This window comes from Equus quagga, chromosome 7, assembly GCF_021613505.1.
Source record: "Equus quagga isolate Etosha38 chromosome 7, UCLA_HA_Equagga_1.0, whole genome shotgun sequence".
Lineage (NCBI taxonomy): Eukaryota > Metazoa > Chordata > Mammalia > Perissodactyla > Equidae > Equus > Equus quagga.
Genome location: NC_060273.1, coordinates 68,464,025 through 68,585,467, shown reverse-complemented (window position 1 = coordinate 68,585,467; position 121,443 = coordinate 68,464,025). Strand labels below are relative to the sequence as shown.

Genomic DNA, 121,443 nt, shown 5'->3' with positions numbered 1-121,443 from the left:
ACTTATTTATTTTCTTCTTAACAGTGTTCATCTTTAGGACTGTTGTTCGAGGATAGTATATGAGTAGGAATAGGAATGTTTTACTGTTACTGGGAAACTCTAGGTTTGCTTACGGGTGTAGTCTTAAACTAAAATGAAGTTTGATGTTATCAGTTGGTCCTCAGTACTTCAAAGATTTGAAAATTGGCAACATCTCTTTCACATAAGACACTTACATAACTGAGTCACGTGGCTGTTTTTGAGTCAGTTTAAATAACTATTTGGTAGCCACTTCATTTGTCCCAGGCCAGTGATAATTGGAAGAAATTCAGCTTGTACTTTTGTAGCTTATATTAAGCAAGTAGTGGAAAGAAAAAAACTTAGCCTGAGTTATTTTTGAAAGCAGTTTAAGTTGCAGTAACTGTAAGGCCATAAATTATGGATAACCTAAAAGTCATTTTTCACAAGGGGATACTAAACCGTACATTTCAGAGTAGGAGTCCTTCCTACTCGGAGGTTGCAAGGGCACTAACTGGGTGCAGATATTCTCAGCTTGGGGCTGTCATTATGTCCTGGAGGATGTTTGGAAATGTGGGAGATTTTTGAGGGGAGTTGAGGGGTTACATTTTTCATTCCTGTAAAAATGAAGCAACTCCATTGAGTGGGCAGATAGTCTCTCCTGCATGCATGGTGGGCAGAGCGGGGGACTAGGACAGCTGGAGTGGAGGCTCCTTCCTTGGAAATAGTCTCAGATAAATGAAGTAAACGAATCAGCAAGTGGAAATCTCTTTCAGGAATTATAGTAACATTTATTGCAAGTAATTAGTTATCTCACTCTTCTGTATTTGTACCAATTGTGTGGTTTTTAAAAAAAATTTGGAGAGGTAATAGGAATATGCTAGATGCTGTTTCTAACTTGTTGCAAGGAGTTACTGCATAATCTCAGAAAACAGAAGTTTGCCTCTGTAATTTCACGTCATCAGAATTGGGATGATTGTGGAGTTTTAAATAGCATTGGACTTTATAAATAGAATTTAGCATCGCTGTTAACACTATTAAGAGTCCAGATTTCATTGTTTACGTTACTGCTGATGGATTAAACATGATACCCTAGAGATACCTATATTCACACTAGTAGAAAGTGTAAATAAAATAGGTCAGGGAAAGATTTTCTATAGGCAGCATCAGCTCATCACATTCAACCTCTTCAGTTTTTAAAATACAATCTTCCATCTGTAGGAATGACCCAGTATGCAGATCTTTTCTACTGAGCTTAAAACCCTCGACCCATGAGTATTTTAGCTAGGTAAGATTAGTTTGGTTCAAGGAGTCTTAGTCTTTTAAGACTTGTTGAAAATAAATAGATCTTGGGCCTTATGTAAGTACTTTGTTTTGCTTTTATGGTGAAGTTGGGCTTTACTTTTGTATTCCTGTGTTCTCAACTTTTTGTGCTGTTGCTGGGGAGCCGTGAAATGGAAAATCCAAAAATAGTTATTTGGTTTTGGAAGAGTAGGTTACTACCACAGCATTAGTTGACTTGCACTTTAGTTTTAGGTTAAAGAGCTAATTAATTTTCACAGCTATCCTGTGGATTAGGTGCTATTCTTCCCAAAGTAATAGATGAAGAAGAAACGGCATCAGAGCAATTAAGTGGCTAGGCCTCCAGCTCATGCAGAGCCCAAGGCGCAGATTGGCCTCCAAAACCGGTACTTTCTGCCTAGAACCATAATGCCTACCTATTTATATTGGAATGTCATATTAGTGGAATAGGACATGACCATAATAAATTACTACAGTATAGAGCCCTGAGTCTGCAAAACATTCAGAACAAGGTTAGTATTACTGTTCCCCATTCCTTTAGGGTAAACAAAATAAGTAAACATTGATTTTGCAAGGCTTTTTTTGATTTGCAGACTATTTGGTAACACAATAATAATGACTTGTTCTTAGATTATTTTCTTATCTGGTTTGATCATACATTTAGTACAATCTTGAAATCTGGATGTGGATGATAATATTTTTATTATAGCATAATCCAGGTGAGTTTATAGCAGTTGTGTTTTGTTCTTCTAACTGCCGTCCTCTGATACTTTTTCTTCATCCCTTTATTTGAAAACCCTGTAGAGTTTAATGATTTAGTGGAAAACTTGGCACTTTATACAAAGCAATTTGTTAGTATCTATATGGAAATAATCTTTCTATGAGGTTTAAATTAGACCATTGTTTATACTGAGTGGCTTATTTCTTTTAAGTAAATGGTTGCATTTGTCAAATCTACTGATCTAAAGATATCTTTTATATTAAAGTTTTATTTTTGTGCTACTTAAAAAGAATCTCTGTAGGAACTGCATACAAGTGAGGTGATTGTTGACCTTTTAGTTTAGCAATTGTGAACCTTGTGAAAGAAGCAAATGGGGTTCTAGCTAACTGCTCAATATAGCAAAAAATGGGCAGTGGACAATTAGAGGATGTCTTCCACAAATGTTTTAGAAATTTTAAAGGGTTTGTTAGAAACTTAGCACTGTCTTCTTTGGGATGAGGTTGTAGGTTAAGGTTGTTGATCAAGTAATGGCCATGTGGCACTAGATGATGAAATAAGGATTTCTGGTTTTAAGGTAGTAGTAACTTTGGGGATTTGTATTTGTTTACTGTGGTATTTAGGTTCTGGGGACCATAGATAGGCTTGTGAACTCTTACTGGACTATATTAAAGGAGAAATGGTGGCACACATGTGAGATAAAACTTTTATTTACATTCTTTTTAGTGGATATGAATCTAGCTCAGGATAATGCTGAAATTAGACTGCTTTGCTTATGCTTTCATGAAACAGTTTTTCATAATGGCCTGAATGAGTAAAAAGTTGATCAGAGGTGGCCTGAACCCCATAACCAGTGCTGGTTTTGATTTTGCTTATGTATTGGCTTAGAATCAGGGTGGTTGGCTTTTTGATTTGACTTGGTTTGAAAACCTTGGACAGTCTCCCCTCTTCCAGTTTCCGTTGAACCTAGTAGCTTTTTTAAGTTCCCTGTGAGAGGAAAATAGTATTGGAAATAATTTCCACTGTTACTTCCATAAGCTGTGTGACCTTGCCAATTACAGAAATCCATACATGTTTAGTACTTTGAAATGTGGCCAGTGTCACAGATTTCTAAGGGACTTGCATCCACCCAATGTGTCTTAGCCTTTTTTTTTTTTAAAAGATTTTATTTTTTCCCTTTTTCTCCCCAGTGACCCTCGGTATGTAGTTGTATATTTTTAGTTGTGGTCCTTCTAGTTGTGGCATGTGGGATGCCGCCTCAGCATGGCTTAATGAGCAGTGCCATGTCTGGGCCCAGGATCCAAACCCGCGAAACCCTGGGCCGCTGAAGTGGAGCGCGTGAACTTAACCACTCGGCCATGGGGCTGACCCCTGTCTTAGCTTTTTAAAAAAATAAGGGGATGTTTACCAAAAATTCACTATTGAATTCAACAAGTATTTTTCAGAAACTTCCTTATAGGAAGTTTGCCTATATTTTTGATAGTAACTAGAGGGACACTTATCTTGTGACAGTCCCTAATAGAGGGACTGTTAATTTGGATATAAACAGTTTTAACTATTGCTGTAATTAACCACTTTTGTTACTGATACTGTCCCCAAGCTTTGATGTCACCTGTTCCACTTTGGATTTGGTTTAAATCCTTGAATGTTTTTAAGAAGAGTGTATATACACTAATTTGACCATTTTAAATGAAGATTTTATACTGAGAAGCTGGCATAAGGAAGTAGGGGAGAAGAAAAGGACTTCTTTTCTTTAAAGATTCAGTGCACACTTAAGTAGATTATTTAGAACACATCATGTTAAAAATAAATTGATACAGGTAGATGTTAGATTTTGAAGAAGTGTGGAATGGAGGTAGAACTTAGCTGATGGGATAAGAATTATTTGTGATTTTTATGGGGGAAAAAAATCATAATTTTAAGTGAGAAACACCAGAATATTTCCTTACAGTTTTTCTTCCTGTTCTGATTATTACCAAGAGACAGGAGAGGCTTCTAGAATTCTTTGAATCATAGAATGTTAGTGCTGAAAAGGACTAAGGTGATTTGTACAACCCCTTCATTTTTCAAAGAATAAATGGCTCAGAGAATTGGTTATTAGTACAGAGTCCCAAATTGGCTCATAGAAGTAACATGGAGCACCTTCACGTCTGTCCTAGGTTCACTGTAGGAAGCCAGAGCTGGTACAGGTCAGGATGTAGGGAGAAAAGGGAAGGAGCCACATTTTATATGCTTACCCAGTTACTTCTATGGCTCAGTTTTCATACCCCGGTTTTCTCTATTTTGTTAGAACTGACTTAGTGCCCAGTTCTACCAGGGCCTTTTGTCTAAGGACATTAACTTGTGCTCCCCTCAGGGATGGGTTTACTACTAGCTGTCAGAAAGCTATTGGGTATCCTAATGTGTTAATAGCTGAAACTCAGCTGTAATTTTCTCCTAAATCCTTCAGCGTTTTGCATTCTGTACATTGTGGTGCTTTTCCCACCTTGTGTTGTTATAACTGTAAGCTCCTAAGGGGCAGCGATTTGGTCTTAGGCATGTATCCTGTTCGTTGCCTGGCAGCGCCATGTATGTATCAGGGCCGTAATCTTCCTTTCCAGTGATTTCTCCCGTTCTTCCTGGATGTGATGCTCCAGCCATGCTGAACTACTTACTTATGATGGTTCCTCTAATAAGCCAGGCATTGCTGATTCCGTGGTTTCAAGTACCTTCTCTTCCTGAAGATAGCCTTGGATCTGCATCCCCCCCTGCCCAATCTCTGCCATCAGAGTCATTGTTTTCAAGACCCAGTTCAAGAGCTATTTTTCTTTTCTCTAAGAGAGAAAAGATTTGCAACAGGAGTGGGAAACTTCTTTTTTGGGGTTGATCTGGCCAGAATTTGAAGTGAACAAATTCATTCTTATCTAACTTCCCTCGTTGTCCCTCTTCTTTGAGATTCTGTCCCAACCTTCATTTTTTAAAATCTGTGTTCCTAGAGCACTTTATACCTTTCTCCTAGCTCATAACTTAACCCTTCAACCTAGAATTAGAAGGGCCTGTATCGATTTTACTACCTTATTAGACCATAAGCTCCCTGAGGGCAAGGACTGGGGAATTAATCCCTGTATTCTGCCAGAAGATACAGTGACTTATATGGAATTGAATAACTTAATATGTTTCTGTTTTCATTCTCACAAAGGAGGCATGCCTAGAGATAAGACCTAATTCAATAAATTTTAGGCACTATGACATTTCATAGTGGAGGGGATTGTTTGGAAATTTTGAGGGGTGGGCAGAGGAGGGAGGAAGTCACTGGTCATTTTGAGGTACTAACATCCCTAGTCTGGGGAATAAGCCCTTCCTTTCTCATTGTGCCCAGTATGTCTCAGGCACTTTGTTTCTATGCAGAAGAATTTCGTGTGCCAATTTTTGTTTTGCACAACTCCATTTCAGTTCGTGTCTTCATCCATGCCGCAAGTCTAAGCCATCTGCTTCCCTTTTCCTTCCTCCCGCATCAGTCTCCAGCTAAGTCCTGTCAGTTCTACCTCAGCAGTCTCTCATAGCTCTGTCCTCCTCACCCACAGAATTTCAGTGGCCTCTCTGCTTCCTTTACGTCTTTTTACCCTCAGCCTACTTTATACACAATATTAGACTCATCTTACTGAAACATAGCTCTGACCATGTATTCCACATGTGTGTTCTATCTCCCCTACTAGACTGTAAGCTCCTTGGGGGCAGGATCTGTGTCTGAGTCATCTTTGTATCTCCCATAGCACCTATCAATAAATATTTCTTGAATGAACAACATAAAGCCTTGTGTAAAGTGAAATGTTGTTTTCCAGATTATATGTAGGTTTCTTTCTGTGCTAATTGCAAGACTTCGAAAGTTCTCTCACATAAAAAGTTGGTTCAATAGTAACAACTATGAGTTAACCACAGAGAAAATTTCAGAAAACTTTAATTTTTTTTCCATTGGAATCAGCATGGATATGTGTATATGGATGGTTCAATAAATATATTTTTATATACATGTATCACAGAAATTTTACATTCCATCTTCAAACCGCAGAAATAGATTTTTTTTACAAGCCAAAAAATAACTGCCATAACTTTTATGATTTCATGCAAAAAAGAGGGAAGAGTAAGGGGCGAATGGGAATTGGTTGTTCAAGGTTAAGAGTCCAATAAGAAGTAAAAATGTTACATTAAGGAAGCGATTGCTTAACACGCTGCTTAAGGTGGTAGCCAGACAAATCCTTAACTGCAGCATTAAGGCCATACCAAGTTTATACATATATACAAAGGAATTTCCATATAAAAGACATACTGTCATGTTTTCTCCTGGAAAAGGATGAGGAGTTTTGTGAGTAATTCTGACCCAATTTTCCAGGCCAATTAATTGTTTAAGATGTCCCCAGGCTACTTAGAAATCTCTTCTGCTTTGGCTAGCTGTCGGTTACTGCTATGTGGGCTTGTGACTTCTGTAGTCTCTTACGCGGACGCATGAATCATCTTGGACCTCTTCAATCATGGGTGATCAAGCACTTTGTAGCTGAACTAACTCAGCATATTTTTTACCTCCCCTCCCAAAAGTACTGAAATCACAGAATTATAACTTGCAGTTGTCTTAGTAGACTCCACAGCCAATCCTGGCATTGTGACCTAAAGAATTACATGGTACCCTTGTTCTGTTATTAGGGGTTAAAATAATCTTTGAATAGTTAACAGTAGAAGGAACCAAAGTGTGGGGTTTCAAGTCACATCCCTTGGAGCTGTTGAAAGTTAATATTGAACTTTTGTCCCCTGTGTCATGACACATGTAAGTTGGCAGCTACATTTGTGGAAAATGTAAAGTCACTTGCAGGAGAATTAGAACATGGAATTTGCTCTTCTGCCTAAACATCGAATCAGACAACTTTTAAGACAAAGGGTAGGTCTTGTCTGCAGATATCTGAGTGAAATGGGGAAAACATGATGGGCAAATCCTTTGGAGATATGCAGAAGTCATTTGCTTTGGCAAGGTTGGGGTGAGACTTGAGATTGCATACTCGGGTTCTATTTGCAGAAACTCACATCTTAGTGGATGAATCTTGAGTCAAAAAAACAAGTTACTAAGTCTAAGATAGATTATGTAAATAAAATACCCGTTTCCTCAGTGACTGACTGAGCCTTTATTTGATAATGTTATAATTCACTTTGGAATGTTTTGAATCAAAATCTAATATTGCTTTTTCATTAATGTCTTAGCTATGAATTGGATATCACTAGTAGGCCTGTTCGTCCCCAATTCTGTATGGGCCGACCTCCATGTATGGCTCCAGCGGGCGGGTTCATAACAACTGTGGCTGCAAGGTAATTCGGTCTCCTCCCATGGGTTCCCTGGGCCAGTCAAGTTTGAGAATGAGGTCTCTGAAATGGCCTGTCCTGGGGGAGAGGACTAAATTGTGATTTGGAAGCTCTTTAGTATATTTGACACTTACGAAGTGAGCAATCACTGTCCTTTCCAATGATGCACCAACCACTCTTCACCCAAAATGACGCTATTTACATTGCAGTAGTTTGCATCAGTTCTAGATAAAGTGATGTTAGCCAACAGGTCAATTGTGATGCCGATCCAGACAGACATGTGAACATCCTTTGGCAACCTTACCTAGACAGCTTAAAAGTATTAAGGATTTTGTCTCGGTCACTTGGTGGTTCACTTTGTACATTTCAAGTCTAATAACGGCAATGGAAGATGTGTCCAGTTTTTCAAACATTTGGAGGCCGTGAGGTCCCTGCTATGATTGTCTTGAAAGTAGAACTTGGCTGCTTAGCTTTTTTTTTTTTTTTTGGGAGAATATTGCACTATCATTTGTCTAATATGCACAAGAGTCACGTTGGGTAGGCATTTTATCTATGTCCAATAAACTAAGTAGCAAGATGCACTCCTTCAGGATTTAATTCACTCATCTCATTTTAACTATTGTTAGTGCTGAAAGAATTATAATGGATTAGGTTTTGGAAGATTGAACCACTAAAATTTGAAATAGCATGAGTTGTAAATGCCCTGAAATACATGTGGGAACATCCAGTTTTTTAGCTTCTTACAGACTATTGAGGCTCAGTGGCATGTTGAGCATGGTGCATCTTTAAATGAGGTAGAAATATATCTAATGTGGAAAAAAATTGAGTTTAGTGAACTACTTATTTGATATGTAAGCACCACTTTTAAAAAAGATTTGGGACAATCTTTCATTTACTAGGGTAGGTAATACCTCTTTCCTCCCAATATTCTTTCTAAAGAATTTACCTAAGGAAAGGTAAATTGTTCTGAAAGAAACTATTCTTTTTACCTACTTCCACTAGCAATGACTTGATTAAAAACCAGTTGCATTTTGTCTTTATTTTTTTCAATTGATATTTGGCTTTTTTCCCCTCTATACCCTTTTTCCTTTATGGACGTGCTTTCATGCTTTGAATAGATAGATGCTCTTCAGGTTTGGAGAAGTCATTTCAGATGCAGCTGAGAGTAAAAAGGACATTCTAGACTGCTTTTCTTCCACGTCAGCTCTGTTTAACATTTCAGGTCAAGAAAAGGTAATGGTATTTGGACCTTTAGCATTCCTTTAGAAATGCCTGCATTGTACTAAGTATTGGCTTGATATTTGACAAAAGACACACCCCTACAAGTAACTTTTTCAGAATTACTGTAGAAGAGTGAGCTCAGCATGGAACCATGACTATATTGTACCTCTATTATCCCCATTCCAGTGCCTGCTCAGCACAAACTAAACACTTAATACTTGTGGGCTTGAATTGATGCCCTTGAAGATGTGAATTTCTAGTGGGTACTATATCTACTTCTGAGATGAAGGTAAAGGTAAGTTCCCCCAAAATAGGAACAGGAAAGTCTGAATTAGGCTCTAAGTGTCAGCTAATGCAGAGGAGACAGGATGAGCTGCTCTGCCCTTGAAGGAATAACCTGTTGGTCTCTTTGAGAACTGCCATACTCAGTAGAGTCCTGACCCCTTATTCTGCATTTAAGGTTGCTCCAAATCTTTCCAAACATGCCTACCATTCATTACACTTTAGCCAAATGGATAATCGCTATAGCTTGTATGTGCTCCCTGTTTTTTACCTCCGTGTTTTTACTCATTCCTTCTGCTGGAATACCCTTACCCCATCTGTTGACATCTCATCTGTTCTTTAAGGTACTACTGCTCAGATGACCTGTTAGCCTTGAAAATTTCCATGGTTTATTTTCTGCCCACTCCACGGCACCCTCCTTTCTCTGTTACATACTTCCTGCACTCCACATTAGTAGTTATTTTCGTACTTCTGTTATCCCCTTCTATGTTGTGAGAAAAGAGGCTGTGTTTTATTCTGATGCCCTGCTTTCATGGTACACTCCCTTGCCATAATAGATTTAATAAATTGCAGGTGGATGGATGACAGGTAGGAAGGGAGGTCAAACACAAAGTGGATAGAAAAACTGGAAAGAATATATATATTCTAGTCCTAGCTATGACACTAGTAACTTTTGAGACTCTCCTCCCTGAGCTTCCACTTGTAACTTGAACTTTGAAAGGCTGAGCTACTTTCTCCAGGCTGAGACACTTTGAGAAATCATCCAAAGGTAAATGGCAATTACCTGGAGACCCGCTGAACCTGACTTGAGGTCACTAAGTCGGGTCCATTCAGAGTGCCGCTTTCCTCACCAGCGCTGGAGCTACACAGAAGGAGCTGCCCTGGCCCACAGAGCAGTAGCTCATGGTCCTGTTAGCCAAAGGCCAAGCTTCTGGGTGCAACTGAAGAGACATAGATGAGGCCAAGTGGGTCCTAGGAAACGCAGTAAGCAGAAGGCTTGTCCTGTGAACTGGCCTGGCTAGTTTGTACCCATCAGGTTACCTAGGGCATTATTACATCAGGAACAAAGGACTTGGAGATAAGCAGCAGCTTCTACTTAAAAAAATTTTTTGTGGGGAAGGGTTATGTCTATACTTTCCCCGTAATTACATTTCCCACTTAATTTCCAGAACCTGGATGAGGGTAAAGCTCCTTTACTGGAACATTGGTCAGGCTGCTACTTTTAATACTTTTATTTCAATGATGTCTTATATGAAGAGGTGCTCCCTCTTGAACACTTGTTTCATTACCTGTGTGGATGAGACCACAATGACATAAATTCAGATAGTAAATGCTATGGAAAATAAACTTTTGTTTAGAGTCTGAGCTCATGTGTCCCACCTCCAAGGGACCTTGGAGCGTCCTGGTACACTATTTCTCTCTCAATTGTGTCTCGGCCGCCTCCTCTGTCACCGCCTCCCTTGGATTAGTATCCATATCCATCTCACATCTCACTTGAGCACATTGTAAGTTCTATAGTTAGGGCGGTGCTTATTCTTGGTTCCTGTGGTTTGTGTTGTTGGTAGTAGGTTCTTAGTTGAATGAATGTTTTAAAGGAATTCTAGACTGAGGAAAGGTCTAGTCCTGACCCTGGTTCCAGCCAGATCCAAGCCGTTCCAGTGCTCTCACACAGGGCTGCAACCAGGGAGTGGTTTCTCCCTCCAGCCTCCAGTGCCGTCTGTTCCCACCCCGCCCTGTCGCCCACTCCGTGTACTCTCGCAGTTCTCTAGCCAGAAAGTGGCTCCACATGGACTCCAAATCCTTCCTGAGCCGAAAACTGCATCAGTACGCCCTCAACCTTTTAAGGTGGGCTGGCAGATTTAGATTGCTTGTGACCAAGTTCTCAGAAGAGGAAGGCCCAGGATTGTCTGTCTGGTTCTTGATCAAAAAGATGTTTGATTTCCAGTCTAGCACAAGATGGCATTTAACAGCTTATAGGAGATTAAGTTTTTGTGTATTGGAGTGTACCTGGGCAAAAAGGGTCCATATTTTTTATCAGTAGTTACAAAATTCATTTAAGATAAAATGAACCAATGGACGTCTCAAGGAACTAATGAGCTGCTTTTTAATGACAAAGTAAACTACCACATCAAGTACTCGATTTTATCCTCAACAATTGGGGAGTATGGAACTTTTTACAGGTCATTGACTAAGGTCACAGGAGATGAAATGATTTGTGGAAGGTCAAAAACAGGTAAGTGGGAGAGGTAAACACACGTCATGCCTATTTCCAAATCTTAGCTTCCCGTTGTCTAGAGAATCATGTCCAAACTTTGGCTTTGACTTGGGCTAGTAAAATATTTTCTGAGCCTAAGTTTCTTCATCTATAAAATGAGAAATAAGATCAGGGCCATTGTGGGAATTCTATAATTTAAAGAGAGTGGCATACAGTAGGTGCTCAATAGCAGTATTATTGTGATAGTCAAGGTTTGTTCACCAGCTTTGCTAGTCTACAAGTGATTGACACCTATTTGCAGAGCTTAATACAATGCCTTCTATTGGTACTCAAATGACATCTGTGGGGGGAAAGGGATGTAGGTGCTTGATGAGTGGAATCAGGCCTGGAATTTAGGTCTTGCAGTGCGTGTACAGGCTCTCAGGCAAGCACGGAGTAATTCACCAGGGAGAGGACCCTGGGGGCTAGTCATGAAATGTCACTGACTTGGCTGGCTGCTCTGTAGGACAGGTGGATTTGGCCTTTTGGGAGCCGGCCTCGATTCTGATAGAAGTCTCTTTGATGACCTCCTCTGGCAAAGAGAGGAAGAAGTAATAAGAGTTTCAGAGAAATTGAGAAAATAATGAGATGCTTTACAGTTTACAATGAAGGGGTGGAGTTAACATTCATTATGTCATTTTATCTAGACAATGGGCCTGTGATGTGGATAATATCATCCCCAAATACATAAAGAAACCGAGGGTGAGAGAGGTAATGGTATTGCTCAAGATCTCATGCCTACAGTAGTTGCCCTCAGCCTTCTAATGTGGAGCTAGTGTCCTTTCCTGCTAGCAAAAGCACAAATAGTTTAGAGAGGACGAGATGAGGAGGAGGATCACCTTAGAGCCTGGGGAAGGCCCTCTTGTTTTCTGCAGCTAAAAGACGACTGGAGAACTGGCCTTGAAAACATTACAGCTGGGAAAACCTTTCCAGCTCAACTAATCCAATACTCAACTAATAGAATACTCCTGTTTCACAGATGGGGAAACTGAGGCTCTGAGGAAACGGGAAAATGTGAGTTTTACAGTGACTGTATTAATCACCTAGATTATACAGATACCACTTCACTATATTTGTTTTATCACATATCTATAGAGGTCCGTTTTAATATCACTCATATGAATTTTTCAAGGGCAAAGAAGGAAGTGGCTATGGTCATGGGGGCAAGGGTAGGAAACAGTTTACAATATGGTTCCCATTTTATTATCCTATGGAAAATCTGAAAATCTTTTTTAAAGTCTATTGATTTTTAACCTTGAGAATAAGAAAAAAGTTTCAGTCTGCAATACTCTCCTTAATTCCAGGGCCAGAGGAAGGGACAGTGAAGATCTTTTGCCATAATGTCACCCTATAAACATTTTGAAGGGATTCCATTGATGTAAAGCATAAATACATCCCTGTTGGAAAGGACAGGAGCAGTGTTTTCTGACTATAAGGAGGGTTTGTTGGAGCTACCGGCGTGTGGAAGCAATTTCAGGAACAACGTTGCCAGGGTGAGGTTTTGTTTGGGGTTGAGGGCTGGAGGGAGCTGGCCCCACTCCAGCCACACCTGCTATAATAATTTTCGTTTTCACAAGGACAGCCTGGCTAATGGGATGAATTTTGATGAACCTCCCCAGTGGTCTGGCGTAGTCCCACTTTTTCTGCCTGTAACTGCAGCTAGGGTAACAGGGACAAATGGGAAATCTTTTTAAATCTCGCTGGAAGTTTCTTGTTATGATTAACTTGTGTGGTGGGGGGAAACAGGCTGGGAGGGGACGTGGTCATTGCAGCATTTCCTGAGGGACATTTCACAAGTTCTGCTCTAACGCATTTCTTTTTGATTCTTCCAGAGGTTCTGGCAGAGAGAATTCAAACAACTGCCATAGGAAGTGGTTTCGAGCCTTCACAGGACACACATGTTAAAGTGCCACAGTGGAACCTTGTCCTGGTGTGTGATGGGATTCTCAGGTCTCGAGAAGCCCAGTCTTAGAGGCAGGTCCATCAGTGACTTTCACGGCAAAAAAATTAAGACTGTAATCTCCTTGAGGGCCAAGATTCCTCTTTCTTAACCCCTCCCTACATGCCCACTGGAAGGCCCGGGATGGGCTTCCAAGCCTGGCACTGACATGGAGAAACAACGAAACTTTTTATGTCACACGGTATACCCTTTCTTCTTTTCTCCAACCTATCAAAGTGGGAGTTTGGCTTTGAAAAATCTCCCTCGACTCCCTCTTTTTACAGGAGAGTGAGCAGGCCAAGCAAGGTGAAGTAGCTTACCTACGTGTCCATGGTGAGCCTGAGGTAGAGCCAGAACAAGGACCCACTTCCCATTGACCTCTGTCCATTTCAGAAGGCAGCGTGTTTAAATAGGATGCTGGATTTCTAAAGTTGCATAAGGGAACAGTTGAATCTGGAGAAAGGCAGGCCCAAAACAAGGCAATGCAGGGAACTGTGAAGCAAGGCAAAGGTGGGAATGGGAGCCGTTATGCTTGGAAGCTGTATGCAGCCAGCAAATATCTCTCATCCTCAGATTAGTTAGCTGGTACTGCTCTGTGGCTGGTTAATGGCTTTATGTGGAATATAATTTGCATCACAGGGCTCTCCAAAGGGCATATTTTTGGCTTGCCATTCTCTATATTCTGACTTCTCGACCCAATGTTCCAACGGAAATTTTCCAGAGCAATGAAATGTCACAATGCAAGGGCAAGAGGAGAAATAGAAATCGCAGTGTTAAATGAGACAGGATCTACTACATCCATTCTAGTCCCCCCATCCCCTCAGAAATAAATCAGCATCTTCTGGCAGAGTTTGGTGTCACAAAATGAGATGCACAAACTGATGAAACAGAGGAAATGCAGACAGAGAGAGGGAGGCAGTGGGAGGAGGCAGGGGGAGAGCAAAAGAGGGAAAAGTAATGATCTGGATGCTAGCTGAAGGAGCCTTAATGATCCTAAAAATTATTGGGCAATAATTTCTACTTTGGAACTCATTTTGCTGTTCCAAAGGATGATAAAGCACCTCAGTTATTGCTTTAAATAACCACATGGCTCCATCAAAACAGCACGAGATAGCACCCATGTATGAGCAAACCTATCTCCTGCCATTGCTGTCTTTACAGCTTGAGAAATCCTTAAGGAAGCAACAGGATAATAATTTGGTAGGGGCATCATCTAGTCTGGACCCTCAAGATTCTAGATTACTCAGGCCTGAGACAGATGTTTGCAGGATGCCTTGTCCTCCTTGACATCCTGAGACCCTCAGCTAGGACAGTCCGAAAAGTCATTGCTTTTGTTCTCTTAACATTGGACTGGGGCGGGGGAGGGCAGCATTTCAGGGTTTTTAAAAGTTTTTTATTTCTACAGGGATTTCAACCTATCCAAGGATGTTCTCCCTATCCATCGGGATTGCAGGATACCGTGAGACCAAAGCCTTTGCAACATGTGCTTTTTCTTACACTAATACAGGTAGTTAAGAGCAAGCCAGTTCAATCAAAACAAGGTGTATTTCTTTTTCTCTTTTCTTTGGTCAGGATAAGCTCTTGTTTCTGGCTTCAGAGAGCTGCAGGAAAATAGGAACGTTCTTGATTCAAATTTCTCCAGTTGGTATCTGAGAGAAGGAGCTTAGTTGAGGGAAAAAAGCTAAGTGATATTTTAAAAACATGCTTCCTACTTATCTATTTAGAGAATTTTTGATCTGGTTGTTCATGAATTAAAGATGCTTTATATCAGTGGGTAGAGGTCCATTTACCCTTTCTCAACAGACCTTACCAGCCCCTTGGAGTGCACACTTTCTAGTCAACCTGAGAAACAGCCCATAGAGAAAACCCAATCTTGCCTGCCTCTTCAGATTGGGGTGGAGGGCGGGTAGAGTGTGCGAATGGGGTGCTCATTAAATAAATATGATAGCTTCCAGAGTGGTATTCATTATTCCTGGGCTGGGCTTCCAGCCAGACTTGGAAATAGCTGAAAATTTCAGATCTCAACCCTAGTCCTAAAGCTGATACAAACAGTACCCTCACCAGCCCTCTGCTTGCCAGCTTCTTCTACTAAGGAGTCAGTTACTGCGGACATGATGATAACTCAACTCCCTTCAATTTCAGTGTATTGCAATTAACTAAGGAATCCAATTTTCACAAAAACCTGACTGTTATCAGTGACGGTACCAGCTTGGTCGGGGCACCAACCTACTCTGCAATCTAATATCATGCAGCCTCACAAAACATCATCTCTTTTTTATGGTGCTCATAAAAATGCATACTTTGAAGGAAAGGAACCACCTCCTGTCATATTTATTTATTGTCTTCCCAGTATGAAAAAAATAGCCTATGAAAAATATTGGTGAGCTTCCTAGAGGGATCCATTTCTTATTTATTGATGGCTTACAGGAAGAAATAATTTGGATCAAATGACCTTCTTTTGTCTTTCTAGATTTGAACTAAAACTAGAGTTAAATTCAAGGTATTACACACACACACACACATTTTCTCTTTCTCTTCATACCTGTCCTTGGTCACTCCCTATGTAGCCTTAGCCAAGAATAGACTCTTGAATATTTGAAAGGACCAGAGGATGGCAGAGCTGAGCCATTTATTTTGGCTGCTCTTGAAACAAAGGAGATACTTTGTAAATTAATAGGTGACAAGTTATTGTTATTATTATCTGTCTGCTTAATTGATATCTCCTAAATTTGGCTCCTGGGAATAACTGCAGTTTTGGAGGTGGGTGAATTCACCAGCTCCTCTGTGCCAGTATCCGCTTCTCCCTCCATGCATAAATACTGGTCTATACACGTAAAGGGTTTGAAAACCAGTAAACTACTCATTACGCTTAACTCAGTTTTCCCCTTCCCATAGCACTTGGCATGTGTGCCTCAAGGCATTATACCTCTGTGCTCAGATTGAAGAGGAAATTAAGAAAGTGTTGTCCTGTTTGTTGGAGATACCTAAAAAAAATTTGGTCTAAATACTCTGGTTTGAGTTTCTATAAGGATGAAATCCATGTAATTTATTGCTAAATCCTTATACATTATACATTAATGATGATCTCTTCTCCTTGAGCACGCTCCATTTCTGGTTCGTGATAGTATTTTTCACTGTATAATGATCGATGTCCCTTCCCTACCACAGTTCACCTTTGATAAAGTGGAGCGAAAGGAAAAGTGAATCTGCAAGTTTTCCAAAGCAGAAAAGCAAGAAGAGCTGTGTGGGTCCCTGTAGGCGTGCGGATATATGTACACGTCCACTGGAGGGTTCAGAAATCAAAGTGACTTTCAACTTTTCTCTGTGTAAACTTCCTATAAGCTGGTTCAAGAACAGTGAGCTGGGAGGGAGTTCACAGAGCCCCTGTGCCACTCTCCCATTGTGTATGTAGAGACACTGAAGCTTAGTCCTTTACCGCAGGCCACCCTGTGTATTAGTGCAGGACTAAAATTCAGATTCTCATTTTCATGGCTACAATGCATCCTCTCACATTATTTTCCATGAGGGATACCAAGTTTGGAATAGGCTGAGAGAAGATTTCAGTGACATTCTCCCTCTGTGTCTCAAGGAGATGATTCTATTGTCTGTTGGATACTGTCAACCACACCTGGCAGCTCCCAGTGGGCCCACAAGTTGAATATGGTGGCAGAAGTTCAAGGACCCAGCAGAGTTTGGGCACATGGCCCAGTGATTTCTCTGTCTCGGAGAGATTCCAGATGCCTCACACAAGGAACCCAGTTTGAAGTCTGCAGATTTTGCTGTTGGAGTGCAGGCAGAATCTCCTAGAACAATCGGTACCGTCTTTAGTCCCTGATAGAGGCCTCGCGACTTTGTTGCCTGACTCACGCAGACTTCAGACATTCTGAATTTAGTCCAGTAATGAGTGAAGCAGAGAGAAGGGCTTCTTTAATTTTTTTAATTAAAAAATAATTTTCCCCCTAAGTAAAGTGAATAAAGTGCTAGTGAAAGGGGCTAATAGCCTCTCCAAAGACTCATGCACCACTTTAGAATTGAGGGTTTTTCCTCCCTTAAATAAAGTGAATACAGTGCTAATGAAAGGTGCTGATAGCGGTTCAAAGATTGATAGTCTAGTCTTGAATGGGTAGTAGTTGCTCAAGTCCCTCTAACTTTTCCTCCTTTAGAGACATGTTTGTGGTGGGTAAAGCATGGGATTAGACGAGAGACTCCTACCCACTTGGCTCCCATCCCTCAATGCTTCTTAGAGTAAAGGATTCCAGGTTCCAACCCCCATCGTCCAAGTTTAGACTACAGTTCGGCTTTCTGGTCTACAGAGGCCAAGAGAAGGGAAGGAAATGACTCATTGACCTTGGAACCTGGCTGTAAACAGCTTCATCATTCAAGCCTAGAAGGCAAATCCTTTTTTGGCTGCATAGTGCATTTTCTTTAAGTCCCTCTGGTTCCTTGTCATGGCCTGCTTTTTTGGGCCTCTATGAGCATGAGCTATTGTGCCCCAGGGGATGGGAGAAACTTCCCTAGGGGCAGGTGCTTCAGGGAGGAGTTAGGCTCCCAGCGTCTCCCCTCTGTACTGCCCTGAGTTGGGGATACTCCAAAGATACAAGTGCAACCCCAAGCCGCAGTACAAACTGGTTGTCACCTGTGTCTCACCATCTACCTACTTCTTTGATCCAAAGCCTAGACGCTAAAGTGCAAAGAAAGAAATTGACCCCCGGTATTCTGGTCATGGGCCTGAGCAGGAAGAATGCCACAAACGATGGTGCCATCATTTCAGGCGTAGTAGGGTTGGCAGAGTGGGCAGAGGCTTCGGGAGACAGCCGCCGTCTAATTCCGCCACCATGGCCCACCTTGCAGACCTCCCACCTGTAAACACCCGGGTCCTCCAGCAGGATCCCCCACCCCTCACAATTCATTTCCTAGTCTCTTTCCTTTGTCCTGGAGTGCCCTAGCTATCCTACGATAGTCCTGGCACTTCAGAGCTAGAAGGAAAGAGAAATATTTGTCTAACTTTCCTACATGTTAAAGCTAAACAAAGCACCAAAAAGAAAACAAAAAAAGACTTACAAAAATATAATGGGGTCATCCCCCAAGCTTCCCACATTATCTGTGGTATATGAAATGTCAAAATATAATGAACAGACTTTCTAAACATTACTGTCTCTCTCCACCCGTATTTATCTAAGCTGCAGCAGCCTCAGCACTGCCCCTTCACCTCTTAAAACTTCGTGCTGTAGAACTACTATATAATAAATCTATTTCATCCCACGGACCCCACCTTCACAAACACACACCCGCTTGCAATTCTAAAGAGACTCTCCAGAAAAATAGACATTTGGAAAAAGTACATCTGTTATACTCAGTCTATCTGCATATTATTTCTTGAGATTATTACTTTTTTTTAACTATAAAAAAGATTGCATATTGGCAATATAATGAGAAACCCATGGCGGCCATTTCTGGGTGGTGGTGGAGGATAAGTGGGGTGGATGTTGGAACACAGAAGCGAGAGGGCTCAGAGAGGGGCAGCTGTGGTCCTTAGCCTTGAGACGTGAGGATTGAGGTGGGATTATCTTGATTCTCAATCCTCGGGCCTCGGAAATGTCCCATCTCTTCAGTCACTCCCTTGTCTTCTGTCCACCTTTCCCCAGTTCCACTCCCCATGCTCAGGCCGCACAACCCTCTTGAAGCAGAGGCAGAATGGCTTTTTGGCATGTGTCCACCTGGGCCAGTTTGAAGATAGGCATGACATTTGACGGGAGGTGATGTGGGACACACACCAGAGCAAGCTTATTTGTGACTGTTTCCACTCTGGGAAAAATTGTCCATCACTTCTGTGACTTTAAAAATTTAAGCAGTTACTAGGCTGATAGGTTAAGAAACACATCTTTTGTTCTTGTGGTTTTGCATTAATAGTAAGCATGAATATATATCATATATTACATTGCTTTCCTTCTGCTCTGGGGCAGACCGTACTCTCCTTCCAAACAGGAAAACTGCACAGCCCATGGACTCAGACTTCTGAAAGCTGTTATTCCCCTAATCCCACCCCCACCCTCAACCCTCCCCTTCCTCCCGGGCCGTCAGTTTCTATATTAGAAAAGCCCCTCCCTCCCCCTCCCACCAGCCCACCCGAGGTTAAATAGATAGTGCCACATCCTAAGATTCATGCATCACTGCACTTCGCTATTGCACATGTTGCAGAGAAAGAGAGAGTTGTGTATGCGTCCCCTCCCTCTCTTCCCCCTTCTTCCTTGGGCTCTCAGACTCCTGTGCTGTTCTCACTCTGCCCTCTCCCAGCCTCCCCCGATCCCAGACCCGTCACTGGTTGTGGACATCCTCCCTGCGGACAATTTTGTAGATGATCCAGTAGAACATGTTGAAGATGAGGAAGGCCATGGGGAAGCCGATGCGGGATAGTTTGTCGATCTTCTTGGCCCTCTGGATGAAGAGTTTTCGCATCTCCTCTGGGGACTTTGATGGTACAGGAGCGGGGTTGGTGGTGTTGTTGTTGTTGGCACCCTTGACTGAGATGCCATCCTTGGCCTGCAGACAGGCCGGGCCCATCGCATAGGCAGAGAAGTTGAAGCGGCCTTCTCCGGCCTCATCCTCCTGGAATAGATTCAACATGGGGCTCTACTTAAAATAAGACAGGGACTGGGCACCCTCCCTGCAAGGCACTCCCCTGGGGGCCAGGCCATGCCCATCTCGTTCTCCCTGCCTCCCAGACTGCACCATGCCAGGGTTCCGAAGGCTTTTTGGCTGGCTGGGGAGTTATGCCTTATAGAGGGGCGCCACTCGCCTGCTAAAACAGATGCAAACCAGGGGATAGCATGTGGCATAGAGTCTGGAGACCTGTGTTCAAATCTCGGCTCTGTCACTTGCTGGCTGTGAGACCTTAGGCAAGTCACTTCCTTCTGTCAGTTTCGGGTTTTTTTAATTTCATTTTTTCCTATAGGTCGGGGTAAGATTCACCCCACTGCCTCAGAAGTTTCTTTTGACCACCAGAGATTGGAGATGAGCAGATACTCTGAATGCTGTTTAGTTAGAAATCCAGGGGACAATTTGGAGAGATCCCCTGCTTTGCCTCTGTTGCTTCCTTGTCCTCTTCCCCCACCCCATTCCCCATTTAATGTCTTCTGTGCGTGGGTTGGGGGGAGGGGAAAACGGTCCAGGAGGGAGCAAGAGCTGTGGGCCTCACCTCCGTTTTGCAACCTAGGGAAGCTGCAGCTTCTTCCCACTTCCATGTTCCCATAGCCCTGGCAGCTGGGATCTCAGACAAACCTCTGGATTTTTATCAAGCTGTCATACAATGTCCTTCATCATTTGGCTCCAACTTACCTTTACAGATTTTTTCCCCTTCCCTCACCAGAAGCTTTGCACACCTGGCAGTTTTGTTGTACTTTCTCAGTCATCCCTTGTGCATTCCTATCTCCCTGCCGTATGCTCACTACCGAAATGCCTGCTCCCCTCATCCTTCTAATTTCTCCTTTTCCCGGCTCAAGGTGATCCTGCCCTGATCTGAATCATGGAGACACTATTGTCTGCTCTCATCCCGTCTGGCTTTGTTACTTTCCGTGGGGGCTCTGAGGTGGCGCCGAGTGGGCGGAGCTGCTGACTCAGTGTGTGGCTCTGGGGAAGTCTGATCATTGCCCTCTTAGAGAGTGAGAGCTTTTGGAGCAGGAGCCCCATCTTCTGCTCGTTCCTGTGCAGGGCAGGGCCAGAACAGAGAACAAGAAACACAATATAGGAGCCACTTTCCTCTCCAGCCTACTCTTGGCACTCTAGATTGGGCCACCATTTGGTCTTGTGACGACTTCCAGCCTAGTCTCTCTGCTGGCTGTAGTCCGTCCCCCACTCATCTCCCATCCCATCAGATCTTAGTGATCATCTTTTGTTTAGAACTTTTTAGTAGGCTGCCGCTGACTCCAAGATAATTAAAATCCTTACATGGTAAACAAGCCTTAGATGATCTGGACCCTGTCTGTCTCTCCCGTCTCATCTTGTGCCATTCTCTATCTGGCATTCTATGTTCCAGTCATCCTGAAATATTTCCACATATTCCTAAGTGCCACATTCCTTCTCTTCAACTTTGGGTCTCTGTGCCAGTTGTTCTCTCTGCCTGGGACACACTCCTAAATCCACCCCTGCTGCCAACTCCTTCTTTTCACTGAACTGATTCTCACTCAGGAGCCTTCCCTGAGCCCAACGGTAGGCTAGGCGGCCCTGCTGTGCGCACCATAGCTCCCTGCACGTCTCCCTGTTTTATTTAAGCTCTTATCACATCATATTCTTGTTTAATGTCTGTCTCTCCTGTTAGGCTGTAAGTTCCATGAAGGCAGAGGCAAAGTCTGCCGTGTTCATTGCACCCTCAACGCTGAACACACAAACATAGGTCCTGGACCTGAGCTCAAAACTCAGTAAGCATTTGTTGAATAAATATTTACTTGTGTATCTTCATCAGTCCCAGCTTCCCTTTTTTTTGGTTTATTTTGACGGGGTTATATTCCTATCACCAGGAGGATTTGAGACATATGATAAATGCTCAAGAAATCTTTGGGAGATGATTGAATCTGGTCCAACACCTTCATTGCAGAAGTGCGGGAAAGAGGATGTGCTACAGAGCCTGGCAAATAAATGCTCAATAAATATTTGTCTAAGAGTACGGCACCAGTGGAGCGTTTGTGCCAGGGCCAAGGAGAGGAGTTGGGAGAAACTGGCCAGATTCCTGGATCCCGTGCCTGGAAGGGGGCTGGTTCTGACTCTGTTGCTTATCAATATAAATCTACCCTTGCCACAGGGTGGGGTGCTTGAAAATGTTTTTCATTTGGCTCTGGTTATGCAGAGGGAAGCATCAAATTAACTTTCTACATAACTTTGGGTGAATTACTCTCTGCCTTCCTCATCTGTTAAATATGGGAGCGGGAGGGGTGAAAGTGTGTCCTAGAAGCCTCATCTGTTTAGATGATTACCTATTTCATGTTGTAGCCAGCAAGAAGGAAATTCCCTAGAAATGACCCGACAAAGGCTTGCTATTCCTATCCTGCCCAGCAGGTGGCAGGAAACAAACGCCGGACTACATCTGGAGCTGCTTCGGGATGGAAATCTGGTAGTGTTCTCTAGAACCCAGGGAGGTTGGTAGTGTGCCTACTGAGTTGGGCTCACAGAGATTTCCTAATAATCTGACTAATGAGGCCGGCCAGGGAATTCGAGGACAGATGGTTTCTGCCCAACAAATGAGGTAACATGGGAGGATGGTGGGAGTTGGGGAGCCTGGCCAAGCTCACAGGTTTGGAGAAACTCAGCCACGTAGCTGGTTCCTCTTCACTCACCATCTGGGGCTTAAAATTCCCTCTCCAAACGTCCTGCTAAAGGCAGATTCCTGCAGCCCAAGCTTGTACGACGCTGTGTACAAGTCACAACCAGAGGGGCTTACTCCAGATCTATGGTGAGCCCAATTCTGTGTCCTTGTAGCTTCTGACGTTTGGGCCAAGTCCAGAGCCATTAGGAACAACATCACACTAATTCAGATGTACACAAGGGGCCTGGCAGGAGAAATGTGAGTGATGAGGTGAGCTGGGGCTGAAAAAATTCTCCCGTTATAAGGGACTGTGTCGAATTGGAGAACGCATTCTTTACTTAAGGCAGCTCCAGTACACGAATACCACATGGGATGTGAATCCAGTGGGACCAGATGCTGTGATATTTTGAGTGAAGCTGGAAATGTGATTTTTAAATGCTGGCACCTTATTCCAGATTTTTAAGACACTGCTCACAAAATTAAAGATATTTGCATGTCAACTTTGACCTTCTGGCTACTAGTTTTTCACCTCTGCCTTGGGCTAAATCTTAGTTCTTATTTAAGATCTAATAAATGCAGGACTATTTTTAACTGCTGCAGGGTGGAAACATTGGTGAACAGATAAGCAACTGATGGTGTATGGTCAATGTTTTGAGAAAAGCCGTATGTCCTCAAGCACCTCCCCTGCCTTTGCCATCAGTGCCTCTGTGATCTTGGTGGCCTGCTCCTCCTCCCCGCCATCATTTGCACCGGAGGAGTGGACAGGATGCTCTCTAGAGCTCTTCTGGCCCTAACACGCTGTGAGAGAGTGAGGAGGGAACTGAGCAAGAGAATCTGATCAAATCTGGGTAGAGGCTTTAGTCACACTTTACCTGACCAGAGAGAAAGCTTTTGTTTTCCTCTAGTATGTAAAATGGGTAGGGATTTGGTGAGGGTGGAGGCAGCCTATAGGCCCACAGACTACACATCTGGAGGGGGCTCCAGTCACATTTTCGTCTATGCAAATAGCGCCCCCTGGAGTTGAGCGGTGCACAATTTGGCGACCCGGTGCTAGTCAAATATTTTGGACATAATGTTCCCAAATAAGTATCTCTTTGACAAATGTATTAACCTCCTTCTAGCAGAGGGAAATGCAAAAGCTGCTAACTCATGGGAAAAAAAGGAAAAGTAAAAAATAAATCCCAGAGAGAGTCGTGTTTGGTAAGTTCCTTGCTTAGCTTACTTTAAAAGCCAGAGGCTAGGTATGCAATGGACAGTAATGGAAGGACTAAAACGACGGGTCTTTTAAGAAGTCCTGTCTGGTTTGCTGCATCCAAGACACTTTCCTCTTCCAGTGCAGATGTAGAAGGATGATTACATCTTAACTCCCATGGACATCTTCTGTCTTGGAATGTCTGCCTTCTGCCTACAGTAAACTGCTGGAAGTTAATTGAAGCAGACCGCTTATGTTTAAGAAAGATACTGGTGGAAATCTTTGCCTATGTAATCATTTTGTGTGGCAGGAACAAAACTTAAAGCTACTTTGCCATCTGATTTAATCCTCACTAGAGTCCCCCATTATGCCCTTTTAGTCCATGTTACAGATGGAGAAACTGGGCCCAGAAAGAGTCTAGCTTGAAGTCACGTACCAAACAGTGCTAAAGAGGCAGAGTCCTTTCACAAAGCACGTCGTAGCTGGGCAGAAAGCTAATCTAAACAGGTCAATCTAAAGCTCGATGGGGCTCGGTGTGTGGCAGGTGTGTGGTGTGGCTCGACAGGTGTTAGTATATGAGTTCTTAGTTGCCCTCATCTGTCACTGGAAAAACTCCTGGGTAAGCTCCCTACCTGGAAGGCCTCCTCCTTGTTCATTAGCTTGTTTATCATTTTGTCCATTGTTCGACAAATGCCTATTGCATGTTCACTATATGTCAGGTGTTGTATTAGGCACCAGGCATAGAGCACTGAGTAAAAATAGAGTCTCTGCCCTTCTGGAGCTTATAATTCAGTGGAACAGATGAGCATAAAACAATCACATCACTGAATGTGTAATTATAAATCAAGATAAATGTTTAGAAGGAGAGAAATAGCATTCAATTAGAACATGGCCTTTGCCAACATGCATAGCATCTTAGTGCAAATTAGACAAATGGCACCCCCTTCTCCAAGCATATGAATTGGAATCCCTTCCTCTGGCTGATGTAGTCTACACCAAGGCAGACTTAGAGAACAGTGCCTCCTTGGCTAGGGGCCCTTATAGGATACAACCTGCATGGCCATACCCGACAGCCTTGCATAAGAGTTTCAATACAGGACCTATACCTTGGCTAGGGTATCAGGAAAGGATGCCTCGGGGAATGCTTGGTTAATACTAAGCAAAGTGCACTGGAAGAGCAATCCAGGAGGAGCCAACAAGATATCTAAATCTTGTGTGTGTATTTGAGGAACTAGGAGAAAAGCTAGAGTGGTTGGTGCTCAGAGATCAAAGGAGAAGTGGTGTGAAGATGAGGCTGGAGAGAAAAGCATGTTCTTCGATCTCCAGGAGAAAGGTCTCCTGGGAAAGTCGTTATGGACCAGGGTGGGAGCCAGTTTACTCTCACAGGCTACTTACTCCTCAGTGGCATTTGCTGGTTGGAGTTAAGAAGCTTGGTGTCTTGGGGACGATCTTGCTGGATGCTCCTTTCTTGGAGGTAGGAAACAAAGGCCTGGAACCTGGACATTCTATTCAAAGATCTCACCTTTTGTGGTGCAGTTCTCTTCAGGGGCCAAGCTCACTGAAATAATGCAGGCTTGCAGAAAACACCAATAAAAATCTCTCAGTCTGCCATGCTTTGGGTTTATAGCTGGTTATTATCTTGGCCGCATCAGCGTTTGCTCCATCAGTTCTGTCTTCAGGTGTCACCTGATAATTTCTGTAGTGTTATTAAGGTCGGAAGACTGACTGCCCATAGACCTAATCAGGGCATTATTTACAGGAGAGGAAGTTAGGCCTTCTAGGACTTTAATCTCTATTATTTAATCTCTGAAAAGGATGGTCTAGTGAAACAAGTATCACAAGACAAGGCTGCCTGGAACTCTTCCACTTACCACCAGCTGCCCCTCCTTAGGCAGTGACCCAAAGGCCTACCTTGTGATGTCTTCGCTTCCTCCGGAATCGGAGCAGATCTTTGTGCTGCCGAGACACAAAGTTGACAGCGGCATACTCCAGCAGGGCTGAGAACACGAAGAGCAGGCACACGGCCATCCAAATGTCAATGGCTTTCACATAGGACACCTGGAGTGGGGATGCGGGAAGAACACAGGGAGGTGAGGGCAGAGGACAATGAAGTATTGAGTATGGTGGGATGTTGTCTGCTCCTCAGTAACTCCCCCTGTCACCCATTGCTGCCCCCTCCTCAGCTGGGGTATTAGGGTGGAGGGTGCAGAGGAAAACAGAAGAGAAATGTGTCAAGGAGACTGGACAGAATATTGGGGAAAATAGAATATGGTACCTAAAAGAGTACTAATGAGAGAAGGATGATGTTTCTAGCATTATCATACAGTGGAACAGAGTGTGTGTTTAGACTAAGGCAATAGGAACAGAATGTTGTACCTAATGTTAGAAGTAAATGGAAGATGTTAGTGAAAATGGCAGAGTAAGATCTTCAAAAGCTTTCCTTCATAAAAGCAATGAGAACACCAGCAAAAATGGTCAAACTCAACTTTTTCAGAGCTCTGTTAATTAACCAAAGGCTAATAGCGATAAATGTGAGCATTTATTTAAGAAAAGCAGCTGAATCTCAGTGAGAACAGCAAGCTTCATGGCATTTAAAAAAAACCAGCTTTATTGAGATATAATTCATCTACTACACAATTCACACATTTAAAGTGTACAATTCAGTGTTTTTATACATTCATACATGTGGGCAACCAACATCCTGGGCAATTTTAGAGCATTTTCATCACCTCAAAAAGAAACTGTACCTTTTAGCCATCATTCCCCTATTTCCCTACACCAGTCCTAAGCAACCAGTAATCTATTTTCTGTCTCTATAGGTGTCCGTGCTCTAGGCATTTCATCTGATGGAATCATACAATATGTGGCCTTTTATGACTGACTTCTTTCATTTAGCATAATGTTTTCAAGATTAATCCATATTGTAGCATCGATCAATATTTCACTCTTTTTATGGCCAGATAATATCATACTGTATGGATATACCACATTTTATTGATCCCTTTGTCTGTTGATGGACATTTGGGTTGTTTATACCTTTTTGCTATTATGAATAATGTTGCTATGAACATTTGTGCACCAGTTTTTTTGTGGACGTGTGTTTTCATTTCTCTTGGGATTTTGTGGTGTTTTAACTTGCCCTGTTCCCATCTTCCCATCCCCAGCTCCACGCTAGCCTTGAAAACCAACAGCCTGCAAGCATAGTGAAAACCAGTATCCTGGCAATCACTGAATGGGGCAGAACAGATCGGGAGCTCCTTTAGTGCCTCATTCCCAGAGAGTTATTTGACCATCCTTGTGGTTCACTGAAAGACCCTACTCACAAGGCTGTCTTTATTTGACCTGACTTGGAGCTGGCCCAGTGTGAACAGTCTTTTCCCTGGGGGCATTTGTTGAACACCATGTAGCAATTGTTCAACATCATGTCAGCTTGAGGCAGTAGGTAACAGCTGAGGCAAACAATAGGTTGATCAAAAAGCTTAAAAGGAAAAGCTAGGGAATGAGATGCTCACAGGGGGTTTTAGAAAGCTCTGACATATTCCTGGGAATCTATGTGCATGCTTACGCCTCTGAATGCTCAGTGAAGACCTGAGAAGGCCCTTAGCTCTCAATTCTAGCCAACCTTGATGCACTGAGCAAGCAGGAAGTGAAGGCAAAGGCAAAGTTGTAAACTGCCTGGCCGAGTATTGAAGATGTGTTCTAATACACACACAGAGCCCCTAGGCAAAGGCTGAGAGATTTATAGGTTCCAGGCATTTAAGGAAATCTCTGTCCAATTTTCAGCTAACCACAAGCTAACTGAGCAAAGTCCTTGGTGGCTCCACACAGTGAAGGATACAGACATTTTAGCATTACTCAGAAAAGTTACTAAACAAATAAACAAGACAGCAACAACAACAAATCCTGAGGAGGGAGCAGAATCTGATTTCCAGAGATGCCACATTATATTATGTAAAATGTGCAATTTTCAACAAAAAATTATAAGATATGCAAAGAAACAAGTAAGTATGGCCCTGCAATGGACTGAGTGTTTTTGTCTCCCCCCAATTCATATGTTGAGATCCTAATCCCAGTGTGATAATATGTGGAGGTGGGGCCTTTGGAAAGTGATTAGATCATGAGAGTGGAGCCCTCATGAATGGGATTAGTGCCCTTATAAGAAGAGGGCAGAGAGCTAGCTGGCTCTCTTTCCACCATGTGAGCATACAGTACTAAGATAACAGTTTTGCAACTGGAAGAGGGTCCTCACCAGGATCTGACTCTGTTGGTACCCTGAACTTAGACTTCCAGCCTCCAGTACTGTGAAAAATAAATTTTGGTTATTTATGAGCCACCCAGTCTATGATACTTTGTTAAAGCTGCCTGAATTGACTAAGACAGGCTCATATATAGGACAAAAAAAGCTGTCAGAAGAAGTTTCCCCTGAGGACGCCCAGATCTTGGACTTAATAGATAAAGACTCTAAATCAATTATTTTAAATATACTCAAAGAACTAAAGGAAACCATATCCAAACAACTAAAGAAAAATATGGAACAAAGTCTTACCAAGTAGAGCATAAGACAGAAATTGTAAAAAAGAACCAACTAGAAATTCTGGAGTTGAAAAGTAAAATAACTGAACTAAAAATTTCACTAGAGAGGAGCAATAGCATATTTGAGCAGACAGAAGAAAGAATCAGTGAACTTGAGGTTATTCTGTCTGAGGAACAGAATAAAGAAAAATGAACAGAGCCTGAGAGACCTGTGGGGAACCATCAAGTGCACTAACATGTTTAATGGGTGTCCCTGAAGGAGAGGTGAGAAAGAAAGAGGAAGAAAATATTTGAATAAATAATGGCCAAAATTTCCCCAAATTTGATGAAAAACACTAATGTACACATCTAAGAAGCTCAATGAACTTCAAGCAAGATAAACTCAAGGGGATCCACACCTAGACACACCACAATCAAACTGTCAGAAGCCAAAGACAAAGAGAACCTTGAAAGTAGCAAGAGAGAAGCTCATTATATACAAGGGATCCTCCATAAGATGAACAGCTGATTTCTCATTAGAAACTATATAGGGTCTAGAAGGCAGTGGGATGAAATGACTGATGACCCAAATAAATGGGAAGACATCCTGTGTTCATGGACTGAAACATTTAACATTGTTAAGATGGCAATACTTCCCAAATTCATCTATAGACTCAATGCAGTTTTAATCAAAATTCCTTTTTTTCCTTGTTACAGAAATTGACTAAGTGATCTTAAAATTTGTATTGATGTTCATCAGGAAATGCAAGAAACTCAGAATAGCCAAAACAATCTTTAAAAAGAGCAAAGTTGGAAGACTCACACTTCCCAATTTCAAAACTTACTACAAAGCTATGGTAATCAACAGTGTGGTACTGGCAGAAGGATAAACATGGAATAGAATTGAGAGTCCAGAAATAAACACATACACCTATGGTCGATTGATTTTTGACAAGGAAGTAAATTCACTGGAGGGAAAGAATAGTTTTCTCAACAAATGGTGCTGGGACAACTGGATATCCACAAACAGAAGAATTATATCCCTCCCTCCTACCACATAGAAAAATAAATCAAAATAGATCAAAAGCCTAACTTTAGAGCTAAAGTATGAAACTCTTAGAAAAAAACATAGGTAAAATCTTCATGACCTTGGATTAGGCATTAGTTTCTTAAATATGATATCAAATCACAAGCAACAAAAGAAAAAATAGATAAATTTGACTTCATCAAAATTAAAAACTTTTGTGTATAATGGACACTATCATTCAGGCAAAGAGACAACCCATAGAATGGAAGAAAATATTTGCAAACCGTATATCTGATAAGAATTTAAAATCTATAATACACAAAGAACTATTACTACTCAACAATAAAAAGAGAAACACCCTAATTAAAAAGTGGCAAAAGGGGGCCGGCCCGGGAGTTGCAGTTCGCATGTTCCGCTTCTCTGCGACCCGGTGTTCACCGGTTCAGATCTGGGTGTGGACATGGCACCGCTTGGCACGCCATGCTGTGGTAGGAGTCCCACATATAAAGCAGAGGAAGATGGGCACGGATGTGACCTCAGGGCCAGCTTCCTCAGCAAAAAGAGGAGGATTGGCAGTAGTTAGCTCAGGGCCAGTCTTTCTCAAAAAAAAAAAAAAAAAAAAAGAAGCGACAAAAGATTTGAATAGTCATTTCTCCAAAGAAGATATAGAATGGCCAACAAGCACAGGAAAAGAATGCTCAACATCATTAGTCATTAGGAAAATGCAAATCAAAACCACAGTGAGATAACACTTCCCATCCAAGAAGATATCTATAATCGAAAAGACATACAATAACAAGCGTTGGTGAGGATGTGGAAAAATTGGAACACTGGTGGGATTATAAAATGGTGGAGCCACTTTGGAAAATAGTTTGGCAGTTCTGCAAAAAGTTAAGCATATAGTACCATATGATCCAGCAATTTCACTCCTAGGTATATACCTTTGAGATTTGATAACATACGTCCACAAAGAAACTTGTACACAGATGTTTATAGCAGCATTATTTATAATAGCCAAAAAGTGGAAATAATCCAAATGCCCATCAGCTGATGAATAGATAAGCAAAATGTGATATACCCATGCACTGGAATATTATTCAGCCATAAAAAGGAATGAAAGGGGCCCAGTGGCACGGCAGTTAGGTTCGCATGCTCTGCTTTGGTAGCCCGGGGTTCACGGGTTTGGATCCTAGGTATCGACCTGTGCACTGCTTATCAAGCCATTCTGTGGCAGGCGTCCCACATATAAAGTAGAGGAAAATGGGCAAAGATATTGGCTCAGGGCCAGTCTTCCTCAGCAAAAAAGAAGAGGATTGGCAGTGGATGATAGTTCAGGGCTAATCTTCCCCCCCACCCTGCAAAAAAGGAATGAAGTACTGATACATTCCACAACATGGATGAACCTTGAAAACATTATGCTAAGTGAAAGAAGCTAGTCATAAAGTGCACACATCGTATGATTTCATTTATATGAGATGTACAGAATGGATGAATCCATAGAGGCAGAAAGCAGATTAGTGGTTGTCAGAGGCTCGTGAGAGTGGGGAATGAGGACTGACTATTAATGAGTATGGAGTTTCCTTTTGGGGTGATGAAAATGTTCTGGAATTGCATAGCGGTAAGGGTGTACAACGTTGTGAATATATTGAATGCCATTGAATTTTACGCTTTAAAAAAAGTGAATGGAGAAGAATGTGAGGTTGAATGTCAATAGCAAATGGAGCCGAATATCAAGTCTAGTGTTAACAATGAGTGGAGCAGAATGTTGTGTCTAGCGTAAATTATAAGTGAAACAGAATGTGGCATCAACTGTTAATAGTGGAGAAGGTTGTCTAACATGAGAAGAAGGAAGCAGAATATTCAGTCTGCTGTTACAATTGAACAGAGCAGAATGTGTTATCAGGTGTTAATAGTAAACAGAGAGTTTGGCTTCAAGCATTTATAGTGAATGTGGCAGCGTGCAAAGCCTAGTGTTAATAGTGCAAAGGGCAGATTGTTGAGTTTTATTGTAAGGATGAATAGAGGAGAGAGTGGTATCTCGTGTTGATGGCAAATGAGGTAGAATGTCACATCTCACATTAAGAGTTAATGGAACAATGTCATGAAAAACTAAAAACAGTGAGGAAACTATTCTAGATTAAAAGAGCAGCCACATGCAATAGGAATCTTTATTGGATCCTTGATTGGATCCCTCACCATGTTCATTGATGATTTTTTTTTGACAATTGGGAAAATTTAAATAAAATTTCTATATTAGATGATGTTATGGAATTATTTCTGATTCAACAATAATTATTCATATATAATAGATATTGATATAATTGCTATATAATTACTATTGAATTAATGTTAATTTTTTTAGATGTGATAATGTCATTGTGATCCTTATTCTTTATTTAGAGGTGAATTGTCATGCTGTCTGTAATCTTTAAATGGTTCAGCAAAAATTGCATCTATCTACCTTCCTGCTTTCTGACCTACCCATCTATATATATAGAAACAGAGAAAGTAAATGTGGCAAAAGGATAACAATTGGAATCCCCGTGAAAGGCATTAAGGTGTTCATTGTATATTTTTTCAAGTTTTCTGTACAAAACAGAATGTTAAGTCTGGCATTAATTGGAAATGGCACAGGATGTTGCATTTAACATAAGGCTGAAGGGAGCAGAGTATGGTGTCTGGCATTAATAGCAGAGCAGAATGTTGTGTCTGGTGTTGAGTGAATAGGGAGGAATATGGCTCCAACAACAGTCGTTGAGTGTCGTAGGATACAGTGCCTAGCATTACAAGAGAGTCAAGCAGAACGAGGCATCCAGCATTTGCAGCGAAGGGGGCAGAATGTTGCACCTCAAGTCGGGAGAATGGAGGAGTGGGTGGTGTCTGGCATTAAGTTAATGAAGCAGAACATCATATCTAGTGTTAAAAGTGAATTGAACAGAATGAGAGGTCTAGTGTTAATAGTGAAAGGAACAGAACGTTGCATTTATTTTAAGGGTGACTGGAGGAGAAGTAGTGTCTGGTGTCAATAATGAAGTGGAATGCTGTGTCTCTTGTTGGAAGAATGGAACAGAATGTTGTGTCTAGCAGAGGGAACAGAGCAGAGTGTGGATCTGGCGTTGACAGCGAATGGAGTGAAATGCTGTGTCTGGTGTTAATAGTGAGTGGAGTGGAATATGGTTCAAGAGTTAAGAGTGAAGATAACAGAATGTGGTTTATAATATTAGAAATGTAAGACTGATTGAGAAATGTGCAGAAAAGGTTAACATAGCAGGCATGAAGCTGCCTTCTTACAAAGGACCTGCTTGCAAGGTTGGCCTTGGGTTGACATCTGGGAACTTAGATTTTGGGAGTGTTCCCACTTTCCCTAACTGATCAGGGTGCCTCACTGTTCCTAGACTGTACAAACAATACGGTTTGTGCTGAACATCTGTTCTCCTTCTGGGAGTCTGGAGTTTTGGTCTGTACCAGGCAGAGGGTACCTACTCGACCAGCTCCCAATAAAAACATTGGGTATGTAATCTTACATGAATCGCAAAACAATTTCCTTTTCTCTGTCTCTCTGGGCAGAAACATCATACACATGTGGCTGCCTTTTTGTTGCTATGGTAAGAGTGTGCTCTGTGTGCTTCCTCATGGGATGGAGAGAGCAAGGAAGCTGGTACATGGATTCCTCCAGACTCTGCCTGTGTCTTTTCCCCTTCTCCTCCAGCTGTGTATCCTTAATACATCACTGTGAGAAATCTTAGCTAAGAGTACAACGATAGGCTGAGTCCTGTGAGTACTGTCAGATCTCTGAATGGGGGGGTGGTCTTGGAGATCCCCAACGCGAAGTATCTAACATTAATGGTGAAAAGAGCAGAATGTTGTACTTAACACTAAAAGTGAGTGGGGGAGGAGGTGGAGTTGAGTGTTAATAGTAAATGAAGCAGAATGTGTGTCTAATGTTGGAGCAAAATGTGGCATCTGGGAACTGTATAGAACATAATGTTAAGTCTGGCAGAAAGGTTTGATAGATCAGAATGCTGGATCCTGCCAAGTATAGCAGATAAAGAAATAGTGACGAATTCCTTGTGCTCCTGTTCTCTCAGGCAGGGTAGGGAGAGGAGTGTCCTCCTTACCTGTCCAGGTGTTCTGTGCTCTGGGTAGTAGGTCTTACCTTGGGCAGGGATGCTCGGGAGCCAGAGCTCTGGGTGGTCATGGTGAGCACAGTGGTGATGCCCAGGGCCACACGGGCTGGTGCAGCATCCATGTTGATCCAGAAGGAAATCCATGAGAGGATGACAATAAGCAGGCTGGGAATGTACATCTGGATCAGGTAGTAGCCCATCTGTCTCTCCAGGTGGAACCGGGCCTCGATGCAGGTGAATTTACCTGCAAGAGATTATAGTGAGAAGGCAAAGTAACCTGGTGGATAGGAACAAGGCCTTGAGGTCAGAACAACCTCAGCTGGAATAAGGCTGCTTCGGCCTTACATTAGCTGTGCCCTTAGGGAAGTGTTTGAATCTCTGTGTCCAGTTTTCTCATCTATGGTAAATTGGGGATAATGATGATGATGACGATGATGATAATAATACCTACTTCAGACAGTTACTGTGATGATAAAATGAGAGGATGCCTATAAAGAACTTAGCACAGTCCTCATAGGTAATTAATGCTTAGGAATGTCAGTTGTCATCATCCTCACCATCACTATTTTATTGCTAAGAGTGAGCCTAAGATTCTTTATCCTTCTGCCAGTTATCTTCCCAAAACGTGACTGGACCCTGTTACTTCCTCTTGTAAACCCTTTCTTTCCTTCCTCCTCTCCTCATACGAGAAAGTCCCCATTACCTACAGGAAAATGTCACACCCTTTAGTCTGCTCTTCACAATCAAGCTCTAGCCTGTTCTTCCACCCTACTTCCCTTCTTTCTTCACCCCAATCATGACCTGCTCTGCTCCATCCCTTGCCTGGAGCATCCTTTGTGCTTCTACACTCCTGAGCTTTTGATTCAGCTAATCCCTCTGCCTGGAATGCCCTGTTCCTCCCACAACCAGCCAAAGAAATCCTCCTCCTCCCTGGCAGTTTAAATGTGAAGTCTCCCCCGGGCACAAGGCCTCTTTTTACCCTGTCTTCCTTCAGTTCTGTTCACACCATCATCACCGCCTTTAAGGCAACATACAGTGAGTGCGTAGGCAAATCGGTCTCTCCCTTTCTTTCTGCCCTCTGCCGTAGGCACTGGGAAGCCTGTCCCCTCCCTATCCGTATATCCCTTGAACTGGGATGGGGCCAGTCCCATGGCAGGCTCTCAGCTCCAGTACTTGGAAGTACAGTGGCTAGGGAATTTCCTAGACTGTACGCTCCAAGTGGACAGGGCCTTGCCAGTCTTCTCTTCTTGTACCCATGGGATCTAAAGCAGAACTCAGCTCTCACTTAAATGTGAATGGTGAAGAGCAAATGCGATAATGAATGAGAAAAAGCTGTGTAAACACTAAAGGTCTGTGGTATATGAGAGTCAGCTGTGGTGACTTGATTCCTGGGGAGTCATTGCTCTCCTGGCTGCTCTGGGAGTACCGTTATCTCTCTGAGTCTCGGCTCGCCCGGGGATGGAGAGAGTATCTTTGGAGGTTCTGACACATCTCCGAGGTCACCCAGGAAGAAGCAGCTGTCCTACAGACCAGAGCGCAGGCTGCCTGCCCTTTCTCTGGGCCTTCTACTTGTACCAGAACCCACAGTGCTTTCTCTCAATCCTTCTCCTTCACCTCCTCCTCTCCTTGGCCCCGTCATCCTATTTTATGCGTCTGCTCTACTCAGCTGGGTTCAGACAGCAGCCTCCTAGCCAGACCTCCAGCTGGCATGCTAACTCCCTTCCACAGTGCTTCCACGAGCTCTTTCCCAGCCTGAGATAGGCATGCAAAGCCAGTCTTGATCTGGCCCCAGTTCATCCTGTATTCAATCTTCCACCAAAGGCTGTGCTAGGCATGGCAGATAGAGAGCTGAGCCAAACAGTCATGGTTTCTCCGCCCTCTTGTAGCTCTCGGGCTAGAGGACCCTTTCCAATTTCATTGTTTACTAATCTTCAGCGCCACCTCTTCTCCCTCCTGCTGAGATCTAATGTGAGCACTTTGTGTACTTTTGCCCTATCAGGAATGCCAGTTCCTCTGTGAGAGACACTGTTAGATATCCTAATATCAACCCTTCCCTTCTGCCTTAGGAATAGGGTCTGTTTTGGGATGGGCATACTGCTACCTGGAGTAAAGACTATATCTCCCAACTCCCCTTGTAATGAGGCGTGGCCTAAGCTTAAGTTACTTGTCCCAGGATGCACAGGAAGAAGGTTTCAGAGCCACTTTTTGGTTTCAAGGACTATTCTCTTAGCCACTAGGTAATAAGTACAGAGCTAGCTCCATCTGGGGTACCTCATAAGATCAGTTGAATCAGTGATTGAATGAATGTTTGAAATGACCTCTGGCCCTGGCTGGGGCTCTGAGGAGGGTGACCCCTTGCACCCACCTGTGTTGTAATGCTTGGTGCAGTATCTCAAATCCTTCTCCTCCTTCAGGATAAACTGGGGCAGAGTTAGTCCATCTGCCACCTGCACAGCTCCCTGCTCCTGCCACTCAAAGATGAGGTCATTCATGGTGTATCCAACTGGGGTGGGATCAGAAGAAGGAGCAGTCACCACTCAGAAGCACTTATTTGCAGCATGTCAGGGTTGGTTAGGGTCAGAGACAGAGAGGCATGAGACACTCGATGGAACTCATGAGACCATGTTGCTTTTTATCTCCCCACAAGGGAAGTTAACCTGATTTAACTGTTACATCCACCCCACAGCCCTTCTACCTCTCCTCCTACCCCTCCACGTATCTGACCTTAGCTTGTCCTGTTGCCCTCACTCCTTACCCCCACCCCTTACCCCCAGCAAATTCAACTGACTTCTGCCCTTTGTGCTTGCACACCATCCTCGCAAGCTCCCTCTTGCTCGCAGCAGCTTTTCTTCTGGGGAATGACTCTTTGATGTGCTGTCATGGTGGGACTGTCAGTTGGGGGCCAAGGTGTGAGATGGCGATGCAACCAGGCCAATCAGACTCTCTGCTCCTGGACTTTCAGTGAAGTCACGAAAGGTTCAGAATTGGCTGGTGCTGATTTCCCCCAGAAGGGGTGCTCCAAGGGGAGCGTCCATTAGTTCCTGCTGCCTGAATTTTCTGCCCTGGTGCCTGTCCTATGGCTTCTCCTTCAAGTCCATGAGAAACTCCCATGTCCTTCCATTTAATTTCATTTTTTAAATTAGTCAGGTTGGTTTCTGTGTTTGCAATCAAAGAAGTCAGCTACCCCATCTGTTAAAATGCTGCTTCCCCTGTGATCTCCTCCGAGACCCTCTCGCCTTCCCAATCAGAAGGAGACACTCTTTTTGCCATGAGGCCACAGCATCTTGTACTTCTAGCAACATGCTTACCACTTGCTGGCCGGGTTAGTGTTATTTGGGCAGCCAGTCTTCTGTCTCCCCTGCTGGAGTGAGCATCCCACTGAGTGCAAGGACCACTACTTATTCAAGCTATGTCTCTCCCATTCCTGGAGAGCATGTTCCCAGCGGACATGGAACAGTGCCTCTTGGGAGAATGCTGTTGCCTCCAAAGCTGGGCCTCAGTCAGACCATGGAAAGGGAGTTATATTTCTAGTGGCTTTTCTAAGAGCAAGCCCCTCATTTGGTATTTTGGGCTATTCCAGTAATCTCCTGGGTTTCAGCGGTTGGGAGCAGCTGTGTGGGAATTTCTGCCAGTCCCGAGGGTAAAGGGGAGCCTGGTTCTTTCTAGAGGCCTCACTCAAGGGACTCACAGCTTTCCAGTTGCATGATGCACGTCTGGACGTCCATGGGGAAATTCTTCAAGTCCATGGGGCAGGCCAGCGTCAGGGTGATTCTGGGAAGAGAAGGGAGTTGAATGATGCTGGACCCACATTCCAGGGAGGCTGAACCTTCTTTCTAGTTACTACCAGAAAATCAGTGATCGAGGAGAGGTCAAGGAGGTCAGAGAACTAGTGTTTATTGAATAAGTACATGTATATTTCCACATTCCAGATATGGAAATTGAGGCTCAGAGAGTTAAAGTAGGGTGCCTAAAGTCACACAATTAGTGTAACTTCTGGGTTTCTCTGGAGTCCATCTGACTTCTAGGGATCTGCCCTTAGCAAGTTGCCTGAAGGCCTGGAGGCCAGGGGCCAAGCCCCATCGTGACTCTTCTGCAGAGCCCTCGGGTAGGGCAGAGCCTGAATTTTAAGTTGAGCAGCACCAGGGCTTAGGCATCTCCAGGTGCACCTGCAGCAGGGGCTGCAAGTGGTTCTTGGCTGCCTCCCTTCATACTCTGGGCTCATCAAATAGGCCCCCTGCCTTCTGGGTGTTCAAACACAGCTGGCTCACATCTGTGGGCTCACGCTGGGGTCAGTTGGGAAGTGGTGGGTGCCCCAGGCTTCTGGGCTAGCTGTTTATTTTGGGTTGTTCAACTCTTGCAGAGGCTGCAGACTCAGAACCAGAAGGCATCCCCTTAATAGAAGCCCAAGTCTGCAGCTCGGGCAGGGACACAAGGCTTCAGCTTGAAAAAGGCTTTGCCAACATCTGAGCACCTGCTGCAGGGAACAGAGAAGAAAGTCTCTCAGTGCCCAAAAAGGCTTAGAGCATCAGGCCAGCTCCCTCATTTGACAGGTGAGAAAACTGGGGTGCAGAGAAGGATGGGGAGGGACGCATGTAAGGGCACACAGAAGCTGATGCCTCAGCCAGGATTCAAAACCATGTCCCCTCGCCTTTGGATTCTGAGCTCGTGTGTCAGCTGGCAGGCTTCCCAGCACTGCTCTCCTGAAAATCACCTGGTTGGTGGTGGTCTAGTGGCACTTGGCTGCTGGCCCCTTGGCTGCCCATGGTGAGGCACACAGCCTCTTGTGAGCTTCTACTTTCCAGCCCACACCCACAACTGTGGATGGGGCCCCTTTAAGCACGAAGTAGAAGCAGGACGCAGGAAAGGGAAGAGAGAGGGAGGGGAAGAAGAGAAGAAAGAAGGGAGTGGAGCAGGAGGGGGAAAGTGAAGGGAAAGTGAATGCTGTAGAATTTCTGAAGATAAAAGCTCCAAAGTGGGGCAGCTGTCACACTGGGTTAATTTCCTGAAGTTGAATGACCTTGGGAACATCACTCTCTGCTGATTTATCCTTCTGTCATGCTGCACTGGGGCTTAGCTTCTCAGAGATATGAAACTTCCCTGGCAGCAGTAAAATCTAGCAGGGTGACCCCTCTAGCCAGCCAGGGCCTGGGTGGCCATCTTGAACCCGTCACCCTTCAGTCTGGAGGGGCACTGGGTGGGGCGGGCTCTGGGGTGAGGAAGCCCATATAAATCTCTGGTTCTTCCCAGCCTGCCCCTCTGTGGTGCCTCTTTTCCCTTCTGAGGTTCCGAAGTCCCCTCTCCCCTCAGGAGCGACTGAGGGTTAGGACCTGTGCAGCCTCTCCTACCAGCCTTGACACTTAAAGCTCATTCCCCAGAGGAACTGGAGGGGAGGGAGAGTCATTTAGGACCAGTGCCCCTTTTAAGGTCTTTGAAATGAAAACATATTCATTGGTTCATCAAATATTTGAGTGCCTATTGAATGCCATGCACTGTTCTTCTGTGCTCTGAGTGGGCATCTGATCCACACTAACAGAGCAGAATCTAGGCGCTGCTACTAACTACCTGTGGAAGCTTTGGCGAGTGACTTAAACTTCAGATCCTCGCTTGTCTAATCTGCAAAATGGGTGTCATCAATTCTACTCCATGGGTTGTTAGGAAGATTAGAAATAATATATGAGAAGTACCCAGCCTAGTGAGTAAATTTTCAGTGCATGGTACATAGGTAAGGATAACAGCACTAGTGATCATTTTCTCCATGCCTTGAGGAGGAGATTGGGAATTAGGTGGGCAGGGCTGGCAGGAGACCCTGAAAGTATGCCCTTCACTAGCATTTGCAGGATAACCCCCAGCTGGGGAAGGGGGTCCCAGCTTCCTAAACTCAGTGCAAGGTATGGAGGATAGAAAGAGTTTATAGATGGGATTTATAGAGGTTTCTAGAAGGATGGAGCTGCCCTGGCTTGTACCAGCACTGTCCACCTGGCAGGCCCATTTATGTTGACGTTGCTGTGATTTTTTCAGCTTTGTGCCTTTGCTCTTGGTACTTGTTTTTACACTGTAGTAAGAACATGTAACATGAGCTCTACTCTCTTAACAAATGTTTAAGTGTATAATACAGTGGGTTTTTTTTTAAGATTTTATTTATTTTTTATTTTTTTCTTCTTCTCCCCAACGTCTGCCAGTACATAGTTGTGTATTTTTAGTTTTGGGTCCTTCTAGTTGTGGCATGTGGGATACTGCCTCAGCATGGCTTGATGAGCGGTGCTAGGTCTGCGCCCAGGATCCAAACCAGCGAAACCCTTGGCCACCAAAGCGGAGTGCGTGAACTTAACCACTCGGCCACAGGGCCGGCCCCCTATACTACAGTATATTTAACTATAGGCACCACATTGTACGGCAGTTCTCTAGAACATATTCATCTTGCGTAGCTGAATGCTCCTGCTATGGATCATTGTTGTTAAATACTCTTTTCCCTTCTTGTTTTATTGAAGTGCTGCATAAGCTTAGGGGCCTAATTTTAACCCCAACTTCTCTAGGAAGCATCCTTGGTCTCCCTGGTTATAATGAACCCCTGGCTCCAAGGACTTCCCATGGTATTTCTTTCTTTCTTGCTGAGTGTAAATTACAGAGCTGGCTTTACCTATTCTGCAGAGGTGTTGGGTTTGGCCCCCTGTTCATGTCTGCTCCCAGAAGGCAATGGGGCAAAGCATGTTCTGAGGATGGAGGGGACTAACCTGTCTGGAACTCACCTGATGCTGTAGAGGACATTGCCATTCCGGGAGATCCTCAGCAGTTTGTTGTCTGTGGTGATCTCGTGGAAGTGGGCCCCCTTCTCGTTGGCAAAGAACAGGTCAGGTTTCCAGATGGAATCCAACATGGATGGGTCCAGGTCCAGAGAGTCATCGGGATATTCATTGTAGGCCAGCCGAGGGTCGTTCCACTGCTGCCGCAGGAAGATGTTGACCCTGTAGTCCTACAGCCAGGAGACAAGGAGGCGGAGTCAGGTCAGGCCCTGGGATGCCCACTCTTGGAGGGCTCCGGTGCTTTCGGCCAGTGCTCCCCAAGGCCTCTTCTGGAGGATGTTATTAGAGTGTTGTTGCATCTTATGTGGGCATCAGAAGTAAAGTCTATGCATCAGGCAAAAACCACAGGAATCAAAATTACCCCTGAAATCCTCTAAATGACCCATTGAGTATATTCAACTCTGAACTGAGACTCTTTAAATGTTCTTCTCTCTTTTGAGAAATTTTAAAAATAAAGTTCAGACTGATGTAATAAACACCTGTTTTCATCCTGTTAACATCTTGTCATGTTTGCTTCATTTTTGTTAGATAAGAGAAATAATACATTAGAGATAGAACTGAAGTCCCTCTTTTATCATCATCCCGTCAGTGCAGTGATTCCCCTGCTCACGAAGGTTTGACAGTCACTCTTCCAGACAGACCGAGGGAACTAAAGGAAAGGCTAAAAGCTGAGCGTTCAAACTATTCGCCCAAAGAGAGCAGTTAATTTCTGAGCAGTGAAGGCAGGATGGATCGAGGAGTTCTCTAATGTCCCTGCTGTCCTCGGGTCCACACCACTCTGTTAATACCAGCCTTCTGGAACCTTCTATAATGTGTGATTTGTTTGGGGAGGATTAATAGATGTTATGGAGTCACGTCTTACTGGGTTCTAAACTCAGTGCTAAGTTAAATGCCTCTCTGTTGGGACTGCAGGGTAGTTACTCCGCGGGAAAAAAAAAAATTCATGGATCAAACCAATTAGGGAAATGTTCGACTAAACCAAATGCAACAGATTTCTTTATTGCAGGACTTCTCAGAGACCTTAATATGCTAAGGAGTTGTGTGTATCTCCAAGAGGAGAATAGAGTATGCAGCCTTTCCCTCCTTTATTTCGGTCATAGAATTCTCTTCTTCTTTTTTTTTTTTTGGAGGAAGATTAGCCCTCAGCTAACTACTGCCAGTCCTCCTCTTTTTGCTGAGGAAGCCTGGCTCTGAGCTAACATCCGTGCCCATCTTCCTCTAGTTTATACGTGGGACGCCTACCACAGCATGGCTGCCAAGCAGTGCCATGTCCGCACCTGGGATCCGAACCAGCGAACCCCGGGCCGCCGAGAAGCGGAACGTGCGAACTTAACCGCTGCGCCACCTGGCCGGCCCCAGAATTCTCTTCTTTTGCGCATGATGCTTGTCTTCTACAGAACATAGGTCAGGAATTGCCGTCTGAGTCAAAACTCCCCACCTCCTCCATCTTTTCTTCCAGATGGAGAAACTGAAGTCCAGAGAGAATTGAGCCTGGCCTAGTGTGGCTCTGAAAAGATGGGGCAGAGCCGATTCTGGTGCCCAAGGGTCCTGACTTCTACCTCAAGGTTTGTTCAACTGGTCCTAGAGGAACTGAAAGAGTCCATTCGGTTCCCAGTCACAATCTGAGAAGTGATTAGTGGCACAGGTAGGTCTCCATGGCAGGAAACTGGGTAATGAAGTTAAGGAATATTTTCATTAAGAAAAGGTTTCTCTTTTGTTAGAGAGGCATTGTAAACCTGGGGCCCACGAATATTATGACACTGCCGGTGGAATTTGGGGTCTATTTGTGTTTTCCCAGGAAGAAGGGCATAGCTCTCCATGATGGATCCCCAAAGGGTCTACAGTTCCCTAAAAGATTAATAAGCTCAGCTCAAGTTCAACTTTAAACGCTCTCCTTCAAGGGATATTCTCCACATGAGAGCACCTGCTGCTGCTCTTTCCTTCAAGGTGCCGGATAAATGAGCTCATGCTATATTTTCTTCCGGGATGCTGCTTCTAGATCCTAAGCTCTCTTGATCTGTCATCAGCCTGGGTGAGCTAAAACAAACAGCCCTCCTCCCCACCTCTCCCTCACCCCTGCCAGTCCCTCCCACAGCACATGCCTCCTTCTGTTTGCTTACAGAAATATCAATAGCTTCATAAAATGTTCCAAGGTATTTTATAGGATTGTTCTATAATTCAATTGAAGCCTCTCCCTCCAGCCCCATAGAAAATGACGTTTGGTCTCGTAATCTCATGTCTTATAAGTCCCATGGTGGAGGGAGAACTTGAGGCCAGACCTGGACGTTGTTTCTTTGTTTCTGCTGCGGACAGTAATGGACAGCTGCAATCCGGCCCCATCTGATCAGGGGGTTGGAAACAATCCCTGATTCTCCCTTGGATTTTACACGAAGTGTGTGTGTGATGAGGCACTGGACGAGACACGTTAGAGTAAACAGGCTATGAATGGTTGGGCAGAAAAAGCCTCAGCCCCAAAGCCTCAGCACTTTTGACGTTCTTGCCAGTGACACGTCAAGCCTGTTTATGTGGCTGGAGGGAAGAAAAGAAAGTGACATTTCTTAAAATGGTCTGTTAGGCACCAGGCGCTGTTCTAGATCCTGTCACATGCGTTTAATCCTCACAAAACCCCTGCAAGCTAGACGTTCAGCTTCCCACAGTGAGGGTAAGGAACCTGAGGCTTGGAAAAGGTTGAGAAATCTGTCCAAGACCAGTGCTAGTAAGAGGCTGAGCTGGGATCTGAGTCCACATCAGCCTAATGCTAGTGGGCCCTTGCTCATCACACCCTGTGGGTGTGGCTAGCCAGCTCTGTGCCAGGATCCTCTTCTCTCATCCTTACTGCCTGGGAAATTCTGCCTGCTCAGCTAAGCCTTATCTCCTGCGGGAGCCTTGCTGCCCCCAGGCTTCCCCAGGCTGATCTCTTCCTTTTCTGATCTCCTAGCAAAATGGAATCACCAGAAACATTTAGTTGAGCACTTTTGCACTGTGTGTGTCTTATCTCCTCAACTTGATGGGCAACAATTTGAGAGGATAAACCTGACTTTCTATTTCTCCTGCATCATCCCAGCTACCCACCCAGTCAGTAAACCTACAAGCTGCCCAGTACCCAGGAGGAGGAGGCAAAGCCAGAACACTGGAGCAGGAAGAGCTTTCCTCATTTTATAGCTGGGGAGACTGAGACTCAGAGAGGAAAGGCATTTTCTAAGGTCACACAGCAATTCAGTAAAAGACTTGGGATTAGAACCTGGATTTGCTTCTCTGGGCCTCACCGTTAAAAGAAGGAGTTGGGATAGACGGACTCTGAGAACCCTTCCAAATCGAATAGCTCATTGTTATTAGTTTACTTTGTCAACAACATTTAACTGAGCATCAACTAAATGCCGGGCACTGTTCTAGGCACTGGAGACTCCGATGAGAACAAGAAGGACGTATTTATGCAGTCACAGAGCCTACGGCAATGTTGACGGCACCTGCGGTAAGGGCTCGCACAGGGATGAGGTGCAGGGTCTGTGGAGATGTAGAGGACAGGCTCCCTGTCTAGACTTGGGGTGGTGGTCAAGGAAGGCTCCAGAAGGACATGATATTTAAGGTGAGCCAACCAAATGGCTGAGCTAAAGAGGAAAGAGCACTTGGAAAGAACAGGAAGGGAAGAAGCAAGGGGAGGAGTGGGCGGGAGCCGGCAGGGCCTAGCGAGCGTCCTGAGGAGTGGGGACTTCATCCCCAGAGAACTGTGGAGCCTTCCCCAGGAATGGTGAGTAGGGGGGACATCATTACATTTGCATCTTATGACTGATATTTAAAAAATATTTTATTTTTTCTTATTACAAAAGTAAATGCAGATTGATTGTAAAAAATATAAAGGTACATCGTCAAAAGGAAGAAAAACAAAGTAAAAGCCACAGGGTCTCGTTATGAAATGACTCATGAAAAGTGAGGGCAGGAGACCTGGAGAATGTGTCTCAGTGTCCTTGGGCAGCTCGAGTCCTCCTTCCCACTGCCCCCCGCTCTCCCCTCAGCAGCTGCTGCCAAACAACTTGCTGCCATTGATTCTCCTCCCTGGTTGGTAAACAGCAGTGGGAAGTGCAGTTCAGAAGAGATCAATGTAATTGGTGTAATAGGTTGGAAGCTAAAGGCTGTTTTGCTTGCTTAGCCCTGCACTCGCACTGGTTGGTGTTCGATATGCTGGAGGTCCACGCTCAAGTTCAGGGGCTGGAGGAGCAACATTTGAACTCTCCACCCTAGAACCTCGGGTTAGACTCTGGGAGTTGGTTTCTAGGTCTCACACTCTTAAAGGTGGCCCATCTGGGTCTGAGGCTGGAGGGATTTCCAGAGTTCTATCTCAGAGGTCTTTAGCATCAACTCACCCATCCTGCTTCTGAAATTCCCTGATGGTCTGATTTCTGGTAACTGGGCAACAGCCTTGCTTATAAGACCTAGGTAGAGCATTAACTCATTCATTCAACAAACATTTATTGAGGACTTCCCATGTGCCACCTGCAGTGGGATCTGCCTCCCTACCATTGTATCTAGTTTCAGATTCTAAGCTCTCCCAGTAAACTCAAACTCAGTATTGTGGTGAAATCAGAAGCATGAAGTATTTTAGTAAGAAAGAGCCAATTTCCTGTGTGAATGTTTTGGTGAGAAGAGAAGGTGGAGGATAAGATGTGTGCCCATTGCAGTCAGAACCAAGAGACATTGTCCCAGAAGTGGACAAGGAACCAGATTCCCAGACTTTCCTAAGTCTCAGCATTCCACCTCTCAAATGGATGTCTCTTCTCTAAACTCAACTCAACTCTATAAATGTTAGGCCCAGTGGGAGAGCAGTGAGCGTGGAGGAACAAGGTCTTGTTTCTACCCTTACTGAACTCAAATTATCCAGCAGGCAAGGCAAGATATGGATACAAATATCTACCAGACAAAACTGAAAGTGATAAAGGTCATAGGAGGTCCTAACAAATTGCTATTGGATATTGCTCTCATGTCATGGAGATTACTTCTAGCCAGTTTGGGTGAATCTGTAGAAGCTTTTGGAGAGAATGTGGCATTTGAAATGGTCCTTGTCAGTCCGTTCCATCCTCCTGAAGTTAGCATCTCTAGATCTGGTATTGTTCTGAGATGTGAACAATATCTGATTTCAGCTGGCAAGGAGGTTGAAGGACAGAGGTGAGCAGTGCAGGCTTAGACCAGGACAGGACATGAAGGCTAGGGGTGCAATCTTGGTGTATTTGGGATTAGGATGTGTAGAGTTGGGAGTCAAAGGAATCTCACGTAGAAGGAACAGCACAAACAAAGGTGTGTAGACAGGGGCATTCAAACAGTTCAGTTTAGCTCAACCATTAGCAGCATTAGCAAGAAAAGTCCCTCTTATTGAATATCTACTATACGCCAGGCAATGTGCTAAAGCGTGCCACACACTTCAGCTAATTGTATCTTTAAAACAATCCCGAGATATAGGTATCTTCCATCTAATTTTATAGATGAAGAAGGCTCAGGGAAGTTAAATAATTTGTCCAGATTCACACAGTTAGTAAACAGCGAGGTTGGAATTCGAATCTGGTTTGTCTGATTGTATAGTGTTCATGCTCTCGACTGCTCTGCTGTGCAAAGGCTGTAAAATGGGTTGATTTGAGGCTGTGGGTATCCTTAACTGACAGCCACAGTGCTTGGATTTTATTCTATAGCCAAGTGGGAGCCACAGAAGATTCAAGCAGTGGAGCAACACCACAGTTTGACTTCGGGAAGATCCGTATGGCAGGAACGACCACGGGATATTGGCAGTGAGAGAAACAGGCCCAGGAGACCTGTGATGAGGCTGTTGTGACAGTCCAGTTTGAGAGGCGAGGAGCATCTAAAGTAAGATAGCAGGAGTGGAGAGTGGGGGTAGATGGGAGAATCATAGTTCTTCGTCATCATCATCATCTTCTTCGTCATCAAATGTTACAGCTGGAAAGAACCGTGGAGACTTCTGTCTCAACTCCTTCATTTCACACGTGGCCCAGAGAGAGAAAGGGGCTTTCCCAGGGCCAGGGAGCAATTCAGTGACTAAGGTGGGACTCGCATGCAGCAATCTCGACTCCTATCCCACTTCTTTCCCAATCCACTTGTGCACCCTTGAGGGCGGCCCCAGGACTAGCAGGAGGAGAGCCCAGCTGAATCTGCCATTGGGCAGGCTCTGCTCTCCTTGGACAAGCTCGCATGGAGACTCGGCTCCGACAGAGTTTGGGATCGAGACACATAAGGTGAATCTGCCGAAGGCCAGGGGTCAGGGGCCTGCTCAGAGTGGGGGACGCCCAGGCTTGGTTTATGTTGCTGCACCCTCTCCCTCCTGCCACCCTTCTTCTCAGGTGGTTTTCCAGACTCCTGAGAAGCGTTGTGGAGCCAGAGTCAGAACGTTGCTTCCAAATGTGGGAAGAGTCAGCCCTGGTCTCCTCACAGTCCCGTGAGAGTGTGGACCTGGCTCAGCGGGCACATGTAGAGTTTACTAAATCCTGATGGAGGGCCAGGTACTGTGCTATGTGCACTAATGAGCTCTCTCTCCAAATTCTCCCAACGACACCATTTTACAGATAAACTGAGGCCTGGGGATAATGGCGCTTCATTTAAAGTTAGAGACAGGGCAGAGACTTGAATCCACGACTGGCTGACTCCAAAGTCCTAGGCTTTCAAGCAATACACTGTATTGGCTCCTTTTATTAATAATGTCTTGTACTTATTTGCTGCTTTTTTTTTTTGTGAGGAAGATTGGCCCTGAGCTAACATCTATTGCCAATCTTCCTCTATTTTGTATGTGGGACACCACCATAGCATGGCTTGATGAGTAGTGTGTAGGTCCATGCCCAGGATCCGAACCTGCGAACCTTGGGCTGCCGAAGTGGATCCTATGAACTTAGTCACTATGCTACTGGGTCGGCCCCCTTATTTGCTGCTTTTTACTTTTCAAAGCACCCTCATGTTAATTTTGTTCTACGATGTTTGGCATGGAAGAGAAGATTCTTATTCCCATTGGATAGATGTAGAGACTGAAGCCCTAAAAGCTCAAGTTCTCACCACTAGTTACTGGTAGATCCAGAATTGATAACAACAATGAAAATAATACTAATAGATTGAGACCATATCACATGCAAGGAATGACACTAAGAGCTTTATGTGTGTTATTTTATCTTCACAATATCCTGTGATGTAGGTTCTGCTATCATTCCATGTTAGGTAAATCAAGGCACACAGGAGTTAAAATGCTATTCCTGACATCACACAGCTGGTAAGTGGCAAAGCTGGGATTTGAACCCAAGATGTTAATCCCAGAGCCCAAGAACTTAACCATTAAACTGCACTACCCAGGATCTCCCAAAATTGCACTGAGTGACAGTTTTATGACACCTCCATGCCGTCAGATACTGCCTCTCGCGGCTCTTATGTACCTGTGGTCTTGTAGATATTCACAATTAGCAGAAAATATTAAAACGGGCAAAGGAGAAAACCTTCTGCCCCAGGTCCAGCAGTCCATTAGCACTCCTAGCTCCCTCCCAATCTGACCCTTGCATTGACCCGTTGTCTGCTCTACACTCAAGTCCAGCGCTGGCAGACTCCCCAGATCCTGACCCATTGCCTCCTTGGCTCCAGATGCCTGCTCCGTGCCCTGAACCTCTCCTACTTCACCACCCTGCCTGGTGCCTTCTCATTTGGATCTCACACAGTCAGAACTACATTTGTTGTAAAGAACTGTAGATGGTTTGGACCAGTAGAGCTGAGCATCTTTGTTTGTCTTTAGGGCATCACTAAAGCTGAGCGTGAGTTTAATAAATGCGTCAAAATGCTAATAGCAGCTACTTTATTGGATGTCTAACATTTGCTGGAACTTTATATGCATTGTATCTCTAAACCTTTCATCAACCTAGCACACTGGGTATTATTATACTCATTTTATAGGGGAGGAAGCTGGAATTCATGGAGGTTAAACAGAGGTTAACTGTCTTGGCCGAGCTCCCACAGCTACTAGGTGCTGGAGCAGGGATATGAATCTAGGGCTGTCTGGCTCCCCATTTCACATTTTTTTGACAATCATGTGCTGCCTCTATTTCCTTTTTTTTTAAAACCAAGTTCCTATATGGGTAGGTGAAAGAAATGTAGGAAACGTAGTATACTGGCACCTCACTGAGCCCCTGTGACAGGGTGGCTCATACGCAGCCTTATAGTCAGTATCAGGTGGAGAACTTTGGGTTGGGATGTTGAACAGTGAGGCGGATTCACAACTGGTTGCAAACTGAAGGGTGGATGTTAACCTGGAAAGAGCAAAGAGGACAGTGTTTGCAGTATACGGCACAATAATGAAACACACCACTAACAAACTTGGAACTAGGAAGAGTAAGGCTGCTCTTTGAGAGTTAAACTAACAAGAGAGATGAATTTGCAGTAGAGGAGTTTGGCAGGGCCCAGCCTCAATCACGATGACTCATGTGTCATCGCAATGATTTAGGACAGGCATGTGCTTATAATTTAATAAGTGGAACCCTAATTTATTGTACTGTGTCTTGTTTAGAGAACTATTTTATAAACCCATGGGAGACATTCGTTCAGTAGTATAGGAAAGGGCAGTTTAAGGAGCAGGCATCTGGCAACTGTAATCTAGTGTCATCTAGAGGACAGGGTCACACTGCTGAGAGAAAATCAACTTCTTCATCGTTGTAAAGAGGGCTTGTGTGCAGGGAGGCAAGGATGATTTCTTAGATCTCTCTCTGGCCTGGATGAAATTTCCTTCAGGACTGTCTACCTTCTTTCCCTCTAATTCCAGGTATGTCAAAAGCAACTTTTGATGGGTGTCGTGAGTCAGCCTTCCTGAATCTGATCTGGTGGAGAGCCAACTGTGGGCTCTCATAAATCCATGATCCTGGTGCCTCCCTTGGTGGTGCATTGGGAGAGCGTCATCCAGCAGAGGATACCAAGACTGCCTGTCACCCCATTTTCTGCCTGTAACAGACTCTAACGGCATTTCTGAGGGCTCTCTGCTTGGCCTTCTCTTAGTCTTCAGTGTACCAAGGCTTTATGGAGTGTCGAGCCATATCTAACTGGATGACAGTTGATAGACTTTCTCTTGGATCCTCCAAACCCAAGAGTATAAAAACTGACCTAGCGTTAGCTCTGTAGAAAGACAGTGTAATGGAAAAAGCAACAACAAAAAAGGATCTCATCCACAGTAGCTACGAACCCCACAAAACATCTAGGAATAAACCTATCAAGAAATGTGTGACTTGTATATATTTTAAAAAACCCCACAACTCTAAAACTTTACTCGAAGCCATAAAGGAATGCCTGTACAAATGGAGAGATGTACCATGTTTATAAAATATTGTAAAGGTGTCAATTCTTCCCAAATTAATCTATAAACTCGATGCAATCCCAATCAAAATCTGAGGCGATTTTTATAGGTCTCAACAAGCGGATTCTAAAGTTCATATGGAAGATAAAATGGGCCAGAAAGGTGAAGAAAACCTTACAAAAGAAGAATAACGAAGTCCTACAAGACTTCCTCTACCAGACATAGAAATGTAGCGAAAAGCCATAGTACAGTCATGTGCTGCATAACAATGTTTCAGTCAATGATGGACCCCAGATACGACCACGGCCCCATAAGATTAGTACCACACAGCCGAGGTGTGTAGTATAGCCTAGGTTTGTGTAAGTACGCTCTGCGATGTTTGCGCAATGACGGAATAGCCTAACAACACATTTCCCAGAACATATCCTCGTCATTGAGTGACTCATGACTGTAATTGAAACAGTGTGGTATCGGTACAGAAACAGATAAACAGAACAATGAAACAATAAACCGAGACTGGAAACAGACCTCAGTATATATGAGGATTTAGTTTATGAAAAAGAGAGCATTTCAAAGCAGTGGAGAAATGATGGCTACTTAAGAATGGTGTTGGAGAAATTACTGTCTAATCAGAGAAAAATAGAGTTAAACCACCACCACATACTTTCCAGAAAACCAAACTCCAAATGGATTAAGGAGTTACATGTAAAAAAAAGAAACCTATAATATTATTCAAAATGCCCAATAAACATATGCAAAAGTGCTCAAATTCACTACGAATCTAAGTGAAAATTAAAAATCCCAATGAGGTGTAATTTTAAAAATCCCATTTGGTAAAATAAAAAAGCTTGAGAATATCTTGGCTTGGTAAGGATAAAGAGAAACGAATACTGTTGGGGGGACTGTAAATTGTTGAAGCTTCTTTGGAAGTGAGCTGGGCAAAAATATCTGTCAAAATAATAAAAAATGTATATGTCCTTTGATAAATTCCACTTCTGGAACATGTCCTTAGGAAATGCACAGAGTTATGTAAAGAATGTTCATTATGGCACTGTTTGTAATGGTGAAAAGCTACATTAGTCTTAAGGTGTATCAGGAGAAGAGTGACTAAACACCATGAAATAACGGTGTGTACAGACCATGGAATTTTACAGGCAGCCCGTAAAGTCTGGAAACATAGATTAAAATCATTTGGTCATATGTTGAATGTAATAATAATAAGTGATGTATTATGTTTCCAAATTTAGTGGTGTGTAGAGAGTTAAGAAGGAGCTCGACCTATATGTAGCGAAGTGGAGAGATTCCAAGACATGGCAGGAGTGAAAAAGGCAAATTGTATTGCACAACCCTCTTTCTACAGAGATGTGCGTATGTGCACAAATGTATGTACAATCAAGGAGAGGAAACTAGTAGGATGTACGTTAAACTGTCCATCTGCATTTATGTTTCTCTCTCTCTCTGTTTCCCTTTTCATTGGCCTTATTATAAAAGCTTGTTTTCATCTATTTCTCATATACTTAAAACACTCTTCCAGAGTTTTGCTGTCCATCAGCATGCTGTGGATAGGCTGTCACTAATCACCAGGGGTCCTGGCCACAGCGTGCTTGTCTCTGTGCCAGGCTAGCCTGACCCTTGGCAAGAGAGGCTGGAGCTCATGTCCTAATAATGGAAATACTGGGATTCATGCCCAAAGGATGTCAATACACACACACTCACACGTGCAGACACACACACTCACATACATGCACGCACACACACACACTCTCTCTCTCTGTCTCTGTCTCACATTTGTTTATACATAGTTCCACATGAATTCCAGCTATATACATGTCCCACCATGTGCACACTCACATGTACCCCTGCACACATGTTTAGACATACTCCTACTCACATATTAATACGCATTTGAATACTCTTTCACTTAGTCACATGTATTTGCACATACATTCACAAGCACATACATATACACACATATAATTACGCTGACTCAAATGCTGGCGCATACTTAAATATGTGCTTACATATTCACAAATATCCACACACAGTTACATAAATGAAAATAATACGCTTCACGTATAGTCACTCTCAGATACTTTCACATATTCTCACATATACGCATACACACAGATACATGCACATCCATACTCACACCTATTCACGATCACGTTTATAACCACAGAAATACACATATTTATATTCATGCCTGTACATGGTGATGCACATTTTTCTTTGAGGTCACGTGTCTAAATATATTCAAACCAGCACACACATATATACATGCCTATGCGTACATTTGCACAAACACACAATCCTACAATATACACACGTGCGTTTGTGCTACACAGACACATAGATGCTACAGTGCACACTTATGCACAGTCGTAAGCACACATGTCCCAACAAGCTGGATGGTTCCTGTAGGTTCTAGCTCCAGATCGTTCTCTTGTCGACTGCTAGGGGCGCTGCTCTGGATCAGGACCCTCCCCCTTCTCCTCCCTCATGCATCCTGTTCCAGCTTCTACCTTCCTCTTGCTGCATAGACTCAAAGAGTCCCGGGAAAGGTCAGGTGAAGGACAGGCAGCCTCAGCCCTCCCCTCGTCGGGAATGGAGAGAGACCCCTGTTGCTTTGCTGGCTGCCTCTCCGTGCTCTCCGGTCTGTTAGCTCTGGTGAATAAAGCCAGGCCCTGGGAAGCAGACAGTCAGGCCCAGGGACTCCAGCTGTTTATAGAGCTGCTGTGCACTCCTGCTGCTCCTGGAGAACAAACACAGCCTGGAAAGTTTCTGACACTGAGACTACGTCCGTATTGCCATGGGCCCAGGGTGCACAACCAGCTCTTTGTGTGGTTGGCGAGGCAGAGCCCTGGGCTGGAAGTCTGGGGGCCTGGGCATGTCTGTTCAACGAAGTTCCCTTTCAGTTCACACTCCCTATGACCAAAGGAAACAAGCGGGACTGGGTAATCCCAAACATCTAGGGATTAAATGTTTATAGCTGGCTCAGGAGAACATGGGCTTTGGGGTGAGGTAGATTTGAATTCAGATCCCATCTCTGCCACTCGTTACCTGTGTGTCTTTAGGTAAGTGACTTAACCTTTCTGATCCTCAGTTTCCTAATCTGTACAATGGGGATAACTCTTCCTGCCTCATGGGGGTTGTTGTGAGGTCTAAATGAGATGGTATATGTAGAAGTGCTCTACAAACTACCTGAAACACACTGGCATTTAATGCATGGTTGTTGCTCTTGTTATTAAATTAATATGAGTGCTCTCTTGCTCTCCAAGCATATTTTGAGTGGCAGGGAACAAGGCTTGAATGGGAAGGTGGTCCAAAGTGTTTGGTTAATGGGATCTAGGAGAGAAAGAAGCTAAAGGGAGGGAAACCCTTGGCCACTGCAAAGAGTTCTGCTCCCGGGACACAGTCACACCCATTCCAGGCTATATGACCTTGCTCAAGTGATGTCACTCTCTAGCCATCAGAGTGCCTCTCTGTAAAATAAAGGAGGATTTAGACAATTTCTTAAGATTTTTTTCTGGCTCTGAGATTTTAGGGGTTTTTCTCCTAAATGATCTGCAAAGTAAATTAAACATATAAAGATAATTAAGAATCCAGTGGAAAAAAATCACAGTACTATGGGATGTGCAAGCTGGAAAATGGCCACTCCTACTTTGGATTAATTTTAATTAATAAGGAGGAAAGCGATGTCAACTGGGGACCACTCCTGAGGAAGCACATCATTGCCAATCCTTCGTTCCCTGTCTCAAGCTATTTATCTTCACCCCAGGGAGCCATCTCCTTGGGCTCCCCTTGTTGGTTACCTCCATTATCACTATTTACCATTTTCTCCCGAGCTGCGCTGAGCCTGGCATGACAGGAGGCTGGATTTCCACTTTTGATGGCACTTGAGTTGTTGCTTAAATGTGCTTTGTGGATCTGTGGTCCCCCGATTTCTTGAGTCTGTACTCTGTGGTGTTACAGCAGTGTGGGGCAGAGCAAACACTCGTCTATGGGATATGACCACTGCATCTTAATCCCTGCTCAGTCACTAACTAGCTCTGTGATGTGACATCTCCAGATCTCACTTCCCTCAGCTGTAAGATCGGGGACATAGTGTCCGCCACGTCTAGTTAATAGAGTGGTTGTAAGACCAAGTGTCTGGAGAAGGAATCAAGGAAGAGAATGAGTGTGAAAATGTGCTGAAAATTTTAAGTGGCATTTAATAATAACAGCTGCCATTCACTGTGTGTATCCTTTGTGTCAGACACCATGCTTAGCGCTTTCTATGCCTTATCTCTTAACCCTCAGAACAGGTCACAAGGTGCCCCACGTCACAGATGAGGAAGCTGACTTGGACAGGCCAGCTTGCCCAGGGTCACAGAGCTGAGCCTCAAATTTTGTCTGGCTGTGGAAGACTGTGTCTTAATTGCTACACTGAGTAGGAAGCTAAATGCAACAGGAGTGAAATCTGGAAAGGCACAGGAGACACGCGGGAAGGAGAAGCTAAGGCTCAGAGAAGTCTAGGGATTGCTCAGGATCACACAGCTAATCACCGAGAGTCTCGGGGCTTCAGCGTCCGGAGTCTCTATCATCATCACCGTCGTTGTCATCACTGGAAGCATTTAGACCATTCACTGGGATAAACACTTTCCTGCACATAATTTCCACCCTTAATAACTTGATGAGGTCGGTCTGCTAATCACCACTGGGATTTTAGAGATGAGGAAACTGAAGCTGAAAGACATGAAGCGAATCACATGGAGTGAGTGAGCCCAGGTCTATGTGACTCCAGAGCCTGGGCTTTCAATGACCGCACAAAATAGGGCCAACTGCTGTTCTTTTAGGAATCTGTATCAGAGAAAGAGATCTCTGTGCGGTCGTTATAGGGAAAGAAGTAGGAGTGAGGGCAGGGTGCAGATGTGTACACTTGTCCTCAAAAAACCAAGTGCTTTACATAACTGGATGGGCCCTGACTTGGTTTGATGACTGTTTACCATTTCGGAAGAAGAGTGCACATGTGAACACCCACCACACAAAGACTATGAATAATGCAGATGCCAATGCATGTCTGACTTGGGAGGGAGAAGAAAAGCAGAGGGGCTCATCAGGAGCCCTTATAAGACATCCATTCGAAGTGTGGAAAAACTAGGCTTTTTGACCTGAATCCCAGTGAAAGCAGCGTTGTTCATTCCTAGTTGACAGGTGGGATCGTCTCCATCTGGAGATACGAGGCCTGTTAGTTTTAGAGAGTTTGATCAGTTGCCCTTTGGATGTGGGTGGGGTCGATTTGAGCATATCAAGGCAGCCTTCTTTGCAAAAGGACAGATTTTGGACCATTTGCTCCATGACCCACAGAGCTCAGTGATTTTTGCCAGTCTGGGACTGAAAGGTTAGATCTAATTTCCATAGACGTTTAAGACCAAATAATGGTTTGAATTGACAGACAGTCTATCTGATTTGGTTTATTTATTTTAAAAACTTATTGAGTGCCTGTTATTACAGCACTGTGCTAGCTGCTGAGGCTACCACTGGAAATGAGACAAGATTCTGGCCTGCAAAGAACTTCCATTACAGCGAGAAGAGGGGTAAATAAGCAGACTGTCACGGTGCTAAGTGCTGTTATAAGAGTTGTAAAATGTGTCGAGAATGGGTAGCAGGGACCCATTCTAGCCTTGGGTCAAGCACCCACATGAACTCACCCCCATGTACATACGTGTTAGATGTGAAGGCTTTCTATGGAGGTGATTCTGAGCAGAGACTTAAAGGAGAGTAGGAGTCAGCAAGGGAAAGGAGGCTGGAGTAGATGCTCTGGGCAGAGGCCTCAACAGCATCAAGAGAAGGCTGGAAACCGAGAGAGAGAGGGCACCCTCTGCATGGAGAACTCTGAGCGAGTCCATTTATCCAGAGTAGGGAGTGAGAGAGAGAAGAGATGAGGCAGGGCCTTCTAAGCTTTGCACAGGAAATTGGGCTTAATGCTGAAGGTGCCGGGGAGCCACGGGTAGGATTAAAGCAGGAGAGCGGTGTGGTTAGGTTTGTGTTTTAGATAGACCACTGTGTGGGCAACAATGGATTGGAGGGGGCAAGATGAGAATCGAGCACCCTTTGCAGTAGTGTGGACAAGCCACGATGGAAGCCTGAACTAGACTAGGGGCAGGCGGCCATCCGGGAACGGATGCTGTAGAGGACTTCAGGGCAGTAACATCCACAGGACTCGGTGACTGGCTGCCTCGCACTCTGCTCATAAACAGACGACTTCTTGGAGGCTTTGATTATTTTCTCACAAGCTAGACCACTCCCGTCACATGAGTACAATTGATTGTTTTGTTTTCAAGGATTGAGAAAAAAAAGTTTAAAGTATCATTACATTTATATAAATTTACTAATGTAATATTTACTCTGCAGAAATTTGGAAAACAGGAATAGTGAAAGAAGAAAATTAAAAATTATCCATAGGTCTATAATCCAGAGATAATTGCTGTTAACGTTTTGATATTTTTCCTTCTAGTCTTTTTCCAGAATGTAATAGATTTATTTTGAACTTTTTTACTACGGGAATTTTAAAATACTTCCAAAAGTAGAGAGAAGATTAGAATCAATGCAACATACCCATTTCAGCTTCTACAACCAGTCTTCGGCTATTCTGCAGTTGAATTTTTTAAACTTACAAGCAGGTCTTTACATTTTCTTTGAATCAAAAACTTTAGCCTGTTGATATAATTTTGTTTTTGGAACCCTAAGTGTTTGACTTGTGCTAGCCATGCTAGCTTTTTGGCCATTTTCAGATGTGTGTCTTCACCCAAAACATTGAACAGGACAGTAAAAATGTCCAAGTCTCATAGCATACCTCTGGAGACCTGAAAAAAACACCAGATTCCCCATCTTCCTGGAGAAGACCAGTGCAGAGGGTGAATGTTTCAGGGAGAGAGATATCCCCAGCAGGAAATAGCAGCTTACGTTTTGACTCACTCACCATAGTTGTCTCAGCAATGGAACCAAAGCTGTTGATGAAAATGTTGCAGCTCACATTCACCGGGGGACCTGCCAATCAAGAGAGATTCCTGCTTAGCTCCAGGGCCATGAAGAAACCCACAGGATAGGACCCGTCCCTGGAACACCGACTCCAGGGAGAGATCCCACTTGGTGGAGGAGACCCTTGCTTGCCCTCCACCCCATCCTCGAGCAGCTGGGACTCCCAGCCACTTGGCTGTGCCAGATTCCCTGGTCCCCAAGTGAGCACCAGGTACAGAACACCACAGGCTGAGCCGAGATGTACTTTCATTAACACGGGATGATTCATCATCCTGCCATATGGTTGAAATCCCTTCCCCAAACCCCATCGGCTGCCTGCTAATTTGTGGCTGAAATGTATTTACGGCTGCAACATTTGGAGGCCATCTTGGGAATCGCAAGGAACAGCAAGTTCCTTGCCTTGAACTTGTGAACCAAGAATGATTGTCTGAAAGGGCGTTGATGGGAATTACGAGCTGAGGAATCCAGAGGCAACCTCAAGGGAAGTCCATAAGTCTTTGTTAAATACTTTCCAGGCAATTTTTTTGAAGCCTATTGAAAGGATAGGAAAGAAGCAGAGGAATATTCGCTCTTTGGAATCTCATTGGTAGAGGGACCTCTGTCCAGCTGAAGCCCGATCTCTTCATTTTACACTATTAATTATAGCAGTTACCGTTTACTGGGCATTTCAGGGTTTGCTGTGGTGCTGAGAGTGTCACTGACGTAATATCTTTCCATCCCTCAGCGACTCCATGAGAAGACATGGTTATCACCTCCTTTTTACACATGGGGAAACAGGCTCAGAGGGGTCATTTGTCTATGGCCACACAGCTAGTAAATGGTTGAGCTAGAGTCTGAGTTAAGATTTATGTAATTCCAAAGCTGGTGGTCTTAATGGCTAGAGTTGTAGGAAAGAGGTTCAGAGACAGGAAGGGGCATGCTTAAGGTCACACAGTGGCAGAATCCAGGGTTTTAAGCACTAGGCTTCCACGTGAGCTGACAAGAGGGCCAGTGTGAAGTAACCAGAGAGGAATGTGAGACCATGAGTAGGAGTGATGTATGCAGCAGGAGTCCAGGTATAAGAGAGGTTCTTGAGAGCGAGGTTTTAGGGAAGACCTCAGGAAGTTTATGACCTTGAGGTGACCTTAAAGGTGGCTTAGACTTGGATAACGGGCCATACTCATTCACATGAAGATTGCAATGTGCAATGGTGAATTTTTTCAGGCCCACTTTCTTGTTGCTTCCCAGAGGTCCTGAGGCAGGCAGAGCAGAGTGACCGTCCCTATTTAACAAGTGGAGCACAGGGAGTTTTAGTAACTCACCTGGGCCTATTACCCAGCAAGTGGTGAAGCCAGGACTTGAACCCAAGTTTCTGATTGCGGAAAGAAGGAAGCAGATATACTTGCGTCCTCTGTTACCCGCTCCTCTCTGTCTCTCTTGAAAAAGTTGCCCAAGCATTTCACCCAAACTCAGCCAAGATTTCCTTCTTTTCAGAAATCTTGGTGTAGGAAGCGACTCACTCTTGTGGTGAGAATCCAGATTTTCTCTCCAAGGGAGTGCCAGGATTCCTGAGTTTTAGACACAGCTCCGGTGCTGGCTGGCTCTTTTACTCAGGAGTGCCCCTTCCCTTTTTGGGTCGCAATTTCCCCATCAGTCTGGGAGAGTAGCTCTTGATCTGGGCTGTCACTTGGAGCTCCAGTGGTTTGGACTTCCCTTATGGAAGCTATCCATGTGAGTTACAAGGTTACAGAATTTCAGGGCTGGAAGGTGTTTAAAGCTCACCTAATCAATTGCTTCCCAAACTGATGTGCAGCCAAGGCTGTCTGCAGTGGGATCATCTCGCGGAACTAGTTAGACTGCAGATTCCTTGGCCCAGCCCCAGCCCCAGAGAACCCAAGTCCCTGGAGCTTAGCCCAGAGTCTATTATTTAAGGAGCATGATTCTTGCGCACAGCCAGGTTTAGGAGCCACTGCTGTAGACCAGCTACCCACTCAAGGCTGAGAGCTTGAACACCTCCCGTAGGGGGGAACTCATTTCATCTTGAGCAGCCCTTTCCACGGTTGGATAGCTCTGCCTGCTAAAACACTTGCCCTATGTTGTGTGGAAATCTGCCTCCTTGGCACTTCTACCTAAACAATCCATTAGGTTTTTTTTTTTTTCCCCTCATTTAGACTCAGACCCAGGTTTTTCTTTTCATTTAGCCTCATACCATTAAGATGCCTCAAAGCGTTACTGCCTGTGCCTTGAAATAACGTGCATGGAGTTCCCACCCAGGCCCTGTGAGTGTCTGGCACTGTGACTCCCATATAAATTAGGTCCTGATTTATGTGTGCTAGAGGGCGCCAGCCAAAGGACCCCATGGGGAGGTGCGGTTCATTGAAATAAATCTGAGATTAAATTATCCTCGAGAAAATTACAATCCGGCTGCCTTTGGCAACAGGATAATGTATATATTTCATTAAATATTAAAGTTTCATTTTGTTTTCGTATATGTGTTTGCATTGGGCTGTGCCCCTGATCCTGGGAGCCATTATCCTACACGTCTTAGAGGAGATACAGAATATCAGAGCCGAAAGGGCCTCGTCTTACTGGACCGTTTTACAGATGCAGAAATGGAGGTCCGGATGCATCAAGTGATTTACTCTGGGTCACACGTATCGGGTAAGGAGTGAGAGGACTAGGATCCAATTTTAGCACCCCTTATTTCCTATATTGTGATTTGGATTCCCACTGTGTTCTGCAGACCCAGCCTGCTGTTCCCGGCCACTCGTGTCTGCAGGAGAGTCAGGAGCAGGCAGAATTTCTGGTGCTTGAAGGAAAGTGCTGAGTGATTAATCGCTCTGTGGAGTTTCTGAACAATGCATGCCTCTTCCTACTGTGTTGGGGTCACAGAGGCCTTATGTGCATGGCCTCTTCGGGAGCTCTGCCGTTTGTGTGGGGCTTTTGGGAGTCCTATTTGTGCCTGGTGGAACTGTGAAGGGACCACAGGGCTCAGGGGAGGAGGTCCCCTTATGCCAGTGTTTCAGCCCTCACCCCAAGGAAGAGAAGAGACATCTTGCTTCCCCACCCCTGGGGTGGGGTTCCAGGAGGATGCTCAGAGCCCGACTCAGAGGGCACCGAAGGGGTTAGAGACAGTGCAGAGTTGGGAGAGGCCTAAGAGATTTTCCAGTCCTGTAGATTTGGGGTCCCAGTGTTCGGAGTAAGGTTCTCAGTGTGGGAAGGGAAGGGCCCTGATTCAGTGGTTTCATAGTCTCGGAGAAATTTTATTTCTTAAAAACGGCTACTGCTAAATAAGTAAGCAAATAAATAAATGAATAAGCAAATAAACAAATACTTCACTGGCATTAGACAAAGAATTTGAGTGAGAGTAGCTAGCTGGGTTAGAATCCCTAGTCTTGACAGAGTGACTTGGGAAAGTCACTGAACTGCTCTAAGCCTGAGCATATTTGTTGGTTCATTCACTCATTCCTCTGTTTATGAAAGGTTTGTTGAGGGCCTTCTATGTGCTAAGTACAGTGGTATGCACGTGAACCTGGATGCCCGCACATCCTACAGAGGCTTTCCTTTCTCAGGAGAGCAAGACCCTGGCACTCAGGATGGAGTTCCCAGAGGGCCCACCAGGGGGCATTGTGGGCCAGAATTCCCAAAAACTGCCAGGGGCAGGGGATGCAACCTGGTGGTCAGGTCTCCAACGTGTTTGATTTGGCCAATGGTGTTCCTAAAAGATGTGATTTAGCTGCCTACTTGGATGATTTCTCATAAAACCCCAGACTCGACTCAAGTCTTGTCTTGGAAGGCCTGCTGCCGGCAGGAGCTGAGAAGTGGCTGCTGGTAGATGGGCCCTGTGCTTTTTTTTTCCTTCCTTTTCTGATTCCCATCCTGCTTCACTCACGTATCATACCTGCCTGGTCCCTCTGGGTGTTTGAGATTGTGACCCTGGTAGGGCTTAAACCCAGTGTGCTGTAACAGTCCTGACTTCTCTATCCTGGAGGGAACCACGGTTATGCTAAAGATGCTGGAAGATAGGCCTCAGGAGCAAGGTGCTGGGGGAGCCATGGAGCCTCAGGGCACACAGGGGTGGGAGGTGGGCTCAAGTACAAACCTCAGTGCAGCTCCCAGACCGTTACCCATTTGCAGACACTCTGAGAAGGGGACTGGAGAACGGGAGCAAAGGGTGCAAATATTAGGAAGCTGTTACCAGCTGTCACTTCCCTTGTTTGGTCTTGGACTTGAGCCAAAAGGAACAGCAAGGAAGGGCATCTGAAATCAAGAATTGATTAGGAGGCTGGCAGTGGGTCCTTGAAATAAGAATTTTGCAGGGGTGCTGGCAGGAAGGTGGGAGTGTGCAGGCTCCCGAGGAGGCCCTTCATGCTGTACCTGCCAAATCCCACTCAGCGGTTTGAGATGGTTACAGCCTCCTCAGGCAGCAGTGGACGAGGGGAACTAGTCCCCTCTTGTCATAGATGTTAAGATCTCATAGGACTGTAAGAGCTAAAAGAAGCTTCTCAGATCACTTTGGTGAGGGTCTGTAAATTGGCTACCCACAGGGCGTATCTGGGTCACAGACATATTTTGTTTGAATTGACATGTTTTAGGAATAAGGACATTTTGCATAAATCTTGATTTATGGCTCTTCTTGGAATACTGGATGATCTGGCAACATGGGCCTATGTTCCTATAGGGTGGACTAGGGCTAAGGAGAGGCTGCTTCCTTTAGAGGAACCAAAACTTGAACCCATTTCACCACATTCCACGTTTGCTGTCCGTCCATTACACCAGAGGTAGCCAACAGGTTTTAATTCACAGACTGACTCCTGACAACCAGAGGTGCTGTTGGGTTGGATTCTCGGAGGCTTTGTTTGGGCTGGGTGGGAGAGAAGACCGACTTGACTAACAATGGCTGTCTCTGAAAGAGGAAAGATCACGGGATGCACATCGTGTATTTACTGTTTGCGTACAATGCCACGCGCTTGCTCCTGTAATCTAGGAAAGCAGATCCCTGGTGATCTGGAAGGAAAGTTTTCTCTACCTTTAAAATTGGGCCTGATCCTGGCATCGTATCCAGAGGTTCTCCCCATGAGCTTGTCCAGGAAATCCGAGGGCGACATAGGCTTGGGCGCCGAGCGGGCAGCTTCAGCCTCCTTAGACGCTGCAAGGCTGGGAAGGGAGAGAGGAAAGCAGAGGGTTAATGACGGCCTGTGCTCACGCTGTGATCAGATTCCAGTCTTCCCCAGCCCCAAGAACCACTAGGGTGTTCTTAGGCTGAGAAATAGGTAATACGGATTCTTAAAGAGGTAAGGCCGAGGATAAGCTAGTTACCCTGCCCAAATATCACCCAGCGTGGGATCCTGGCTGGCAGCCGAGTGTCGGAGGACTGCCAAGAAGCTGCAGACTCTTTTTGTTTTTTCTTCTTCTTCTCCCGAAAGCCCCCCAGTACATAGTGTATATTGTAGCTGTAGGTCCTTCTGGCTCTGCTATGTGGGACACCATCTCAGCATGGCCTGATGAGCCGTGCCATGTTTGTGCCCAGGATCCAAACCGGCGAGACCCTGGGCTGCCGAAGCAGAGTGTGCAAACTTAACCACTCAGCCACGGGGCCGCCCTGCTGAAGACTCCTTTAAGGCTTCATCTCTGGGGTTTCCAGCAACCCCACTTGGCTGCTGGTCTCCCTGAGAGAGGAGACTGAAGAGTTAACCTCCTGCCGGGCCCAGCCCCGTGTTTTAGGTGCCTGCGCTCTTGCATGGCCACGGAACAGCACAGCCAGAAGGAATCTTACAGACTGGATAGTCCAGCCTTTCCCCAAAGTTTCTCTTCAGAATCAGAGTCACTAATTTAAAAAAAAGTTGCCTGAGTCAAATGCATCTGGGACACAAACGCAATCAGGCTTCTTTTCCTCAGGTCTTCGCAGAAGCTTTAAGAAGCCTAGATGCCTCTACCTATGGGACTGCTAGCTCGTGAAACATGCACTTTAGAAAATGCTCAATTGGGAAACCTGAGGCACAGCCAGGGGAAGGGACAGATGCAGGTCCCAGAGTAAATCAGGGGTAGCCTGTCTCAAGGGATCAAGGGTTAGGGGATTTGCGATCAAATTGCTGGGGATGCTTCCCACTGTTTCCGTCACCGCCTCCCCACACCCCCCCTCCACAATGTGGTTCGAGGTCCTCATCCACACCACAGCATGAACTACCAACGTCTGAGAACAGTGGCCCTCCCCACCACACTCTCGAAGGCGTGCAGATTTCTCAGAGTCTAGATTGGAAGCCAGAGGGTTGAAGAACAATTATTTGGGTTGCTTTGGGCAACTGAGCTTTCCTAGTCCTGAAATCATCCCCAGGAGATAGCTAGGAGCTAGTGCAACCCTGTCGTGTGGGGCTGAGGGGCTGGCAGGTTGGAGGAAGTGCGTGTAGAGAGAGAGGCGTGTGTTGCGTAAGACGGGAGATCCTGTCGCCTAGCCAAGTAGGACATCACGTTCCGCAAGGACTTGCAGTCAGTGTCTCCTGTTCTTCGCCTTGGCTCCTCTCTGATCTCATAGTTGTAACTGTTGAGGTGATCGCCTCTAAAGGGTGACTCTTAAATCTTTGTCTCCGCCCTGGCTTCCCTCTTAAGCCTGTCCTCACCTGCAAACACATGCAGGGCAAGTCCATCCACGTGTCCTGCCTGTGCCTCCCGTCCGCCTCCCATACTGAAGGCCACAGCTTTCTTCTCAAGCTTCTCTTCAGGATCACAGTTTCCCCAGACGGCACCAACCTTTTCCCAGTCTCTAGGACTGGAGCCGTCCTGTCTCCTGTCCCCTCCCCTCTCTCATCGCCTCACTCAGCAGCTCCTGGGCCACGCTACCTTGTAATATAGTTACTTGAGTTTGCGTTTTAAGAGCAGGAATCATGGTGTTTTTATTTATTGTTTGTTCTTTTAATCTCCCGCTGTGTCTTCCATGGTGTCTCAAACATAATCGGTGCTCAGGAATTGCACGGCGAATGAATGAATGAATGAATGATATGCTACTTTACCTATCAAATATCCTGGCTAGTAAGGTATTCATGAATATTCATATATGGGTTAACAATTTAAAAATAATTAGACTATTATACCCAGGAATGAAAAATCCTGAAAGCGATCTGGTATTCCTCTGACAATTCAGAGGCGTTCCAGGATTATTGAGACGCTCATGCTTACAATCTGAAGGTCCCTCATTCATTTACTGGAGAGCTAGTTTTGATTGACAGGATGAGGGACAAATGCATTTTACTGTTTTTACATGTATGACTATGGATGTTTGTGAGTTCGCGTGATGTGGGTAGGTTTCTAAGTGTGATGTGTATGTGTGTTATGTACACAAGTGTGTGGATGTGTATGGATGTGTGTGGGGATTAGGACATGCACGGGGCTGTTTGTGGATGAACAGTGGATTGTGTTACACAGATTCGTATGTGCAAAAATGTGAATACCGGTGTTCATGTGAAAGCGTGTTGTTAAGTGTGGCATTATGTATGGGCATTTTTGTGTGTATATGTGGGGTGTATGTACATGTGGGGCATAGGACATGAATGTGTAAAATGCCTTTGTAGATGCATGTATATGGTGTGTATAATGCACCTGTGTGTGTTTCTGAAATGTACGGTGAGATGTAATATAGAATAGTTTAAAAAGAGTGAAAGGAACAGATGAGTTCAAGTCAATCCTGTCTTAGTTATTTACTAGCTGTGTGACCTCGGGGAAGTTACTTAACCTCTCTGAACTTTGGTTGCCTCATATGTCAAATGAGTTTTCCACAAGGAGTAACTGAGATGGCACAGGTAAAAAACACCTAGGGCAGTTCTTGCAGCATAGCAGGCACTCAATATATTGTCTTGCTCTTGCCTTGCTGCGTGTGTGTGTGTATCTGAAGCAGTTCAGAGCCAGTCTGGGGGTTCGTTGGGTCTCACAGCTGCTTTCAGCTGCACCCTGGACCCCACATGGCTAGGAAGTCCTGCCAGATGCCTTCCATGGCCGCCTGCTAGTACCACAGTCCCAGCCATTTCTCCATTCAGCTCCAGACTCGTGGCTGCTCTGTGGCTCTGGCGTGAGCAGAGGGGACCACAAGGCACGCAACTGGTGATTTACGCCTTTTCTGCTGCTGTCATTCACTTCTAGAACCTCTCCAGGAGTGGCAGTGATGAAGCTTTCATGAGCTCCTGTTCTCTGTCCGGCCGTCCTCTCAGATAACAAGATTTGGGAACACAGGACTCCCTCTCAGCAGTTACCAGAGCCCAGGCCACCCCCTGGCCCTTAGGCCTCCTTCATAAGCCTGAATCCCGTTAGGCAGTACAGTGAGAGAATGAATTCGCCCCCAATTATCCCCTACTATTTGCTATTAGCAAAATGCGCCATTGAACACCCACATCCTCCCCAAAGCTGCAGTCCTCTGCGCATCCCAGCTCCCAGGTCTGCAGCGAGGCATTTGCAGTCTGGTTACTAGGCCATTGACTCACTGAAAACCCGGCACAATGAGCTGAACTGGAGGGAACAGAGACTCTGAGAAGTTAAAGAACTGGCCTCAGGTCACACAGCACTTTGATGAGAGAAGGGATTGGAACTCAAATTTTCCAGTGTTGCCTCATCTGAATGCTACAACGTGTGGGAAAGCCATCTGTAGATGGTGAAGAGTGTAGGTCGTGACAGCTGCTACTCCTGCTATTTGTTTTTGAAGCTTGTTATATTCTGTTACATCCAAGGAAATCAAAACGTGTGTCTGACTTCCAGCCATCCTGACACCTACACTCTGAATTTCCCACACTTCAAAACAGGGAAGAAATAGTTGTGAATTGCCAAAGGACCCTCTGTTTTGTCAAATGAGTCATGGCAGGATTCTCTGAAATGTCGAGATTCTTTAGTCGGGATTCTCCCATATGTCACGTTCCAGCGGTTTCTTGGGTATCACTTTCACATTTTTTTCCCTGTTTCTGTACCACCTCTATGATTAGTCACTTAAAAATTTTTCCTTAAATTGCCTCACTTCTTTTAAACTTACCCTGTTTTGAGAGAACTTTATATTTGACTACCTACAAATGAAAAACCAGTATTACTTGACATAGTAGAAATAATCATAATAATGAATACAAGGAAAATAAACAAAAGTTTAAAATTCTAGTTACATCCTGTCGATTGCCAACATTCTGAGCCTGAGGCCCGCCCCAAGTTCCAGAGGAAGATGGGGAAGTGTTAGACAGGTGTTCGAGACACATAACACTGAACTGAGGCTTTCTTCTCAAGATAATGAGAAGAACTGGAAGAGAATTGGTTCACTAATAATTCACCTTATCATTGTGTGTGAACATCTAAAATCATCTCCCATCTTTTACCGCCCTGTCCAAAATCTCCCTAATTCTTTTTCAAATACAAAGCCTCCATTTTAATGCCCAAACAGCCATGCCCCTCCACTTGATAACCATGGTACATTTCTGTCTGTAATTAGCACATTTGCACAGAATTAGTCCAGGGGCCCCTTGCAGTACCTTTGTGCTCTGTGCTCCTGTGCAGTGCATATATGCATCCCCGGGCCCTGGATGCACATTCGGAACCACAGCCTCTGGGGAACTTACACATTTGCTTCAAGACTGTGAACTACTGGACAGAGAACCAGGATGGAATCTGGGAAACGAAACATTTGATTGTCAGGATTTGCTGACCCTATAAAAGCATTTGGAAATGATGCAAATTGTTTCAGGGATTACTGCAATGTAATGTAGTGAATCAGACGTGGTTTAGACGGATTTGATTAATAGTAATTTTTAGAAAGACAGTGAGGTCCTCTGGGACCAAGTGTTCTGTCCGTCGCTGGGAAGGCTTATGGCGAAGGCTGCGCTGACTGGACAGAGCATTAAACCGTCTACCACCCTTTAGTCAGGGGCTTTATCACACTAGGAGACTTTGGTGCTTAAAAGACCTCAGTTTAGATTCCTAATGGCAGAGACTGTGGAAAGGACCACTGTGGGGCTGGAGACAGGGTGACATAGTGAAGTGGGGGCTGTGTGACCTTTGTGAGTCACTTCTCTTTTTGGTTTTCAATTTCCCAAATGATAAAATGAGGGGATTAGAACAATCTCTAAGAGTCCTTCTGGCCCTAAACCATCATTTAATAGTCTACAACATTCCCTCTTTATTTTCCTTTTTCACACATCTGGTCTTGGGGTCCAAGTTCATCTGGACTCCTTTAGGGGAACGCGAGTGTGTTTGTGTCTTGGTTCTTCCCCATCTGGTCTCAAGATTTCTCTCCAATGGAAGAACTCATTTTTTGGGGATTTGTTGGGAGAAAGGCCAGATCAATGCTCAGATTCTCATTCTCCAGTTGCAACAGCAATTGGAAATAGAGAATCAATATGGAGCTGTCAGTCTGAATTTCAGATGAGCTGGGGTTGGGAACCATACCTGGGGGAAACAGTTTCAGTTAAACCCTGCATGGCACCACCTCCCTGAGAACTACTCTAGGTTAGCAGAGGGGGCCCCCCAACAGATCCCATCTCCTCAGTTTGCCATGGGCAGAGAAGTCAGGAGGTCAGGGGTGGAAAAGGGGCTGAAGGACAAGGAAGGGTGGAGGACGGGCTAAGAGGCTGAAGAGAACCAGGGGTGGATGCGTGGGGCTGCAGGAGGAGGTTGGAGGTGTGGGTTGAGGAGGGAAGAGAGGTGGGAGGGAAGAGAAGAGGCCAGTGTGGAAGTGGAGGTGTTTGAGGTACGGCCAGTGCTGTCAGGGAGGAGTTCCGGGAGCAGAGGATGGACTTCCAATGGCACTTGGTTGGAGGAGGAGTTTTGCCAAAAGTTTTGCAGAGAAAGTGGCTTTACAGTCAAACGTGAAGGTTGTGTATGGAGCTGACCTGGAAGAAATAGTGGAGGAAGAGTGTTCTGGGTAGAAGGAACAGCACATGTAAAGTCTAGAGGTAAGAGAGGACTTGGAGAAGTGAAAGAAGTTTACTGTGTGTTTGAGGGAGGGAAGGAGGGAGAAAAGGAAAGAATGAGAGAGAGAGAGAGTGAGAGAGAACAAATATAAGAAGTGAGGATGGAACACTGAGTCTGCAGGGTTGGGAGTCGCAAGGATTGGCCCCCTGGCCTATGCCCTTATGGTGCATCTGAAAGTTAAGGGAAGATTTTCTCTCCCCAATCTCTTTACAGTGCAAATAATCCATCCTGATTTCCCAGCTGTTTCTAGTTATACCGAATTATGACCTGGTCAAGCTTGGCAAATGGGCCCTCCAAAGATGCCCCCAAGTGGTCGGTGACCAACTTGGTTTCCAGGCAACTCGTCCTCTGACTTGGGCCAGAATATCTACCCCCTTTGCCTTGGCAGGGAGGTAATCCATTGAGCTGGTGTTTATTCTGTGCAGAAAGTACCTGGTCAACCAGTCAGAGATTGTTTGAAGGTCCATGGGCACTTACTTACTGTACAATTTTGAAGGTCACTGTGGAGCATAGGAAAAAACATTGGGATGCGAGCTGGGAAACATGGGTTTCCAGTCTTGGCTCTCTCTAACTTTCTGTGTGGTCTTGGGCTAATTCTTTTTCTTAGATGGCCCTCAGTTTCTTTATCTGTGAAATGCCAGTTTTGGATTAGATCAGGCACAGTAAACAGTTTTCCCTTGAGTGCCACTCCATTCAAGTGCTGGTGGCTGCTCAGAGAAGGGTTCCGGGCCTGACCCGCAGGGCAGGGTAGCAGGAGGCACCATCAGCCTCTGCCAAGGGATGAGATTGTGGAGTGGTAGCTTGTCTCACTGCTATGGGACCTCCTCTAAAATCCTCTGGTCCTTCTGAATTATTAAGCACCTACTATATGCATAAGGCACTCCGGGGGAGATGCAGGTAAACAGATTGCTGCCGACAGAAAAAGCCCTGCATGTAGGCAGAGTTTGTGTCTGTCTCGTTCAGTGCCTGGCATGTGGCAGTGATCAATAATCATTTGTGGATGAACGGGCTTTGCCCTCTCATTGTTTATATTCAGCAGGTAGAATAGATTAGGTACATAAACAATTATAATAGGTTGCCAGCCAGCTTAGGCCGTGTGACTGGACTGCTATGGTGCTTCAGGGGAGGAAGGCAGTATTTGGGGGGAGGTGGGGACAGGAATCAGAGAATTTTTCTGAGTTTTATTAATTTTAGCCTCTGTGCACTTTTAGAAAGACCCAATATTTGCCATTGTCCATGTTGTGTACTTGGGGGAGAAAGCTTTCTTCTGCCTGTGGGCTGGCCTTGGGAAAGGAATGGAGAGGTGGTGGGGACGCGTGGTGTCCTAGGCTCCTGGGAAGAGGTGGGGCTGAATGAGGCTGGCACTCTCCGGCCTTATGGACTGAACCAGTTTCCTGTCCCCGGCTCTGACACCCGCGGACTTGGGAGTTGTTGTGCAGCACTGGCCCTGCCTGTTATCCTCAGCTTTGCCTGGGTTGCATCCTCAGGTCAACATCTGGCTTCCCCTGGCCAGCTGTGCAATTCTGATTTTATTTGATTTCAGTAAGGGGCTTAGGCTGGTCTGGGAGTGACTGACATTTTATTGCTCTCACTTCATGATCTGCTAAGCACTCCTGGGAGCAGAATGTTGCAGTTGGCATGTCCTGAGCCCAGTTCTCCCCAGGGTCTTGTAGAACAAGACAACTTTCCTCCTTCCTGTCCCGCTTCCCACTGCTTTCTCTGCTTCCTGTAAGCACAGGTATTTGAACACGATTCTCTTCTGCAGTAAGATAAACTCCTGGATTCTTGGAGTTGAAAGGAACCTCGAGATTCCATCTGGTTCTTCCCGTACCCCTGGGAAAGCCTGATTCTCAAGGGATCTCTCCTACTCCTTATCATTGCTTCCAGTCTGTTCCTCGGGAGAGCCTTCCATCCACTAACCCTCCTGCTTTATTTTATGTAACCCCACATGGCAGAGCCAGCAGTAGGGCGAGGCAAATGAGGCACCTAGCAAAATTTCAGGAGACACTCACTCCCAGGGTTGTGTAAGTGCCAACACTGCACTTGCAGGGCCCTGAGTGAACACCTCCTGAAATTTTGTGCCCTGGGTGCCTCACTGGCCTCACCCTGGTCCTGGCCCTCCTGCAGCATCCTAGGTCCTCAAACCCAGTCTATCTGGGGTAGAATTTCCTGTGTATGATAAAACGTATTCACCTGGAGAGGGAGCCGCTGCTTCTCACAGCCTCTCATTTTATTTCCAAATAGCTTTGTTTTTATTTTTCTTGTTTGGTGGCAAGAAACAGCATTACATATTTTATCTCATTTTATCTTCCCAACAGCCTGAGAGGTAGAGATGTCTGTCCCCATTTTACAAATAAGAAAATTAAGCTGTAAGGTGCGTGTGACTTGATCGCACTCTGGCATACCACTCTGTCCTTAAATTGGGTTGATGTTTTCTTTCTTCTCACCTCTCTTCTCCTTACTCATGGGTACGTCTCATGGTTGGAATAATGGCAGCCCTTGGTGTTTTCTGGTTCAAGCTCGACATTCAACTCTGTAACCTTCCTTTCCCTAGGAATTGAGGCAAGGCCTTATGTAGGCAAGATCCTGAGAGAACGATTTTTGCAAGCTTCTTTCCAGGCTCTTAATAAATACAATTTTCATCAAGGACAGAGCCTGGAACATGGTCAGGGCTCAATAAATATTTTTTAAATGAGTGATATATACCTGGCATTCCAGAGGAAGCTGAATTTAGCTGTGCAGGTACTTGGCATCAGTGATGTGATTTGACTGGAGGAAAACACCTCCCCTCTGCCCCCCCATTCTAGCCCTAATGCCTAGTCAGTCCCTGGAGAAAATACCTGATGAACTCTGGGAAAAGCCAAGACAGGAAAAGGGGAGAAGATGCTGAAGATGCTGTCTTTTTTCTTTCAGGAGCATGCACAACTCTCCCATGGAAGGACTTGAATCAGCGGCCTAGGGCAAGCATATGTTGTGCATAAATCCCATATTTCTCCCCTCTTAGGTCACTAATTATAATTCTACAGCAGCCATCTGACTTTGCCCTGACTGTCCCTATGTGTCAGTTGGGGAAATTTTCCTGTGCCTCTGACCTACAGCGTCATTCTGCAATCTGGTTCCACGGTGAAAGGACTCTTCACTTGAGCCCGTGGGCATCAAGGAGCCCCTCAGGTGAGTTACAGTGTGAGGAATCCAGGGGGATTCTTCAGAGGCTGGTGTGCTGAAGAACAGGCCTATGGGGTTTGCTGTGCCTGAGTCGTCGCTCTGAGTGGGCCCTGCGTCATCAGCATGCGTCCCACGAGCTGGAGAGGAGAGCATGTGGCTCTCATTGTCTTCAGCGCGGCTTTCTTTATAATCAGGTCCATCGCCCTGGAAAAGCACCTCTTTGCAGAGAACGTGGCTCAGGGCCTCTGGACAAAAAGTTTTGGGGAAAAAGATTACATTGATTAACAGGGACTGGTCATTTGAGGTTGCAAAGACCTGGGAGTATAAATATTGAGGAGAAATAATAGTAGGGTAAACACAGATAAAGACGTGATATTAGTTAATAACAGTTATAGCTACCACTCAGTGAGGGCTTACTATGTCCCGGGTACTTTACGTATGTTGCTGCATTTGGTCTTCTCAACAAGCCTATGGACAGCATCATCACCTCCATTTTACAGATGAGGACGCCAACACTTGCGTTTTCAGAAATTTAGCCAAGGTCGTACAGCTTGGAAGTGGCAGAGCCCACCTGTCAGCTGGTGTTTGAAGCCCATACTATTAACCACTACACTCTCCTGGCTCTTCCAAGTGACAGTGATTTGCAAAGTCCCTCTGAGGAGCTGCTCTGGTTCATGATATAAATGTTTGCCTGACTGTTTGGAACAAGAAGTGAGAATTCACGGAGCTCTGGGAATTGGAAAGTTTGGGCTGGAAACAATGTGACCATTACTCTCACACAGATAACACTTCTAGTTTACATGGCACTTCCAAATCGGTCACTGCATTTGATCCTTATACCATCCCCATGACAGCATCTCCATGTACAGGTGATGACATTGAGGCTCACCTGAAAGGTTAAGAGACCTGCTCAGGATCTCGGATGGCAGCACCTTCGTGTGCCCAGGATCTCCAGATCTGGTCTGGGGCATCCTGACCATTTGGTCATTCCCAAAAGACAGGAAGGGGATGGGTGAAACAGTCTTGACTATTTATTAAATCGTCTCTCAGAATTTCTCTGGAGTCCACTTCCCTTTCATTTTATTTTTCTCCATCTCAGTTCCCTCATCTTTAAAATACGACCTGCCTTTACCAACGGCAGGCGTGTCTGAATGGCAGAAGGTCATGGTGCTTTTCCAGATGCTGTGGACAGAGACTCTTCCTTCTCAGGTCAGTCAACCTTTTCCATTCACCAGGCACTTTGAGGTAATCATCATCTCATTTGAGATTGCATTAATTTATTACTTCATTTATTTACTTAGTTATCCAAAATAATTATGGAGTGCCTACTATAAGTCAGAGGTTGTACTAGGCGACTGAGCAGCACATAAATAATCTAATAATAACAGCTAGCCCTCATCGATTGGTTATAAAGTGCCACACGTTACACTAAGTGCTTTATCTGTAAGATTTAACCCATTTTACTGATGAGGAAACTGAGGTTCACAGAGGTTAAATAACTTATCCAGGTCTGCCTGACCCACAGACTTCTCTCTTAACTATATGAGTAATGAATATGCCATAGCCCTTGCTTTCCAAGGGCTCCCAAACGAAACAAGGGAAACCTATGTGAAGACAAATAAGCGCTTGAATGTCTGGTCTTATTAGAAAAAACATACCACTTTTCCCTCCCAAGTCTGTACTAGTTCAAACCTTTTGTGAAAAATAAGCCAAGTTGCAATGAACCCCTAGGAAATGCATCAGCAAGATGGGGCTATTTATCCCAGAGAAAACAGAGATTTTCATCAGAGTGGAGCCTGGATGTGTGTGGTCTTCGAGCATCCGAGAGACTGTGATTCAAAGGAGGATGTTGAGAAAATAAACAATCCTAACTGTGCACTGAGGAAGAAATGATTTTAAACTGTGGAAAGAGCAACTTGGATTAAAATCAGAAGCTGCCTTGAATAAACGGAGTGACTGGTCTTCAGAAAGAGAACACTTCACTGTGAGTTGAGAGGGTTTAGTTGAAGTGGGTATTTGTATGTAAATACAGAGTTTTATGGAAGCTCCAGGGCTCTAATAATGCTCTAAATAGACCTTGTTGATTCCCTTGAATCCTCTAAAACACAGAGCTGCAGCTTTGCTCAGTGGGGTGGAACTTCTTTGTCTCGCTCAGCAGGTTCCAACGTCTTGGGGAAGAAGTGGGTAGAAGAGTCATAGAATTATGGCTCCTGGTCATCTTGTTCATTAAAAAAACTCAAACATTTATTGAGCAGTGCTATAAATTAATGACTGTATATTACAACTCTGCAATGTCGGTAGGGATTATCATTTCCTTTTATAGTTGAGGAAATTGACTCATAGATTAACTAACAATAATGGCAATGGCTACCAATAATCAAACACTTTCTTGGTGCCATGCACAGAACTTTCCCATAGGTGCATTCTAATCTGCCCGACAACTCTATGCAACGGGTAGTATTTTCTTCTCTATTTTTCAGATGAGGAAACTGAAGCTTGGCGGAGTTAAGTGACTTAATCAAAGTGATTTGGTGGCAGAGTTGATACATGCATCTAATCGAGCTGGAATTTTGGCATAAGTTTTGGAGGAGCTGTCCAAGTGTGCTAAAACAGCTCACTCAACTCAAATCTGCATTGTTCCTGCTCCTTTGTGGCTTAGTGTTAGCTTCTATAGGGAATATTTACTGAGTAGAATTTGGGAGAAGAGGTGTCAGTGAAGCCTGTGGGACTTAGTGAGATGAAAGGAAAAGAGATGGTCGATGAGGAAAAACAAGGTTCTGTGGCCAGTGCAACTTCCTGGTTTTAGAATGAAGGAGGGTCACTCACTGTTGAGTCTTTCTTTTCTTTCTGGGGTTTCTTGCCTGTCAACCCTGCACCTTGAGGATCCTCCTGCAGAGTCATCTCTGTGTAGCTATAGGAGGAGCAAAAGGACCGAATTCCACTGCCTCCTGCTTCTTGTTGCAGGTCTCAGAGGCAGAGAGAAGCAGCCCAGGGAATGGGACAAGCTGTGGATGTAGAGTCAGAAATCCTGATTTGACTTTGGCCTGTTCTCATTCTTTCCTGTGTGATCATGAGAAAGTCCTTTGCTATATTTAAGCATTCGTTTCCTCATCCACAGAATGTAGATACTTCCTGTCCTAACTTATAAATTACTATTTGAAATCATGTTGAAGAAAGCATAAGATGCTACACAAGAACTCATTTCTGGACTGAAACAGGGGCATGCTCCAGGGTTAAGCACATGGACTCTGCCATCAAATCCAGGCTCTGCCATTATTAGCTCTGTGGCCATGGACAAGTCACTTATCGTATCTGTCTTTGTCTCTGCATCTGTAAAATGAGGGCATTAGTAGTTGCTGCTCAGAGGGTTCTTGTTAAGAATAAATAATTCTTTGTCGTGCTTACTTTGGTGCCTGGCACATTGTAAATGTTTAATAAGATTTTTTGTGATTCAGGGAGAATTGGTTGATGGTGTATGAGATTCGGATTCAGAGACATTGGGCTTAGAGACATTGATCAATTCAGAGAGATTGGTCTATGATGGGGGATGAATATATGAACTTCTAGAGGCTTCTTTGTGCTTTTCGCTTGAATCTTCAAGGAGGTTCAAGCGAACCTGAGGGGGACCACAGCCTTCTCAGGTAACCCTTCTGCTGTGCTCTTAGTAACTTATCTATTAGGTAGTAAATTAATAGCATTACTTTGGCATTTCAGTCAATAGGATTAAGATGATCTGATGGTAACGGACTAGTAATTGCTGCTGTTCAGAGGGAAACTGTCCAGTGGCAAAAACTGTTCTTCACAAGCTGGCTGGCTGCCCTCAGACCAGATTCTTCCAACCCTTTAAAAAAGTAACATTTTCCACTGATGATTAAAGAAATAAATGCTCATTGGAAAAATACAACGAAGTTCAAAGAAAAAAATAAAACCCACCTGGCAATCCCATTATCTAGATACCTACTGTTAACACATTAGTAAATTTCTGCCAGGGTTTTTTCCCTCTATAGATGATAATCTGTTTCTTTTCCTGCTTTTTTTACTGAAGATTCTGAATGAGATTTTGTCTTGTTATTAAACTTTGGAAACACAATTTTAAATGCTGCATATGCCACTGTGTTGCTGTATTAACATTCATTTAGCTATCGCTCTATGGATGGGCACTAATATTATTTCCAATTTTTAGCTATTATAAAATATACTGTGAAAAACCCCCTTGGTCACAAACCTCTATTCACGTCCTAGAAGCAAATTTGCTGAGTCAAAGGGTATGAATATTTCTAAGGCAGAAAAGCTGTACCAGTGTAAAGGAACCCCTCCTCACCCCCGGACCAGCAGCCTGGCTCCTCATTTCTCATAATGGAGAAAATTAATTCTCCTTTAGGTGGAGTTGGATAGGGGCAAGGGCTGAAGGCAATGGTGAGGAAGCAAAAGTTAAAAGAAGAGAGATGACTGTTTCTATCTTTTTCCTTCTTCCCCATTAACTCATATTGCCCAAGAAGCCATAGACATTGGAATGCGCTGGATGGGAGAAGGGGAGATCTTTGTGACAGCGTAGTTCAGAAGTCCAACATTGCATGGTGCGATACATTTTTTTATCTTTTATTGAATAAATTTGACATGTAACCATTTCTTTTTCTATTAAATTGCCCTGCCTATGTCTTCTGTCTGTGTCATATTCAATTTTTTATCCCTGTGAGTACTTGTATATAACAAGCATCCCGTAAATGCTTGAAATGAGAGATAGCTTGAAATTAGAGCATAGCACTGAGTGGACTCAAATCTCCTTCAGCCACATAGCTGTACGATCTTGGGTAAGTCACTTAAGCTCTTCAAACTGCTTTCTTTATCAGTAAAATAAGGATAATAATGGTGGTCCTAGGATTGTTGAGGTTAAAGAAGAAAATATCTGTCAAGTGCTGATGCAGTGCCAGGCACACAAAACCACTTAGTATGTTAGCCATTATTACAAATAAAAATACAAATTAAAGTTTTTATTCATAAGATTCAGATATTCTTCACCAAAGTTTTATACCAGTCTAGGTTAAACCTAATAATTCTGAAGGACTTCAGAAAAATCTAAAGACCCAAAGAGGCAAGTACAGCAGGAAATATTGAATGTGGGCTGTACTTCAAATCTTGGCTAATTTATTATATTCCATGATAGGTGCTGCATTTTAAGAGGAACATGAACAGATTGGAGGAAGTCCAGAAAGGAGCAACTGGGTTGGTAAACAAACTTGAAATTGACCTGTAAGGAATAATTAAAGACTCTGTGGGTGTTTAGCTCAGAGGAGATTTAAGCAGAGGGATCATTTTTTACACATCTCTGTTGGGCTGTTGCGGGGAAGAGGGACTCAACTTAATAAAATAATATTCTGGAATAGTTACTATTTGCCAGGCATTGAGCTAAGCTCTTTGAAAATATTACTTATTTTTCTTCTCCAATACACTCGATGAGGTACATAGCTCCTATTGTACAGATGAAGCAACGAAGGCACAGATGGCAGAAGTGACTTGGTTGAAGGTTACATGGCTAGTAGGTGGTAGGGGATGAGTAGAACCAGATCTTTCTGATTCCATAGTTTAGGTACCTTCTGCAGCCCACTGACTTATTCCAGGTGGCCAGGGAAGGTGGACTTTCAAAGAGGGATGTGGCTGCCTGATACATGTGGAAAATAAAATATTTTGATCATTAGAACTACCCTACAATGGAAGAGGCTGCCTAAGGAGATGGGGGTTTCCTGTCACTGGAAGAGTTCACATACAGGCTGAACTCAGTAGCATGCTGCAAGGATGACCTGCCGAGGAATGGGCCAGAATTGTGACTTTACTACTTACTTGTGTGACCTTGAAAGTTACTTAACATCTTCGAGCCTCAGTTTCTTCATCTGTAAACTAGGAATACTTAATTTTAATTTCAGGATTGTCGAAAAGAGTAAAAGACTCAGATAAATTGCTTAGCCAAGAAACTGGTATACAGAAGTTGCTTATTGTATATTAAGTGAACAATTATCTATGGTCTTTTTACTTGCACCAGTGGTTCTAATTTATATAGTGACACTATCTATTTGCTTCTTCCCTGGGGTCAATTCTGGATTTGGAGATGTCACCTGCAGAGGGGGTATTCTGCTTCACTTCTACAGAGGCAGGTATCTGCCAGCTTCTGTCCCCTCAGGCAAATGACAGGTTGGACTTTGAAACAGGGGCAGTGGAGTAAAGAAAAGGAAAGATGTTTAGACTGAAATGTTAAACAACAGAATAGATATTATTGGGAGAGAGATTAGAACCGTTTTAACCTATTGATGAATTATCACATGGATTTGAAGAGCCCACTATGTGTCTATCACTGTGCCATGTGCATTAAGGGTATATTCAATCAATTGGAGGCACTGTCTTTGTCTTCAAGGACCTCAAGGTCTGGGATGGCTGAGACAACTAGGAAAAGATTAGAGGACTGAGTGTCATTCTGCATCAAATCCTTTGAGTTAGGGAAGGGATGCTTAGTGGCAAAAGGTTGGAGAAGATGACCTTGGCAGATCTCTCTCTGGCCTGGGATTTTCTCTGGTAGTTCCCAGGATTGCTTCTTCTCAGACACAATGTGGTATTGTTGCAGTTATAGCTTCCTTGGCACATTCTCTAGTCATTTCCCCAGGACAACTCCCAGAGACTCGAATTATGCTAATCATTGTCATCCATTGATTAGCGGAAGGGGGCTGCGTTTCTTCCTGGACATAGAGAACAAAGCAGCATCTTCACTCCTCCTAGGGCTCCCTTCAGGCCCCTGTTCTTCAGATATCAGCCATGGCTCCCACTAACATCAGCGTGAACCCCACCAACATCAGCTGTGGCTCCCACCAACAGGAGACATGGAATTGGCTACCTGAGGATAAAGATTTCGTTGTAATTCTTGATGTAAGAGTCTTTGCTTTTCCTCTTTCAATAAGATAAGCAGACTCCAGCTACTTTGGGAAATGCCTTCCTTTCTTTCTCCTCTTGTTTCCTCCTTCTTTCATCCTTCCTCCTTAGCATTTGCTTCTTCCCACATAAATTTCTCTCTCCTTCTGGTCCTCTACCTTCTTTTTTTCCTTCATTTGTTTCTAAATCCTAGGATGGTGGAGCTGAGAGAGATCTTAAAAGTTGTGTAGTTCAGTCCACCCATCCATTTTACAAATGAGAGTACTGTGGCCCAAGAAGGAAAAAGACTCACACAGCGAGTTCTTGGCTGAATCCAGTGTAGACCTGAGTTGAAGGGTCTTCACTCTTTATTTCTCTGCTTGTCTCCCCGTCTTTCCCCGTTCTTGTTCCCCCTCTTTTTATTTCTTGCCCAGTATTATTTCTTATTATATTTTGTCTCTTTGTAAATCCCATGGTGATGGGGCTGGCCCCGTGGCCGAGTGATTAAGTTCGCGCGCTCCGCTGCAGGTGGCCCAGTGTTTCGTCAGTTCGAATCCTGGGCGCGGACATGGCACTGCTGATCAAACCACGCTGAGGCAGCGTCCCACATACCACAACTAAGAATATACAACTATGTACCGGGGGGCTTTGGGGAGAAAAAGAAAAAAATAAAATACAATAAATCCCATGGTGATAGGTGGAAAGGAAATCAGGACCTTGGATAGCAGAACCGAGGGGCCCTGTGTAGCCAAGTGCTCCCCACTTCTCTCCCTTACTGGGAAAGGCTATGATTTGGGGTGAGCGCTCAGTTTTTTTCCTCAGAGACTCCGCTTTCTCCACCCTGCCCCACTGCATCTTTGGAGAGGTTTGTGCAACGTCTTTCTGCATACGAAGACTTTGAACTGAATTGGCAAGGTGGCCTAAAGGCTTCCCAGATTGGTAAGATCACTGACTTAGTTTTCTCATGCACAAAATGGGGTTGCTATAAAGATTAAATGGTTAATGCACGTGGAGCTTTAGAAAAGTTCCCGGCATATAGTATGTTCTAAATATACATTATCTGATAACATTATTAATTCTAAATATCATTATTTAGAGGAATTTCTGTCCATAAGGCAAAGGGTTGGGAGTCACAGATGTCAATCTAACATAAGAAGGGAATAGAAAACTATGAATACAGCTTAAATAGATACTTGTTGGTGACCTCATCCCTGCTGTGCTCTGCCTGCTGCATGTGCCTCCTTTTTCCCAAATGTGCCATCTTTTCTCCAATTATTTGAATTCAAATAAGTAGCCCATGTCCATGACTCACATTGAGAAGCTATTTGGGACTTAAAGGTAAAGTTAGGCCTTGCTCAGAACTGATCCCGTTTCACAAGTTCTTCTGGTATTTTCCGTTTACTCCAATAGTAAGGTCTAGGGTAGAATGGTGTAGAGTCCAGTATTCTCCAAGCCCAGATTGCTTGCACGTCATATGACAAGTTTTGCCCAATTCGTATACTGTTATTTAATTTACTTTTAACTTGAATTTTTTTAGCTTAAAATAAACTATCAGTATTATACTGGAATCAGTAAATTCTAGTACCCAGTAAAGTAAAATTCATGATAAGTAAAATAAAAGAGAATTATCCCGTACCATTGAAATTTATCTTGTACACTACCAGTGGAACAATCATTAGATTTTAGGGAAAATTGTCATGGTAATAAGAAACTTAGAGTCCTCAGTCCTTGTCTGGGCTGAGTATTTAATTCACTGTTGACTTTAGACAAATCCCTTTTCCCATCGCCTCAGTTCCTCCCTGGGAATTGAAAGGATTGGGTCAGATAATTCTCTCCATCTCTAACTTTGTTTATGACCAGGAGGATTTTATGAAATTACACACAGAATTAGGTAGGGCTTCAGTCACCCTGATGAAAATATGTCCCATCCATCACTTGATCTAAAAACCCAAGTCTATAATATAACTCTGGCCTTCCATTTTCCGATGACATTAACTTCCAGCACAATGACTTCAGTGGGAAAAACAACTTCCATTTGCTCAGAAAATTCCTCCAAACACACCAAACAGTCTCAGCCTCTAGGCTCGTTGTTGCTTGGTGAAAACCAATCAACTGAGTACTGGTTTGGATCACTCCAAACATATTTTTTTCCCACCTTGTGAAGATCATCTTTTATTAAGGTGGGCTTCAAGTTTGATTGTGTGCCCACACTCCCTGACATCCTCTTTTTAAAAAATCTATTTTTTCAGCTTTCAAAAGTGATATATATTGTTGTAAGACATTCAAGCATTACCGAAATATTTACTGTAGTAAATAAAAGTCCCCCATAGTCTCATTCTTAAGAGATAATAACAACTATAAACAGTTTTGGGTCCATTTCTCTAGATTTTTTTCTTTCCCATATGAGAACAATAAAACATTTAATAAAATAAAAGTGGGAACCTGCTATACATACTGTTTTGCTACTTGCTTTTTTCCTCCATTTAATCTTCCTGCCTGGATATTTTTGACTTTCCCGCATGGAATGAGGTCACCTGCTTATTGGCTGTGAGACTTTAGATGAGTCACTGCTCCTCTCAGGGTTTCAGTTTCCTCATCTGTAGAAAGAAACGATCCTCTCCCACCTCCCTGTCTCCCTATGTCATAGGTTCAAGGGAGATAATGGGCCCATGTGAAAGTGTAGGTGCCCTGGGTGGACTCCAGTGGCCCATTCTCTGTCCCATTATCCTGTTTTACTGAGTTTATAGCACTGACCATGGCCTGAAATTCTATAGCTTCCTAATTTGTTTATTGGTTTGCACCCCTTCTAGAAGTTAAGTTATGTGAGAGCAGGGACTATGTCTGTCAACTTAGAGCAATTGCTGGCTTATAGTAGGAATTCAATAAATATTTTTTGGATAATGAACAAATTATCCACTCTTAGCCAGGCTTCCAAATGATAAAAGGTCCATTGGGAGAGAATGGGGCAGGGCAGGACTGGGCCAAGCCTAGGTAACAGTGGACAGCTGGCCAATCCATTGCCCTTGAGCTCCACATCATCCAGCTTGCTTGTTCTACAAGACTTTTTCTTCTGCCTGCATCATTCTCTCTTGGCACTCTTGCCACCTGGTGAATTAGTCATTCTTTATGGCCTAGTTTAAGTGTCCTGACTCCTAAAAAATTGTCTTCAACTTTGTCCTGTCTCCCCACCTCCAGGCAGAGTTAGTCAGACTCTTCCTTATGCTCCCACAATGCTTTGCACCTATCCCTTTTTATTAATAGTAATAATGGTTTTCCTGCTTTACACAATGCTCTGTGCCATGTGCACTGCTAACACTCTACATGTCTTCTCCCATTTAATCCTTAGGGTGGTCTGTCAGGGAGGGACAATTATCATTGCCATTTTACGGATGGGGAAAATTAAGGCTCATGAATCTTAAAGACTATCTTGCTCCCAGGCATACAGCTAGCAAGTGGTATAACCAGGATTCCAGAACATATCTAACTGATTCCCAGGCTAGAGTTTTTAAATGCTGAGTCTTCGCTGAGCCGACTTAATTTAAGAATTATGCAATGATAGCTGGAAAGACCCATAGTCTTTCCATAAGTCCAGTCTTATTTGAGGGATGGAAAAACTGAGACTCAGTTATAGTCAGAGCAGTACTTTCAGGGGAGGAAAAACTTGTTCCACTCTCTAGGCTGTCCAATTTCGAGGCAGCATGAGAGATTTACCTAGCCTTGTCACTTTCTTTTTCAGGAAGTGTAGCTTTTCATATTCCAAGCCATATTCAATGAATTCCTCCAAGCCCCTTCTCTCTGGGCTTGATGCAATCTTTTCTTGGCTCCTGTGAAGAGTTTTTCTTTTTCTACTAGATGTTTTAGGTTACGTCGAGAAAACTGTCTCCAATGAGGCCCATGCTTTCTACACACTTAAAAACCATTTTAGAAAGTTTGCCTTATTCTGTGGAAGGGGTCTCTCTGCAGACCCAGGCAATGATGGGAAGCAGCCTTCTCTGCGGTGGCTGAGACATTTGGAGACTGCTAGAGTTTGGACATGCTTGGCCAGCCGGCAAGGATAAGGCCGAGCCCCTCACGGCACCAGCTACAGAGCCAGGGCTGAGCTGCCATGTCTAGCTCACTCTCACCGTGACTCATTTCTTGGAGCAAAGAGGGGTCGTGGTGAGACACAGCAGTGCTTTGGGGTTGGCTGCTTGGAAGCCTTCCAGTCCTGGGCTTCTGCAGAGCCAATAAGAGGAGGATGGGAGCCGGCATGTGGAGACAAAGCAACTCAAACCAACAGGCACTGAAGTCTAATATATCTAAACCACTGGGAGGGTGCCGTCTATGAGGGGGGAGTGGAGCAAGCTGAACACTCTGGGAAGCACTGGGGGATGTGTCTCTTGTCTTCTTGGCCTTTCACATGCACCGAGAAATTCATTAAGTTCCTAGACTTTGAAGGGCTTACAGTCCAGCAGGAAAGTTAGAAGGGCACCCAAATGTATGTAAGCCCACTTTGAACAAACTGAGTGCCAAGGATAATGCCTACATTTCCAAGGGGATTTAGGAAAGAGAGCCTGTGCCCAGTTTGGGGGATGGACGGCAGCAATCCAGGGGAATCCTCGTGGAGGAAGTGGTGCTAGAGGTGGAGCTTGAGGCATGGATAGGATCTCAGAGAATTGAGGGAGGGGGAGTTGCCATTTGTTAAGGGCTTGTGCTCTGCATGGGAGAAACGCTTGAATTGTGACTTCATTTATCTGTTTATTGGTGAAGTTATCTCCCTTTTTTAAGACGAGGAACTTGCAGCTCAGAAAGGTTGAGCAAACCACCAAGATCACACCACAAGGAAGTGACGGAGGCAGGATTCAAAGTCAAATTAGCTTGAATCCAGAGCTGGTTGGTGTGTCTTCCAGGGCAGAAACAAGGGGAGAGGTTTTTCTAGATTTATGGAGGGATAGGGAACAGTGTGAGAAAAGCGCAGACATGACAATAACCAGCAGGTTACAGAGACCAGTGAGAAATCCAGTCTGAGCTGGAAATTGGTTGGTGTGAAGGAGCTGGAAATGTAGGTAGGGGCTATGCTGTGGCAAGCTGAGAGCTGTGTCCTACTAGAACCTGGTGTGCTCAGCGAAGGGGAGCACAAATGCAGGAAGGAGTGAGATGGATCTGTAAGCACACTGACAAGGTACTGCCAACGAGAAAAGGGAAGTTGCAGAACATGATGTTTGCTATAATCCCATTTTTGTAAAACAGAAACAGCTTACTATCGTAGCACAGCAGTTAAAGCCCCTCTGAAGCCAGACAGCCTGGATTCCAATCTGGCACTGTCAATTGCAGCCTGGGTGACCCTAGGGGAATTATTTAACCTCTCTGTTTTCCTCATCTGTAGCCTCATCTATACAATGGGATGAATAATAGTACATGCTTTACAGGATTTGTTCTGAGGATTACACGGGTTACTACATATTCAACTTTTGGAAAGGTGTTGGGCACATAGTAAGCACTCATGTTTTTGTCATTATTATGTTATTAAAATCATTTGGATGAATATCAAACTGTTAAGTGATTTACCCTAGGGAGTAAGATTTCTGTGTATTTTAGTTTTAGACATATCTCCTATGTGGTTTAAATATTTTATAGCAAGCATGTGTAATGTTTATAATGTAAACAAACAAACCAGAAAGTTTATTTCAAAAGTTGGTGTCAGGGGATTTCTGTTGTGTTTATCTACTAGCAACAGGCCTGCTAGGGTCAATTTCAGAGATGTCTCTGGTGTCACTCAGGGAGCCAATGGAAACAGGTGTCTGAGACAGCATCATTTGGGCTTCCCACAGGCCATGTGCGGAGTGATGCTCTTGAATATAAAGGAGGGCCAGCCAGTCCTTGCTGCCTTTCCCCATTCTGCTCTCTCCACCCTCATCTGGACTAGGTGTGGGTTCCTGGCCTAGAGATGTTCTGGGTCTGCTTTTCAAGCAGCAACTCGGGAGCTTTTGGTGAGAACTCCAATGCTGGAGTTGGGCTGCCTCTCCAACCTCCCATATGGAAGATAAAGGGAAATGGGGTATACTCAGGGCTGTGTGTTTGGGGGTTAGAGTGTAAGGTTTGAAAAGGTCTTTGGTCTGAGTACTAGGGACTAGCAATACAAAAGGTTCTTTTCCTGAGCCAGAGACTCTGCTGTTCTTCTTCCTGACCTCCCTACTCGGAAATTCTCTCCCGTACTCCTAAGTGGCTCTTTCAGTTGAGCGATCTAGGCCACAAGGCAGGTGGGACAGAGAAGAAAGCGTGTGCTGCAGTAACTGGCTTCTATCCGTAGAACTCTAACCACATACCTCAGTGATGGGGGCGGAAGTTAAGGCAATATCCCTCCCATGTGAAGGACAGACATTGAAAACTCACATCTGTTTATAGAGGTATGTTAACTTCATTATTATCTAGAACCACCCACAGGAGATGAGCCCTTGATTGTCTTAAGAGGCAAGTTCATCTCTTTTCTGCCTCTATCTTCCTCGTCTAGTTCAGTCTCCTCCTTTCTCCTCCCTGGCTCATTCTTGGAGCAACAACGGCAGTGCAACAGTTCAAAGAATATTTTCTGGAGTCAGACCTGTTTTTAAGTCCTGGCTCTGCCTCTATCTATTTGTCTTTCCTTGGGAAAATTACATAACCTCTTTATGCCTCAGTTTTGTTACCTGTAAAATGGGAACATAATAGTACTTACATCTAAGGATTTTTGTGGGATTATGGGATGAGGCATGTGATGTTGTTAGCATGGTACCTAACGTTCAATAGATACTCAACAAATAGTAAATATTATTAGTGAGTTGTTGCAGTCAAGCTGAGGAGGAGCATCATGGAGGAGGGAAGGAGGGAAGATTCAGGAAGAAAGAAATGCCTGCCTGCAGTAGCTATTAACATAAAAAATGTACGTGATCTGTGCTCCAGCAATTCCATTCCTTGTACTTGTTATCTACATGGAAAAACATCAGAAATGTTCGCAAAGATGCACTGTGGTTATTGCAGCACTGATTGTGGTGGAAAAATTAGAAAAAAGTATAAATGCCCATCAGTAGGGGGATGACTGCAAAACAGTGGGGTATCCATAACATAAAATGCTCTGCAATCGTTACAAAGATGAGGTGGGGCCGTATGCCTCAACGGGTAAAGCTTCCCAGGACATGTTGATACGTGAACAAAACAAATTGCAGAACTATATGGGCAATATCGTTCCACAAAATGATCAAATAGGATACCCCTCAAAGAAAGAAATGCTGGCAGGGACCTGGACATCATTATCAAAGGGAATTTTAGGCTTAAGTCTAGTATTAGAATTTTCAAAAAGGAGAATGTATGCATATATTGTACAATTAAAAATTACCAAGGACAGAGAAAGATATACCTATCTAGCTAAGAATTGGAAGAATATGGCTGTCAAACCAAAGGCCTGATGGGAAATTCCCAGCTCTTCTCTCATAGGCTTCTTTCCATCCCTGAGGCCCAGTGGCAGAGGGTGAGAGGTGAGGGCTTTTAGCCTGATATCTGCACCAGCTCACAGGGGCTGCACCTTAAAGAGGAATATATATACGTGTGTTTGTGTGTGTATAAGCATATATGTTCCTCTCTCTCTTTTACATATATATACATATATATATATATGTATATATATATATATATATAGCAGTATGGTGAACTAGGAGGAAGGAGATCTGTATTTGAATCCTGGCTTTACCCTGAGATTAACAGTTTGGTCTTAGGCAAGTCAGTTTTCTTCTCCCAACCTCAGTTTTCTCAACTCCTAAAATGGGGATAGTAACCACTGTCTTGTGTGTATTTTTTAAGGTGGTTGGGAAGTGCATCTGGGATTGTGGTTCTGAAAGACCTTGTTGACTGTGAAGCACTCCTGTACGAGTACTGAAGGCTCCCTGGCAGCCAGGGTTGCATCAGCCTCGCCGCATATCTCTGGAGCTGGGGAGCATTGTCTGACTGAGCACACAGCAACGAACACGCAGCTCTCAGAGGCTGACGATCACAAAAGTTACTCTATTTGATGTATAAGATACTAACGTGCTTTGTGGAAAGGATGTAAGTCAAGGGGGTAGAGAAGAAGGAAGGACATGGTCCTGAGGCTAGACAGATGGTAGAATGGGGCAGCAGTCTGAACACCCGGGAGTCCTAAGTGAGCCTCTAGTTATGCAGGGCTGGTAGTACAATGGGCACAGCAAGACTGGTCAGCAAGGCCATCCTTGGAGAAAGAAACTGCAGATTCCCTCCCTCTGATCACCTTGATCTACCTCCTCCATCAATCCCAACAGACTCGTCACTGTGTCCCAGGGCCCCTTGGTGCCAGGATTCAATGCCTGTTCCTCAGGTGCCCCTTCTCTTTATCCAGCCTCACACAGTCAGAGTTCCCAGCTTTGTGAATGAGAGCTGTTTTTTTGAATGAGAGCTTTTGATGCACTAGGACTTCAGGGACCAGGCCACCAGTTTGGGGTTGGGGATAGCTCCCTGAGGAGTCCTTCTTGAGGTACGTGTTTATGAGGGAGGACAGTGTGAGAGGGGGTTGAAGGAAGGAAAGTGCGGTGACAGAGTCCAGGGCACGCGGTTTTAGAGCTGACATGCAGATAAGTGTGGGGCCCGTGCACAATTTTGTGGGCTTTGGTAGCTCTGCCATTCACTCTATAACCTGGAAGAAGTCATTTATCCTCTCCTCGTCTGCAAAATAAAGGGTTGATCTAAATCAGGGGTCCCCAGTCAGAGTAATGTTGAGATTTGCTACTCAAATCTTTGGTCCACAGAAGCATCGCATCACCTGGGGGCTGTTAGAAATGCAGACTTTCAGGCCCCACCCCGGACCTCCTGAGTCTGAATCAGCCTCTTACTGAGATCTTCAGGTGATTTGGAGACTCTTGTTAACACTCCAGGATTCTGGGTCCCCATCCTGAGAGATTCTGTTTCAGTAGTCTAGAATGATGGTGGGGACCTGTATGTTTGACAAGCCCCTCACAGCTAGCTTTGAGGGCTGTTGACTTATAGAGCTGCTGTAAGTCTCCATGATTCCACTGGTACTTAAGACACTGAAGGAAAGTGCGACTCTTGGGGGCTGAATGGGTGGGAGACTGAGGATGGACCTTTGGAGGAAGGGAGCAGAGTCTGGTTCTCAAGGTGCCGGTGGGTTGCCCAGTGGAATAGGCAAGAGAGAACGCTGCCCATTTCATGGCTGGGATTAATGACTGGCAGCAGCTCCCTGTGAAAATGGTAAACTCATTTAGCTGCGGACACTGAAAAACAGCGGAATTCAAAGGCAGAGAGTGGTAATCTAATTGCACTGAATTAGCCTCGGGAGACTCGGACAATATCAACTTCAGAAAACCACAAAGGGAGCCTTTATAAGGAGTTTCAAAAGCTTTGGGGACTCAGCACCCCTCATAAGGGCTTGCATTACAAAGCATAGGCACCGTGTGGCTGAGCCCCCCTCCTCAGCATCTCCGGGCATTGTTCCCTTCTAATGTGCTTTCTGAATGAATTTGCTGGCTGGCCCTATGGTGTTTTCAGCTGTGTGTTAGGCTTAATAGGAAGTTGGTTCAGGAGAGACAGCTGGAGTTCAGGGCTGAGAGGCCTTTAGCCACACAGCCCATCAGTCCGGTGAACATCATCTGTGCCTGTGGACTTGTCCTGGCCCAGTGCATTTTCTGGTGGTCCTTCCGGCTTTGACATTCTCTTATTCTGAGGTCCTTCTCATTTCTTAAAACCAGGCTCTTATGTAACCAAGGTGATTTCCTTTTAATAATCCTTTGTCGCATTGTGCGTGTGTGTTTATTGCCCAATTTATTCATTATCCTATCCATTTTAAAGAAAGGAAAGGTACGAGTGAATGTGTGTTTATGGCATGACTCAGAGAGCTTACAAAGATCAGAAGTTAATTTGGGACTCAGGAAAGGAGGAAATATAAGTATCGTGAAGATTTATCTCTGACCTGCATTTCATTTACATTTCTGCAGCGAATCACAAATCTCAATCCACAAAAGCAGCTTGAATTTCTTCTACATCACTCCTGCAAGGTGGATTTTCAGTCTCTGCTTGCATACCTCCACTGGCAGGGACCCTCACTACCACTAAGGCAGCCCATTGCACCATTTGACAGATCTGCCAGAAAGTTCTGAATTACATTGATCCAGAATTTGTGTGTGTACATTAAAAAAAAATATCTATCAATTTACTCCAGTTCTTCTCTTGGAGCTATATAGAATAAATCAAATCTAATGTTTCCCAAATGGGGTCCCCGGGTACCTAGGGGGTTCATGAAATAGTAATGAGAACTCAGAATCTGTTTTAAATGTTTCGAAGACTCTAACAAATTGCATATTTACTTCTGACAAGGCTCTGTGGGAGAGCTAAAAAGCATCACGTGCCCTGACTTTTGTTTTTTCTTAGGTCAACTCAGTGTGGCAATGCTGCTTGTCCCATGATGTCCAGTGTGTTATGTATGCCTTTGATTAGTAAAGATGGGGAAGATGGTGATGAACACGGTTTGATAAACAAAATTTTTAAAACATAGTCTTTATGGGGGAGGAAAAAACCAAACAGAATTACCGATAAATGTATAGAAACCTCCGGTCTCTTTCTTATGCCACTGTTGAGATCTATGAGGACAGTGATCAAGGCATCATGTTTTCCCATTTTATGAAGCATTTCCTGGGGAAACTGACATATTTATGGGGTCTCTCAATAATTGTATCCGGGTTGAGATAACTCTCCAGAGAGTGAAGTTGCTTAGTGACCTCCTCAATTCTTTCAGACCTTTGAGGTTGAATATAATTTAATGCTGCCATTTCTTGTGATAATTAAAATATGCGGCAACAATTGTAACCAAAACTGTTCTGTCATGGAGGAGACTGGGAGAAGATAATCCTTGACTGGCACAGCTAAAAGTGATTTTAGAGCGAGTGATTTGTCAATTCCCTTCATTTTACAGCTGGGGAAACTGAGGGCCAGAAAGGTCATGGAACCCTCTAAAGGTCATGCCACTAGCTAAATTTTGGATCCCAGGTCTCTTGCCCTTTGGGCCAAAGCTGCTTTGTCTAAAGCAGCAGAAAACCTGCAGAATGGCGTCAAGATGGCCAGGCGGGAGACAGTGCCATCCATCTTAAAAATCATTCTGGCTTCTGCCAGCTGATGAAGGAAATAAAGTTAATGACGCCCACATAAATGTGATGCTGTGGCAGAACATGCACACAGGCTGTCTGGAGGGGAGATCTGTGGGCCCTCTGAAGAAGGAAAAACGTTTTTTAATGTAGCTTTAAAGGGAGAAGTGACTCCCCTTTCTGCAAGGACAGGGACTGTGGCATCTATTACCTCTGTCTCCCCTGCAGAGTGCCTAGTTTTGGACTGGACACATAAACACATGACAAATAAATGCCTAGTGAAGAAATGAAGGCTATATCAGCACCAAAGCAAATTCATCCCGAGCCTTTGTGGGTGTGGGCCCCTGTCCTTAATAAAGACCCTATCTGAGACTGGAGGGAACTTAGAAGCATAGGAATCAGTCATTTGAGTTGATTGATAAGAAACCTGAGTCCCCACAATGGAAAGAGACTTGTGGAAGCCATGCTGCAGGATGGGAGCAGCGCTAACTCTAGAAGGGGGCTCTCAAATCATAGCCTACCTGCTCTTCCCAATTCACCACATGGTTGCAACCTCTTTCATAAGATGGTCTCAAAAATCAGTTCCCTAAATATCCCAATAGGTCATTACCAGTTTTGCAAATATGCAGATGTTATGTGCTGATTCATAACTCCATTCACTAGCCTAGGGTTCTTGTCCAAGCCGTCCCTCAGGAACAAAAGAAATGATGTTTTCTTTTCTCTTTCTCAAGGTTCCCAAGCCCCCAAAAGAGGGTAGACTGACATTTTGATTGGTCCTAATGCAGACTGCTCAAGGGGCTTCTTTCCTTAGGAAAAAGTCCTGGGCCCATTTCAGAAGTTCCTAGACACTTTCCGCAGTACCCCAAATGCAGCGGGTAAGATTTGAGGGAGAATACAGCTACGCTACCAGGAGGAAAAGATCCAAGTGGTCATCTGCCTCTCTTGGCAAGCTTGGAGACTGGGGAGCCAGAGGGACCACCTCAAAGGAAAGCTTATTTACCTTTCAACTGGGTTGCCTTTCAGGACCGAGATACCAAACAATCTATTTGCCGTGTTCCTTTTGACCCTAGAGTGAATAGAAACATCTCCCCTTCAAGGTTTTGGTGACCTTTCTTAATAAGGGAGTGCCATATTCAGAACAAAACCCTGTGCAAGGAAGCATCCACTGGGATGGCAGATGGAAGTGCACATAAAGGAAAGCTGATCATCTTTTGGGAAAACCACTCATGGTTTAGATTTGGTTTCTCTCCTCTGCTTTTATTCCCTTCTCAAGCACAAGCTGGGTCCCTTTTTGCTTCACTGGGGTACTTTGCGTGTTTTGTGAGAGGTGTTTTCTCAAGGAAACTAGACTGTTCTCCTCGTAATTGTACATCAGAGCAGCAGATTAAATATTTGGTCATTCCATACCAGTGGTTCTCCACTGCAGGAAATCCCCTCCCACCCCCCCTCCCCCGATTTTTGGCACTGCCTGGAGACATTTTTGACTGTCATGACTCAGGGAAGGGGTGCAACTGGTGCCAAGGATACTGCTAAACATCTTACAATGCACAGGACAGTCCTCGTAACAAAGAATTATCCAGTTCAAATGTCAATAGTGCCAAGATTGAGCAGCATGGTTAAACACCATGAGTCTATTTGAGTGACTCAGAAGGTGAGTAAATTTGGGGGTCACTCTTGGCCCTTCCCAGCCATAAGCCACCCTAAGGGCTCTAGGAATCAAAGCAAGTTTCCTTTGGCTTGAAAGGAGGTTTAATGGGAATGTGTTTCTATCATAAAAAACCTTATCTTTGCCTATTATTTTTGACTGGTCTGGATGTAAAGCCCCATCCCTAATTTAAAATAAAGAGACAAAATTTAGGTTATTGAATCCTAGACTGTCACTCATGGAATTTTAGAACCACAGGCTTTTAAAATATCAGAGCAGGAACTTCAGCCAAATTACCTCATTTTACTTATGGGGACACAGTTGATGAACACTGCAATGCTGTGTCTCCCAGTACCCTATGTTTCTCTCCCCTTCAGCTCTTGCTAAGACCTCGATTCATCGTTCTCTGTATTGGCACCATATGAGATTTCCGCCTCACTCACTTCGATTGTTGTTTTGTTTGTTTTGCTGTCATTATTGCCATTTTGCTGGTTACGTGCTGATGCAGCAACACTTCTATTATCGAGAGCCTTTCCTTTTCTAGCCCCCCAGATTTACTCAACAAGGTAAGCAGCTGGCATCATTTAATCTAAGGAGTACCTAGGTGCCTGAGATGATTGGATTGGCTCATTCCAACACAGCGCCTCTCCCTTGGGGGAGAAGGGGTTATTCAAATAGAACCTGCTAGGGAGCTGCCAGTCTCCATTTACCCCCACATACAATCTAATAAGCCCCTAGATTTCAATACTTGGTATTTTCACCTGAAATTTTTTAAAAATGAGAAAGTTAGAAATGAGAATGCTAATTAGACAAAGGCAATACTTTCCCTCCTCGTAACCTTTTTTTTCCCCATCTCCCTGAAAAACTGCTGAGGGTATTTCCCTGGTGCAAGTCTTATTTTTATCATTTTACATTACAGAACATTTCTGAAACAACGTTTACTCCTCAAATCATGTAGCCATTCCTATATTTTGAAAGTGCAATGGTACCAATTCCTTTCCAGCTCTCCACAGCCATGACTTTTCTTCCTTACAAACACCTGGAATTCTATCTCATATCCATGGTAGCTCGTGTATGCCTTGACACATGTAAGGGAAGTAGATATAGAGTGATGCTTCCTGATAGGTCACCATCAGTTTACTTGAAGAATTAATACGGTGGATTCATAACCTTATCAATATGATCACAATGCAAACCTTTTGGACTGTGTCTCCCTTTTGTGAAAGACAATGTCTGAGGAAGAAAATCAAGCATTACATACTGTTCATCAAGAAAAAAGGAGCTGGGGGGGGGTGATGTGCTTGGTCCTATTAATTTGCTCTTTAATCTTCCTGGTTCAGTTCTGTCTCGGTAAGCCAAACAGAGAATCAATTTGCATACAAATGTTACCAAGTACCCGACCTCCACAGCATTTTACTGTTTTACTATGTGTGTAGGGGAGAAAGGAATTGATATCATTAGTTAAGAGTTCTGCCCTTTCCCTCATAAAGTAGCTACATTTCACAAGGCCCTGGATTGTTGGACTTTTTTCATTCTGACTCCTTATTTGCATTCTGAGCTGCGGGCAGGACTGTGGCCTATCAAAGAATTATTTGAACTGGAGATTAGAAGCTTTAGCACTGAATATCTCAGAGAAGGAAGGGAGTTTTTTCTTTATTTCAAGAGAAAGACATGAAGGGAGGCTTGCATATAGATCCTTACAATCTGGGGGAGGTATCATTTATTTAATAAACAAACCAATGCATTAATCAAACCAGCAATTCATATGCAGAGCTCTCTACAAAGTAAAAAAATCAAGAATTACTTGCTTATGTTTATGGTGGGACAGAATTATATTCGCAGGCTACTTGTTTTTAAAAACAACCTGGAGTGCTGTTTCCAAATGACTGTTAATCCAATGCCATGGTAAAACATGAGAGGCAGGCATCTAAAATGAGGAAGATTAATGATCCCTGCAGGTCGTGGAAGAAGAAGAATTTCCTTCAATTCATGTAAATGGAATTTATCATAACCACCTCTGAAGACGGCATGATTCATCCACTTACAAAAGCACTATCTATTTCAACGCTTCCCAAAGAGGTGATTTTTCACTTTTCACTTGTACTAACATAAAAATACTAAGCCTTTTTTTTTTCTGTTGTAAACAAAAAAATTTAACCTGAAAGACAACTTAACAGCTATTAAGTCAGGGATAGACATAAACTAAGAAACAAAACAAACAAGAATTGTTCATCAGTTCAGGATCTGCAGCTAACAAAGTAGAGTTTAGAAAGGTGAGTGAGGGAGACGAGGGAGTCAAAGTTTCAAAAGGGAAATGTTTCCCAGAATCTGTTCATAAACAGATCTACTCTGCGCCTAAATTCAGGGCTTTACAACCTGAGGTCATAACAATATCGTTTCCAGGCACTAAACCTCAGCAACACCCTCACCCCTACCTACACCCCGCAGAAAAAGAAAATAACAACAAAAAAGGAGAGAAAATGAAATGTTGTGTCCAGCGAGTTCGAGTGCAACCTTCCCCGTCACCGCTAGTTGTCACTTGGCTCCCAGACCGGGGAGCTGAGGTTTTCGGCACTGCGGTTAGAGAGAATGCAGTCCTAATTAAACTGAGTAACTCCTAAAGCTTCCCCCTAAAGTCCTCAGCCAAGTGAGAGCCCGTATGCAGGGGGGCTGGGGGCCAGTGATGGGGTAGGGGTGTAGCAGGCGGTAGGGCAAACAAATCACAAGAAAAAGGCAAACAGCTGCCAGAGCAACGACTGTCTCAGACCTCCACGCACAAGCCAGACACCCTGCGGGCGGAGTGGCGGGTGGGGGTGGGATGGAAGGACCCGATTGCAGAGGTATACAGCACCCACCTCCCCCTAAATGAGCGGATCGAGGACAGAGTCAGCCTCCGTGCTCCTTTACCCCATTTCCATCAAAGCGATGTGGTCAGTAGAAAATTGCATACCTGAAGAATACAATGGTCTCCCAAAGGTAGAGTCGAAGAGTATTGAAGCTGTACATTTTTCAGGTCCTTGTGCTTTGTAGTCCACGAGTTATGGGGGCAAAAAATGTTTCAAATTGGCACTTACAAGACCAGCGAGCGCTATTGAAAAAAATAATCCAGATGCTAAGGGGAGGTGGGGAACAGGGGAGCAGAGGAAGAGCCCCAGGGGAAATTGAAGCGAGGGAGCTGTGGGTACCACGGAGAGCGGCAGCAGCGAAGCGTTTCAGCACCACGGAGAGCGTCCAGCCCTGCTTTTCAGGAGCGCGAAGAGTATTGCTGTTTGTTAAACTCCAGCGTGTCTGCTGGCTCCCTGCGGCGCTGGGGAAGCACGTTTAGGGGTGGGTGTATTTTCTTTTTTACCCCTGTTTTTCTGTTTAAACGGCCAGCTCCAAACAAGAAAAAAAATCTTCTGTGGAGATCAGAGCGCTGGCCTCGGACGGTAAGATTGAGCGAGCATCTTGGTTAGTGAGAGCAGGGCTTTATGCCCCTAGGCTGGCCTGAGGGGTTTAGGGACGAGGGGAAGCGATTGACGATGCTGCCTTCAGTTAAATCCCGGAGAGTGTGCCAGGCTGGCGCATCGCGACCGAGTCCCGGAATCTCGTCCCCCTGCCTGCGTGCCGGTCTGCTGCCGCTTTGCGATCCGTGTTCTCTGGTCCCCGCCGAATAAGTTATGATCGCTGCAGGAAAGGTGTCCCATTGCTTAGGGATGCAGGCGTGAGAGAGCTCAGGGCAAGTTTCAGGGGCTGCCGGGGTCCATGGCGACCCCGCGGGGCTCAGGAGCCCAAGGCTTCAGAGGCATCTCGGTTTTCTGAGCTCGCCCATCTTCCTTTGGCCAGGACTCCTTCAGATCTTCAGACTTTCTTACTGCATTAATTTAACAAACTGGCGGCGTGGGGGTTTGAAGGGGCGGGGGGAGGGCGGGCGATGGCCATGGGAGGGGGTGAAGGGGGGAAAAAAAGGGGGGAAAACTCCTTAGTATCTTCAAACCCTCCCACTCGAGGTGCTCATTGGCCTGCAGCTGCGAAAACCAGATCTTTTCCCACTGTTCAGCCAATCGCGTGTTAGACTCCGGGTTGAGTTTAACGCTTAGTGTGCTGGACAAGATCCGCCCCTCCCCTCTCCTTTGCCTGAGGGCGGTGGGGTGCAGGGGGTTATGGAGTTAATCTCTAGAGGTCTCTCAAAATATTACCTTGATTTTTAAAGAATGTACTCTTATGTCAGTAAAACGAACATCATGGGTCCCAGTTTAGATGTGCCTCTGGGCTCAGTTTATCATCTTAAAATGAAGAATTGAGTCAGATCCCTGAGTTTCTTTAGAGCTCTGAAGTTGTAATATTTGGCCCTGGAAGGAAAGGAGAGGTTTCAAAAAGAAGTCTAGTCGGTAAAGGAGACCCTTCTCCCTCTGCCTCTCCAGGGCCACTGCAGCAGGAATATAGAAGAGAAATTCCTTGAGCAGTTTCCAGGGTCAAGAGGGAGCAGTCCTGGCCTCACCACTGGCACCCTTTTGGGAGATAAGGAAGATATGCCCCCTTCCAACTGGACAGGAGACCGTTTTATTTACATTTCACAAGCTGGGGAAACAGAGCCTCAGAGAGCTTGCAGCTTGCTCCAAATTAAGGTAGAGCCAAGCTGAACATACAGGTATCCAGTACTCACCATTCCCACTCCGTTTTTTCTTCTTCTGCTTTTCTGTTTCTCCACTTGATTTGAGTCTCAGAAACCAGTTATACATTTCACTCTAGAGCCCAGCTTGGGAGGTGGAGTTAATCAGATTTTCTCCAAGCCACCGGACTTTAGTGGATTAATAGCCTCTGTAGGATTTTCAGGCTGATTTGAACTCGCTGGGACTCTGGGGTCTCTCCCTCCCAGCCTGCTGAGAAGGGACAACCCCTCTCCCTTACACAGTAGCTTTAGGAACTCCTGCTTTTGAGTGTTTGAGGTTGGTTCTCCCTGGGATATTTCTTAACAGTTCAGCTCTCCCCAAGTCCAGGCCTTCTCCCAAGCAGAGCGGTCTGGAAAGCTTTGTTCACCGGCCTCCTACTGGCAGGATTCTCCCCTGCCTCCACTGTTGCAGCATACCCCACATCACTCCCTCTTTTATTGGCTCCCACACACCAGAACAGTGATGAGCTGCTTAGAATTTCCGTGAGATTCTGAGTAGTGACTGAAAAGGAAATTTTGCTTTGAAGGTGGGTATAAACATGAGTCTGGTACAAATTTATATTACCTCCCTATCTATCCATCTGCCTATTATTGCCAACCTTTATTAGCATGATTTCTATATACCAGGCACTATTGTGCAATTCGTATAATCTCATTTACTTCTCACAGTCATACCTTGGGGTAAATATTATCTTTGTCAATGTGCTTGTATACATGTGTGAGTACATTTGTGAATATGCTTGGGCAAGACCAGCATGTTTATTTCTGCATTAGAAATGGATTTATTGTTTGTATCCTGCCTAATTCTGAAGTGAATTTGAAGTGCATATGTGTATTTGTACATTTGTGTTTGTAAATGGGTCTCTGTCCAAGTAAATATATATGTATGAATCTATGCGTGTCATTGTGGTGCCCCTGGAGGTACTTTTAGACAAACTGGGAGCTGGCGACTTTGTCCTAGCTCTTCACCTGCCTAGGAAGCACCTGTACAGGCAGGTGTGGATGCAGTGTGTAGAGGGTACTTTTTCTTCTCCTTCAAGGGATGCTGTGAGTGTGTGTGTGGGGGCGGGGCGATGTGGGGGTGTTGCCGTTTGTGGATGTGAGTGGCTCCAAGGCTGTGGCCTGTGCAGGAGTGGGAGTAATTATTACCTGGGGGCACCTGTTTGCTAGGAGGATTTTGTTTACTATGAGACAGATACTTTCATTTAATCATCACATGTGAATTGAGCATGTGCCAAGCATTGGGCGTATGGCAACATAGAAGATAAATAGTACTTTGAGCCTCCGGGACACCCAATCACTTCAGAAGATCAGTGGGAAAAGTTCCTCATGGTTGTTAATTTACACTTTTTAGTCCATACCTCACATATTTCTTATGCCTATAAACAGTATATCCAGGCCTTCCTGTCTTGTGTAGGTCACTATTGAAAATAAACGACCATAGGCTTAGAGGTCAGGCATTTATGTTCTTATTTTACCTCTGCCTCAAAAAGGCTGGATGATATTGGATAAATGACCAAACCTCCGTGAGCCTAAGTCAAATGAAGACAGTAATGCCCACTCTTTTCACCACAAGGAGCTGCATAGAAGAAATGGCTTTCAGGTCTAATCATATTGTGCCTCTCATGCTATGAAACAGAAATCTTCATGGAATGGAATGGATTGGCTTCAGCTGATGGTCAATTTTTATTGGTAAGTATTCTGCATAGCCTAATTCCGGTACTTAATTGGTTCCTTATAGCCAGATTTGAACCCTCCTAAAGTACGAATAAAGTTTGACACGCACTGAGACTTCTTTGATTACTAGAGGAGATTCATTCTTTCATTAATTCAACACACATTTATTGAGTGTTTGCTGTGTGTCAGGCACTACTCCAGGCACTGGGGACATAGCAGGGAACAAAACAGGCAAAGATCCCCATTCTAATGGAGTGTATCTTCTAGTGGAGGGGCACGGAAGAGCAACAAGTAAATTTGGATGTATTAGACAATCATAAGGATTAAAAAAAGGCAGGGTAAATGGCAGAGAGTGACATGCAGGTGCTATTTTTGTATAGGCTGGTCAGAGCAGAGAATATCTTCTGAAAAGGAGACATCTGAGCAAACGATGGGGGAAGTGAGAGGATGAGCCATGTGAACCTTGGGGAGGGGAAGGAGAGTTTTCCAGGCAGTGGAAGAAGTGAATGCCATGGCCCTGAGAGAGGAGTATGCTTAGAGTGTGCGAGAAACAGCCAGGAGGCCAGTGTGCCTGGGTGGCGCCGGTGAGGGGAGGGTGATGGGAGATGAGGTTAGAGAAGTAATTGGGGGCTAGATCACGCACTACCTCCAGGGCACAGTGAGAACTTTGGGTTTCACTTTGAGTGAGACCCATTGGAGAGTTTTGAGCTGAGGAGTTACAAGATCTGACTTTTAACAATAGTCTGGCTATTGTGTTTAGGATAAAATGTGTGGGGAGGGAAGGGCCAAAATGAAGGCAGGGAGACTAGTCAGGAGCTACTGAAAAAAATCCATGTGAGAGATTCTTAGAAATTGCTCTTGTTCAACACTTTTATTTACAGAAGAAGAAAATCATATTCAGAGAGGTTAAGCGACTTACCCCTTAGACTAGTAGCAGAGTTGAGACAAGAATACATGTACCCCAATTATGGCTAAAGTATTTTTCAATCCAACTAAGATAAAAGGCATGCAGAGGGAAAGTCCAAGAAATCTACAAGGGAAGGGACTTTACCTGGCTTGTTGCTGATATATACCTAGCACCTGGCACAGGGCCTGGCACCAAGGGAGTGCTCAGTAAATATTTCTTGCAAGGATGAATAAGTAAATGAAAGACTAATAAAAAGATGCAGGCAGAGGGCCTGAAGAGAGGAAAAGAAGAGGAAGGAACAGTGTTGATCAGGTGAGATTATGTTGTCCTGAGCCAGCTAATGTAATTAACACAATGCCAAGCCTCTTCCCACAGTGACATTCACAGAGGAGAGTGCCGGAGGCTTCAACACCACTTTGACAGGCTTCAATGGTACTTTGTAAAGAGAGATGGATATTTGGAGTGACTGAGCAGCTTGCCTAATTGTGCCGAAGCATTATGATGAATGTGCCTCTGAAAATGGGACTATGGAAGAGCCTTTCCTCCAAGGAGCTGGAGGCTTATTGCCAACATTTCCTAACCCAACTTAGAGAATGCATTGCACTTTTAAAAAAAATTATTATTGCAAAGCAATAGTCTGTTCTTTGTGCTTTAAAGAAGGGACCTCAGAACTTCTTGGGAAATCTCAGTGGCGCCAGGAGCATTTTTAGTCATAAGGAGTAGATGCATAAAATACTGAAAGACCTGTCCTCCCATTTTACTGATTAGTCCCCCAGGAGCCAGGAAAGTGGAATGACTGGCTTAAGGCATCATCACAAAGCTGAATCTAGAACTCAGGACTCCCATCTCTCAAGTCATAGGTCACTCGGAGCCCTAAAATAAAAGAAGAAGAGGTAGGCTCAGTGAGGAAGAAACGCCTCATATTAAGGCTGATCAGACCTTGGCTTTCTGCCCAGAGACTCCCCAATTTTCTTGTGCAGCTGAATCTGTACTTGACCTCTGAGCTCTAGCAGCTTGACATCCATGTGAGACTTTTCATTATCTCCTTGTGCTTCCTTTCCACCTTTCCTTCAAATCATCTCTGTCTTTCCCCTCTACTTTCTTCTCAATCTGCCCTTACCTCTTATTTCATGTTTATTCGATCAGTTCCTCTTATTGGATCACTCATCTTCTACTGCCTCTGCCAGGACTTCTGACATCAAGAGGTTTTGGAAGAGGATACACTTTTTTCCCGAGGTTTCACTCAGTGGTTCATTCTTGAGTTAAAGAAGTGCGTATATTTTAAACACCGTCTGTGTGTTTAAACACAGCGACACTGTGCTGGTGTTTTCCATGTCTAACAAAAGATTTGTTGATTCTGTTTCTAACAAATATATATTCAGTACCTTCTCTGTGCTAGGAACTCTGGCAATTGGTAGCACAAGAAGAGCATAATCAGTGTTGCTAGAAGGGAGGAGGTGATGAAAAGAGGTTCTTGTACTGCATATTGAAAAACCATTTATAATGGAAATACACATATGTAAAGTGCAGAAATTTTGATAAATTATTTACAAAATGGATCCTATCCATACTATGATATAGAACATTACTGGCACCCCGGAAGCCTGCGTAATGTCCCCTCCCAGTCATTATCTGCTAAAAGTATCTACTATTCTAATTCTATTACTTGGTTTTCTTGTTTTTGACAAAATGAAATCATTTTTGTTCATGAGAGTGATTGATCTATAACTTTCCTTTCTAAAAATGTCTTTTTCAGGTTTTGGTATAAAGAGTGTGGTGGTTTCAGCAACAAGTTACAAATGTTTTCTCTTTTCTGTTCTTTAGGAACGTCTATATAAGATGGATGTTATTTCTTTTTTAAATGCTTGGAAGTGCTCATTGGTGAAGCCTTCTGGGCCTGGAGGTTTCTTAGTAGAAGGTTTTTTTTTTACAGATTCAATTTATTTAATAGATATAAGACTATTAAGATTACATATCTCTTCTTGTGTTGGTTTTAGTAAGTTGTATTTTTCTAGGCATTTGCTCATTTTTTAATAAATTTTCATGTTATTTGCATAAAATTGCTATAATCCTCTTATCTAGTCTACAGAATCTGTAGTGATGGCTTCTTTATTTGTCTTATTGGTAATTTGTGCTTTCTCTCTTTTTTCTTGATTATTCTATCTAAGGGATTAGCCATTTTATTGGTCTGTTCAAATAACTAGCTTTAAAATGTTTTCTATATTATAAATTTTTTTATTCCCTTTTTTTTTTACTCTCAACTTATGCATTTCTTTTTGGTTTGTTTTTTTTCATGGCTTCTTGAAATGGATGCTTAGACAATTGACTTTTAGCCTTTCTTATTTTCTAATATGTTTATTTAAGGTTTTGTATTTTCTCCTAAGCTTTACTTTAGGTGCATTGCACAAGTTGTTGTATTTTCAATATTAATCAGTTCAAAATATTTTGTATCCACTCTGCTTTAGTCTTTGATCCTTAGAGGTATTTGGAAGTGTACTGTTTGTGTCATTCCATTCTTTTCTGCCTTACATCATATTTTCGAAAAGTTACCTGTAAGTCTTTTCTTTTTTTTTCCTAAGAAAGATTCTCCCTGAGCCAACATCTGTGCCAATCTTCCTCTATTCTGTATGTGGGTCACCACCACAGCATGGCCACTGATGAGCGGTGTAGGTCTGTGCCTGGGAACCAAACCTGGGCTGCTGAAGTGGAGCACGCTGAGCTTAACCAGTAGGCCATGGGGCTGGCCCCTATAAGTCTTAGTTTTGATTCTCTAAAGATAACACATCTTTTTTCCTTGGTGGTTTTTAATGTTTTACTGACTTTGGTTTTTATACGATGTGCCTATGTTGGTTGGTTGGTTGGTTTCCCAAGGAATCAAACACAACTTATTGTAGAACTAAATAGGGCAGATTGAATAAAATAAAGTTTTTTATGCTTAACTTTCCTGATAGACATTTTCTCGCTGGGCTCCATGTTATCAATTGTGTCAGTCCCATCAGTGGCCTTTATAATATTCACAAAGGATGTACAAATTGTGTCATTTGGTTGAAGAGTCAAGCTTGAAAATAACAATCTTTCCATTCTTTGTGCTTTAGAACAATTCTCAGAACACATTTATTATGCTCCCAGGCCATAATTGTTCAATTACATTTTTCTTCTAAAAATAACTTAGAGCAAGAGAATCATTTACTTTATACATGTTAAAAAACAGAACTCATCCATTTTCTCCAATGTTCCATGAGGGAAAATCTGGTCCAACCAGATGTAGCAAAAGTATGTTTCCTATTTTGGCTTCTCTGTTTTAATGACCAGAGAAAATCCTTTGTTGTTTTCATCACAATGGTATCAATATCCTTTTCTTCCTCTGAATCTTGATCTGGCGTCCAACCTTGATCTTTGACATTCAAAAAATGAATATTTCAAAGCTTTGCAGTTTCTTCCTTCAAAGACTGCTGAAAGTATTTTCTCTCCTGGAGCACAAAGTCTGACCGAGGCACACGTGCGCCCACGTCCTCTTTCATGCCCACGCATGCTCTGCCCTCGGGCTTGTCTTCCTAAGACTGAGAGTGAGCCTTCGGCCTGCTGCCACCTCAACCAGCTTCAGTCCACGATGGCTGCCTAGGTTTTGTTTTCTTTGTGAATACCCTGCTTGGGGTCGTAGAGATTTTTGAATTTGTGTCTTGATGTATTTCATCAATAGTCAGTATTTCTCTAATTAATGCTTCTTCACTCTCCTTTCCATTCAGAATCTCTATTTCACATGTGTTAGACCTTTTCATTATGTTCCATGTGTTGCTTATGCTCATTTCCACATTTTCTATTCTGTTTTTCCCCTCTTTCTGCATCAATCCAGATCGTTTCACTCTTTCGACTAATTTTCTCTTCTGCTGTGTTTAATCTGGTTTTATACTTACCTATTGACTTAATTTCAATTGTTTTAATTTTCAGCTCTAGCGTTTCCACTGGCCTTTTTTTTCTTTTTTTAAAAATAGATTCCAGTCCTCTGTAGAAACTCTCCATCTTTTCATGTATTTTCTGGAACACATTAATCGTAATTATTTCAAAGTTCCTGTCTGATAATCCTAGAATCTGGGTTATCTATTGGTATGTTTCTATTGCCTGATATTTTAAAATTGGATTTTTGGTCATTTGTTCTTGTTTTCTGTCAGGGCTGATATTTTTGCAGTGAATACCTTAAATTGTATATGAACTATCATAGTGGCTCCGAATCAGATTTTCTTTTAGAAAGGATTAAATTTCCTTCTGATTGCACAGTATGGCCAGATTACCTTGATCCAAGTTTGGACTGAGATGATTTGAAGATGCATTTTCAGGCTTTGTGAGGGCTGTCTATTTCTGATTTGTGCCACTCCTTGGGCATTGCCCATCAGGGTTTCAACTGAAAGTCAGTACTTTCTCTTTGGTGGGTCCTGAACTCCAATTTTTGTTTCCCCAACTCTTTGGGACTGCCAAATCATTGCTTAGCTTTTTCAGTTCTTAGCAGCGGCTTTTTCAAAAATAATCTTTTTATTTTATTTTGTAATGAAGCCTTCCCTCACCATTCTCCCTGAAGTACCCCCCCCCCTTACTATCATCCATTTTGTTTCATTTTTAGATTTACAGGAAAGTTCCCATATACCCTTCAACCTGTTTTCCCTAATGTTAACATTTTAGATATCATGGTATGTTTGACAAAACTAAGAAATCAATATTGCTACATTACTATTAACTAGACTATAGACTTTATTTGGGTTTCTCTGATTTTTCCCTTATTGTCCTTTTACTGTTCCAGGCTTCAGTCTGGGATACCACATTACATTTAGTCATCACGTCTTTTCTGAATTGTGACAGATTCTCAGTCTTTCCCTGTCTTTCTTGACTTTCATGGTTTTGAAGAGTGTTGGTCAGGGATTTTGTAGAATGTCTCTCAATTTGAGTTTGTCTGAGTTTTTTCTCATGATTAGACCGAGGTCATGAGTTTTTGGAAGAACATCACAGAAGTGAAGTGCCCCTCTTGTCCTGTGATCTCAACAGGTACATGATACCGCCATGTCTTATCACCATGGATGGTAACCTTGACCATTTGGGTAAGGTAGTGTCTTGCAGGTTTCTCCGCTGTAAAGTTAGTATTTTTCCATTCCCACACTCTGTTCTTTGAAATTGAATTATTAAGTCCAGCTCTCACTCAAGAAGAGGGAAATTAGCCCCACCTCCTGGAGGAGGTTATCAGCGTTTGCTTGGCTTCTCAGACTCACCCCTTACATTTGCATCTCAGAATTTGGTAAAAGCACAGATAAGAAATTGTGTGCAGAATGTTGGGCTCACTTCTCTGTGGTTCCTTTTTCTCTAGGATCCTGACTCCTCAATTTCTGGCTGTCTGTAACTAATGTTTTTGTCCTTCCACCCCAGTGGAACTGCTAGGCCACTGCTTTCTCTTTCACATTTTTGTTCTGCAATGAGAATCAAAAAATGCCCCAAGTGGGAAAAGCACTTATTTAGGACCCACTTCAACATGTTTTCCTTTCTCCCACCCTTCAGGTCAAGGCTGCCTTGGTTGTTCCCCATTGCCTTCAAGCACCTGATTTTAGTTTTGATCCAGTTTTTACAATTGTTCTCAGGAGGAGAGTTTCTCAGATATGAATTACTTCTTCATAGCCAGGAGGCAATAGGGAGCCACTCTAGGGTTCCCACCTCTACTCTGCACTATTCTCCTGGCTCCCCGCAACTGGCTCACTTTTGGCCCATCTTTCTGCCCATCCCAACTTACGCTTTCTTCAGGGATCAACTGTTACTTTTCTGCTTCTATTCTTCCATCAAGAATGTTTTCTATTCTAGCTCTCACTTCTACTTTTAGCTCAACCCATAGTCTGCTTTTTACACAGTAGTCAGTGCAATCTTTAAAATATGGTCAGTGCATTGAATTCCCTTTGCACTGAGAATGAAATACAGTTCCTCACTCCAGACTTATGTGATCAGCCCTGCCCTCCCTCTCTGACTAACCTCATGCCACTCTCCACTGCCCTCATCAAGCTACAGGTTTTTGCTCACTCTTGTCTTTGAGCCCAGATCTTCACATGCTTTGTTCTTCTTGGTATTCATATTTCAGTTAAAATGTTAGTCCTCAACAAAGGCTTCCATGACCATACTCTCTCATCACTATCATTCATTTTTTAAAAATTTTTATCCATAGCAATTATCCTTATCTAAAGATTTTTTTGCTCGTTTCTGTATTGACTTTTTCATTTTAGAAGATAAGGAGCAAATAATAGGAACTTTCTTTCTCTCCACTGTATGGCCAGTGCCTACAGTAGTTCTTGGCACTTAGTAAGCATTAAATGAATGAATGAAATCCTATAAGATTTACTTACTATGTGGCATGCACTGCACTTCATTCTTCTGATACACTTTCTCATTAAATTATCACAGTAACTGTGTGGAGTAGAGTGTGCTATTGTCCCCATTTTACAGAAGAATGATGTGTAAGGCACAGAGAGAGCAAGTGTGTCGCTCAGCTATAGCAGGTAACTGGTGGCACTGTGTTTTAACCCCAAACCTGCACTGTTAACCCCTAATGTCATTTTTGAGACTTAAGATCTGTAGTGTACACTTTAGTTATTTGTTATAATCAGTTAAGGTTTTCTATTAATTTTACATGTGGCAACTTTCTCTTAACTAAAGAATAGTTTCCTGGATGACAAAAGTATGGCCTTATTGTGGATTTCCTTTTTGCATTTTCCCCTGAAGAGTTTTGAGAATAGATATCTACTGTTTTTCCCAACCAGCATCCATTCATCATTCTTCTGGAAACAGCACCTGGATTTTCATTGAGGAACACCCCTCACCTTACCCACTGTCAGTCCAGATGGTTTGGGTGGGGTTAGCCCAAGATCCAGGTGGGGGAGGGCCTGACACAGGACTGCTTAATCAGTAGACTCCAGCCCCTGAACAGGGACTTGCTCAGGAGTAAACATACGATCCAAATCTATGCAAACACAGTTAATTAGACTTAGTGCTTTCAGGATGTAAATCGGAGAGCCTACTACCCCCTCCCCCACCAAAACAAGACAGAAGGGATGAAACCAATGCCGAGGAAATCAGAATCAAGAGCTGGAGGGAGCAGAGAGCGGATTCCCAATGATATTGTTTGAGCACCTGCATCCAGCCAGCCTCAAACCACGATCTCCTCCGGCCTTTTTAGTTAATGAGACAATTAATTTATTTTGCGCTTAAGCCAGTTGTAGTTGAATTTCTCTTCCCTTTACACCTGAAAGAACCCTGATTCATATAGTGCTCCATAAATGACTTTTGATGGTTGATTGCCTATGTGGACATGCAACTTGTACCTAACCCTAGAGTGTACCCATGCAGCCTGATTACAAGCAAAAGGGTGTCTCGCACCCTTATAGCAGGTAACTGTAAGTGACCCCGCAGAAAATCTCACCATGCGCCTCCCTCTTCTCTCTGCTTTGGGCCCTTACTCTTTGTGAGGGCAGGCTCTCCTTTCTCGGATGGTGGTAATAATGAGCCAGACGGAGTGGTTGCTGATGCCTGGCTATCAATTAGTGACGCTCTAACTGCAGGAAAACCTCTCTGACATGTCCTGAGTGTCTGAATCTCTTGGTAGGCCTTCCCCTCTAAAGGCTTAGGTGGCTGATAATATGTTTGAGCTGTTGATCCTTTCTTTGATCACGCCTTAGAGGATTATTCTGTAATGAGATGGTGCCGAGGAACAGAGGCTGTTTGGTTGTCTTGGCTCACACTTAGGCCCTGTTGCTTTGCTCTGGTGGTTCAGTTTTCTTTCTTCTCCCCCTGCTTGTGCTGGAATAGAAGCCCCTCAGTGGGGCTGTCACCAAAGCATGTGTCTTCTGATTCCTCCAGCTCTCACCAAACTGTGGAAGGGTAGAGTAATCCGCAGATAGCAAAATAGGGTTTAACAATTCCTTGCACACCCAGGACACTTTCCTTTCATTATCATCTTATTTCAAAACCCTTGCACCTGATCCTTTTGGCAACTCGCGGATAGTCAGGGCGGGTGTTACTAGTTCCATTTTACAGATGAGGAACATGAGGTGCAGAGAGAGACAGCCACAGTGTAGCAGATGCATTCCAGGTCCTGTACTCTCATCATTGCACCAACCCGTGGCCCTCTGAATACCCAGTTCTTTGCAACAGCACATGGTCAATAATACTTCTTATTCTTCAAGACCAGGCTTGAAAAGCATCTCCTCTACTTCATCTCCACACACAGCCCAGCTGGAAAAGAGCTCTCCTCTGAACCTTCACGGCACTCCTTCAGGTCTTCGTACAGTTTCATAATTTTCTACCTTGTAATATAATCATTTGTAATATACCTGCTTTCCCAGAATTTAAGCGCCATAGTTCCCTCAGCACATAGAGAGCAGAGTCTTTGATCTGTGGTAGGTATTCAGGCAGTGTTTATTGAGAGTGTGAACAGTAAATAAATACCTTAAAATATACAGATATATTTTTTGCGGGAGTTGGGGAAATGGGGGATGGTATAGCTGAAGGGTCTAGAATGGTTTCCAAAGCGTTTAGAGGACCGTTAGGTGGAAGAAGAGCTGAATTTGTTCAGTGCTCTCCCAGAGGGCATAAACAAGGCCAACGGGTAGACATCTTAGGGAGACGTATTTTAGCTTAGTATAGGATTTCCTGTAGCCAAAGCTCTTGAAGGGTGAAGGGGCCGTCTTATAAGATAGTTAAGGTCTGTGTCATTGAACGTATAAATGCAGGTATTGGCTGATCACCAGGAGAGTGTAGAGGAGATTCAAGCATCTTAGGAGGACCTGGGCTTCTAGGCTCCCTTCCCGCTCACACGGTGGTATTCGAGAGATCTTCAGAATAGTTGGCTATGGAATGCTTTTGGGAGCAAAGCTTGTACTCAAGAGGTAAATCCTCCCTCACTTGATATGCACATAGGCAGTGGTCACAATGACTAAGAATGTGGGCTCTGGGATTCAAATTCTGGCAGCCCTACTTATTAATGTGTGACCTTGGCAAAGTTACTTAACATCTGTGAACTTCAGTTTTCTCATCTGTAGAATGGTGATGATAACAATACCTGCCTCCTTGGGATGCTGTGTAGTCATTCACAAAGAACACTTAGCACTTAGCCTGGCACAGAGAAAGTGCCCAATTATTGTTGTTGTTGTCGTTATTACCACCACTCTCCCTCTTCCACCATGATCCCTAGCCTTGTTTGTGACCCGCACTTTCTGGGGGCTGTCTCCATCCTCCCTCCTGGTGGCATCTCAGGCCTCAGGCAGAAGAGGTCCAGGCAGGTTCCCCAGAGACCCCAGAGCTTGTGCCTCTGAGCAGTCAGTTGACAGCTGACGGTGAGACTGGAGATCTGAGCCTTTGAGGCCTCCGACCACTTTTCAAAGCCAACAATGTGAGGTTAAAAACACAATATCATTTCTCCAATCTCTTCCGGGATCCTGGCTGCAGGCACTCATTAAGGCAGTTTTCTCCTGAATTTCAGAGGCAGGGGCTCATTTTTTGTTTTAGAAGCTTAGAGTCTAACATTGGGTTTCCAAAAGGCTGACGGCAGTTTCTTCAGTTTCCCCCCAAATCCCTGACCTGAATTTCCAGTGTCTGGGTTATTAGTGCATCAGCAAAACATGTGCTCTGGGAATAGAAAATCCATTCCTGTCCTTCAGTCATTTAGAGAATGGCAAGAAGAGATCTCCAGTCCCCAGTCCACCCCTTGGTTCAGAGCAAAGTTGCTCCCAGAGTAATTCTCTGTCCTGCAAGATTTGAGGTTTAAGAAAGGTGGAACAAAATTGATTCAAAGACTCTCTTATATAAATTCTTCTTTTATATAAGCTCCTTGAAAATAAATTATTACATATGGTAGATTCTTAAATACATTTCATTTACTTAATATCCCCTCCATTTTAAAAGAGGAATGACATAGTGTTATCACTTTTGCTTTAAAGATAAAGAAACACAGGGGCACAGTAGCTCCCCCCACTCAGCTAGTAAGGAACAGAGTTGAGACTCAAAGGCAGATCTGTCTGACCCCAAAGCTTGGACCATTTATGGTGAATCATGCTGTCTTCTGTTAAGAAGTCTACAGGAGAGGATTTATTATTTATATAATAAATTTAACAGATTAACAAAACAGTTGTAGAAATGTCAGACATCATAACATACATGTACAATGAGTTAATGTATAGATCTTCATGTTTATCTCTCAGGCTAGCCCTGAGAGGATGAAGTTCATAGCCCTGACTTACAGATAGGAAAAACAGACTCCAGGAGGTTAAGGAGTTTGCCCGAGGTAGCAAACTAGTCCCCAGAAGCAAAACTAGGATGCAAACTCTTCTTCTTGAACAACTGGATGATGCACTTTCCAGCACCTCACAGTTGTAGCCCTACAAGAAAGAAGTTTAAAAAGTCATCCTCAAAATATACCTTCTTTAATTTTCTTCAAAGCAATTTAAGGAATCTTCTTGGATCCAGTGATCCAACAAGCCTGGCAGGGTGGGCTTTCAGTACCCTGTTTTAGGAATGACAGGCCCGGGGCTAGGAGGTTTGCTTAACGTCAAACAAGATCAATGAGCTAGATAGGTTAGCCCCAGGTCTTCTCAAATATGTGAAGCTCACCTTTGGTTCTCCTCCATTCACTTTTTGTGCTGCTCCACCTTCCCAATTCCTTGAGTTGTTTGGTTTCTTTTGACCATGCAGGTCATCCAGTCTGGTGCTTCTTTGGGTCTCCCCTTCCCAGCGATTCATTCAGTCAACACATTGTATGCCAGGTGGTTGCCGAGGGAAGAGTTGACCTGAAAACCAGTTATCCTGCTTTACCCCACTTCCCCTCTCCTAATCTCTTCCCAATCACATTTACTGGGACCTATACTACCTCTTGGGGACCTCAAAATTTGTAAACAAATTGTGTTGTATAGATGTTTATGGCAACTTAAAGTGTTCCCATCTTGTAACAGAGGTCAGCATGAAGGTGAGAAAGGTCAATGGCAAGTTCTTAGAGACAAGAGAGCTTGGTATTGAGAATAAGAGATTGGTTTTTGGAGTTAGACAGTGTGTGTTCAAGTGTCTGTTTGGTTCCTTGTTAGTCGTGTGACCTTAGGCAAGCGAATTAACTCTTTTCGGTCTTGTTGCCTAATCTGTTAAACATGCCTAATTTATAGGGTTATTGTGAAGATCACAGGAAATAATTAATATAAACTATTTAGCACAAGGCATGTGCTCTTTATTATTATAGTAATGCTGAACAAATGATAGCACTATTAATTGGGTAGATAAGACTTACATAAATAAAGTAATTAAAATGCCAAGCAGGGGCTGTATTTTAACAACTGCAGAATCCCCAGTGCCTATTTCAGGGCCTGTCATAAAGTTTAGGTTCTAGGTCTACAGCTGTGTGTACCATCTATTGAATGCTTTTCTTGCTTTAGGCATGTGCTGAGAGCTTAGCATGCATTATGCCATTTAATCCTCTCAACAACCCCTGAGGAGGGTATTCAGGCTCTCTTCCAGATGTTACAGATGATGCAGTTGAGGTTTGAAGAGTTTCAGTGACTCACCCACTGTCACATGGGTGGCTCTAAAGCCTAGTGGAGTCAGGGTTTGAAGGCAGTTGTATCTGACTCCCAAGCCTGGGCTCACATGCTTGTCCTATGAGTAGTTTATTCATTGAGGCAACAGTCTTTGAGAATCTCCACTGGCAGAGGTACTGGATCTAGTGCCCAGAACGCAGTGGGGAAGATGGCGTAATCCCTCCCCATAAGGAATTCATTGTCTGGGAAACGGCCCCCTATAATGTGGAGAGGGGAGGATGAGTGCCATGAAGAAGGCACTGTGGGGCCATGGGCACACTCCAGAGGGACTTGTTGTCTCCTGGAGGAGGTGGACTTCAAACTGTGGAGATGGGTAGCTGGTAGATCAATAAGAGGAGGGATTCTAGAGTGTAGGCTTAGCCAGAACCAAGGGGTGGGGCAGAACTCCCTTGGAAGGTGGACTGTGGGTCTCAGCAGAAGGTAGGGAGGCAAGCAGCGGGGAATAAAACTGGAGAGAAGAGTCAAGACCAAACCACAAACGCACTGAAGAGCAGCGTAAGGAGCGTGATGGTCAGGCAGGTGAAGTCGACTTAAAAATAACACAGAGTTGAGTTTCTGGGAGCTCACGTACTTGGAAAGTGTTTGCTAGAACACGGGAAAGCCACGATGAATTTGAAGCAGTTTTCTTTTTTATGAGACAATCTTCCATGCCAGAGGAGGGAGCTGTCAATTTCAGGGAGGCGGGCAGGGTCAGGAGAGGTAATTTTAGGCAGCAGAAGCTTTGGGGTCATCTCACATCAGACACTGGGGCTCAGCTGTCTTGTCCCACTTCTCTCCCAGGAGAGTGTGAGCATGGAATGAGACAAGGTGAGCGCTCTATAAGCCCCAAAGCCCTGTGTTCACAGGGGGCTGACTATCATGGAGGTGCAAGGATGGGTCTATTTCTCTGATGATTCTGCCAGGCGCCAGTCCTGCTGCTTCCATGGAGCTCCGTGGAGAGGTCCTGCTGGCATTTTCTGCAGCTGCATTGCAGCCACTGCCTTACACTGTTATTCTGGCAACCAATGGTGAGGTTATCGAGTTATCGAACACTCTGGGAGCACTGCAGGTAGGAGGCAGCTCCTGCAAACTCCATTTGCTTCTCTGTGATTACATTGCAGGCTATAAAGGAAGACATTTCTCGTACTTACGTGTGGGTTTCCAGAGGAAGGCGAGAGCAAGCAATTGAGCATATGATGCTCTATTCTTTCTTTCGTTTTTGAAAATTACCATCAAGGCTGTTCCATTTCCATTCCCATACCACTTCTGTGTGGTGTAATATAGTTGGTAGCTCTGGAGAGCTGGCCTTGAATTCATATACTGTGTGTGGGGTCAGAGCAGGGCAGTGGGGTCCAGCGTTGAGAATGCTTGATTTGGGACCGGAGTTCATCCCTGGGGTCACCAAAATGAGTCGACCCCAATTAATCCTCCTGTCACAACTCCTCCATAACTTTGGCTGGAATCAGAGCAACTCAGTGTGGTCCATACCAGGCTCTCATGGTGACTGGGGAGAATGCGTGTCATTGGTTAAGAAAACAGAAGAACAATCATCAAGACTCTAATCATGCAGTCTAGTAGATTGAAATATTTTGAAGCCAGGAATGCACGAGGATAAATGTGAAATGGGTCTTCTGTGGTACAAAAGTCAAGGGCCACCAGTCCTAATTATTTTCTTTATCCCCATGGGCCTTCTCTGGAGACCCGGGTCCACATCTCCTTCCAAAAGAGCCTAAAAATATAACCTTGAGCATCCGCTGACTTGGGGACCTCTTGAGAAAACAAAAAGAGCTGTATCTGAAGCCTGTGGCATGGTGTCCCAGGCCGTCCACAATTTAGAAGCCACATTTCTTTTTCGCCTCATCTTGATTCCCTCTTCTATTCAGTCAGTCTGGAATGCTCTTCGGAATTTCATGTCTAATGAAATCCTAGACATTATTCAAAGTGCTTCTGAAGGGCCATGTCCTCCCTGTGGTTTTTTCCTACACTTGTCCAGATGTTTCTCTCCTGCTTGTACGAACCTGTGGCGCTTCGCGTGTGCTACTGAGTGGCTGGGGTGGTTTTACGTAGGCAAGATGTGGATTTGAAGTACGTGGCGAGAAAGTTCTTCCCTCTTCCGTACTTCTGACTACATCAAGAAGGAGGCCTCACGTTGGTGCTGCTGTGACTTGGATACTTTTTTGCCACTTGCCAGTGTCTTTTTTTCAAATAAAGGTAGAGGTCAGAGCAGGCCTCAGGCCCACAGTCTTCCACACGTGGTTGTAGGTGGCTAGAATTTTACAGCATTCATTTAATTATATTGCTTTTATTTGTGTTTATCTTTTATTTTTGGCAAAGAATAGGGGTTTTCTATTTATAAAAGTATTATAATATTAAAAAAGAAACTTGAATCAAAAAGTGAGTTGGTAGGAGAAAAAAGGATTAAATAATAGAAGTTTCCTGTAGATAAGCCAAGTATAGTGGAAGTTGTACCCCAGTGACTGAAATTTAACTGAAACGAATTCTCTAGGAGTGGAATTGGTTATGCCTCCTTTCTCTCAAGTCTGTAAGGCCAGGGGCTATGCCTCATTCATCTTTAAGATATTCTAGAACAGGAGCTGGCAAATACCATCCACAGGCCCAGTCTGGCCTGCTTCCTGTTTTTGTATGGCCCACCTAGGAACGGTTCTTACATTTTTAAACGGTTGAAAAAAAGCAAGAGAGTAATATTTCATGAACATGAGAATTACATGAATTTCAAATTCAGTGTCTATAAATAAAGTTCTCTTGTAAATAGCCACGCCTGTTTGTTTGTGCATCGTCCATGACCGCTCTCATGCCACAATGGCAGAGTTGAGTAGTTGTCATAGAGACTGCACAGCTCACAAGCCTAAAGTATTTATATCAGGCCCTTTACAGAGAAAGTGTGCTGACCTGTTTTAGAGGATCACCAGGCTTTGGAGTCAGGTGGCCTGGGGTTGACCCCTGGCACTCACACTCAGTCACTGGGTGACCTTGGGAGAATCAAATCCTCTCTCCAACCTTCAGTGTTCCATTTACAACATGGAGCTAGCAATAGTCCTTACCTCACATGGCCATCGTGAGGACTGGGCGTGTGTGAATCCACTTCGTAAATGTGAAAGCACTATAAAAGTATCAGAGATGTTTACTTCCCTCAGTAGTTCTAACTTTTGCTTTGTGAAAGACTGTGCACTCGTAAATACCAGCTCCAGTCCTCATATTTTCTAATGGAATCTGGAGGTCTATTTTTAACCAAAGGAGAGATTATTGTTTCATTTTTCTCTGCTTCTGAAATTCATTATTTTGCTATTTTCTACTATTTTAGTTCTTTTTATTCTCACTGGTAGCTAAGGTACCCTCCCCTCAACCTTTTTCTTTGATCTTCCTCATCTTGGCCATTGTAATCAATTCTACCCCAACCCCAGGATTCTTCCTCCGGACTGAGCTGTACTTAAGGAAACACTATCCGATCAGAAGCAAGAAAGTATTTCTATTCAGCATTGTGCTAGGTCTGCTGTGTGCTGTAAGGACATACTTATCTTCTCTTTGCCTTTCAGATAGCGTTTGCTCAGGCCAGGCAGGGATATTTGCATGAAATTTCATGCGTGTGTGCATGTGTGTGTGTATAAGAGATAGCACTTGGATGAAAGATGCTGAAAGAAATTATTCGGCATTTATTGAGCATTTATTACATGCTGGGCACTGTGCTAAAGCAATTTACACTCATTATCTTGTTTAATCTTCTAAGTAATATCAAGGGGGAGATAAAGTGATAATACCTACTTAATACATCTACTTAATAAAACTGGAAAATGAGGCTGAGGGTGGAAGTCACTTGCCCAAGATCTCCTGGCAGAAGAGGGACAGTGCTGGGTTTCATTTCTACATCTGACTACACCAAAGCTGGGAGGCTTGGTAGACTTGCTGTTACATGCCTGGCCACCTTCCCTGACCCCCAATTTGTGCTCCCACTGTCATGTAATTCTCCCATCCCAGTCCTTGTGGAACTACATTGCAGTTGCCTGTGTGGTCCTCCGTCTACTGGCCTATAAGCCTGAGGAAGGCAGGGACCTGGCTTTTCCTGTTCTTTACTGTGTTTTGGTACCTGGCATAGGACAGGTATGGAGGGAGCACCTGCAAATGCTTATTAAATGGGTGAATGAATAGATGAGTATCATGAGCATTTATCTAGCTCAAAGCATTCACCTAGAATCTAAGGAAAAGGAAATGATATACTTCTCCCCAGCAGCAAATTCCTCTGCTGCTAAGGAAGCCTTGGGAGAAGAAAGTGGGAGAGCCCACATTCTCATTTCACTTGGAAAAATAAGGCAACAAGATATATTATTTAATTTGGGAAAGGTGGAAAAAAGTTGCAAGCCATGTATTTCTTTCCAATTAATCCACTGTTTCTCCAGTTTTAGTCTTTTGTATTCTGTCTTTATGATTGTTGCCATATCTGTGAACCAGCTGTAATATTACTTAGTATTTTTTTTAAAAAAATCAACCCCTTTTAAAAATCATACATATATTTATTTTAAAAGAATCTTTATAACACTACAATAAATGGGAAGCCATTACCTCTTGCTTTAAAAAGTAGGTGATGTGAAAATTAATATAACAAAAATAGAAAAAGTAATTAAGTTCTAGTAGACACTGTTGTCTGCTAAAGGATTTGCGCCAGGGCCTGCTTTTTTGTTGAGAAGGATGATTAAGAAGTGGTAGAATAGTGTTAAAGACACACTAGTACCAAGCTGAGGCTCTCTTCTTTGTGATGAGAAGAATTTGGAGAGATTGGAAAGGAAATCACTTTCTTGGTCAATGACTCAGTGTGATTTCATGTTGTGGCTGCTTCCCACCTACAATCATCTCCTGTGCCATGTGGAGTCGGTGTTAGACTGATTGGAAAATGCTGAATCAGTGGAAGTCCTCCTCCTCTCTCCTCGGGTCTGATAGCTTAGACAATACTACTAAAATCTCTCTTCCTCCTGACAAGACACAGGATGGTTTATTTCTTCCTGTCTCTACTCACAGCTCTGCTCCCAAGGGAGGGAAGAGGAGAGAGGGGTCAGGGTCCTTCCATCCAGACCCACCTATGTTCCAAGTCTTCAGAGGCTCTCCCTGGCCACGTGGGAGGGCCTGCAGGTCAGCAGTGGTCCCAGGCTGGATCGGGGGCATCTGGGAACAAAACAGATCTACTTCAAGTCATCTCTTCAGCCCAGAAAATTTTATTCTAGTGAAATCTCTCTCCTGCCCCAATTCACTCGCTGCAAAAATCAACATAATTTATCTTCTGGAAGGAAGGGTGCAGACTTCAGCTTGGTTTTGTGTGTTTTTTTGTTGTTGTTGTTTGGCTCAAGTAACAGCTCAGCTTAAGTCACTTGAAGGAAAAGGGGGAAAAAAAGAAGCTGAAAGCAGGTTGCCAAATAGCAAGTGTAGAAATAAAAATCAACGTGGGCATCGTCTCAAAGGTCGGGGAGAAGATTGCCTTGGTGCTCTTGAGAGGCAGGAAAGGAGGTGTCCATGTCAGTGTTTTGTTTGCCCTATTTCTGTGGGAATCACAGATTTTTTAAAATGCTATAAGTCATAGGATCAGGGGATCTTGGGTTTCTGCATGCTGCCTCAGAGGGAGGCAGGAACTAACATTCACTGAGTACCTATGTGCCTGGCAGGACACGCCCCTTCCAGTGTTATCTCAACCCCAATGATAATCGAAAGAGGTAGAGGGAGGGTCAGCCACATCTTACAGATCAGGAACACTTAGCCAAGGTCGTGCAGCCTCTAAATAGCAGAGCCGGGACTGAACTGCATTATCCTGATTCTAAAGCTGTTTGTACTGCGGCCCTCCAAGAATCATGGGAATAGGACGCAAGATTCGGAGGGGCCTCCAAAGCCTCTATTTAATGTTCTACCCACATAGGATCTGCTAATGGGTCCCCAACAGATTCAGCCTCCACTTGGCTCCTTGTCCTGTGGAGCCAACCCATTCCATTGACAAAGGACATTCACTGTCAGTGGGCTTTCACTGAAGTAAGAATGGCCTTCCTTTCCCACTTTCCCCAAAGACCTCCTTATTCTCCATCAAAGACTCTGGGGCGGGGGGGGGTCACCATTAGCTTCCCTAGCAAAGGGACCCCAGGACACTGGGCATTTAAGAATCTCATGTTGTAAAAGACAGACCAAGATATGATGTTTTCCTTTCAAACCCATAAACCCTACAGGATTTATTCCATGCTTTTCCTGCTGCTAGGATTTTTAAGAAGTATTTCCCTGACCAAGGAAGCTATTCATTACAGAGCAGATGAGAGGAGTCCAAGGTGATTTATTTAGGCCGTGCAGGGGCTAAGGGCCTATGTTAGGTTAGATCAAAGGTGCCCACTTGCTGGGACCAGCAAACAGCTTGGCCAAGACATCAGGAAATCACAGGCTTCTCATTAAGTCTCCATGCAGATGGAGGCACCCCACCTCCTTGCACGTGGCGTATCTGTCTGCAGAGGCTAGGGACATGCTGGGGCAGAGGCCAGATGGCTGGGATTTCCCAGGCTTCCTGTCCAGTGAGTGATGGTCCCTGTTCGGGGCTGTGGGGTGCTGCAGAGGATGAGTCTGGTGAAGAAAGGCTCAAAGGGAGAGCCTGGGTTTGGTTCTTTGTGCTGATTTGCTCTGTTGTCTCGGTCAAGGCCTTCCTCTCTCTGGCCCTTCGTTTCATTTTCTCTAAGGAGGGAGTGACAGTACTGGCTCTTTCAGATCATACAGTTCCTGAAAAAGAGAAGCACACGCACACTGAGTCTCCATCCTTCATCAGATAGCTAGAATGTGCCGCCCTGGGCAGCACGGCAGCCTCCCGCCCTCCACCAGAGTGAACAGAATCATCAGCATTTGCTCTCCTGGGCCCTGTCACCTCCTCTTCCCTGGATCCTGATTATTGCCTTCAGTTTCATGGCCACACCCTGGTCTCCTCCCTGGTCCCTGGTAATGGTCAATAACTACGGTTCTTTGGTACTGGCTGTGCCGCCTCTGGGAGATGTTCCAGGGTTGGCTGTAAGACTTTCTTACAAGCCCGGCCAGGGGTCTGTCCAGCCGGGGATCTTGGGTTGATGGCGTACTGGGCGTTGTTGCTTTGGCAAGTCTCCTAATGTAGCAGGCTTGTTGCAACTTTTTAAGTTTCCTCTCTTTTTACGCTTGAGGGTTGTTACGAGCCTGGATACAAGATGACAAATGAGGAGGCCGTTTGTAAAGCAGCGTGGAAACATGAGGCAGTGCAGTGGGGTGGTTAGAGATGAGGATCTGGCTGGCACTGACTGCCTGAGTTTGAATTCTGTCCCTGCGGCTTCTGAGTTTGTGACCTGGGACAAGTTACCCAAGCTTGCTGACGGAGGAAGAGGCTTCTCATGCTCACGTCATGGGGCTGTTGCAAGGATTAAATTTTACATCCATTAAGCATTGAGAACTGAGCCTGACATAGAAAAGCTGTGAATGCTGGGACTGTGTTCATATTTTCCTTACTGTTAGTGTGGGCTGCAAACTGTGTAGAGAGGGAACTTCCAGTAGGGTCGGAGAGGGATGAATCAGCAAGACTTCCTGGAGGGGAGACGCTTTCACTGCCCTGGAGCCTGGCTAGGGGAAATTCTAGGCAAAGGGAAGGGTGAAGGCAAACACCCCAAAATGGAAATGTTGGCGAGAGTAAGATGCCCTAGAGGAAACGCAGGCTCTGAAATGCTAAGTTGTATTTTTTTTTTAAAGATTTTATTTTTCCTTCTTCTCCCCAAAGCCCCCTGGTACATAGTTGTATATTTTTAGTTGTGGGTCCTTCTAGTTGTGGCATGTCGGATGTCGCCTCAGCATGGCCTGATGGGCAGTGCCATGTCTGTGCCCAGGATCCGAACCAGCGAAACCCTGGGCTGCCGAAGTGGAGCGTGGGAACTTAACTACCTGGCCACGGGGTCGGCCCCATGAAACGCTAAGTTGTTGAACGTATCTTTGCTTCTGAGCCCACCTGTGTGTGTGGGCAGGGCGTGCCTTTTTGTTTTACTCAGTCAGGGCCAGGCTTGCCCTGACCCTATTTGGGGGGAAATGTGGAGAAGGAAGAGAGCAAGGGCTTCTCACTCAGACAGACCTGGTTTGAATCCTGGCTCTGCTCCTTCCTGGTAGAGGGACTTTGAGCGAAACTAGTTAGCCCCCTTGAGGCTCAGTTTTCTCACGTGTGGGGATATTGAGAAACGGTTTAAATGAAGAGCTCTCTTTTTCTCTCCTCACCCCCTTCTCTCCCTCTCCTCGCTCCCTCTCTCCTCCTTCCCTTCTTCTTCCTCATTCTCACCTCTCCCCATTCACTTTTTGGGAGAAGATAATCTCTTGGACTGCTCCAGTGCTGGCCCCCGTGAGCACATCTGGTTGCCAACTCTGGCCGGGTGCCAAGGAGATGGTGCCATGGAGAAAACTGTAGACATCATTGAAACAAGGAGGAGGAGAACTCCATAGACTGGAAAGGTCCTAAGAGGCTCTTCAGCATGGGTCACAAACAGGTAGACTCATGAGAGTTTTGTTTTGCTGTGTTTTTTGTTATACCCTTCCAGAGTTTTAGTCAGGTGACAGTATAAGCAGCTTAGCACCACTGCCATCTGCCTACCCGTTATGCACACACACATACGTACATACACACACACACATATATACGTCTGTAAACTGCCTCCCCCCAATCATTTAAATTTGTGCCCCCTGATCTAGTTCACTCTTTTCTTCTTAGAGACGAGGAAGCTGAGGTCAAGTGGGCAAAGTTGACTTGCCCAAGGTCACCCGGTGGCTGGGCTAGACCATCTGGGTCTTGAAACTGAGCTCTTTTCCTTGCACAGGGATTGGTGTCTAAGGCGGTGGGATGCAGTTGAGATGTGATGAGGTATTTTGCAGGAAACAGGGAGTTCATCTTGTAGGTGAGGTTGATTTTTCTTAGACTGTTTTGACCATTCGGTCCAGAATGAGTGTTCCGCTTTGGATCATGCTCATAGCATCCTGCGGATTGGATGTTTCTCACCATCGTTTTAAGCTTGGTGAAAAAAAAAAATGATCACAAGCCTCGATTTTCCCTGAGAACCTGCGGCTTCGGCTCCTCTGGCTCCATTCAGGGCCCCTCCCATGGCAGGTTTTTAAGCATGATGAATTGCCGTGGTCAGCGCAGCAGCGTGCCGTGCCCAGGGGAGCCAGCCCTCGGCTCCTTGGCCAGCCTGCTGCATGCGTCCCCACGTAGACACTGTCACCGCTGCTGCTGCATTTCCTCTGTCCCAATGGAAGCGTCACAAATCACAGAGAGGGACATGTCCACTCCCTGGCCTGGCAGAGCGGAGAGAAGAGGTGGGTGTTGCAGACTGGGGAGAAATTGCTTCTGGTCACCTGGGGTTTAAATTACCCCCACTGGACTCATCAGGTTTTGCAGTGTTTCTTGTAGGAATGGACTCAACTGGAGGCTGTACTGTGGGCATGCCTGGAGCCCTGCTCACTCTGTCCCATAGATGCAGCCTAAGCATTGCTATTCATTTAAGTATTTCAGGAGGCATTGTTGATCTTGTAATCTCATGCTGCATGAAATGGGGGATGCAGAAAGGCAAGTTCTGACCTTCCCTACTTACAGTCTAGTTGAGGATCATGTACAAAAGTTAGATAATGTTATAAGCCTATAGGAGAGACATTACTAGGTAGCATATTAATCCATAGAGTGTTTATTGACTGTCTACCATATGCCAGGCATTGGTTTATTATGGTTGAAGTTCACTTGTCAATGAGCCCAAGGGGTCTGGAAGGAGGGAAAAATCTCAGCAGGGTGCAAAGTTTCATCATTCTTATAGCAACTCATATTTTTTCATCACCTGCATGGTGTTAAACACATTGCATGGAAAATTCATTATCCTCCTGTGAAGGGAAGATCATCCCATTTTACAGATGGACCCAAGGTGCAGAGGATCTAAGAACCCCTTTTCCTCCCCACAGGTCACTAGCCGGTGAGTGGCAGGGCTAAGATTGAACCTCATGTCTATTTGACTCCAATGCCTCAATCTCTAAAGACTTGGCTCTTCTGGTGGGAAATGAGCCAGAAATTGATGATGAGGCTGAGCCAAGAGGAAAGATTCTCATGGGTTGAGCATCTTCAGAAGTTTGAATTTTCCTGAAAGTTTTAAGCTTCCTTCGTATTCCAGAGATAAAAGTAAAACCGATACCAACATAACTTCCAAATGCCCCCTGGGCCTTCTAGGCTGCCCAGTTGCTCAAAGTAAGGACATTAACTTCTCCATCATTAAACTCATTCCTGTAGAGGAACCAGCAAGAAATGATTCCATCTTCCCAAGCACGTTTCTCCCTGTGCCAGGTGATGGTCCTTAGGCTGCCTGGCTCCCCCAGTTACTACCTGCATGACTTTAGGCAAGTTATTTAACTTTATTGAGACTCAATTTCTTTATAAATGGGGATAATAGTAGCTACCTTCAAAGGTGCTGTGAGGATTAAATAAGATAATATTAAGTGGACAGTTCCTAGAGTAGGAGCTCAAAAAGTTAGCTTTTCTTAATTACTGTTCTGTACATTATATTTTGCTTTAATTTTGATCACTTTACTGGACTCAAATCTCCCCGAGGTACTTCTCCCCTCACAGAAGCTAATGTCAGGCCTGAAATACAGGATGAGGCAAAAATGAACGAATGTCTAAAGAGAGATTTCCGTATTTGTATCGAGCGACGCTGAGCAGGAGCTCAGTTAATCATGATCCTCCTGTGTTTTAACCAGTTATATTTTTATTTGCTTTTCATTTTTCACTCTTACCCACCTACTCACCAATCATTGACTCATTTCCTACCAGGGACAAGTAACAGTGCCAAGAATTAAAAACATTTTTTGTAATGGAGATGTTTAAAAGTACAAAAAAGTAGACAAAATGATGTAGTAACTTATCGCCCAGTTTTAGCAATTATTGACATTTTGCTAATCTTGTTTTAACTATTCCTCTACTTTTTTTTTTAAACTGGAGCATTTTAAAGTAAACACCAGAATCATGTCATTTTAGCTGTAAATACTTCATATCTAGCTTTAACTAATAAGGACTTAAAAATTATTGTACCTAGCGACATTTATAATAACCCCGTAATATGATTTATAACCAGTCATGTTTCAATTTCCTGGATTGTCTCAAAAATTGTCTCTTAATAGTTGATTTGTGGAAATCAAGATTTAAATGATGTTTGCACATTGTATTTGGTAATTATGCCTCTTAAATCTCCTTTATTTTCTAATAGTGTCCCTTCTCTCCACCTTTTAATATCAGTAACCTGTTAGAGAAATTGGGTCTTTTGTAGGTTACCCCACATTATGGATTGAGTTGATTACTTCTTCCTGGTGTTAAGTTGTTCTTTTATCCCCGTGTCTTCGTAAAGTGCTTTTAAGTCCAGACTGTAGTTATATTCAGGCTCAGTTTTCAGGCTACAGGACCTCGTAGGTATGGTGAGTGTGTGCTTCCTTTTCTACCACATCCTGGGCATGTAATGTCAGGCTGTCCTAATTTCCCTGATGTCAGTCTGGTCCCCCCATGGCAAAGTTCTCCATCAACTTTTCACCTAACGAGTTTAGGATCCACTGATCATCTTGTCTAGATTCATCTTTTCATTAGTGGTTGCAAAATGGTGACTTTCTAATTCCTTCATTCCTTTCAAGACCTCCCTTGTATCCTTTTCCTATCCTAATCTTTCTTATAGCATCCAGCAACCTTCAGAGGTGGACATGCATGGGGGTTCCCAAGTTTAGTTCATAGATTGGAGTGGGGTGGGCTACGTGAAAGTCTATGGGGATCTTAATAAAAATACAGACCCCAGGGTTCCACTTCTGTGGTTTCTGACACAAGAGGTTTGGGGGAGATTTTAATCCATCACCACCTAACATCACAAAGGATGATGTTTGCGCGTCCTTGTTTGATGGGCAGATCAGGGACAGCAAGGGTGAAAGATCTGAAATGAATTGGGAATGTTCCATGGATGTTTGTGACCCTCCCATGCTGCCCCTCACTTGGAATTTACGGCTGCGCTTTTCTTTGCTGATCCTGGTTTCCCTCGCTGCCTGAACCTCAGAAACTTCAAATTGCATTAATATGTGATTCCTTTGTGTCTCTCCCCAGTCTAGATCTAATTACTCTGAGCTGTTGGGACTTGAGCATGATGACAGAGGATTTTCTAGGATTATGCTCAACATGTGACATTCAATTACCACTCCCCAGGAGGGCAGGGGTTGGCCAGGCAGGGAGCTGGTAGGGACAGATAGGATTTCAAGATAAGAATAGCAAGAGGCTCAGTTTCTGGAGGGACTCTAGGGCAGTGCTCCCCAAACTTTAGTGCAAGCTTGTTAAAAAGCAAATCCGGGGATCCCACACCTGAAAATAGGTTTTAGTAGGTCTATGGTGGGACGGAGGGCTTAGCATTTTTAACAAGCCCCCAGATGATTGTGATGTATGAGGCTCATGGACTTGGAGAGTCACCGTAATGGGCCCCAAAAAACCTTTGGAGAATGGAGACTCAAAGGCATCTGGAAAAGCAGAGGGGTGTGGAGCATTTACTGACCTGGCGGTTAGGA

At 44.2% G+C, this 121,443-nt stretch overlaps 1 protein-coding gene across 1 annotated transcript; it reads right to left on the bottom strand.

Moving 5' to 3' along the window:
- Positions 1–19,353: 19,353 nt before the first annotated feature.
- GLRA1 (glycine receptor alpha 1) lies at positions 19,354–93,050 on the bottom strand. Its single transcript, XM_046668238.1, has 9 exons — positions 92,995–93,050; positions 61,330–61,457; positions 56,263–56,330; positions 39,938–40,161; positions 36,880–36,962; positions 35,557–35,694; positions 33,221–33,435; positions 25,437–25,583; positions 19,354–19,644 (listed from the first exon to the last, which is right to left on the bottom strand). Exons 1-9 carry the CDS (start codon positions 93,048–93,050, stop codon positions 19,354–19,356), a joined length of 1,350 nt encoding a protein of 449 aa, XP_046524194.1.
- Positions 93,051–121,443: the final 28,393 nt, after the last annotated feature.

Excerpts from the sequence above, each read along its gene's own strand:
- GLRA1 (XM_046668238.1), bottom strand. The coding sequence starts at position 93,050 with ATGTACAGCTTCAATACTCTTCGACTCTACCTTTGGGAGACCATTGTA. Across the intron at positions 40,162-56,262 it reads CCATTGCTGAGACAACTATG|GACTACAGGGTCAACATCTT; the intron begins GTGAGTGAGTCA and ends TCCTGGCTGTAG. Across the intron at positions 19,645-25,436 it reads GGAAGCGAAGACATCACAAG|GAGGATGAGGCCGGAGAAGG; the intron begins GTAGGCCTTTGG and ends AATCTATTCCAG.